General features: G+C 40.5%; 12 protein-coding genes, 1 long non-coding RNA gene and 1 pseudogene across 32 annotated transcripts in view; 6 read left to right on the forward strand and 8 right to left on the reverse strand.

The window, feature by feature from the left end:
* Positions 1 to 2857: 2857 nt before the first annotated feature.
* Positions 2858 to 9304, reverse strand: ube2nb (ubiquitin-conjugating enzyme E2Nb). 2 transcript variants are annotated; one of them, XM_046379014.1, is made up of 4 exons: positions 9148 to 9304; positions 7366 to 7612; positions 6299 to 6439; positions 2858 to 4791 (listed from the first exon to the last, which is right to left on the reverse strand). In XM_046379014.1, the coding sequence occupies exons 1-4, from the start codon at positions 9175 to 9177 to the stop codon at positions 4748 to 4750; spliced, it is 462 nt and encodes a 153-aa protein (XP_046234970.1). In that variant the 5' UTR covers positions 9178 to 9304; the 3' UTR covers positions 2858 to 4747. The 2 variants fall into 2 exon arrangements, with proteins under 2 accessions (XP_046234970.1, XP_046234971.1); XM_046379015.1 differs by lacking the exon at positions 2858 to 4791 and adding an exon at positions 5431 to 5471.
* Positions 9305 to 10121: 817 nt separating this feature from the next.
* Positions 10122 to 13138, reverse strand: mrpl42 (mitochondrial ribosomal protein L42). 2 transcript variants are annotated; one of them, XM_046379016.1, is made up of 5 exons: positions 12973 to 13138; positions 12435 to 12498; positions 11975 to 12059; positions 11310 to 11473; positions 10122 to 10250 (listed from the first exon to the last, which is right to left on the reverse strand). In XM_046379016.1, exons 1-5 carry the CDS (start codon positions 13049 to 13051, stop codon positions 10205 to 10207), a joined length of 438 nt encoding a protein of 145 aa, XP_046234972.1. In that variant the 5' UTR covers positions 13052 to 13138; the 3' UTR covers positions 10122 to 10204. The 2 variants fall into 2 exon arrangements, with proteins under 2 accessions (XP_046234972.1, XP_046234973.1); XM_046379017.1 differs by having other exon boundaries at positions 13033 to 13135.
* Positions 13139 to 13487: 349 nt separating this feature from the next.
* On the reverse strand, positions 13488 to 18896 carry pwp1 (PWP1 homolog, endonuclein). Its single transcript, XM_046379003.1, has 15 exons — positions 18684 to 18896; positions 18107 to 18165; positions 17738 to 17913; positions 17520 to 17605; positions 17248 to 17344; positions 16961 to 17071; positions 16699 to 16829; positions 16485 to 16558; positions 16231 to 16327; positions 16063 to 16124; positions 15848 to 15959; positions 15086 to 15176; positions 14532 to 14653; positions 14311 to 14416; positions 13488 to 14210 (listed from the first exon to the last, which is right to left on the reverse strand). Exons 1-15 carry the CDS (start codon positions 18747 to 18749, stop codon positions 14116 to 14118), a joined length of 1485 nt encoding a protein of 494 aa, XP_046234959.1. The 5' UTR covers positions 18750 to 18896; the 3' UTR covers positions 13488 to 14115.
* A 397-nt stretch (positions 18897 to 19293) lies between these two features.
* On the reverse strand, positions 19294 to 32319 carry ano6 (anoctamin 6). The gene is made up of 20 exons (XM_046378977.1): positions 32012 to 32319; positions 29068 to 29138; positions 28118 to 28246; positions 25963 to 26028; positions 25597 to 25884; positions 25361 to 25474; positions 25014 to 25129; positions 24749 to 24883; positions 24458 to 24563; positions 24109 to 24169; positions 23775 to 23920; positions 23565 to 23642; positions 22974 to 23202; positions 22719 to 22888; positions 22542 to 22639; positions 22212 to 22342; positions 21795 to 22000; positions 21480 to 21679; positions 21067 to 21172; positions 19294 to 20953 (listed from the first exon to the last, which is right to left on the reverse strand). Exons 1-20 carry the CDS (start codon positions 32103 to 32105, stop codon positions 20720 to 20722), a joined length of 2778 nt encoding a protein of 925 aa, XP_046234933.1. The 5' UTR covers positions 32106 to 32319; the 3' UTR covers positions 19294 to 20719.
* Positions 32320 to 32779: 460 nt separating this feature from the next.
* ints13 (integrator complex subunit 13) lies at positions 32780 to 40195 on the forward strand. Of its 2 annotated transcripts, XM_046378992.1 has the most exons (18): positions 32780 to 33110; positions 33812 to 34062; positions 34231 to 34305; positions 34519 to 34721; positions 35127 to 35207; positions 35452 to 35542; positions 35688 to 35816; positions 36180 to 36203; positions 37208 to 37292; positions 37477 to 37569; positions 37769 to 37858; positions 37970 to 38148; positions 38232 to 38396; positions 38676 to 38830; positions 38950 to 39180; positions 39281 to 39411; positions 39681 to 39816; positions 39934 to 40195. In XM_046378992.1, exons 1-18 carry the CDS (start codon positions 33107 to 33109, stop codon positions 39968 to 39970), a joined length of 2160 nt encoding a protein of 719 aa, XP_046234948.1. In that variant the 5' UTR covers positions 32780 to 33106; the 3' UTR covers positions 39971 to 40195. The 2 variants fall into 2 exon arrangements, with proteins under 2 accessions (XP_046234948.1, XP_046234949.1); XM_046378993.1 differs by lacking the exon at positions 36180 to 36203 and having other exon boundaries at positions 32880 to 33110.
* A 1936-nt stretch (positions 40196 to 42131) lies between these two features.
* Positions 42132 to 60730, reverse strand: si:dkey-14d8.1 (zinc finger protein 184). 13 transcript variants are annotated; one of them, XM_046378983.1, is made up of 14 exons: positions 60517 to 60730; positions 59454 to 59653; positions 58896 to 58988; positions 58677 to 58769; positions 58152 to 58262; positions 57820 to 57943; positions 54451 to 57716; positions 53298 to 53512; positions 52871 to 52925; positions 51401 to 51504; positions 44590 to 45603; positions 44029 to 44119; positions 43699 to 43920; positions 42132 to 43145 (listed from the first exon to the last, which is right to left on the reverse strand). In XM_046378983.1, exons 1-7 carry the CDS (start codon positions 60539 to 60541, stop codon positions 56026 to 56028), a joined length of 2337 nt encoding a protein of 778 aa, XP_046234939.1. In that variant the 5' UTR covers positions 60542 to 60730; the 3' UTR covers positions 42132 to 43145; positions 43699 to 43920; positions 44029 to 44119; positions 44590 to 45603; positions 51401 to 51504; positions 52871 to 52925; positions 53298 to 53512; positions 54451 to 56025. The 13 variants fall into 13 exon arrangements, with proteins under 13 accessions (XP_046234939.1, XP_046234947.1, XP_046234936.1 ...); XM_046378991.1 differs by lacking the exon at positions 52871 to 52925 and having other exon boundaries at positions 58677 to 58766; XM_046378980.1 differs by lacking the exon at positions 52871 to 52925 and having other exon boundaries at positions 43699 to 43892; positions 45420 to 45603.
* Positions 45589 to 51950, forward strand: LOC124053641 (high-affinity choline transporter 1-like). Of its 3 annotated transcripts, none has more exons than XM_046378997.1 (9): positions 45589 to 45855; positions 47753 to 47945; positions 48124 to 48237; positions 48581 to 48736; positions 49057 to 49205; positions 49668 to 49811; positions 50005 to 50158; positions 50360 to 50577; positions 51232 to 51950. In XM_046378997.1, exons 2-9 carry the CDS (start codon positions 47762 to 47764, stop codon positions 51784 to 51786), a joined length of 1674 nt encoding a protein of 557 aa, XP_046234953.1. In that variant the 5' UTR covers positions 45589 to 45855; positions 47753 to 47761; the 3' UTR covers positions 51787 to 51950. The 3 variants fall into 3 exon arrangements, with proteins under 3 accessions (XP_046234953.1, XP_046234954.1, XP_046234956.1); XM_046378998.1 differs by having other exon boundaries at positions 49737 to 49811; XM_046379000.1 differs by having other exon boundaries at positions 49057 to 49100.
* An 825-nt stretch (positions 60731 to 61555) lies between the features above and the next one.
* On the reverse strand, positions 61556 to 67674 carry LOC124053644. Its single transcript, XM_046379004.1, has 7 exons — positions 67557 to 67674; positions 65855 to 65962; positions 65635 to 65691; positions 65376 to 65534; positions 64882 to 65041; positions 64365 to 64465; positions 61556 to 63507 (listed from the first exon to the last, which is right to left on the reverse strand). Exons 1-7 carry the CDS (start codon positions 67566 to 67568, stop codon positions 63343 to 63345), a joined length of 762 nt encoding a protein of 253 aa, XP_046234960.1. The 5' UTR covers positions 67569 to 67674; the 3' UTR covers positions 61556 to 63342.
* Positions 67675 to 68392: 718 nt separating this feature from the next.
* On the forward strand, positions 68393 to 73116 carry asb15b (ankyrin repeat and SOCS box containing 15b). 2 transcript variants are annotated; one of them, XM_046378994.1, is made up of 14 exons: positions 68393 to 68546; positions 68860 to 68965; positions 69175 to 69227; positions 69406 to 69537; positions 69631 to 69795; positions 70076 to 70182; positions 70301 to 70439; positions 70545 to 70716; positions 71145 to 71305; positions 71721 to 71865; positions 71964 to 72119; positions 72271 to 72373; positions 72475 to 72628; positions 72742 to 73116. In XM_046378994.1, exons 2-14 carry the CDS (start codon positions 68862 to 68864, stop codon positions 72909 to 72911), a joined length of 1761 nt encoding a protein of 586 aa, XP_046234950.1. In that variant the 5' UTR covers positions 68393 to 68546; positions 68860 to 68861; the 3' UTR covers positions 72912 to 73116. The 2 variants fall into 2 exon arrangements, with proteins under 2 accessions (XP_046234950.1, XP_046234951.1); XM_046378995.1 differs by lacking the exon at positions 69406 to 69537.
* A 668-nt stretch (positions 73117 to 73784) lies between these two features.
* Positions 73785 to 79096, forward strand: lmod2b (leiomodin 2 (cardiac) b). The gene is made up of 6 exons (XM_046378996.1): positions 73785 to 74638; positions 74910 to 75407; positions 76057 to 76317; positions 76463 to 76672; positions 76957 to 77412; positions 78841 to 79096. Exons 1-6 carry the CDS (start codon positions 74363 to 74365, stop codon positions 78865 to 78867), a joined length of 1728 nt encoding a protein of 575 aa, XP_046234952.1. The 5' UTR covers positions 73785 to 74362; the 3' UTR covers positions 78868 to 79096.
* Positions 79097 to 82468: 3372 nt separating this feature from the next.
* On the reverse strand, positions 82469 to 103288 carry waslb (WASP like actin nucleation promoting factor b). Of its 2 annotated transcripts, XM_046379001.1 has the most exons (11): positions 102849 to 103283; positions 96000 to 96134; positions 95663 to 95749; positions 94730 to 94826; positions 93056 to 93079; positions 89373 to 89556; positions 89108 to 89150; positions 87432 to 87585; positions 85814 to 86352; positions 85620 to 85728; positions 82469 to 85024 (listed from the first exon to the last, which is right to left on the reverse strand). In XM_046379001.1, the coding sequence occupies exons 1-11, from the start codon at positions 102951 to 102953 to the stop codon at positions 84963 to 84965; spliced, it is 1539 nt and encodes a 512-aa protein (XP_046234957.1). In that variant the 5' UTR covers positions 102954 to 103283; the 3' UTR covers positions 82469 to 84962. The 2 variants fall into 2 exon arrangements, with proteins under 2 accessions (XP_046234957.1, XP_046234958.1); XM_046379002.1 differs by lacking the exon at positions 93056 to 93079 and having other exon boundaries at positions 102849 to 103288.
* A 6470-nt stretch (positions 103289 to 109758) lies between these two features.
* Positions 109759 to 112676, forward strand: LOC124054091 (annotated as a pseudogene).
* A 542-nt stretch (positions 112677 to 113218) lies between these two features.
* The window catches only part of LOC124053599, a 137724-nt gene continuing 110240 nt past the window's right edge, over positions 113219 to 140702 (forward strand). The window contains exon 1 of the long non-coding RNA XR_006842190.1: positions 113219 to 113632. This is a non-coding gene — a long non-coding RNA (uncharacterized LOC124053599). The remainder of the gene's footprint in view (positions 113633 to 140702) is intronic.
* On the reverse strand, positions 115718 to 118900 carry LOC124053598 (transmembrane protein 229A). The gene has a single exon (XM_046378892.1). The coding sequence runs from the start codon at positions 118722 to 118724 to the stop codon at positions 117621 to 117623; it is 1104 nt and encodes a 367-aa protein (XP_046234848.1). The 5' UTR covers positions 118725 to 118900; the 3' UTR covers positions 115718 to 117620.

The following is a 140702-nucleotide window of genomic DNA, read 5'->3' on the forward strand; positions in this document are numbered from 1 at the left end:
GGAGCTTTGCTTTGTGCACTGGGGCACAGTCATGCTGGAATAGAAAAGGGCCTTCCCCAAACTGTTGCCACAAAGTTGGAAGCATAGCATTGTCCAAAATGTCTTGGTATGCTGAAGCATTAAGATTTCCCTTCACTGGAAGTAAAGGAAAAGCCCAAGCACTGTAAACCAGCCTCATGAAGAGGTGTTTCTGGATACTTTTATCTGTATATTTTGTATCACGGTAGTTTGTAAACCATTTATTTGTATGGGGAAAAACTCCCAATATTTCTAAAACCATGGCTGAAATCCACTATTTGAGGTTCCTCTATGTGATAATGTTCTACAGTCAAATGTTATAGAAGCCATTCATCTGTCTGCTAAGTTGCCTAAAACAAATTATAAAATATGGCGTAAATAACATTAAGTTAAAATCTAGATAAAAGTGGAGCCAGTACTAAGTCTCAATAGAAAACCCACTGTTTTAGCTATCCACAAGCTATAAGACAGTAAAGTAACTACAAACTATCATTATCAAACTAAAATACCAATTTTTGTGTAGCTGTAGCTATTATGTATTATGTCAAAGTAACCTAAGACTTAAAAATATCACTTCAACTGGCAATTTCCTTCAGATAGCCTGTGGCTTAAACCCTTCTCAGATATGACAGTCTCTGGGACTGGTTAATGTTTTGTCAGATATTTCAGATAGTGAGGAGGATCATTTCCTGCAATTCCACTCAAAGAAAGGCTGAATACCAGCCTCAGTGACTCACTGTTGCCATATAAACCAAGCCATGATCATAAAACATTGCCTCATTTCTGGTGAGGAAACAGGAAAAAGCTCCAGGACAGGTGTCCCTGCTGTAGTGTAGAGTGACGTAATAAGTGTGTAAATTCTATTTTCTTAGGCCCCTAAACAACAAAAGGCATCTTGACTGGACAAAAATACCTGTGACTTCATGGGATACTGCCGAGAAGTGGCCTGATGTTAATGTAAACCCTGAAGAAGAACATGATTGTTTTCATGAGCTGCCTCTACCTACCTATGAGAATTTCCCCACTGCCCGCCCAATAAAGGCCTATCCTTACCTTATCTCTGTCCTAGGAACTAAAAGCTATGCTGCCTGGTTCAGGTAAAATTTGCTTATATCGCCACCTTGTGAACATCTATAAAACAGCAGGAGAAGAAGGCACAGAGGCTTGCAGTAAACCTTTTTCACAGAGAGTCAACAGCACAGGTCTAATCAATGATGTTCACTAAGGGAACTTTTAATGACCTACATAATCACACCATACAGAGTCCATTTTTGCCAAAATTGATTTTAGTGTCTGAATTTCACCAATCAATTTGAAAACGGGTAACTTTATGTTTTGACTTGACTTGAATTTGCAGATCTGAAATAAATTTGAACAGACTGAATTTTGCTGTTTGAATTTTTGGATGATTTTCAGGTTACTAAAGCCGCTAATTTAATATAAGCAGATTTAATAACCCAAACAACCTGTGAAGGACCATGAAAGACAGCTGTTTCCCTTCAGGGCATCAACATGTGGATGCTAACCCTGACTCCTTACCCACATAACTTAAAAGGGATTATTAAAGAGCTCATTTTAAACCCTTTAAAACAGGTTTTAAAGACATCTTGTAGTCATAAATGATTTAGTACTTGTCTCTGTGTGCTGTGGTTTATTAACCAAGTTTGTATTAGGTTCTATTTTGTGTTTATTTCCTGTTGGGGTTGTCCTGTTTTTGTTTTCTTGATTTTGTTTTTGTTTTATATGCATTTTCTCTGTGTTTACATGTCCTGTGGTACCTCTGTATATTGTAACGGTGCATTAAAACAAAATCAAACCAAAATTATGTGGCTTTAGTCACTGCATATATAGATGCCCCTGTAAGGAAATGAAATAGGAGAACACATTGCATTTTGTGTGACTCATTTCTATTAAAGCATCAATGCCTCCCTCAGGTGGACACCAAAGGTTCTGCCTCCAGCAGAAACGCACAAGGCAGACTTTTTTCCTTTGTGCCCAGCGTTCAAAACTTCAGATGATCCATGCAAATATTTTATGCACCTGCTCTGATTTAACCTTTACTGAACAACAGTAGAGGTTACTCGATCAGATTCTGTGGGATGGATTTCAAACTTTACCAAATGGCTGCATTGAAATAAATGTCAGAGAAGCTGAATAAAAACCAGATACATCCTCAAATTGCAAATTCCAACAAGAAAACCCCCGTCCATCAATTCAGTCTTTGCTGTACCCTCCCTCCTTTAGGGGAACACAAATTCCACACAACATAAATCAAACAAGCCTCTACTTACTTACTCAACTCAGTTTATTTACAGAGTATTTGAAGAGCCATGTTTGCAAATGTACTGAAATTACTGACAGTACTCATCTTCTTCTTCTTTACATATGGGGAGCTGCTTAATCAGAGTTTGATCTCTCAATATTTTGATCTAGATGCTTCAAAAATCCAGTGAGTGACTGTGTCTCGGTTTAGGTAACTGTCAAGTCCCTCAGGGAAAACAATAAATTAACCAGGTTTTAAGCCGTGCTCCAACTTCCAAACTTGAGTAAATGTAGCAGTTAGAAACAGTTAGTTAATATTTCTGGGTGAAGACAGGACACAAACAAATCTAAGCAACACCGAGCCTGCGATACTCTGATAAAGAGCGAGAGACCAACCAAAAAACAAGACGGCTTAACAAAAATAGTTTTACTACAACATAACGTGACAGTCCTCCCTCACACGAGCCCTTCGAGTCGTGATCTGATGTTATCACACTGATCCCAACAGCGCAGCATCTTTAAGAGGAAAGCTTTAGGATTTTTAGAAGTGTTTTCTGCAGGTCAACAAATCCCAATCTAGAGTTTGACACAAGGTTTTAATGTGTGAAGTTCTGAGCCAATAGAAAATCTGGAATAGTAGCATGAAGACCTTTTCTGCAACCACAATGATTGAATCAGTTATATTCACTTGCATAACCATTAAAGATCAGTATAATAAAAAGAGCAAAAACAGATGAGACCAACTCAATACAATCAATGTGAAAAACATCTTTGTAACTTATGATAAAACCTGAAAAAGAAAGAAAAAAAAGCCTAATCTTTCCTGTTAAACACAACTTAACGCCTCAACTCTCACAAACACCCAGAAGAGAACTAGACTGAACTGTCCTGATATCAATTTGATTATGGTACATACTTTTTTTTTTTTTACGAAGTTACAGAACTGAAAATAAAATAGAGAACAGGCAACATAGATAGCATGGACAGACAGTTAAAAAGGGAAAATAAAAACAAAAAGGGGCTAAATGTCCTACACCCCTTAAAAAAAAAGAAGAAAAAAAAGACATTTTCAACACATTTTAGTAGTCTACTACAACATGCATGCAGTTCCTTTTCAACACAAAGAATCTGCATCACTCTACCTTTCTGAATGTGTTGGTAATGGCTTTTTTTTTTAAAAAAAGAAAAAGCATGAGAAATAACCTGCTCACCCTCCCCAAACTGTCTGACTGGGTTTGAACTGAAACTTGAACAGATGTGAGAAAAACCATGGATGGAACAAACTTTACACTGAATGTTTCTGAGACTTTTGTGTGGGGAAAATTTCACACAGACGCCTAACAATCTGCTCGGAAGCATGTTGAAAGAACAGAACATGACATTAAATCAGCAGATCGTCAGCCTAAGAACAATCTTAAGATGTAAAGAATGAAGAGATAAAATTGCATCTGCAAGAGCCACAGATTAACACTAACTTTGAACGACATGCTGTGTTTCCTCTACTGGCAAATTTGGCAAGTACGCAGCAACCTTCAGGTTGTCTTCAAGTTCATTTTACAGTAAAAACATTGGAGTGAACATCCATCAGTTGTCTGTGGATGAAAATGTTCCGAGACATCCTTTGTCATTTTTATTTCCGTCTTACTGTTATAAATTTAGCTTGGTATGCGCTGCTGTTACAGAAAGTGTCTTTTAGAGGTTTGTGATGGGTCGAATAGGATCGTCTTTGCTGTGCGAAGAACATATTGTGAGACACTTTGCCTCTGTGCTCAGTATTAAGTGCCCTTGTGTGAATCTACTCTTGAACTACAGTAGTTACAACACTGACTTTACTCTCAGTGCTGTGAGGTGTTGGTTTGCACAGATGCATACGAGTGAAAATCCAACTAACCCTCTTATTTAATGTAAGGGCTATTCTGCAAAAACTCCTTATTCCCTATTCCCTCCTATACTCCTATTCCCTAAAGAGTTAAGAGGAGTTTCAGCATTCAGAATTGAATTTTTTTTTGTCTGCTTCCTACTAGTGGGGAGAAAAGACAGCTGAACACTCTACTTGTCGAAACAACATGTCATTGTTCACAGAAGACATACAGATGTGTTGACAAATAATGCATGTGTTAAAAGAAGAACAGCTTTAATGTATAGTTTGCAAACGTACCAGTATGTGCCTACTTCAGGACAACATATTGCATGTGATTTTTAAGACTGTAGTGGGGAGGGTGTCATTCTCTGTCCATGCATTTAAATAGCAACACGGAAAAAAAAAAAGGTTAACACACACATAACGCGCCTTAGAGAGGAAAATAAGTCACCCAGAGGTCTGCAGCAGTAAATCTCGTCATTTCTTTCAAATAGATTTGGACTTATAATCTTTTTTTTTTCTTTTTTTTGTGTCCGTTAAATTCAAATGTTGACAGAATAGGAGTACATTTTGTGGATCACATTCAGACGCCTCGTATTTCTTCCTCTATACTTCAGTGTTGCCCGCGTAGAGCCTGGTCCATGCTCGGGCTGTGGGGGACAGACAGAGAGATAAAATGGTGAAGGGTGTGAGTGGGGGTGGGGTGCAGGACTGTGGACAAGGAAAGAGTTGCAGTGTGTACCGAGATGCTCCCACAACAGACACCCTAAAGTAACTGAAATTCAGAAAGTTTTTAAAGGTTTTCGGAGCAACAGTTGGTTTGTTTCAGCTGGGACAGCAACTAAGTAGTATTTTAATTATTAATTAATATCATTTTCTCAAAGAGCTAGTGATTTGGTATTTAAATTGCAAAGCCCAATCTGACATATTCAAGTTGCTTGTTTTGTTGCAGCACCAGCAGTTCAGAACCCAAAGGTGTTCAATTCCCCGTTATAGAAGACTTGGAAAGCTAGAAAGCATTTCCTGTTTTATCAGATTGTTGCTGCTGATTAAGAAGTAGTTCCAGATAATCTTATTTGGGGGTTTGCTATGATTTACATCATTCTAGCATGAATATCTTTGAGTTTTGGACGGTTATTCAAAGTAAACAAGCAATCCGAAGCACTGGATAGTTAAATGACAGAAAAAAGTCACAGCTTCATGAGCCCAGGAAAAAAAAAGGCCAAGGTGAACCCGTTTACACCACCAGTACAATACCAATTAAAAACATACATGTCACAATGGTTTTCTACTCAAGCTTTCGTTGCGTACATCTTGGTCCATGCTCGGGCTGGGGGAGAAACAGAGAGTTAAAATGGTGGAGGAGGATGTGAGGGCGCCTGTGGTGCAAGACTGTGGATAAAGAAAGTGTTACTGAGTGTACACAGAAGAGTTTGTTCAAACTCCCAGAACAACAGGGAGCCTGCTGAAATGTCCTGGAGTTTTCAAACACAAAGCAAGTTAGTCAGTCAGTCAACAGAAAATAAATCATTAACAATTTTGTGGATCAATCAACAAAGTTTATGGGATTTTGTTTTTAAAAATGACTTAAATGATTATGTCTGTGCTTTTTAATTGTTCTAACATGATCATCTTTCGTTTTGTTACTCGTACAAAAGGAGATATGAAGTTATTACAGTGGGATCTGAGAGACACTCGCTCATTTTATGACTTTAATAACCTTAATAGGCATTTGAATGAGTCAAAGACGCATAGCACAAACCGACAAATGATCAGTTCGCTGTGTTAATGCATAATGCAGCCTCAAAAAAAATAAAACAATTAAACTGCAGCATTCATCTATCCTTTGCTGATGATCACAAAAGTCACGAAGCAACACATTTAGATAAGATTTTAGCAGGGTCTGAAATTAACACCTGCCGAGAGCCAAAGGTAGGTCGATTTTCCATGTGGTGAGTAAATCTCACGAGGCTATCTGCCATACTGGTGTGTAAACATCTGTAACCAAACCCAATCAAAGCATCAAAGCTAAAAAGTTGGCAATTTGGACGACTGAAATTAGGCTAACAATGCTCAATTTTTCGTACCGCAAATCTGGTGAATGCAGTTGATCTTAAGCACTTTAATGAGTGCTAAAAATATGAATCTAATTCTCACCTGTCTCGATGGCATTGCTTTCGTTTTTCTTCCACTGCTCTGCAACATCGTTTGCCAGGGGATCATCTGGATTGGGAGCACTTAATAACGCCTGGATCGATAGCAACACTGTACGGATCTGCAGGGCTGGAGACCACTTATCTGGAAGAAGGGAAGTTCAGGGGGAAAAAAAAAATGCAAAACAGGACAAAAATAACAGCACTATGGTCAATAATGCAAAACAAGGGAAAATTCTGGGTGATACGTCATTGGTATTGCTCACAAAGACCAAGCAGTCAAAACACTCTCGTGGTGGAGACACCAAGCACCAACCAGGCAGTCAGGAATTACTGTGAGATTCACTTTTTCCTATGGCTACTTCTAAATGGAAAAACCTCTGGTTCTCATAAGTCTAATGAGTCAAAACAATAAAATGTGAGCAAGCAATCAACTGTAAGTGCCGATCAGCGTTGCCAACTCATCTGCCATTATCTGTTCTTCTCTTGCTAAACAAACATTACACCTCAAGTTTGTTTACCTCAAAACTTGATTTAATGGTTGCAATCACATCTGCTTCCTGAGGCTTCATCCCACGACTGCTTTTTGCAAACAGGACCAGCTGCTTTTCAGCCCAAAAGGCAAGGTGCAATCCATATTAAGCTATCACAATATAAGTAATTGAATTCTATTTTTTCCTATCTAAATATCAGCTCCATAAGCTCATAGGCAGTCATTTCCCATAAACAAGATCTGCCAAAACTAGTATACTTAAATAAAAATGACATAGATAGATGGTTGGTGAAGAAGAAAGCAATTAGAACTAAATATCTGTCTGTAAAAACAACATGGGAAATCCATAATAATCCGTGTCTGTGGGATATTTAGATAGTAAGAGATTTTCTTCCTCAGGTTGATCCAAAAATCACTAACAGCAGATTTAACTGTTCATGATGCTAATTTTCAAGGTCTGAAACAAAACCATTCAAGCTAAATTACACAATATGCTGCGAGTGTGGTTCCATACTGATGCTACAAAATTATTCACATGTGAAATAATTCTCGCAATTCAAACTGTTCTGTTTTCTTACCTTTCAAAATGTCTAAACATATTCTTCCCAGTTTGTCAACATTGGGGTGGTAGATTTTGGTCATGAATCGCACTTTGGGAGCTGCCATGGGATACTCTTCTGGAAGAAATAGTTCAAGTTTAAATGTGCCTCCTTCAAAAGGAGAGTCTTGAGGCCCTGCAATGACCACATGGAAGTAACGTGCATTCGATTCGTCAGGCGTGGCCGTGATCCCTGGAACAGGCTCTGCCATCAACCGCTGTGTCTCCTGAGTGTGGTCAAAATGAGAAACACATAACACTGTTGTTGACTTTTCTGAGTTAAAAAACAGCTGTTGAAAAAAAACTGTGGAGGTGTCAGTAGACAGCCGACTTTCAAGTGTATAATGGATGAGGACATACAATTTCACCTTGCTTAGTCACACATGCACTTTCAAACTCACCCTCATACACATAAAACAACATTCCACAAGCTATTAATAAACACAAAGTAAAAGGCAAATGAGGTCTGGAGCACTTGACACATAATGTACAAGGACTTACTTACTTGATGAAGTGCAAAATGAATAATTTAGGTATTCAACTAATTTTTTTTATCATAGATTAATGTGCCATTTGTTTTCTCAATTATGCAACAACCAATTGGTAAAGTGTTAGAAAATAATTTAAAAAATGTCCAAATCCAAAAATAATCTTTTAACTATCACACCAGTCATACAGACAATTATTCACATTTACAGAGAAAGTATCCAAATTATTTGGAACAGATTTACTTACTGAAATGTGTAATTGTTTATCAAAACAAATCGACTCAACTCTCAATCTTTTTGGCATCCATTTCAAGAATTCAGTTCACAGATTACTGAGTGTGTATTAAAAACCTGTTTTCTGATTTCTGCTACAGGTACTGTGCTATACTAAGCAACCATCGACAGTAGAAATCAAAAGGAGGAAGTGAAGCATTTTTCATATTTCTGCATTTGATCAAGCAGGTGCACTGGTACATCTGCAACCAACAGGAAACACACTGGCTTAATCTTGTTGTGAAAACTATTCTCTTCTTCCTTACAAGTACAGGCTGCTATAATGATAGCTCAAATGTGTTATCAATCGTTCAATGTTGTGTTACTGACTGTGAAAATCTGCTAAACAAGAGAGAGAGAGAGCTGCTAAAGCTAGATGTGGCGGAAACGGCTGATCGCGCCCACTGCCGGGCCTGGCCCAGTGAAGTTGCGGTAAGGCTGAGGGAGGAGACCGCAGCGCAACAGGCCTTAATTTTTTCTTCCCTGATTTTCTTTTTCGTTTTATACAAAAAGAGCAATACTACCGTCTTTGCTTTGCTATGGGCATTTAAACGTTCTGAGACCACAAGACAGCGTTTCACATCAGCGCCAGACATGTGTAGATACAAGCTACAGCTGCTAGCTTAGCATATTCAGCGAATTCATTCATATGGCGACTAGGACAAAATGTCAAAATTTGATGATTAATACTAAAAATCAGCAACCCGGTAATGTGAAACCTGCAATTAAAGTACGGCAACAAATCAACAAGTACAAATTAATCAGCCACAGATCAGAGCAGACGGGTGTAAACGGAAGTGGCAAACAAAACACTTGCAGACACGGACCAACGAGCTAGCTTGATAACTAGCTAGATAAGAGCTAATTGTGCTAACCGCGCTAACGGTAGGCTACACGTTGGGTGGCAGTAATCGTACGTCCATATTCTTACGAAATAATATTTATAATACTCAAACACTGGCTCACTGATATATATGTATACTATCCGATGTAAAGAGTACCTTAATAATCCTACGAGGCAAACCGGCCATCTTGTGTTAGCTATTATATTTTTAGCCGTAGACTCGCCTTCTCTTCAGGTTGGACTGACTGAACTGCCGGGGCGGGGACAGTTAACTCACTCTTCCGGTGGCTTCAGATGACGTAAGAAAATATGCTGGCGTTCAAGATTGTCTATAAAAACATAGATACTCAGTGAATTTACTTCTACATTTTGATCAGATTTTCGGGGTAATTTTAAACTTACAAACACATTTTAAAAAGTCGCTCTTAAATATGACACTACTGTATTTATAAATTAGATTAATGTTTTTCTCTTCAAGCCTTAACACTCATCTCTAAAAAGATATAAAAATAAAGACTATAAACATTTAAGTGTTCTCTTTGCAATACTGGCCTTGCCTTTTTTCCTTGTATATATCCTTTCGTTGTATGTTGTACATTCTCACTGCTGTAACAATCATTCATCAAATAGAAACTGAGAACTTATTTTGATAAATAAGTAAGATCTAAATTAAAAATAATCAAACCGGAGCATCATATCTGCAAGCCAATGATATCCCACTTGTTGTCAAAAGCAACACAGTGGATCAAATTACATATTCTGCCAGTGATAGTGGTTTCTTCAAATCCAATAGCAGGATGCCATTTTTATTCACTCAAATCAAGGGCGCATTAATTTAATTACCCTATCAATTATTATTATTGCATTTAAACTTCACTGACATTTATTAATGGGCCACTGCTTTGTCTTGATGCATGTTCCATTATATTTCTGCTGCATGGACATTAGGAAATAATATTGATTTTATTTCTATACACTTCTGTCATTTGACTGTCTGTAAGCTGTCAAAAACAGAATTAAATTGTATATGAAAACATCCTAAAGCTCAGCAAAATATTAACATTCAATGACCTAAAGATAAGTTGATAAGACAAGTTGACAACACCAGCTTAAAAACTCATGACAAACAAATTACTATATAACACTTTATTATACATCATTGTGACAATAACATAGACAAACATTATTTGCGGTGCTCTATCCTTGGCCTTCAGCTATCTGTCCTTTGGTGGATCCTTCTTTATGCGTCTCATGTGGTACCTGTGAAGAGTGAAACAGAACGAAGCTCATTTTGACAAATAGTCTACAAAAGGATTTTTGAGGTACTGATATATGTTCTTTGAGCACTCCATTCCGCTTCACCATTACATACTGCAATGACACACATCTATGGTGTAGTCAATAAAGAAATAAATGAGACTACTGATCTAGTCCAGATAAAAGAGCACCATGTCTATTTGGGGGGATGATGTTTAAGTGTCAACTTCCATTTTCTGGTAGATGTCAAAATTAGTTGTTCTTTTACATTCGAATTCTAAAATCAACTTATGAGTAGAGCACAGCTTTTTTTTTTTATTTGCATGTGTAATCATTAAAGAAAACACAAGTACATCAATACAACACACAATAAAGAATTTATCTGGAAAGATTGAGCTGCTCCACATAAGATAAAAGGCAATACAGAGTACATGGATTAGGGGAGGTGCAGTGAAAGGTCAATGCAAGTGTGGGTCATTAAATCAGAGAAAATAATTTGGCTTTAGGTGGGTGGCAGGTAGATGATTTATGTGTGCATGTGGATTTGGATAAACTTAATTACTAACCATGTCAGTAACAAGCGATCATACACTCCCTCAAACTAATATTGTAATCCTGAGCCAAATGAGAGAACAGAACAGGAGGGGAGACATCAGCTACTGTCCCTGCCTCTGCACCTTGCTCGTTGGACTGCATTTACAGAGCAAAAGTGCTTACAGATACTGTTCCATGTACTCATATCACATGCTTGGTTTTTATGCGCATTGGTTTAGAGACTAATTAAACACCATTTATTGTTCTTTATCAGCCATTTGCCTCCTCTTCGGTGCAACCTACACAACGTCTCCTTCCATTTTTTTTTAGGGTAATGACAGCATAAAACTTGATGACACACATTTGAAAATGTCAATAGAAGGATATATATATATATATAAAGACACTGGGTTCAGACCTACACAAAACATGAAATTATAGAGGAAAATGTTCAATCTCTGTGCCTTTGTCCCTTAAGTGGTGTCAAAGGCCTTTGTCAATGCTGGGTTTTTGTGTGTGTGTACTTACTGTCCAACTGGATACCACCGATGTTTGGTAGTGAAAAACATCTTGTTCAGCTCCTCTATAGTCGGCCCCTCTTTGTCCTTCAGCACCTCCTTGCTGAGATGGGCCTTCAAAACCTGGTCATGGGTCTCGGCCTGGTTGGTCAGGGGGTCTGGCCGCTCTATAGGCTGCAAAGATGCGCAGTCATGAACAAAGTACCCTCTTCCATATTTTATTGTATGTAAATTTCCAGCAATTCTGCACCAATTTAGATGTTTTTATGTTGATTAGTGACACTGTTATACTTTAAACATGACGGTAGTATGCAGATGTCATTCCCAGTACTTCTAATTTGTTTGCAGTTCTCTGTTGTTTCACTCTGTAGCAAGACCCTTATAAGTATTCTTAAAATCAGTTAGATAGAGTTAGAGGGGTCCAAATTTCACATGACACACTGAGCATGAACAGGCTTTTATTAAAGCACACAGATTGTAAAAACAGGAACCGTGTGTTCTAAGACAGAGGTGGGCAAATGAGGTATGGAGCACAGAGAATCTGCAGGGTTTTATCTAAAAACCCGGATCCTCTGACTTCTCTCTAAAAGTCCTAATCAGTGAGATCATTGGATATAGATTCTGTCATCAGAGCTAACACATTATTTTTCAGGAGGCTAAGAAACACTCTCTTACCTGCGTCAGCTCATAGGGAGCGTCCACAGAGGGATGGTAGCACACTATGGTTTTCCCATCTGACGTCACACCGATTTCCACATCACTAAACACAAGGAGTTGTAAGGTTAATTATAACAAATGAACATTTAAGCAAGCTAACTGCAGACGAAACCATGTATGTCATAAATACAATAACAACACCTCAAAACCCTTTGACCTTCTCCTGATAATCATGTTGAGGCCCCTTTTGCGAAATATGAAACTCACCTGCCTCAAATCTTAAACACACACACATATATATATATATTATATATATATTTCTGTTTACCTCACTTTTGATGCAATAAGGCTCATAATTAAGAATGTTTTCTACAAACGTGATATGAGGGTTTAAATGCAGCTTAGTGTCATAGTTACACTAAATCCAGGTGTATTTATTTTATTTAACTTATTTTTTGAATTCAAACTCTTAGCATACCTGTTAGGTTCATCAAGTGAAGGACCGGTGGCGCTGGACGTCTGTCTCACTGTCACCAAACATGCTGCAGCACAAAACCAAACAGGTGAGACACAAACATACCAAGCAACTGACATAATTAACAGGACAACAACTGAATATATGCACTACAACAGATCACATTAATGTCATTTATACGCATCTTAGACAGTCACGTCTGGTTTTGAAGGCTCTCTGTGAGACGTAAAGGTATGACACCTGCTAACAAGTCAACATTAATGGTTGACCGTTAATTGAAGTTATTTCCATTAAGGCAGATACATTCTTTCGTATTGTAGAGAGAATAATCCTAGCAATTCTTTTACGGGAGACATTTTGAGATTTTGCAACGGGTTTGACAAAGACAATTAACGCTAATCAAATCTAAATGTCAGACATATTCTCAAGGTTAGCCCCTGTTAGCTTCAACTCCAACAATCGTTGCGTTTACGTTTTTGAATGCTAAACTAACGCGACGTCTATCATGTACTTTGTCTGACTGATAAAAAATACAACTTACTTTGTGCACTTCGTCGTGTGGTGCCGTTCAAAAGTCGCGTTAAAAGATTTTGTAGCTTACACAAATGACCAGTCGCCATGCTCAGTTAGGTGTGCGTCGCTGTAATAGTACCGGCTCAGCACTCAGACTCCCTCAGTTTTGTTCCACCTCTCAACCGACCAGCACAGATTGGTCAGTACTCCACAATAGTCATCCTTTTCCAAAAAAAAAAATATTTTTAAAAATAATTATATATATATGAATTAATATTTAATATACAATCACTGTTTTTATGGTTATTAAAGTGTTTAAACAGGGTTAAGCTGTTTGGATTGTCACCATCTTTGTGCACCACAAACTGAAGAGTTAGAAACAAGAAATCTAAGAAGGTCAAGTGTCTGCAGAACTCTCACCATATTTGCTAAAGAGCAAAGAGTTTCACCTCATGTTTGAGCTATTGTGGACAATATGATTATATACCATGTGCATCATCCACACATTTGAGGGTCACAAATTTCAAATAACAGAAGGTTTACACATTTTATATATTGTATTTATTGAATATACAGCATTTTAAAGAGTCTTTCATTTTGGAAAACTTTGGCCACATGTAAGTATGCTGGATTATTTTATTATTTAATTTAACCATTCATTACTACCAGGAAACCCGGGTAAGGAATATTGCAAAGTAAATGATACATTTTCATGTGAAAATATCCTTAGTAGCATATTTCATTTGTAAAGGTACAAAAAAGGCAAAGTTGAAGGAGATCTATAGGTAATACAACAATTAATACAGAGTAATTCAAATATCTGAATCACTGTTTCCCCCTAAAAATGAAAAGTCATTTCCTTGAAATATTCACTAGCATGAATGTAAGGAACATACTCGTCTTTTAACACATCTTTGAGTGTGCTATGCCACTGTTGTTATCTGGACAGGGAAACAAGCTGAACAGGTTTTTCAGGTGTTTTAAGCCCAGTTTGGATTCTGGCCAACATTTCAAATTCCTCATGAATGCAGTTTCATTTCTCCCCGTCTTTTGAATGAACTAAGTGCTGCACTCAGAGGAGGACACGAGTAAGCACAGCAACTTTATGCGTTTCCAGAGATACTCGGCTTTTTCCCCATGTTTACAGGCTGTTCACGCATCCAGAGGGTCACTAGGAGACTTCCATGTCTGCTGTGGCTGCAGTGCTGGATGTCTGTGATCCCGTGTTTGCCACCAGGCGCTCTCGACTGCCGAACACCTCTGCCACTGAAGGCAAACAATCACAATAACATGTGAACATTATTAATGTACCAATTCAGAAGGGCAAAGGAAAGACAGAAAGAAACATATTTTGTGTCAACTCTACCTGCTGCAACATCACTTATATCCCAAACCCGCAGGCCATCTTTCTGTCCCCCGAAGGCGTAGATGAAGGGCAGGTCAGGGCAACATGAAGCGCAGAACAGCACGCCCTGTCCACAGGTGGAAAAACAAGTTGTTATAAGTCCTTGAAAAAAAAAATAAACTCCAGAACTTCAACATCTCATCTGAAACAATCTCACATCAATTGCATGTACATGTTCTTACCATTTTCATATCCCGTGAGTGCACTAAGCTGGGTTTGTTGCCCAAAATGTCCCAAATCTTAACATGTTTGTCAGATGATGCAGTGACCAGACACCCTTTAATCTGGCTGCTAAGGTCCAATCCTGCAGAAATGTTGAAGAAGTTTAGATTTAATTTTTCACTGTACAGCTAATAAAATGTGTCAGAACCACAAGTTCACCCTTTCTTCACAGAGCTCAAACACCTAAAACAGATACTCACAATGTGTCTACATGCAAATTACAGGGTGGAAAAGATGTAAGGTTCACAGCTTACTCACTGAACTCATAAAATATTTCAAAGAGTGACTGAAAATAAAACAAAAACAAGTTTTCCCACATTTCTCTGGTATGTACCAACAATGTTAACTCATGCTTTTATCATTCTTATGTGACTCATGACCAACAGTCTCACCACACAGTGAAGGCAGTACCAAATCATTAGTGCTTGAGCAAATTTTCTTTCGGAGGGGGGGCTGTTTTTCTCCTTGGATTGTACACACGCACACGTGCGCACACACACAAATTTTTACCCACCTGATACTTCTTCATCATGAGCCTTCAGTGTGAAAACAGGTTTATCTGAGCGTGCGTCCAGACAGTAGACAAATCCGTCCTCTGTGCTGGCCTGAAACACGACCACAGCCCTGTGTTAACCACTGTGCTTGTGAAAGAAAGAGCTGATGAGGGATAAATAAGGCTTATTGCACAATGACCATGAAGCAAAAACACGCCAGGTATATGTGTAATTATTATTTACTGACAGTAAAGTTTTAAAAGGAATGTGATTGGTGGGGTAAAACATGCAGCTGTGCTTTAATTTTTGAATTAGGTATTCCTCCTCTAACCAGCATTAATGAGCTATAATTACTGCCTAGTGGTTGTTTGCTTCCATGCGCCAGTCAGGTTAGAGTTTATATCCATGTCAGTCAAGACTCATATATGTAGTGACTGTTAGAGAGCTTTATCACATGATGCAAGCAACACTCACCTGAAGCTCAACATTGGCAAAACAAATGAGCTTGTGATAGACTACGCTGCTTCATATAATCATAAACTTCAAAACTTTAATTGTCAGTATATTTTTACATACAACGAAATTCTTTCTCTGCATTTAACCCATCACAGATTGAAACACGCAGGAGCAGTGGGCTGCCATGTCAGGTGCCCGGGGAGCAATTGGGGGGGTTAAGTGCCTTGCTCAAGAGCACATCAACTAACTAATTGGGGGGGGGGCATTGTTCAATCACTCCATCATTTCTAAGGATTGCGTAGGTCATCACACTGTTGAACACCTACCAGGAAGTTGCATGGTGAAAAGTGGTTCCAGACCAGACGCTCCACTTGACCACTGAACCTCCAAGTGCGATAGCTGTTGTCAGGACTGCGGCAGTCGTACAGGACAGCTGTCCTGAAAAGAAAACATGTTTGTCTCAAACTCACTTTACAAAATGATCTGTTCATTTCCCCTCACCTCAGACTATAAACTCATGACGAAACCAGACTACACTTACTTGTCATATGATCCTGATATCAGAGTCTGTGCTTCAAATGGGTGGAACGTTAACGTTTGAACCTAAAAGATAAAGCATTTTCTCTTCCAGAAGCTGAAGTCCACAAATTCTGGGAATGTTACACCAAATACATAAAATACAAGCATAATCATTTTTCTCACTGAATACCTTATCGGTGTGTCTGCGCATGGTTGTGGCTGGTTTGCCTTGAGAAAGATCCCACAAGATAACTGTGTCATCTGCTGATCCACTGGCCAACACATTTCTAAAGAGAGAGGGTGCACGTGCTTTAAGGTAAAAGGATCATTTGAGTTGTACTGCGAAAACAAACAAGCATTAGGTGTAATTTTGTAGTACTTTTCTCGAGTACTGAACTACATCGAAATGTATCAGTGAATGCTCCCAAGGCTCTGAATACTGACCTAACCAGTTTGTTCCAGGATAAATCCAGCACTGCATCTGTGTGTCCCTCAACAGGCTCTGCTGCTGCTGCTCCCTAGCATCAATGAATACAAGAAGCAATAAGTTAAAGCAGGATGTCCACTATCAATGGAGTCAAAAATGTAAAATAAAAAAAAACTTTAACTTTACCAGGCCCCACTCTCATCATAATACACTGTAAGAACAGGCGTGTACCTTCTTGCTCTTCTTTTTCTTCTTGGAGGCCTTTTTGCTCCCCAGTGAGAAGGCTGGCTCTAAGCAGTCCACCACATCCAGGTCCCACACATCTATCTGAGGGGTCATATTGCCCACAGCGGCGTAGTTAGCTGCAGTAAGGACACACAGAGGAAATGTGAGTCATGCATGTGCACATTAAGTCGATGAAACTGCAAATTTTTTAAAGTTTGTGTTAGTTTACGTTCAAATATAACATCACAACAAGGCACAGTTTTCTTACCGGGTCCTTCTGCAGGGTTGGGGTCGAAGTTTAGCCACTCAACACACAGTGGGTAAGCTGGCAGCAGAATATCATGATGAACATAAAGAGATTCCTCCTCTGAGTTATACACTGTGAAGCGAGAAATCAGTTGTTAAATACATATTTACATTATCACCATAGGTATTAAACTTACAAGTATATTCTGAGATCTAATACTCTAACGGCATCCAAACAAAAGAAAATGTTTGTCTGTATCTTCAACATATTCACGATCATCTTATTGTGACACAGATGAAGATATTCACCATGGATCTCCAAATTGCAGCAGTCCTTCTCTGCCCGGCCTGTTAGGATGAGGTTGTCAGTGGGTTTGATTTGGAAGTCTTCTCGCTCATACTGGTCCTAAGAGGGGAGGAAAAAAAGCTAGCTTAATATCAGAAATATCCCTACACTGAAAAACAAGTTTGTTTTTCATTTAATCATGATTACAGCTTTACATTAATGGTTATTATCAGGCTTGGAGCTACAGGAAATGAAAATCTGACTCAGTATGCATGTAATCACTGAAAGCACTCACTGTGTCTTTGATAGTGATGTAAGGATCTTCTTCATTAGAGCTGAACACTGTGAGTCCAGCCAGACTATCGCCGAGATTAGCAGTCACTAAATCGAAGACAAGTTATATATGAGGCCAGTTTGAGCTGTGAAGACTCACACATACACTTAAATTGACACAAGTAAGTTGAAAAGAGAATGAAGTGAGAATAAACATTCTGTACATAAACAACCCCTCACCAGAATCCTCTTCATCATATTTATCCAGGTCGTACTCCGCTAGCTCGTCATCTTCCTGCTTTTCTTCTTCATTCCCACCCTTTGGAACTACAGCAACGTCTGCTGTATCACTATTAGGATTCTGTTCAGAGACAATGCCTTCATCCTCCTCTTCCTCCTCCTCAGCTGCTAATTCCCTGATTTAGCAGAATACATAAAAACAAAACAACAAAAAATGAAACCAGCTCCACCGGTTGGGCTGTTTGGGGAAGGAACAGTAACATTTTATTTTTATTCAGCACTCAATAACTGGCTCATGAGCACTTTGACAACAGCAAAAGAAAAAAACAGACAGAGACTGCAGTGATGATGTGTTTTATTCCAACATACCCCAGCTCTTCCTTTGCTTCAGTGATGATGCGTTGTAGCTCCTCTTGGCTCAACTCAACCTGAAATAGAATTTTAAAAAGGAGTGACAACTTTTCCACAGATTTTATAGCGTTTTTCAAACATTTTCTGCGATACTCGCACAACCCATTATATGCTATCAGGTCTAGGTTTACAATATAAGGTACCACATTTCTCTTGTCACTTGTGCTTTGTAAGTTACTTTATTTCCCATTCGTAGCACTGACTTATTAAGGATATAATTAATAAACTTAATATATATATTATATTTAAGTCTACTTAAAAAGTCTCAAAAAGCCTGACATTTAGCTACCTACATTAACTATAGTTAACTGTTAATACACAAAGTGCGTCACATTACGGTATATACACGACAGTTATGGTGTTGACAGACTAAAATAAAACATTAACTTTAAGGCCACCTACAACTGTAAATGCCGCCCAAAAGGCTATGGAATTTGGTCATTTAAATTTGCTTAACAGCATTGTGTATTTGCCATGTTGACAGATTAGCTTCCTGACGGCTAACTTTAGCTAGCCCAACATGTTAGCTACTTACTTTGTCCGGGGTTTCCTTGGCAACGCCTCTCCCCACCCATCCGACACAAGTAATCTGAGAACTCATTATGTAGATACGCTGTGGTTTACCGACCAAATATTGTAAAATGTATCATGTACTGATTGTCGAAAGTATTCCACTTCAGACAAGCACACAAGGGGAGTACATGTGAGTTGAAAAGGGCCCTGTGTCGCATATAGATGATGTCAACAGAGTGTCGAAAAGTCTGCCTGATCAAAAATGTATGGCACGTCAAAGCCGAAAATATAGTCACGTAAAAACCCACTGATGTGTATGTATAGAAATTGAATGTAAAGGGACTGACAAACTGAATAAATGAATGAATAAATTAACGGAAATCTAAATAAATAAACTAGCATACTGTTTTCTTTCCCATAATCTGTACTTGCATTTGCATTGCATTTCCAAGGTCCTCAAGTAGGTTTTTTGGATAAATTTAAATGTAACTCAGCAGACAGAAAAAATACTGCTGGAATTATGTTTCAAGAAAACTTGTTAAGCGTAGTACAGGTATTGTCAGTACACTGCGATATCACCATTGTGCTTAATTGCAGGTGCAACAGCGCTCACTTCAGACAACAAACATACATTGGTGGAAAGCTTTTTTAATGTTCAAATTCTTTAAAGACTTTGAAGCACAGGAGAGATTTTTTTCATATAAAACAATTTCATACAAAACAATACGACAAGACAGATACACATCATCGGATGTTGCTGGTACATGATACTGTTTTACATACATAGTGGTTTATAGTACAACATCGCATGGCGAGGCAATAATACGACAGAGGTATAGATCAAAGATTTCAGGAATGACACAGGAGAAGGTTGCAGAAGATACTGTACTGTCTGTATCACAGGATATAACATGCAATCAAAATGTTGTGCAGGGTAGTGGTCAAGGCACAGGAACAGAACTCCTAAAGTGCAAAACAGTCCATTGAATGTGAGCACATGCATTAAAAACAGAGACAGAGTGCACTTCAGCTAAACCGCTTTGGCTGCGATTCTTTCATTTAAACAAATGGGCTAAAGCATACATTTTGGTGCCAATATGAAAGAATGTCCAGTTTCAGATCATTCTTGCGGTTTGTAAACTTGTGTGTGTCAAACTTTTACATGGCATCAGCTTCAGATTTACATTGTCAAATAAATTCATTTTCCTCAGAGGCATTTAACGCTGTACAGAAGTAAAAAGCATTATATATTATATATTAAGGTGTTTTTAGTCAGTCAGTATATTTATAGGCTTTGGGTTAGTCCATGTCTATTCTAACTCCTGGTATCTCATCACTTGTGTAACATTGTGAGCTGTTTGATGCATCACTACAGGTCTTTAGCTCTAGTGACAGAGACGGAAGAGGAAATAAAAAACGCTCGTCAACATTGCTTTAAAAGTGGTTGAACTTTCATATATAATAATACTGATATTTCATGACAGCAGTAAAGTAAAACAGTCACCCAGCAGCAGCTACGTTACATATGTAAGGAAGGCCACGGGTTACAGTTAAAAGCCATGGAAAAAATAATATGTTTGGATCGTTTTGGTGGTTTTTCCATGCTTAATCCAGCACATGGACAGTGTTCTTCAGTGTGAAGCTTCATTGTGTGAGGCACTGATTTGTCACTTTTAGCTTCACTAGAAAAAAAAGAAAAAGACACTCGGAGAGGTGTTAGAGGACAGATGCACTGTTCTTTTTGCCTTTAGACTCATTAGTCTGGCGTAAATCAAACACACAGGAGGAAACCATCATGTGAGGACATCAAGCAGGGGTGAACACTAAACAGCGGCTTCTCCTTTCTTTGTCCAACAGCTTTGTTCCGAGACTTGAGATCTTCTTTCTTTCTGGTTGCCACACATTTTCCTTAACAAAAGTCCATACCTTGTTTCAGGTATTCATTCTGTCACTAGTTCACAAGGCGGTGTGCAGGTGCAGCTAAAAACTGGTTACTCATGTACATACAGAATCAGGGATGAACATCTGATCTCTGCTTCCATGCATTTCAATCTGTTGTTAGAAATCGAGCTCCTCCATTGCCAGGTCCACCTTTGTGTCTTTAACGGCGTCGGAGTCAGCGTCAGCGTCGGTGTCGTTGGCTGGTTTCAAACGTTTGCTCACCAGCTTGAGGTTGGTCTCATGGAGGATAACTTGGGTCAAGTACTTCTCTCGCTTGATCTGTTCTTTGACAGCGTATGGCACATCTGGGATCACGTAGGACAGGATGAACTTGGTAAGGTAAACAATGTGCTGTGCAGAGAAGAAGAGAGAGAAAAAGAAGACACCTCCATGAATATGTTTTAACAATTCATATTTCCATAATAATTGTTTTAGCGTCAGGAAGATTTCCTGAGTGCACCCACCTCCACAACAATTATAAAAGCCATTTTGGCAGCGATCACATGCCAGTAGTACATATTGTACTCATACTGCCTAGGATGTCCGGGAGGAAACCGAAAGTCACGATACCTAAAAAAAAAAAAAGAAGAGTTTTTAATGGTTTCCTTTAGAACACAAACAATGATGGCTCTATAATTTTTTATTGTAATTCTTTAGTGTATTTATATCTTGTGCACACATTTCTATCAAACAATTATCTTCAGCCATTTTTCAATCCATCCATTTTCTATGCCGCTTATCCATCAGTAGAGTGCCTCTACTCAAATGCAACATACAACTGTGAAACTACTGTGAAGAGTTTTGTCTCTTCCAAATTGTTGTACATATACTTGGTGAATTCATTATTGATAATGAATGCAGGTAGCCAATAAATTACCTGCAGGTGGTGGTGATGTTGGAAGGTTGGCCCAGGGGCATGCTGTAGTTGGAGAAGTCGCTGGTGCTGAATATAGAAAGCGAGCTGTTGATGTAGCCCTGCATGGTGTGGGTTGAGTGCTCTCCATATGGGTACACAGAGAAAGACCAGTAGTAGACCAACCTTGGAATCATGTCTGATGTAAAAGCAATGATCATGGCCTGCGAAGACACCAAAACGTCAAGCAAATGTAGAGAAGAAGAGCCTAAACTTTATGCTTCACAAAAGTAGCAATTTTGCATATAAACTAATAGCTCAGCGTAAACAGTATCTTACATTTGTTGCCACGGCCAATATAGCGACGCCTTGAAGAATAGGCTGCCACGCCCCAATGTCCTGGGCCTTCTCTGGCACAACACGCCGAAACTGAGTGGTGATTTTCCAAGCATCAACCCGAATCTCAAACAGGTTGTTGACCAGAGCCAGGACCGGAGCCAGAGGGAAGGAGGCCACAAACAGGGTCACAAAGCCAAACTGGATGACTGTCAGACACAACATGCACAAAAGAAAGACCATTGATTACTTCCTTCATGGCTTCTTTGTTACTTGACAGCTGGTTTCAAACTAGCTTACTGAATCAGGTTGCACCTTTAAAACATACAGAATGTCTTTGCTGGTAAAGAGATGAGTAAAGAACATATAGCTAAATGTTAAGTGTAGCAGACAGACAGAAGGCGACTTCTTTCCTCTTACCCATCTCAAGATACTCATAGAACAGTCCCAGTTTTGACACAGGCTGGAGCCGGTAGTCCTGTTCCCAGCGAGGAATCACTTTCTCTGAGGCTGCACTGGTGCAGTGGCGGAAGATCAGATTTTTCACCCACCTGCCGAGCGGTGAAAAATATCATGTACGGTAACAGTGACTCAGTATGATGATGGAGAGCTGATGTATGATTACTTATTAGCCTCGATACCCGTTGTAAGCAGCAAAGTCACAGAGGACATGCTGCATCTATGAGCTGCCATGGTGTTGCCTAATTGTATTACTTGTATTATTTTTTTTTATTATTTTTGACTTCTTACGGTAGCAAGACCTCTTGGATGTTGTTCCAGATGGCTTTCCCACCCATGATGATGGAGAGCTGAGTTGTCAGCTCAATCAGACAACCACCAGGATCACACTGCAACAACACACAAAGCAACAGTCAAGAATAAGCAAGTATATAAGCTAAACGTGAGAGCTGGATGGACAAACCGTACCTCCTCATTCCGGTACTTTCCCAGTAAATAAACAGGATCTCCAGGAAAGCCAACCGCTTTCCCTTTGGCGAAGGCGATGTAGAAACAGGAGGAGTAATAGTTGACGAATTGAAAGAGGAACATCTTCAGGGTCAAACTGTTCTCGTAGTCCGTCTTGGTTCGCGGAAGCTCTGTTATTGTGCATCGGTTAAGAAAGGATTACATATTAAACCACACAAAAGGTTTATACTGGGCAGAAGTACCACTCAAACTTACCAAAGTTAGTGATCCAGATGGCGACCCGCTCATAGAGTACATTGAGGATCATAATTACAACAAAGCTGATGAGAGAAGCTGTAACAGAGGTGGCCATCTGAGGCGTCACATACTCCTTTAAGGGTTCGAGCTCCTTCAGGTCCTGAGCTCTGAGTCTGGCTGAGAAGGCAAAAAATGCGGCCAGGCGATAGACAGTGATGGCCACAATGGAAGCCAGGATCAACAGAATCTAAAGGACAAATTACAGGTGAAGAGATTAATGTATATTCTTTTGGAAAAAGTGCACTTCCATTAAATAATTTAAAGCAATGTGTGAGTATTTAAATCAGTGTACATCATATCAGCTACATGTGGAAATATTTAATTTGTCTCCATTCAATCACACAGTTCAGTATATATGGAGAATTAAGTTTCCAGCAGTAAATGAGTAACCAATGAATACTGACATGAGTTTAAATTGATATTTTCATTCAAAGAAATTTGCATTTTCCCTGGAACTATTACCAAATTACTGATTTATTAACAAAAAAAATAGCAAATTATAGATTGGGTAAAAATAAACTGAAATAAATATGGCTTTATTTACATTACCCAGAATAAAACTGTCCCAATTCCTATCGACACCCGAACACATCGTCCACAGGCGGTATAGGGCACTTTTTCTTTTACCTAAATCACAAACAAACATCAATAAATACTGAACTTTAACAACAAGATGGCAAAATGTAAACTCTTTTTAGGAAAATGATGTCTAAATAGTCACAATCACAATCATTTTGTGTGCATGTGTGTGTGATTTACCCCCGTGACAGGATTTTTCCTCTCGTAGATGCACTTGGCTTCATATTCCGGGCGAGGTGGCTCTTCCTGCTCCAGAAACTCCACAGTGTCCCACTCGTACTCCAGCTCTGCCTGGTAGCGCTTCCAAAACTCCAGGAACAAAGTTACTACAGCCGGGAAATCAACAGCAGCAGGAAAAAAAAACACAAGCAGGACAAAAATGAGAAAGAAGAGAACAATATGTACTACATATTATTGTCTGCATCTTCTTATACAATTATGTACTCTAAATTGCATAGTGACATATTGTTGAAACTGTAAAATAAATAAATAAATAAATTAAATAAAAACTCACCCCAGATTGACATAAAAACTGCAAACACCAGGGTCCCAAAGTTATCAAATATACAAAGTTTCTACAAGATGGAGAGAAAAAAAACAGAAGCACAGCAGTCAAGACCGTCACATCTGTATTCTGCCTACATGCAAATGAGTTCAAAACAAATCCCTTGCTATGCCACTTTGAATAAATGCAGCCACAAACATTTAAATATGGAAATGCTGTAACGGTGTTGTGTGCTGGCGCAGTAAGAACTGTTTTCAACGCAATGGGAAGAGATGAAGGTCAAAAATTAACTTCTATAATGAAAAAGAACCTGTTTAACAGGAAGCACTGTTTTAGCAAGTGACAGAATAAAACTCACTTTTGAAGCCTCACAGGTGCTGTTCAGCCTCCAGTATTTGCATTCTCTGTCACACTGTGGACACATGATGATTTTTCCTCCAATTTCAGGGTCGCACACCTCTTTGCTGCAGGATTTCAAACACAGAACAGAGATTACTAGACAAGGAAATCTACAAAAATGAGCTAAGATGAACAGCAGGGTCAAAGAAGGTATAATGAGGATTTGTGGTATATGATATACTTTACTGATACTGAATAATCTCCAAGTTCATTATTCAAAATCTCTGGGGGGACATTTTAAGGAACCTACCTCCAGGTGCTGGTGTCTTGAGTCTTGTACCCATAAATGAAACAACCCAGCCCCACCACAGCAGCCAGAGCGAGCATGATTGTGTAGAACCCCAACCAGGCGAAGTAAATGCCAATCTTTTCCCCATAGTACTTCCTGTGGAGGAAAAAAATTTTTTAAATAAATAACAACTGTGTCTATACTAATCACTTACGAACTTTATCTTTCAGTTAGGTGTACTTTAAATTCTTTTTTTTTTTATGGGAACATAAAAGATTGTGGTCACCTTATGAGGTCAAGCGGTTGCATCTTGTAGAAGCTTTTGGGATGAGCCCATTCCTCGTAGAGCAGAAGCCTCTCATTAGGGCAGCCCTCTTCTGTGGACTTTACATTGAACCTGCACTGAAAAAAGCCAACAGGAAAATATTCCAAACAAATGAAACTTTCTGTCCATTTTTAGTTCACTAATATCATAACAACATGCCACATATGACAGTTACAAAACTAAAGAAACTAAACGAGACACAAAACTAGATTTGCTAAACACAGACATTTACAAAAGGAGTTCAGTGAGAGACTGAACATCCTGTTTGCACATTTCACATAAAGGAAGTGTTAAATAACATCATTTACATCATGGAGAGGATAGGCAGCTTTGTACACTCCACCATCCAGCAGTTTGGTGATGCCAAACTTCTTTGTGCTCCCTCGTATTTCATACGGGGCACGACTAAGGATGTAGTATGCCTGGAGGAAGAAGAAGAAGAGGTGTGATATTTACAGCAGCTCCATCACATTAACCTCATGCTTGGAAATAAAAATGAAATATTGAAAAAACTTGTGGACTGCAACAACATGAGACAACTTACCATCCTGCTCCTCATGGACGGAGTGAAGAAGGCCTCTTTGTCCCTGATGTGGAAGAACTCCAGCCGGTCTTTCTCGAAGGGGGCGGTGAAGTACTCGGTCTCTTTGGTGATCAGCTCCTCGTTGGGGTAGAAGTGCTTGGTGATGCAGGAGAAAAAGCGCCACGGGGAGGGGCGGGACGAGAGGTCGTTGGGCTGGATGGGAAGCTTGATGTGCAGGACCTCAGCGTAGGTGCACAGCACGTCCCACGGCATGTGGACTTTCACAAACATCAGTTTGTCATCAATTACCTGCAGAACACAAACAAGCACTGTTTTAAAGTATGAAATAGAGAAAGAGAAACATTCCAAGCAGTGCAGTCGACTTACAGACTGCGTTGCCTCCAGTTCCATTCCCATCTTCATCAGGCTGGCCTCAAAATACTCTCGCCGCCTCTGCAAAGAAGAACGCAGAAAAAGAGTTTCAACGAGCTTCTGGTTTTAATGCCCCTCACCCTGGCCAATATGATTCCATTCCTGTACCAACATTACCTGCACGTCTAATCTGCCAAACCTGTAGTGTAAATACTGAGAGTGCATAGAAGTGTTTAATGTAAATATGTTTACATGACTTGAAAGGAGACAGCATCACACACGTCCAAGACTGTCAGAATGTGTCTATTTTGTCTCTACATTATCACCGTGACAACCTTTCAGTCAACTCAGTTTTCTTCATACAGCTCAATATAAAGATTCTGAATCTGCAGAATACGAGATTCAATTTTGTCAATATTTTTTTTTATATTTCAAGATTATTTCTAAAGAAAAGAGTTGACAGCTCACTCACAGCTTGCGTACGGTATCTGGACTCGCTCCATGACATTATTTAGACTGCATATAGTGGCAAAGAATGACAACATTGGGAACAAGTCTGAGCAGGTTTGTGTTTGTGGCATGTCATTAAATATGGCGCTGCAACTATTACAAAGCTGTCTCCAAGCCAAAAGCCTCCTGGCAAAAGCACTGAACTAGAATCAAAGAGTATGAAACTACAATTGAATGACAAATAATAAGTAGAATGAATACAACTATAAAATGTTCTTGTACCAACTGCTCTTAAACTTTCTGATGAGTTTTTTTAATTGAGATCATCCTCATGACCTGAATGAATGACAACTTGAATATGATGTCTTAACCCTGTTTATGTCAGCCATATTCAAAGAAATACCTTTTAGGGACTGTTGACAGGACAAAAGTCAAATACCTTTATAGTTTGTTTTAGTCAAGTGACACACAGGAAAATACTGTCAGTGTATGAAAATTTCAACAAACATAATAAAAGTCAAATTTAGCCTAATTTCCACCTAGCAATTTGGCTAACAATATCTGATGTGAACCACGCCCTTCCAGCAGGCAAAGCACTGCTGCAAAAAGGTTTCACAACTTCTGTTTTACCCACACTTGGCTCTGGAAAAACAAGGTGAAGGGAGTGCCTGGTACAGACTGTTGTGCTCCTCATCGCTGACTGGGTTTACTTTGCTCTGGGATGGTTATGAATGAGAAGTTGCCTCAGTCCCTGTGGATCTGTGGTGAAGACCTTCATGAGCTCTAGCTTGTAACAGCTCTACCAGCCAGCCTTTTCCTGGGAACTAAAACTGGTTGTTGGCTGTGCTTCTGTGAGTTGCAGGCCTTATTTTCTGCCTGCACCCTTCTGCAGAAAAATATATGTTTCTTACACCGATTAAAGACCTAACTTTTAGACAGTTGTTGCCATTTTGCAACTTTTACCATTTACCAACTGATCGTGTGTGATTTAAGCCTTCACAGGACACAGTCTCCAATTCAGATCCACTTGGGGATTAAAATTGCAACAGTGCAGGTAACGCTCTCTGAGGTATGTGGTGCTACAGTATTTTCAAGCATGATATTGCACATCCCTCCCTGTAAACGTATTGTGAAAGACAACGGTAACCACCGGCAACAGACCACACAACTTGGTATGTCAGTTCATGTCTCGGTGTTCTTAATTTGGACTCTATAGTCTAACCCTAACCCTGCACAGACATTCAGATTTAATCTGTAAAAATATCCTTGGTGGTGTAAATGAAGGTCTAACGCTCTTCATTTCCAAAACTTCCCTCACGGAACTTAGCTGGCAGCTGTTCCTCAACAACCCACAGTGCAAATGTTTAATGAATGTGAAATACAAAGGAAACACAATGTACGCTTGGTTGGTCCCTTTCCCAGACAGTGTAAGGTTAAAGAATTATTGTACACACAGAGATGAACACACACTGGGTGCAGGGAATTAATTTAAAATCATACACTGTGATCTGGCTGCAAACAAAAACTCCCTTTACAAACAGGCAAGAGTACGATTGGTATGTGTAACAAAACATATGAGGCGTATCATATTTAACCATATGTTTTCTTAAAAGTACCGTTTCCGTTCCCATCTGACTCTGTTGTATAATGTGATTCACTTCGCTGAAGACACAACCTGAAAAAACGTTAAACATTTCAACTTGCACAGATGCAGACCTACCTTGCGCCGCTGGAAGGTGTGCCTCTTCTCGAACTCCTTCTTGTCTTCATCCTCGTAGACCAGGATGAAGTCGATCCTCCTCACGCCATCATTGAAGAACAAGGAGTCCGGTTTGTCGTTAAACTCTGCCTGGGGGCAAAAACAAAGCTCACCAGAGAACTCCGCTGCCTGATACTCGTAAACCTCTTCCTCCATAATGTCGTACATGATGCACAGAGAGGAGAGACGATGTGTGGGGAGGCTGTGCAGAGAGCCTGTGAAACGCTGACCTGAACCAGCCTATTTAACCACTGTTGTCATGCATGGTAAGTGGGAAGAGTCAACAAACATTATGACACCCGCCCTTCATCTCTCTCTCTCTCTCTCTCTCTTTGTCTCAACACAATCAGTCAGTATGAATGACCAGATGATCCAGTGACTTCAATATCTGCCTTCTGTTAGCTTAGCTGAATAATTCTGCCTTAAGAAAAGCTTAAGAAAATGTAGAGCACTCATTCAACAATTCGGAATCACCTGCCACAGAAGTCAGACTGATGAGAGGACTGCTCTATTTTTGAATGGTCTTTCATGGTTTGAGGTAGTAGAAAGTCCTCTTTGGACGTATTATGCAGGGTCTGTGCACGCGGAACAAACCACTGTACAATGATTTAACCGCACTTACAAGTGAAAGGGCAGAAAGAGACAAACTGAGCAACAGCTAAATGTGGATGTTAAAAAAAATCACCAGTCACTTTTAAAAGAAATCAGATGCTTAGCTTCAAAATCTGCTCCTGTGGCCCTGAGGTTAGTGTATGTGGGTCATATATGAAAGATACACGTAATGTATCCTCCTGCAGCTGGACAGGACGGTAATCTAATCAGAACAGTCAGTCCCCACCTCATATACACTGAGTCCACTGAACTGATGCGCTGCTACTTTAAGTCATACCAACATTACTGTGTTGACTTACCAGATGGGTTTTGGCTACCGTTGCTCCTTCTTTAATACTTTGATACGTTGGTAAAAACTCCTGTGGGTAAACTGTGAAAAACAGATCAAAAATGAGAATGCAACTTGTTAATAATCATCACAGAAACAGGAAAGTGGATGAATATTTACCTGAGCCTCACTGGTACATGAACAGGCTATCTGCTCTGTCGCTGCCAGCATATTAGCATGTTGATGTGGATGCAGATTGATGATGTTAATTTAGCTCCCAGCCTGCACTGCCTAAGCAGGAGCTTAACGGGGCTGCTAGCATGGAGATGTTTTATCATCTTTTTCCAGTGAAGGTGCTGCTGACTGTGCAAGTTCTAGTTCACTGGTTCTCATCGGAGCAGCTCCAAAACCAATAAGCACCTGCTGCGGTGTTTTCCCCCTATATTAGGAATCTGCATTCACACCAGTGACCACATCAGAACCAGAGAAACAAAAATAGCTGCCGTATTCACCGTTTCAGTTGTCACAGTTGTATCATAAATGTCTTCTTTAACAAAACAGATGACAAAAGATACAGTGCAGTCTTTCCATATAAAGAAGAGCTCGGAAAAACTAACTGAAGACAGATGTTGTTTTCAAAACACTGGCCATAGTAACACCCTGGGAAACCGAACTGTGGAATCACTCATCTGTAAATAAGACTTTCCTTTGACAAAGTCCTCGGCCACTCTGACAGTCTAAAATGTTGTTATGCTACAAAGTCTGTTAGTGCATTGCTGGTGAATCACTAACAAATTAACTGTTGATCCTTCATGACTTTGCTTTAGGCTACTGTTATACCTATAAAGGTCTATTAATAACCCACTAGAATCTAACAGTCGGACATTTTAATATCCGACTCGCAAAATGTAGTGCAAACAAGGCTAGATGCAAAAACATTATTATTAGCGGGTGAACTGTTCATCTATATTTCACAGTGATGTAATTATAGGCCTACAATCTCAGTAAGTAAGCTGTATCACTGATGTAACATCATATTAGGTGGTAATGACCTCATGACAGACTGGAGCGTAAAGAAAAAGGAAAAAAGTACATTTCCACTTGCTGCGTGTTTTAGTTGTTTTACTGTGGACTGAAAGTCATTTTCTAGAACTCAAATTTTTACTTTGTACGGTCTCCATTTTGGTGTGTAAAACAAATAAAATGTGTGACCTCCGGTGAGTCAGAGGGTATGATTCCTCTGAAAAGCATGCTGAGTCTATGCCCACTTCTTGACACAACCCACCCATCCAGTGCTCACTTCCCCTCTAGAGAGCATACTCCATAACAACACACAAAACAGTAAAAGCAAACCAAACGAACAGAATAAAAATCCCATCATTTTTGAACAGAAACCGCTGTGTCACACCGGACTTTTTTAAACTTGTGCAGCATGACACACAAACGTGGTGCACATTTTTATTTGACATCAGGACAAACATTTAAACACTTAATTCTTCAAGTTGAAGCCAGCCGCAGTGTCCCTCTCACCAGCTGACTGGAAACTATTATCTGCCTCAAACACTGAAGCTATTAGGTAAGAACAGAGTCAGCTACTGGGAAAGACATTACACCCGAAACCAGTCTCTCTTTCTAACATGATCTGCAGTAACCTTGTCAGATGTGTGCTGAGACGAGCACGGAAAACTGTCATGTTTACAGGTCAGACTTCCTGTATCACCAGTGTGCATTATGCGCATTATCCAGCTGAAACAGACTACAAAAGTATTTTTCTACAGGACTGGACTTCTGTGATTTTCTGTTGCTATCCTAGAATCACAGGCTGCAACAAAGTGAGAATTTTAATAATTCATTACAAGTGAATATGGTCTCCAGTAAGCAGAGTGCACTTTGCTGTGGTCTTTGCGACCCAGTGTGAAATGCACAGGTCATTTCCATACGGTCAGAGCCTTTTGAACTATTAAAGTTAACCTAAAAGGCCGTCTGTCGGTGAGCTGTGGATGAAAGAACATAACTGAACAGTATATCACTGTGGACAAAGTGACACAAAGCAGCTTACAGGTGGAAATCTTTATCATAAAATAGCAGCGTGTGAGCTGACAGCTGCACAGATACTGTTACAGACACTGCACTGTAGCTTCATATACTCTATTCTAAAGTGCTGGTTTCACTTTGGAGTGTCAGGAATGTAAGAAATGCAAGAAACAAAACAGTGCGAAGAGATGTGATCAGGGCAAGACTACAAAGTTGTTGCCTTTCAGAAGCCACACTAGACAGAAAATAAACAGGACCTCTAGCTTTGCTGATGGTTACTTTCAAACACATCATTGCCCAGTATGTGTTACCGACATTCTTTTACATTGCAGATGGCGTTTTGAGCTTGTGCCCTGGTAAAAGAGGATCTGCACCACACCCCCACACAGGCCACGTGCATGATCTGAACACCTGTACTCATGGCTGAGGTTTTGGAACATTTACTTTTATAGAAGAATACTGATTTTGTGTACAGTAGGGTAATCCTGAACTATTCATTTCAAACAGAGCAGTGTTTTAACAAGCAGTGTTTTAAGTTGACTAAGTATTTGCATGTGGCAACTAAATTTCATATTTATACCATGAAAGTGAAAAGTACAGAATTTTCATACTTCAACTTGCAGAAAATAAAAATGATCGAAGTGCAAGAATCTAAAAACTGAGGGCCTACTTAAATTTTACAGAAGCAAACGCAGGTATGGCAAGTAAATGTAACACCCATGAAAGTGACATTATTCAAGCTATAAAGTAACGTTAGTGGTGAAGGAGTGGTGAAGCTTTTCCGGAGATGAACATGGCCTATCTGACACAACATTATTTCATGTATTAGATGTACAGTATCTCAGATAGGTGGCCTTCAGTCCAGACCGTGTCCATGAACCTCCGCGACATGCACCACAACGCAACAGAGCTCTTGCGACATACAAAGATTGTCCTCTTACCGACTTCCTCGTCTATCATGCCCTGGTCGTTATCACCCTCCATCTCCTCGGTCTCGGACATGGAGTCCATCTCCAAGATGTCGTTGCCGCTCATTGTACTTGTCAGGAGTTCCAATCACATCACCGAAAGCAAAAAACTTTGCTGTTTGTCCGACAGCCGACCGTACATTAAAGTAGCTTTGAGGTGCAGCTCCGTCCTCCGCGTATTCTCGCTCTTTTTCTCAACATTGATTCAGCCGCACAAAATTTGGTTCAAGTTATGACTTGAGAGAATGGAAATCAAAACGGGTGGGGTCGGCGGAGGAGGAGGAGGAGGAGAAGGAGGGTGTTGATGTTTTTGAATAGCGCCCACTGTCTTCAAAAGTTACTTGACTGCATTCTAGTGAACACACAAACATAATGTGCCATCTAAGAGTGTGCAGGAAAATTACTGTAGTAGCCCTGTTTATGTGTTTACAGCTGTGAGGCTTTCTCTTTAACGAACCGCATAGTCTACTTTTGAGATGTCTGCCATTCAGTTAGTGTCAACATAATGTTGGGTTGTAACTTCAACTACATTTTCGTAATCGCACATGTGTCTTCTGTCTGCCAGTAATGATAACATTTTTGCCAGAGGCGAAGCCAGCATTTCCTCAGCAGTGAAGAAGAGCAGGGCGGGACGCAATGTGTGTAAAAAAGTTCGTTTTAACCGTTAGGTTTGTTCCCCTCCGGCAAATATTTGATCATTTCAGGTGGACAGAATACATTTCTATGATAACGAAATATCTTCCATATTCAGTCTGCTGCTGAATAGCAAGTGAAACATATTGTTTTTCGTTGAGTTTGCGCAGGGGTCGCTCTGTGGCTGAATAACTTACGGAGCGTCACCACTGATGCGAGGAACGATTTAATATTGAGGCGCTGCAACTAGGGGAAGGAAAAGGGTGGCGGGACGTTACTGGAGGGTATTTCCGCTAATAACAAACATGCTAGCTTGTAACGGTGAAGTTTATTGTGTGCGCTAGTCAATCCAAGTGTGTAAAGATAGCAGTGTGATGATCGTTTCGAAGTGGATTAAATAGAAAACATCAATCTTAGTAACATACAAATGCCACAATGGGTAAGTGCTTATGTTGCTCATAGTAAACGTGAATCGGCAAACAAATTATTCCGGCTAGTGTTAGCTTAAAGGCTAAAGTTGTGGTCAGTGTCATGGTCATTTAGCAAGTAACTTGTGTGCCAGCTTCCCATCAATTTGGAGTTAATAGATGTCGTTAATTAAAAAAATCCTGAGACCGATTAACTTTCTTGTGTGCTGATCAGCTAGTCGGTCTGTTAATCAAAACTTGACCTGATCAGAGCAGCCACGGTTTTCAGTCGGTTTGGGCAGTTTCGTTCCCCTGACCAGGATTTCTCCAGTTGACTTAACATTGAACATAGCAGGTTATATATATCAACGGACCTGGCCCTAATAACGTATCGTAACAGTATTATTACCGTATAGGTTACTATGGCAGGCTCTTTACATTTAATCTTCAGGACTGGCTTGTAGCGATTTCGTTTTCACTGGTGGAAAAGACCTTCCCACATGTCAAAATGTAAAATGTTGATTCAAGGTATCTTCTAAACAATTTTGACATTTACAAATATATTTTCACATGTAGAAATTACATCTCGACTAATTAAAATTGATTTAGAGAAATCTTTAATGACATTATAGATACCAGTATTTTGAGGAATGACGATTTGAGTATGAAAACTTGCTGCAAGACAAGTTTAGCCGAAGCTTAACTTTCGTGCATTTTTCTGTTACCCTTACAGATCAATGCACACTGCAGATTATCAAATCAAAGATGTTCTCGGTGTCTCACAAGACGGTCTTTGTGGTGGACCACTGTCCCTACATGGCAGAGTCAAGTCGCCAGCAGGTGGAGTGTGACGTGCTGACAAAGAGCCGAGCTCAAGGGGTCATTCCTTTGGCCCCCGTGTCCAAGTCCCTGTGGACGTGCGCTGTGGAGTGCTCCATGGAGTATTGCCGGATCCTCTATGATATTTTTCCAAGGGACAAGCTGGTTAGCATCCTGTTTTTTTTTTGTTTGTTTTTAACTCAGATTTAAATGTTTTACCTCCGGTGCTTACAGAGGGGAAGGTATAAGCATGTACTTTAGTTTTAATCAGTATAGTGCACCAATGATTTCAACACTACCGTTAACAGTTTCCACCACCGCTATATTTTACAGATTAATTACATTGTGAGTGACTCAGAGTTTCACATCCTGAACAGCTGGAGGCATGAAGACCAGAGCATTCATGAGGTAATCTGCTGCTGAGTAACAAGTATAACTTTTACGCCTTTATGATTGTGCACAGGAGGTCTCACAGTGACTACCACTGCATGATAAATCTGTATTTTTAGTAGCTGCAATTTGCCACATTTCTCATAAACATCAGTGACCACATTTTTGCAGAAGTCCTCTTCAGAATGAGATTTGTAATATGATTATGCAGTTTCTCCTGCTGTCTTGCAGCTCATGTCAGCTCTGGCAGCTGTTGGGCCACCCAACCCACGTGAGGATCCTGAGTGTTGCAGCATCCTGCATGGGTTGGTTGCTGCAGTGGAGTCCTTATGCAAGATCACAGAGTTGCAGCATGAGAGGCGCACCGCTCTGATGGACACAGCTGATAGAGTTGTCAATAGGGGACGTATCATCTGTCTTACCAATGCTAAAAGGTAAACACTGTCATTAAAGTGATATACACAGCGGCCAGCAGAAGCCATGAAAAAGATTCTACTAAAATCAGTATCTGCATATTTTAGACATTTTGTTTCCCTCCCATATTTATATAGTTGATCAGAAATATTCTAAACACTTTACTATATAACAACTGTAAATGTAAAATGCACTGTTCACGTTGATTAAATTACAGATTTCTCTGGGTTTGAACATTTAGCGAACATTTGGGATCATGTAAATACACAACTAAACAAAATATACAATAATAATGAAGGAACTGTTGGCTTGGATTATGGGGTTCATTTAGTCTCGATGTGATATGTAGAAGGGAAGCGCTTGGTGTGCGTTAGACCATTTAAGACTTTGCTGATGCAGTGATCTCTCTGTGTTTTATCATGCAGTGATACTCATGTGCGCATGTTGGAAGACTGCATCCAGGAAACCATTTTAGAACAAAACAAGCTGGCCGCAGGCTCAGACAGGTCAGTATCAAATATTATGTGAAGAAATGTGTCACTCACTTGTTAAAGTGATTTTTAATGTAGCTGAAATGGGCTAAAATGCATAATAATTTCTAATTAATAATCATGTCATAGTAGAATCTCAAACATGTGCAACATGGCATAAACCACCAGGTGTTTTTGCAGCTAGTCTCCACTCTTCAGAAGGTGATACATGATTCATAGATTCGTGTTCACAGCTCTAACTCAGTGTTGTGTGTTTTAGGCTGATGGCCATCCAGCAGTGTGAGCTGGTTCTAGTTCACATCTACCCACAGGGTGAGGACACGCTGGTGTCTGACCGGCCAAAGAAAGAGGTGGGTGATAGCGAGAAAGAAAACAACCAACGTAGATTTCATTCTGTTTGGTCATAAAGACAAAGGGAATAAATCAGAGAAATGAGTGCCTGAGGTTGTGTGAAAATGTTGTCAGTTCTCACTGCGTCTTTGTCTCCTGTTTCAGATCTCCCCTCTGCTCACCAGCGAGGTTCACAGTGTTCGTGCAGGGCGGCACCTGGCCACCAAGCTCAACATTCTGGTCCAGCAGCACTTTGACTTGGCCTCCACCACCATAACAAACATCCCCATGAAGGTAAGGGGCCACTTGCCCTTCATCTTGCTTTGTACATTCCTCACCAAAGTTAAAACTCACATAAACTTTTAAATATATCTTTTCTTTCACTAGTACAGAAATGTTGTCATGTCTATATTGCAGTGAAGCATCCCCACTTTTTACCTGATAGATTGCTTTGTCTTTTTTTATTTTCTCGCACAGCCTTCACATTTTTTTTTGCCTGCTTTATCTTAATGTGTGAGCCCTTCCTCACCTATAATTACTCATGCAACTTTACAGTCACTCATCTTTTTTTTTTCTTTTTTTTTTAAAATCTCATCTGCATGTTGATATGACTGTGAATCTGCTGCTGGTTTCATGCTGTATTTTCTGTTTTGCTAGCCCACATTAAATGTTTGCGACCAGGTTAGTACTCTTATCACACACACATGAAAAGTGAGGAAGGGTGAGAGTTTACACCACGCAATTTGCAGTTTATGTTTTAAGCTCTACTGCTGCCAGACTTACATTTATTTTGATGTGACAGTTGGTCTACAGATTTGCTGGTGAGGCTCCAGTACAGGACAGGCAACTCTGGTCTCACGTTGGTCACCCAGGGCCTGCAGAGTCTGGGGTCTGCTGTGAAAGTTTGCACACCAGAAATAAACTTAAAAAAACAAACTTATATAATGACTGCATTAACTTGCCACTTGTTTTAAAATAAATGAAGTTGGTAGGGGAAATCAATTATGGTTTGGCTGTTGTGAGGTAGTGCTTGATCATTTTATGTCCAAACTTCTGTGACCAGCGTTGCCTTTTCTAAGTTATTAAATACTGTAAGTGTCTGTCAGGTGTTTAAACCTTATGAAAGTGTCCAAACTTTCCCCTGGTCTCTGTTTCCCCCATCAGTTCCCACTCATTCTCCATTTAGTGTCTTGATGTGGTCTATTGTTGCTGTCTGGATAACTATTTAAAAAAAAAAAAAAAGAAAAAAAAAAGAAAATTCCCACCTTTAGCTGTTCTAAAACTGCTATTTTTACAAGTATAGAAAGTTGGCAAGTTCAAAGCTTGCAATTAAAAAGTAAATTTTTAAATCAGTTGTTTCCAGGTCCAATTTTTGGACTCAAACTATATAAAACTAGTCTTGAAAGATTCGGAGCCCATGATTAGTGTCAAACAAATGTAGGCTCAGTCTGAATCTAAACACATTTGCATTCAGCGCTAGTCTTTAATGTGAATCGAAGAAAAACTTAAGTCACCCAGAGAGCGAATCTTTTTCATTTGCTTTTTCCATTATGGTTTACCCTTTGGAACATGAAATCAGCAGTGTCAATAAGTGTTTGTGCCTGTCTGTTTGTGTGTTACTTTGAACATTTTAAGAGCTGACTGTGTACTGAGCTGTATTTGTTATTGTCTCCGGGAATGGACAGGAAGAGCAGCACGCCAACACATCAGCCAATTATGATGTTGAGCTCCTGCATCACAGAGACGCTCACCTGGAGTTCTTTAAAAGCGGTGGGTACTGAAGTTAATCAAAATGAATTTTTTTGTCTTTTATAAGAAGTACTGTTAGGAGCTCCAAATACAAACATTTTCTGAGGAAAATTCTCAAACTTTGTTCTGTAAACTAAAATAATTGTGCTCAAAGTAGCGTTTGTTGTTTACATTACAAGCACCGTGTCATTTTTGTGTTGAGCAGGAGATTTGCATATGGCTGGAACCAGCACTCGCGAAAATGGACTCAAAGAGACGATCACATTGAAGTGGTGCACTCCACGAACCAACAGCGTAGGTGAGCAGAGTCAGTTTCTATTCGTCAGTTTGAAGGGTTTTAAGCTTTAAGCACCATTCAGAGAAAAAAAAGTAGCAGCAATTTTATTTTAATTTGTTGCAAATATACTCCTAAAATAGTCTGATGGCAGCATTGACTAACTTGCCTCTGAACTGAGAGGTCTGATCCGTTTCTATTTGTTTTTTCGGTTCCGCCTCAGAACTGCATTACTGTACGGGAGCTTATCGCATCTCCCCCACAGACGTAAACAGTCGTCCCTCATCATGTTTGACCAACTTTCTCCTAAACGGTAAGCTGAAAAAAACCCTCTGGGTTTATTTGCACTTTGTCCAGTTTCCTTGCCCTGAACCGATCTGCAGACTAATTGTTTGTTGATTGACCACTTCCTGACTGACCATAGGTCGATCGGTGCTGCTGGAGCAGCCGAGGAAGTCGGGGTCAAAGGTCATCAGCCACATGCTCAGCAGCCATGGAGGCGAGATCTTCCTGCATGTGCTCAACAGCAACCGCTCCACCCTGGAGGACCCACCCTCCATCAGCGAGGGTTGCGGAGGTCGAGTGACAGACTACCGCATAACTGTACGTTCAGTTCACACCATTTGTCCTGCAGAATACGTCACTAATCTTCAAATAGTAACTTCACTGTTTTTTGACTGATTCAGGACTTTGGTGAATTTATGAGGGAGAACCGGCTCATGCCTATGTCAGAGTCTTCCCATGATCCGTCGGGGAAGCTACCAGTTGAGAGGGCCAAAGCTCAGCTGGAACGTCACACTCGATACTGGCCAATGATAATCTCCCAGACCACCATCTTCAACATGCAGGCAGTGAGCGGCATGCACAGATACTCTAGATCTTCTGGATTTACACTCACTGGATTTTCACTCCTGCCAAAGATTTCTGTCATATGAGTTTCCAAAAAGCTTCCAAAGTATTTAGTTTGATGTTTGCTGATGATAACATATGCATGTAAAAGATTATCACTGAGTGTTTCTCAGGAATTTGGAGTGGGCTGTTTTCCACATTCCCATGCCTCCATGTTGGCCCACATTATCACCCTTGAGCTTAACCCCGCATCTGTGTGTCTTCCTGTTTCCCTCCACTAGGTGGTCCCTTTGGCTAATCTAATAGTGAAAGAGACATTGTCTGAGGAGGACCTTCTGACCTGCCAGAAGACCGTTTACAACCTGGTAGACATGGAGAGGAAGAATGACCCTCTCCCTATTTCCACCGTGGGATCTAGAGGCAAAGGCCCCAAGAGGTATTTATTCAAAAACTTTCGCCATCTCCTATTTTTTGTTTACAGGAGCATAAATGCCACAATTTCTGAAAGTGTAGTCAACAGAATCACTAATGTTTTTGCATTGTTGTTATGCACAGAGATGAACAGTATCGCATCATGTGGAACGAGCTAGAAACATTAGTGAAAACTCACGCCGGAGACACGGACAGACACCAGCGGGTGCTGGACTGTATCATCGCCTGCCGTAGCAAACCTCCCGAGGAGGAGGAGAGGAAGAAGAGGGGGAGAAAGAGGGAGGAGAGGGAAGACAGAACAGAGAAAAACAGCAGCAAGGACACAGATGACAAAAGCTGGCAGGAGTCAGAGAGGTTAGTAGTACTTGGACTGCCTGATACTGCTGGCTAAATTAAATGGCTCTGTGCTCGCTAAACTACACACTGCAACAACATCTTTGTTTTTAACCTCAAGACTAAAAGGCTTGCTGGATAAAGAAGATCAGGAATCAGAAGTGATCAAGGATTCCCCAGACTCTCCAGAGCCCCTCAACAAGAAGCCACGTCTATCCATAGAGGAGGTTCAGCCTCCTGAGAGAGCAAAAGGTACCAGATCCTGTAAAGTCATGGAGCAGTTATGGAGAAGCCACTGTCTCTGTTCAGCCATAACTCTGTTATGTTTTGCAGCCATTTTTTAAAATGCTTGGACATCAGTCACTGATTGTAGGTTCCCTCATAAGTGACGTTTATATCATAATTTTGTCAGCGCTTCAAAAAGTCGCGGAAAAGAACTCTAAATTATCTATACTTGAGTATTCCAGCACCTGATGACCTCACTTGGGCCCTACTGGGTGCACGTTTATTTTTACTTGCAGGTCCTGTCTCACTTCTCAGCATGTGGACCAACCGCATCACTGTAGCCAATTCCAGGAAACACCAAGAGTTTGTCGGAAGAGTGAGCTCCGTCAACAACAAGTTTGAGTTGTACCAGCATCTCAAAGAGGAAAATGGGTGTGTCACTGTGAAATATCAAACACCTGTCACTTTATGGGTGCAACATTCCTCTCAGCTCTCAATTCAGAAAATTAATGTACTATGCATTGAACATGACATTTTTCCCTCTCCCAGGATGGACGTTCATGAAAACGGCAAGGCCTCCAGATGATGTTTTCACCGATCCTTTGTGTCACCTCTGCTGAGGAAGAGATTTTGGACCACAGTGTTTTATAGACTTGGGTGTCACCTTATACTCCCAAAACAAGGAAATCAAATGAAACAGACAGTGAACTGAGGAAATGAAGAATTTCAATTTTTTTTTTTTTTTTTACCCATGATTTTGTAGATATGCTGTTCACATATTGTGTAACACAATAAAAGTTGTTAATAGAGAGTTTTGCTGTTGATTTTTGTATATTGAATCAAAAAACTGCATTTGAGTGAGTTTACTGTTTACTGTTGATGTTCTGTTTTTAAAAATGTATCTAAGTCAAAACAACTAATAATACATTCTCAAAGGATTGACAGACAGTTGCCTGAAAACAAAGAAAAATGCTAAGGCTAACATTGTACACCCATGTTGAAAATTTTTGTCATAAATCTGAATCATATTTTCTGCTGTCTAACAGGAAGTGTGAGGTTTTGTTGCTACCCTTTACAAATCATTCAGGGGATTTTGTTCTATTTGTTTTTATATTAGATACTTGAAAAGTCATAGGACGAGGTTGCAGTACCTTGTAAAGAGTTTTCCTTCCTTGCTCACATGCTGATAGTCCCTCATCGGCTTGTGAAAGGTCGGTCCACAGTCTCGGTGGTGGTGGAGGTACTTCAGGTTGGAATAGCGGAGGCCTCCTTGGTCTTACGGCTCTCAGATCCCTTCTCTGAATTGAGAGCATCCTGCTTGCAGGCCTAATGGCAAATGTACTTGACCTTCCACAACCTTTGCAGACTACAGCTACGAGGAGGACTATCAGGATGAGAAGGCAGACAACGAGGAGGGCTGTGAACATGCCTGCCATCCATTGATAGTTGTTCATCTGTTGTGAGGTGTCAGTGACAGAGATGCAAAGACACCGCTATTCGAGGTGGGACTAAGAGAAGCGTTTGTGACCAAACTTGGAGTCAGTGTAGTGTGGCCAGTTGGGGTAGATCCATCGAATATGGGAGCAGAAGCAGTGGAGAAGCAGTCCTGTCGGTAGGTCACTGGTCCAACATTAGTGATAAAGAACTCTGGGCTGACTGATCCATTTGCTGATCTCATTGCCAGCCTCTTGCTTTGTATTTGCTCAACATGGCACCGGCTGGGAGGCCCATCTATCAACCTTATTTCCAGGGAAAGAGAGTCTGCCTCACCATCCTCTGGGTCTAAAAAAGTTTTAGTTGGGATTGAGAAGTGGAAGGGGAAGCCAACAGTGACCATCAATATTGGAATAGACTGCAACACTTTGGATGGGAGGTTCACTGATCCTGAAATGTAAGATAAACAATATTTAAATTATTGCACAGAAAAATTGAATAAACATATCTATAAGAAACAAATAATTAAATAATTTTACATAGAATTCATAGAATTTTGTTTGTAGAAATTTGTTTGTAAAAACAAATTCAGTGTTGAATATTAAAAGTAACCCTGTGGATTTCTTTTCCTGACCACTACTAGCACTTTGCAGCAATATTTTGGTTGGTTAGTTCTTGCTTTGTTTTTAGCTTTTGCAGAGCTGCAACAATTAATCAATCAACAAAAACTTATGACAACAAACAATAATTCTTATGAAGTATCTTTATGAAAGAAATGCCAAACGATTCAAAAATTTGAGGTTGATGCTTTTAGAGTTTTCTGAAATTTTATAGACAAAAATATTAATTATGAAAATAACTGGTCGACTGATCAATAATGACCGCCATGCACACACATAGGTACATCTGTTGCAATACATTTAACTGCCAGGTTTCACACTGTTCCTGTTATGAACAGTTGGTGGCGGCAATTTACCACAAATGTAGCAAGAAATGATGGTACTCACTTGAAATGGAAGCTGAAGATGCTGGCTGGACTGAGCTCTGTCTTCTATATGATGAAGGGTCTACAGCCTGTAATGATGTTAATAATGTGGTTGACATCTCATAAAACTGACTCAAAGATGTGCTCACAATCTGCTGCGTGGGACGTCCTTTTGTGTCTGTTTGGCGGATTAACAAGGAATTCTCTATACTCACACAACTGCCACAGAGGGCAGATGTGTTTGGTGCTAATGACATGTATTTGCTTACTGAGAAGGCACTGTCTTCTAGAGAAAGAAGAGTGTCTGAAATGTCCATTTGTGGGGCAGCTGTTACATGGTTTATTTCTGTAGTTGTACAGGCAGACAGATGCATTGCTGGGTTCGATGCCTGGGTTGAAAAGAACTGTCCATTTGAACCAGTCATTAAAAACTGTGATTGAAAAGCAGTCCAATACTTCTTATCTTGTGAATAACTTGTCACTTGTCACGGGCTCAGCTGTGCTATAGAGGTAGGTACTTTTGATTTGTGCGGCCCACCCACTTACAGAGACAAGTTCCTGTGCCACAGACTGGCTACATAATGGAAAGGAACGAACAAGTAACTGGATTTCATCAGTGAAGTTTGTAGTGAATGGTTCCTGGACAGCAGAGGGAGCAGTTGGATCAAAATGGTCCTCAGACAATAGTGTGACGCTCTCAAATACTGAAAATGGAGCCGGGTAGGTCATATGTGTCATTCCACTAACTAAGACTTCCCAGATAGCAGTGTATGGAGTGTTTGTTGCAGTGGAAGAGATATGGAGAAAGTCTGTAATGGCGGCATCATAGGTGATGATGCTTTGAGAGACTCTACTGTAAATACTGGCTTTATAATATCAAGCGTCTCAAGTTGTTCACCAAAAAAGTCAGAGGGTAGAGCTGGGGTAAAGGTCTTCACTGGGAGCTCCAACAAGGACACTGAGTATGTGGACTCCAATTCAGTTTGTCCAGACAGTGCCAGCTGACCCACTAATGCAGTTGATGACACATCCTGAGTTGTTACATTGAGCTGAGACATTATATCCTGATTCACAGCTGAGGACGGATGTTGGATTGTATCCAAGCTCTGAGCTATTGATAATTGCTAGGTCATTAAGGTTGGTGACACATCTGGAAAGAGTTGAGTGGACGGTATTTTGTTTGATGGTGGCGGTGACTGTATTGTCCTCAATCTGAAGCTGCGTAGCAGGACGTCATTATGATTGTCTGCTAGAGGTGGATGAGAAACAGATGGGTGGTTATGAAGAGTTGGTTTGGCAATGTGGTAGTCTTCAATAGGCCCTTGGTTATAGAGTGTGTGACCTATAAAAAAAGGAAATGCAAGAATTCAGCACAGTGGAAATATATGAGTTTCATGAACGCAATAATCGAATTAAATATAATTACCAATACTGTTGCTGCGATTGTTAAAAGATGGAATTTATTTGCCCTTTTATTTATCCCAGCATCCTTTCACTCATATGCAGTCATAAATTAGTGGGCTTTGTTGTATTCAATCACCAACGTAAAGCTGCTGACAATTTCAACAACTTAAAGGTGTGGTGTAGTGTTCGTAGTGTAGTGTCTATAAATGTGTATAAGTTAATGCAGGCGTTTTCATCTATTTGACTCATAATTCTTCATGTGATCCTCAACACATCATGCCACTGTAATGGGGTCATTTGTTTTCCATGTTGTTCATGCTTCTCATGTTTCCATCACTGCATTAGCCCATATGTTCGTCTATTCATTCAGCTCCGTTCAGCTGTGGGCTCCTTTTCAAACAGGGTCAAGTCATTACAACATATGACCAGAATGACTAAGCACCCAGAACAATCCCATATAGTCTTATTGAAGTCAACAGCAGCAGACTTACCCAGTGAGCTCACTGTGGGAGAACTTTCTGAGTCAATGTGGTTGCCTCCATAAGCAGCAGTCCAGTGGGGGGTTTCCTTTGGATGAGGTCGAAGGGTCAGACGAGCGGCGAGCGATTTTCTGTTGACCACCTTATGTGTCGCCGTTGAAGTGACACTGTAATAGTCTGGGGTCAGTGGCAGTGAGGGGTAAATACTGGGCAGTGTGGAGAGAGCGGTGTCAGCTGAAGGTTCGACAACAAAAGTCCTGAGAGTTGGTACATGTTCAGGCAAAAAGGGTAAATGAAAAGATTCTGTGGTCCAGAAATATTCAGAAATACTGAACAACGTACCTGTTGTGACCTCTGATACGTCACAGCAGCCAGTCACATCTACGTGAGGTTTTATTTTTGAAGCAGAGAGCACAGCTTGCTTGACGGATTCCTGAAAATTGTGAAATGAAAACCAGTTTGAATGAGGCAAATTCAACACTGACCGATCTGTGCAAAGTTGTCAAAATCAAGTAGATTCAAATTGTGTCACATTACAATGTCAGCATGTTATGGAAAGTCAACAGCCGAGCCAGAACAAGGATTTAAGTGTCAGTTTGTGAACTGGGTTTATGCCTTTCTGGGCATATTTCTCTTTTCATTTCTCTTTAAATTCTCTGAATTTAAAGTAACACTTAGTCTCATGAGACTAGTCAAGATTTTCACTTCTATCTTTTTCTATCTTGGAATGTAATTCATCCCTAAAAGTGCAAGTGCTCCACTGAAACAAGAAATAGATCTCTAGAATATAATTTAAAATGTATTCCATGCACCCATTATTCTGATTATGCCCATTTAAATGCTGCAGAGGAAAACATAGACTTCATGCACAAAATAAATTAATTACAAGACAAGTCAAAAAACCTTGCAAAATCCATCCACACCAAACAAGTGGAAATCAATGTTTTTTTGCAGGCAGAAAGTTTGCATTCTGTTTATTTCTGTCCAGCCTTTTTCATCAGTCTGTGTCCTTTCTTGAGCTGAAGGAAGAAACAGGAGTCATCAGCACAGAGCACTGCACATGATGATACCCAGTTCTGACCTGAGATATGTTGACACCAGTCTTTCATGGAACTTAGAGAATGCCCATTCATGGCAAAGTCTCAGAATACCAGTCCCTTCCTGACCACATGGTCAGGAAGGGACTGACCATGTGGTGAAATAACCAAAACAGGATAAGGTTACATGTGTGGCTTGAAGCACAAAATGTTTGACATTTTTGCTTTAAAAATTTGCAGTAGCAGTTTGAACGTGTGTTACAGCCCCATTGAGGTGGAAGCTAGGGGAATGCTGGAAGCTGTAACACCTCAACCAAACAATTTGAAGGAGTCCATGTGGTGGAGAAAAGTAAAAATGTTTTTATTTTCCATCGGAAACCAAATACAACGGGAACAACAGAAATTAACCTAAACAAATGTGGGGGAGAATTGGGAATAAGTGGTTGTGCCAAAACAATCGAAAAACAGTACAAAAAACTAGGCCTAACTACACTCAACTGCTAAGAACAAAAGAACAAACAAAAGGCCTACCTGTCTCTGATCTAAAAAAAAAAGACTTAAATAAATCAAATACAGTGGGTGGCACCAACCAATAACCCTAGTGTGCATTAACAAAAAACCACTATGTGCTGCACAAATGTATAGGGTACTCCAAACTCACCTACTTTGCCAAAATCTCCCACCACATACTTTTACCTTTATGTTTTTCTGCTTGACAAACACACACCAATGTCCAGAAAGAGCGAGAGAGAGAGCGCAGACAGGTGTGCTGGCCTATATATGACCATGTCCCTGAATGATGATTGGCTAGATGTAAGTTTCAATGAACTAATCAGCAGGGCAGCCCGGCAGCACAGGTTGATCCACTCACAGCTGACACCTGTGGAACACAACAGGGAACAAGAGACACACACAAACCTGCCTGCATGTAACAACGTGTTTTGATGATATCAGTTAGACTCACCTCCATTCAACTTGATACTGGCCATGTCTCAACTATTTAAAAAACAAACTCTACCGACCCCACCCCCCGAGGAAAATTTGTCATAGCTGCTCCTCACTGCTGGGAGTTGGCCCTGTGGATCTCTACTCAACCTTGCACCTTTCTCAACATTTTATAAAGGCAATACAGGTAATTAAAAGTGCCTTATATTAACAACTATCACGAGAACAAAATATATAATTTTTCTTTTATTTCATCGTAAAAAAAGGAAAAGTATGAATGTCAAGTAAGAGGTTTTTGATAGAGCGCTATAAAAAAAAAGTATCCCAGAAACCGTCCTCTGGTTTCTTGCAATGTATTATTTTTCTTCATGTTTCTTTCAGCGTGAGACACTTTTTACTGTTTTAAAAAATGCTATATTAGAAAAGATTTACTTACTTACAGTACTTACAAGTGAGGATATGTTGAGTGTTAAAGGGAGGGCTATTCATTATGATTGATTATGATCATTAAGGATAAACTGCATCTCTTTCGAGAACTATCATCATTTCTCCTCTTCCCTTAGTATTAAAATGTGAAAGATATAAAACAACACTTGCACTTAACTGGGTTGCTCAGTTATCTGTCCAACAGAGTAAAAATAAAGACCACAGCCATTTTGCTGTCATGAGGATCATCTGTAAAAGCTGACCATTTGTGAATTAACATTGTACATGTAATATGTAAACAAAGGCAAACAGTAGGTGACACAATGATCATAAAAAGAAGCTTGAGCCTCTTCTGGAGACTTTCTCCCTCAAATGTGACTCTAAGATGTGTTGTGGAATACCTCAAACTGAGTAGATGGAAGGAAACTTAGGAGAAGCTGATGTCTTATGATGAAGTACTCAATGACACTCGATTGAGGAGAAACAGCATTTACATAGACCTGATGTTACTCAGTGCATTGTCATGTCAATTCTGAAGTCTACTCTTCCTGTCAGGATACATATGTACTAAGCTTTAGATATTAGTTTGTAAATCAACATTGCATACCTCTGTCTCCTGTACAGATATCATGACTTCAGCTGCTAGATTAGTTTCAGCCTCTGGCTTCTGACAGCCAAGGATTTTATCTACAACAGCAAACCAACAACTGCTTCGTTTTCCTTTATAGAGTCCTTCTTTCCATTAATCTTTCTGTACTGTTGTTTCAGCAGTCTTATCTTTAACTTGAATTTTCTGGTGAACTTATCAAAGCCCTGAGCTGTGAGTCCTGAGCCTGGAGCTCAGCTGAGCAAACACTATTTTAATTCTGGGAGCTGACCTGAGCTGCCCCTCACTCTCCTCTGCCCACCAGGTGAACAGAACTTTGACTTCTGATGCCGAATCAGCTTGTAAAGTATCTGTCATAAGAAATGTCACCAGGTTAAAAATCTAACATCTCTTGAAAATGCAGATGCAAACCTGTTGTCCTGTAGCTTAAAAACAACACTCCTTTTACACACTCATCTTCTGGTGACTGTATCAGCATATTGGATGAATCCACCTCTTTTTGTTTTTCTGTAGTGTTCTTTAGGCTTATCCACTTTGAGATTGCACTGATGTGGTGACTTGTTAAACTAAACCAGTGTGAGTTTGCTGTTCAGATATCTCAAGACCTGATTGTTTGATGCTGTGGTGAGAAGCTGTTGCTGGATGTTTGGTTGTTTGGTGTGAACTGGCCTGAACTGAACTGCCCCGGAGATATCAGGAAACAAAAAACTGATTTGGGTGTTCATTAGTTTAGGAAGAAATAATGCTTTATGAAGGAACACTTTAAGGTTGAGCAATTATTATATATTAAGATCGAAAAGCAAACCAAACTGTGCTTCTTTTAACATATCACTGTCAATATCGCACACACTACAAAACCAGAAGAACACAATTTTCCTTTGTTGCAAATAAACATATTTTACTGTACGTATTTCATCTGTGTTTAACTTACCACAGGGCCCACATTTTAGGTACAGAGAAATTTATCCTTATTTATTTGACAATTTTATGAGCTGCAATCAATGCATGCTAATGCTGACATGCTGTTTTTTTCTGTTTTTTTTCCCCACAGACGCTGAGGATGGCAGTGAATTGGCCAGGACTGCTGTCCATAGGAGTGTTTTATATGATCGTACTGGGCATAGGTATCTGGGCATCCAGGAAGTCCAAACGTGAAGAGAAGAAGTGCACTGGGAACCAAAGTGAAGTTACAATGATTGGAGGGCGGAACCTAAACATCTGGGTCAGCATCTTTACTATGACAGGTAAAATAATATCATGAGGAAGATGATTATAGTCAATGATTGGGCCATGAATGTTCTTAACAGTAATTATTCAGGATCATTCATTTTGAAATCTGTTCCCTCAAAGAAAGCACAACAGGAGGACCTAGTTTCAGTAACTTTCCTTTTCATTGTCTGTATGTGAACTGACGATTTGCAGCTACTTGGGTGGGAGGAGGCTATATTTTGGGTTGTGCTGAAGTGGTCTACAATCCAACAAGGGGATTGGTGTGGGCCATTGGACCCATTGCCTTTGCCATGAACCAGATTTTAGGTGAGTGAGGCTGAATATAAATACTCCATAATCACTCAAAAATACACAGCAAATGTTATAAAATGACAAATCAGCACCTAATATATTCAGCTGGCTGTCATTTAATACTGCCGCAATTTTACTATTTTTACTATTGTGAAAATTTACTAATAAAACCAGAATGGTGGCCACTATAAATGAAGAAATCTTATTTGTGATTAATGTCATTGAAGAAGGTATGTTGTTGAATTACAGGGGATTAGTTGCTGTTTAAAGCGCATTTTGGCTGTTGTGGTTGGAACTCAAACACACCTTCAAACATTAAATGCTTAGTTTATAATTTTTCCTGTTTGTGTGAATTCAGGTGCACTCTTCTTTGTCAAACCTATTCGGTCAAAGAACTACGTCACTCTTATGGATCCATTTCAAAGAAAATATGGCAACACTGTAGCAGCTGTTATTTTCATTCCTGCTCTACTTGCCGATATCTTGTGGGTGGCATGTATTCTTGGTGCACTGGGTAAGTCAGAAATCGCATGAATACATTTCTTGCAAAGACATCAAGTTACACCTCTATTATAAATCAAATAAATTAAGGTATGATGCAGACAATGCCGATTTTAAGTGTGATACAGTTAAAGGAACACTGAAGGAATAGCTAAAAAAAACACTGTAATGTTTTGAGTCAGTCTGCCTGAACTTGCTGCTTAACAAATGCTGTTTAGTTTCATGCTCTTTGCACAAATTCCATGACGTCAATTTCAGTTTGATGCTTCAGCATTTGAGTCTGAGTTTTGAGAAAGTTGTGTACACTTCGCTCTGAATGTATGTCTGTTGCAGGAGGGACAGTCAGTGTGGTCATGGATATTTCCTCCAGGCTGGCTGTGAGCATCTCTGCTGCTGTTGCAATCCTTTACACACTGATGGGAGGACTGTACTCTGTGGCCTATACTGATGTCATCCAGCTCACCTTTATGTTCCTTGGCTTGGTACAGACAAAAAAAAGAAAAAAAAAAAAAAGAGAAAACTAATGTGTGGGCATGCAACCACAACTAAGGGATCGGTATTATATGCTTTATTAGGCTTTGAGAGGGAAAATCAAAAGTTCTAGTTTTTGGAAAGGATTCAGGATTCCAGGACAACAATTCATAATTTGGGACTGTCCCAAATTTTGTGGGACATCTGGGAATCCTACTTAGTTCGGATATCCATTATCTGGATATTCCCTGACTACACTGGAAGCTCCAAAACACTCACTGTTGCCCCCAGAGACTAAAAATCATTGTCAGACAATGGCCAATGGGTTCCAAGACTGCAGCTGTAGTTAAGTCCCCAAGATACTCCAGCTGGAGTGTCTCTGTCAGTATGAGTGCTATTTTTTTCACTCATGCAATTATGCAGGACTGACATACTGTACTAACTCCATATACTGTTTTCTTCTTTATTCTCAGTGGTTTTGTGTCCCTTTTATCCTGACAAGCCCCTCCTCTGCTAACTTTACTGTTGCCTCTGTGACCAAGCTGCATCAGGAGCCATGGATCGGCAAACTGGAGCTGGAGGATACGGGTTGTTGGATAGATGACCTACTGCTATTGGTAATGGACACATGTGACAGCCCCCTGTTACTGTACACAGCTCAACTATCTCTTCAGTATTGAAAATACAAAAACAAAAATGACTACGCTGTGATGACTTTGTTTCATGAACGACCAGTTCAGTGTATGTTTTCATTTCAACATTATCTCTGTTGCAATACCATGAGAAATCCTATATTTATTTTTCTCCAAGGGCATTGGGGGGATCTGTTACCAGGCGTTCTACCAGAGAGTCCTATCCACAGCCACTGATGCCCAAGCTAAGATCACCTGCTACGCTGGGGCAGTTTTATGTCCAATCCTTGGCATCCCTTCACTCATCATTGGGGCAGCAGCAGCATCTACCAGTACCTAAACTGAGCTTTGTTCTGTCTTAGCTATTGTAGTCAATCTTGGAACAAACATTTATGTAGTATGTGGAAAGGAAAACCCAGGCCAGTTGTTGGTGATGTATTCTACCCAATCTCTGACCAAATCACACATATATTTACACAATTCATTGTGACTCACATGTTTCTTTTTGCTCACATGTGCTTAATGTCTGTCAGACTGGAACCAGACCACCTACGGTTCACCCAGCCCCTACGAACAGGGCAAATCTGGTATGATCCTGCCAATAGCTCTTCAGCATCTTTGTCCTTTCTACGTCTCACTGGTTGCTATCGGGGCTCTCACTGCTTCTGTGATGTCGTCAGTTGACTCTTCACTTCTTTCTGCTGCCTCCCAGCTGGGCAGAAATATCTTTAAGAACATCGTCTACAAACAAGTAAGACCTCACGCAACCACCACCCTTTTTTGTTTTGCTCTATATAGCTTAGTTGATAAATACAAAATGAAGGAATAACAATTACAATCAAACTACAATCGGGATGGGCCCTGTGTTCATACAGTGTAACCTTTAAATCTGTGAACAGCTATCTTCCTGTTCACAAGAAGGTTTTTTTTCCCTTATGAACAATGCTTTCTGACTTTTAAATTTCATAGTAATGCTTTATTAAGACCAGACTGTTGTGAAATATCTGCAGCATGTCGCCGCTCAACAACTACATATACTTGATTTCTCTACTGTAGTTTTGGGCTGAGGTGATTAATAGTTTGACGAACAACCAAAAAAGCAATCAAAAACGATTCTGATGATCAATTCATGTTATTTTTTAAGCTATGCTATTTTTCTCAGTTGTGTGACCCTATCACAACTTGTAGATTAATAAAAAAAAAATCAATAAACTTATCTATGTTTAAAATTTAAAAGCAGTTATTGAGTAATGAATTGTACTAAGTTGGTTAAAACACAAAACGAGTGATGTGGTCCTTTAAGGGTTTGTTTTTAAGCCACTCCCATTTTTATTTCAGAATGTGAAAAAAAAAAATTGATAAAAGGTGACTAGATGGCTCATGAAATGATTTCCTTTTTTTCCAGGCATCAGAAAAAATGATTATTGTGGTGGTTAAAGTGTCTGTCCTCCTGTGTGGACTGACAGGAGCAATCCTGGCCATGACATCAAGGTCTGTTCACCTGCTCTGGATAGTCAGTGGGGATGTCTTGTATACAATGATGACTCCCCAGGTGACCTGCATCTTCTACTTACCTCAGTGGGTGAACAAATACGGGGCCTTTTCCGGTTGTGTGTTGGCTCTACTGCTGAGAGGTCTGGTCGGGGAACCCGTGATAGGCCTTCCTGACGTGCTGCCCCTGCCGTGGGACAAAATACAAGTGGACGGTCACCGATACCGCTTGTTCCCATTTCGCACTGCCATCATGCTCATCAGCACTGGGACTATTTTACTCGTATCACGCTTTACTATGTGGCTGTCCAGAAAGGGGCTGCTTAGAAGACTAAGTGATGCCGAAATGGATGCAAACATACATTACATGGCACCAGTTAAAACAGATGTGGAGGAAAAGGACAGACTAAATAAAGAAGAGTCTCTGTCGTCCTCCCAAGCAGGCAATGAGGAAGGGCTAAAATGTTAAGTTTTCTCAACGTGAACACTTTCATACAGCTTGTGGATGGTGTTTAAGCCAGGATTTCTGGGTCAAAAGGGAACCTATGATAATTTCTGAGAATGAACTGTAGTTAACATATCGTATGTACCTCTTTTAGTGATACTTGAATAAACAAAAACCTTCTATTTTAATCTAAACTGACTTGGTAATGATTATATTTTTTGTGTGTCATTCATTTTTTGGTATGTCTTCCATTTTTTTAGGGCAGGGCACAGCATTGTTTATTTTCGGGACACACACAAGCAGTTACCTTTAAAAGGTGCACTTAAGTGATTTAGAAATGTACTCTTAATTAACTTGAGGGACTCACAAGAGACAAAAAGAACTGTTAAAATATTCACAGCAAAGGATGAGATATCCCAACTTTTAACTCAGAGCTGGACCCTACAATTCCCATCACGCAGCACCTGTTTAATATCCTTGAAAAACATCTCTCTCTCCTCTCTGTGTCCCCAAGCAGGACATGAACCACCTCCTCAAAGTTTGTCTATGAATTCTGCAACTCCTCCAATTCCTGTTAAATGGTGTCAAAAGCAAACAAACAAACAAGATAACAATGAATATGTCTGCTTCCAAAGAGTTATATGGGTCCCCTTTCGCTAATCAACAAGATGAACCATTAATTTCAAGTCAAAACATCTCTTGGCTCAAAAACATGAAGATGTCATTAATATGTAAAATGAAACAAGTCTAACGTTTTTCATTATGTAGGCTTTCATCCGATAGACAAAAAAGACAACATGACACAGCAATACTGTCTTTTCCAGCATCTACACTGATGAGCATATGCAAGGGAACATCAATTAAACATCAAGGAGCAATCCGCACCGAAATCCTGGGGGAATAAAGGAGGAAAGGCAAACATACATGGATAAGTGCGGTCATAAAGACTAAACAACATGGGGTCCATCCTGACCGTTATGAGGGGAGAAGATCATTGCCTTGGGCAAACTGAAGTGGAGATCCACTAATGTGATCTCTCAAAGGACTAAAAAGGTTAAAAGAGGAATGCTATTTAATTTAGACTTTGAAGTGTCTGCTTTGAACTCACATGGTTCAGCAACCTTTCCCTTCTGTCTCTTACAGGGACAACAGAGGAACTTGTTCTACCATGGGACAACAAAGCACCAATTCACTTTCTATTGCACACAGCTGAAGCCTTGCAACTGAAAGTGTAAGTGAAATAAAATCTATAAAAATCATCTTCAGATTAGCGACCTCTGTACTACTCAAAAATAATAATTATCCTTTTTAATTATCTGTGTTCCTCTTTGTAAAATAAGTTTTCCAAAATGAATAAAATATTGACACAAATCTATAACTTAACATGTAAATTTCTCTTACAAAATGTTTTTGATATTAACACGGGATCAAGTGACAAGCGGTGGTTATTTGGTAGATTCTACTGAGAATCAACACATCATTCAGCAGTTCTGTGCTGCTTTAAGTTCAGTATTCAACCACACCTTTGGACTCACCTGCTCATCACAGGTGGAGGAAAGAAACGTTGGGGGGAAAAAATGTCCTTCTTGCCTTTCCTCTTAGTCTAAGCAGGAGCTGGACTTTCTCTCTGGATATCCACAGCTCTGGAGCCAGCTCCATCACCAACCTCACCAGCTCCTCCACCTTTTCATAATGTAGCACACTGGATCGCCTGCCAGGCAAAGGCACACATCAGACACAGCGTTGGAGCCTGGAGACATAATGAGGAGATGGACAAGCGGCAAACTTGCAAATGGAAAACACGACTAGCATGAGTGTAACGTATTTGCCAAAAAAGAGACAAAATGCAAAATAAAGTTAAAGAACTGACTGACATCATCATCATTATTTATATTGTTATTCCAATTTTCTATAAATATTGTGAATTCTTTTGGCCACAATAATTCCGTAGTGAAAATCTGATATCATGACAGCCTAAGTTATATAACGTTAGCAAAAAACAATGACTTTTTATCCCACAAGAAATCTAGTCATTTTATTTGTGGATTTTGTATGCTGAAAGCTGCACAGAGGCGATATGCAAACACCCTAAATGACACTGTAAGTAAAATATAAAAGCAACTGCTTATTTTACCTAAGGCTGCCACTGTTTCAGAAAGGTGTAGTTGTGATGTATTCAGGGGCTGAATCCATGACTTCAGCTGTTAGATTTTTCCTTCATAGAGTCCTTCTTTCCATTAATCTTTCTGTACTGTTGTTTCAGCAGTCTTACCTTTAACTTGCATTTGCTGGTGAACTTATCAAAGCCCTGAGCTGTGAGCCCTGAGCTCAGCTGAGCAAACACTCTGGGAGCTGATCTGAGCTGCCCCTCACTCTCCTCTGCCCACCAAGTGAACAGAACTTTCGGCTTGTAAAGTATCTGTCATAAGAAATGTCACCAGGTTAAAAATCTTCTTATGCCTCGATAACATGAGATGTGAGCTGAGGCTGGTCAGAAGTTCCTGTCACTGTATCGTCTGCCAAAGGCCGCTCTTAACCACACAGCTGAGCAGCTAATGTGCTCTCTAGCAACACCTGCTGTAGCCTGGTGAAATTGCATACATAAAAAATAAAATAGCAAAACAAAAAACATTCTTCAGATGGTGGCGAGCCGCATTTGGTTGGTGTCTAGTCTTAGTTTCTACTTACCATTCATTAGTGTCCACATCCTGGACAAACTGTGACTGACTGAGCAGTGAGGGCAGTCGCATGTACTGAAATACATTTTACTGTTTACATAATACCCTTCTCTCAGCTGTATTGTCAGCTGTATTCTGGCGGCATCTTGAAAAACACAATGTTTGGAAAATAACATTAAAATATTTTTCTTAATGCATCATAGACAATCATTAACTTTTTTCTTGTTCTTGAACCAATAATATCCAACAAGTGGGGTGGCTAGTGATTTTTTTTTTCTTTTCAAAATGGCGCTCCTCTCTGCTGTCGCTTGTACGACGTCGTATTATTTGAGCCAATCAGAAGACCGTTGACCGTTGCCAGGTTACAGCCCGGCTGTGTGCGGACGCGGCGCTTGTGCCTTGAGCCATGAAGATGAACCTGAATGCGTGATGACGGCTTTGCTTAGCGAGATACGGGGTCAGTGCAAATAAGCTACTATATTCTGGTCTCGCAAAATGCACATTGTTTGCATATGAAGGAAACAGCTGCCGCTAGCACGTAAAACACCAACACATCGCTAGTGCAAGAAGGACGCCTACTTTTCACGGCTGTACTTTCAAAAACTGTCAATATGCCAGCTGTCGTGTCGCCACTTGATTGACTTGACACAAATACACATTTCGGTCCCTCGTCAGGGCACATGATGACTAGATTGGTCAAGACTGCAGCGGAATTAAAACGACATTCACAAGAAAACAAAGCCATAAGACAAGAGTCCTTTGCAGTATGTATTTATTTTATTGGAAAGAATCAAAAACAAACAAAAAACTGTATAATAACAGGTTTATCACTTAATGGATTATATACATGGCTGCTCACTATGGGTTATGTAATAGGAAAGAGATGCACAATCTCATCATACATATTCATAATATTTACTGTGTTGTCACGAGATTAAATCTCTGTTTTTGTTGTTGTTGTTTGTTTTTTTGCATTAACCGAACACCATTTGAGCAACAAAACTGCAACTAAAAAGTGAAATCCTAATAAACACAAATCAGCCTATTTTCACTCTAAAACAACAGTGGAGTAATGTTTACAGTTCAGGGTTACATACAAAAGCATATGGTAAAAGTAGTTTTACTCGTAACAATTTCCACAAGGATACAGTCACAAAGTTAAAAAGTTTCCTAGTAACACTAAAATGTTTTATTAGCAGACAAAACAACTACAGTCGCATGCATTGAAATACTTGTTTTGTTTACATGATACCCTTTTCTCAAATGTCGGTTATATTCAGGTGGCATCTTGAAAAGCACAGTGTTTAGGAAAAAAATAAAAAAAATCTCCATTGCCACCTTTAAATCTCACAAAATGTGACATTTTAGGTTAATTAGCAATACCCACCATAACTTAATTTGTAACTTGAAGTCTTTAAATTCAATGATCAGACAAACCTTGGAAAAACATAAACTTAGAAAATTACATGGTTCAAAGGGTCACTTATGTAGTAGCTTTCTGAATTAGCCGATTTTGGTTATCAGTTTTCAGCATCAGCCCTGAAACCCCTAATCAAAGCATCGTTTTCACTAAAAGTTTCTTCTCCTAATAATCATCACTGCCTTCATCCTCCTCATCATACTTCCTCTTGAGGGAGTGCTTCTTGTGCTTACCCCTGTGTCTCCGTTTACCAGAGAAGTCAGGGTTAGCGTCCCTCGTATGCAGCTGCTCGTGCTTCTTAAGAAGGCCGGGGACGGAGAATCCCTTTCCGCATGTGTCACACGTCCAGGGCTTCTTGCACGTATGAGTTCTTTTGTGGACATTCAGATGGGATGCCAACTTGTAGGTCTTTCCACACACATCACAGCTGAACGGGCGCTCGTTGGTGTGTAACCTGATGTGGACCTTCAGATTCCCGACTTGAGTGAAGCTCTTTTCACATATGGAGCACCGGTAGGGTCTCTCTCTGGTGTGGATCCTCAGGTGAACCCTCAGGCAGTACTTGCTTGAAAACTTCTTTTGGCAAACAGGGCAAGGGATCTTCGCTTTAGGCACGTGGTCTTGCTGGTGCCTCTTCAGGTCAGACAAATAGACAAAGGTCTTCCCGCACTGGGAGCAGAGATACTGACGGTCACCAATGTGGTAGCCCATGTGTCTCTTCAGCAAGCTGGGGACGAGGAATCTCTTCCCGCAACGCTCGCACATGTGAGGACGATCTCTGGTGTGCCAACGCTCGTGGTTCGACAGCTTGAAAGCCGTAGGGAAGCTTTTGCTGCAGTGCTTGCAGGGGAATGTCATCTGGCTTGTGTGGCACTCCATGTGTCTTTTGAAGTAGGTGGACTGCGTGAAGCCTTTGTTACAGATGTTGCAGTAGAAGGGCTTTTGGCCACTGTGGGCCAGCATGTGCTTCGTCAAGGTCTGCAATTTGGTGAAACACTTGCCGCACTGTCCACAGGCATAAGGACGGACCGTGCTGTGGGTCTTCAGGTGGTTGTTGAGGAACGCCTGTGTTCTGAAGCTTTTGTTGCATGCCGTGCAAATGAACGGCTTCTCTCCTGTGTGAATGCGCTCGTGGTCCATTAGCTTGGACTGATAAGGGAAACTCTTATCGCAAACACCGCAAGTGAACCTATCAGCTGGAGGTCTAATCTGCTTCTTTTTTCTTATGCTGGGCTTTAAGTCATCCCCTGCACTGAATTTGGCTGGAGGAAGTGGCGGCAGGGCTGGGAGTGAGATGGAGTTGGTGGCAATCTGCGACACCCACTGGTGTAATGTGACTCGCTGAGTGTGTGGCTTTTGGCCGTCTTTTGTTCCTGCACTGCCCGCATTCTGTATGGTGGATGCAGTTTTGACTGGAATTTGAACTACCCTGAAGGGGATTGATTTTAAGGGCAGCTCCCGTTGTGCTTGTGGTTTCTCTGGTGCTGCTGGTGCTGCATGGTCCTCTTTGTTTTGTAGTGTCATGGCAGACTGTTCCTGTGTACAACTCTTCTCTTGCACCAAACTTTCTGTCTGATCTCTTGTTGTTACACTCTTTTCCTTTGCAGCACTGCCATCAGTTGTTCTAAGACTGTATTGCCCTCTTCTTTGTGGTCCTGTATTAGGGACTGCTGGGCTGTCAGAGTCATCTGACATCACTCCCAAGTCTTCGGTTTCACTGAGGGAGGTTGGGCTTGTTTCGTTGACGGCAACCTCTAATCGCTTTGGTGATTTGGGTGGTGCTGGTGGTTCTACCGGTTTGGAACGGAAGGCGAGTGAAGAGAGCACACAGTCGCCCACTGAGGATGAGATGGTTGCTGCACAAATGGAGAAGACTTTTGTCAAATTCACTTTGACTGTATTTAACAATGTTATTTTATAGGTTATGTTCCGTGTTTCATCTTGTTTATACAAGTATACCTTTAACACCAAGGAGTCCCTTTGCCTGCTGGTGTAGAAGGAGAGTCTTCAGGTCGCTGGAGTCAGGGATCAAGCCTCCACATGCCTCCAGGACAGTGGGCTCTGTTGAAATCATGGTACCAAGCTGAGGTAGAGAGGCAGAAATTGAAAGTAATGAATGAGAGTACAGTAAAGATATCATTTTGCCACTGAGCTAAGAAAAAGCCAGGCTGACATTTTAAGACACTTTAAAAATATAAATAATAGTATAAATAAATTCCTTAATCCATACATTTTTTTACACTCTTGTCAATGTGAAAATGTCAAAATCCACTGACAGCATAAGTGCATACCTGTGACAGATTGGGAACAGGAAGAAGTTGCTCTAGCTTGCACACCAGACCTGCAATCAGAGCCTGCAGTGCTGTATCAAACTTTGTGCCATACTGAACAGGGAAAACTTCCTGCAGAGAGAGAAATATTTTCAGAACTTTTACATTTTGAGAGCTGAACATGTTGCTCAAAATAAGAGATGTATGAATTTAATGTGTTATCTCCACATGCGCTGTGTTTTAATATGTCCGTATTCACTATGAAGTTATATTATACAATTTCCAATGGCAGACATCAGAACAAGTATCAATTTGATCATATACTGTGGTGACCTGACATCATCAGCAAACTTCTGAACTGTAGGTAAAAATCACTGCTGTAAGTTCACAATATTGTAAGACTAATGTTATAATGTTAGAGGTGATAGAAGGTTGTCACATTCAAGTACAGATCTGTTAAATGACCTGCAGGTATGTATCTATAATTAAAAATAGCTTTTTGTGATGACAACCAATCCCTGTCTCATATTATTGAGATGTGGACACCTGGAAGAAGCGCTTCCTCTCAGCTGGGTTTTTAAGCAGATTCTGGACCAGAACCATGAAGTTTGTTTGAGATTTTTCCACTTCTGAATCCTTCTGTAACAAAGAAAATTCTGTTACTCACATTGCAATTCTGGAGTCTAGTCTGCTAAATAAAAATGAAATATATTTAAAGAGATTTATATACAGTATGTTTCTCAGAAAAGAAGTTCCCATTCTTACCACTGAAGGTGCAGAGACCTTCAACTTATTTATTAGAGTTTGAATGGCCTTGGAATCTGGTGGGCCCTCTTTGTGAAGCAAATCCAAAATGATCTACCATAAGGGTAAAAAACAGAATTAATAATCACGAGACAAACCTTACTATAAATTGAAAACAAGCTGCTTGTGAACATAAAGCAGATCTGCGGTTATATGCTTTCCTTATAGAGATCCTACTAAATATTCCATGCTAAACTTCAAATGCACTTTTTGTTCTTGATGTGTGTGATCCGTATCAGGGAACATATGGAGGTCATTGACATAGTGCAGGGTGAACCCTAAGGAATGAATGCCATTGTAGCAGCCTGGAGAGCACACATCACAACCTCAGTGTGAGTGAGGTATGTGGCAACTGAAATTGTCTGGTAGCTGGAGGGGTTTAACCTCACACCAGCCAAAGTGTTAATCAGATGCGTGCAGGTAAGGATCACTGACTGGTTTCATCTGTAGGGTTCTGCTGCTTGCAGAAATGATGTTGTCCTTTCTGATTCTCAAACAAAGTAATGATAAGACTCTCACCCTTGCTCTCAGCCCCAAAATGAGTTGGGCTGTCTGCTTGAAACTCATAAGCTCAGGAACGGTCTGTGTCACCATGGTGACAAACTCCTCCACTTTCCCATACAGCTTCACATTTCTCTGCCGTATGACCTGCCACATGTACGAGTAGGTCAGCTGCAGAGGGGAGGCCATCAATCGAAGGGAGGCCAGGGGAAGGGCACCTGTGCAGGTCATCACATAAAGTTAGAAAGTTTTGTCAACATGTGTTAGCATGTGTGGTTTTAGAGATCTTTAATTGAACAGTCTTTAAGTTGTCTTTTACCTGTGGGTATTCTGACGTCTGAAATATGTACTAAAATTGCAGCTGCATCACTCCACTGCACTGCGTGAGGAGAAGGTCACGAGCACACTTACCCACAATTGTTTTAACTTGTGTGCTGTTTTTACTCATTTCTACTAAGAACTTTTATGATGTGTACATGTACTTTGTGTTTCATTCTGTATTTCAATGCAGTACAACTAACTAGCCTTCGTGGCTTATAAAATATGCGTATGCGTTTAATACGAATCTACCAACGAGTTGAGCAGGTTTTGAGGGTGGAACTAGAAGCGGTTGTAGGGGGCGCTGCAGAGTTGACCACATGCTTTCATAACTGCAGAATAGCTGCAGAGGGGAGGAAATTGTGCACGTTTGCGTGTGCATGTGCATTCATGAAGCGAATGAGCGCCAAACTGCAGCCGAATAAGATTCAAACTTTAAGTAGCTGGTGTGGGTGCTGTATTACTACTTAAGGGAGTCATCATAGTTGACATGACACGATGCGGCGGCTGATCAGGACATCCGGAGGGAAGAATGCGTTAAATTGAAATCAAGCACCTTGAACGGTTCCCTCTAACGCTGAGATATCTAACCACTAAACGTCGCCAAAATAACTGAAAAACTTTCCTTTGCGCATGTTGGCCTGAGACTAAACGCAAAGGGTCAGTTCACTGCAACAGATGGCTTTCCGTTTCTTCTCGTTTTCTGACCACCGTTCTCGGCGGCAGCTACTGTTAGCCTGCTAACGTTAGCTTAGCAACTTACCTGTAGTATTGGATCGTTTCTCCATTCTGTGCACAGGATGTGTCGCTAATTCATGAGTTACTCAACCGACTGCATAGGTACACTGACCGCGTTTCACCTCACCTCTAACAATAATGTTTTTAAAGTATTTAACCGTCTTTCTTACGACCGTCAAGCCAGGAAGAATAATGGCGACCGCCACATAGCGGCTTTCCAAAACAAAAGTCCTAGTGTTTCCGGCGGATATTTCTATATAAAATAAAAGCACGGTCTTTGAAGTTGATGGAAAGCAGCAAAAATAATAGAAAATCATGCGCGTATTGGTCATATGAATCATGATGGTTATCACCTTTTTCATGATATTTTTTAATGGTATTTTCCTCATGTTGAGGCCTTTGGTGTGGACCTGTATACTAATTCTATCTATATGTGTACATTTTGTTTTGCTAAAATAAAAGACCAACAGTAAAACAGCTGTTAAATGTCCTATGAAAACAAAGGAGTAACAGTATAACAAGATCCATCTCAAAAGCATAGCTTCCTGTGATTCCAACCACTAATGCAGTTTTATTACTTTTTTTTATTACTAAATCTAATCACCAAAATGTTTTATTTGTGTTCTTTTTATTACTGCAATCAGTAACCATGGCAATAAAATAAATAAATAAATAAAATAAAACCATCAATGAAAAAGCTTCAGAGATCAGGCTGGCTTGGGTAGATGACCTGAAAAGTTTTATATAAAAGTATGATCTGTGTTCTGAGATACTTGTGAGTAAGTTTAAGTAACTGCTTCAAAAACTTGTTGTTCATGTTAAGTGAACTTAATGTCCTTTTGAAGTTGAATTATGTAGTGTTACATTAATAAGATGTACAAGTACCATTTATATTTCACACACGCACACACATACATACATACATATGTGTGTGTGTGTGTGTGTGTGTGTTATATATGTTCATCAGCCATGTGCAGGGGTGGACAAAATAATGTTTTTTGTTTCATAAAACATTTCATTAAAAATACAGTTGATCAAATCACAGTTATAAAGGCTACAAATGTGACTGCCAGCTAACCAAACATAAAACACCTGATAGTCAGCACTTTTATATGTGAGCAATATTGGAGCAATATGAGACGGGTAACCAACAAGAAGTTTACAAACGGTTCATTCAGACAAACTTCATTCAAAGTCTTAGGAGGCATGACAAAGAGAAATAGGGATCTGAAGGTGAAACTAAGAGTCAGATATACAATATACATGCATATAGGATGACACAACTACTGGCATCCCAAGTTACTTCAAAGTGATGTGTTTTCACAGTATTTTGTCTACCCCTCATACATTCTTGAGTGGAAATGGTCTATTTTCATCTACAACAATACAACAGTACAAAAAGGTCATTACATTTTGTAAGTGGTTTATCTTGTCACAAAATAACTTAAACATCTCACATACAATACAAATACAGATTACCACAAATGTTTAAAAAAAAAAGAAAATTGTAAAAAATTATTCACCAGAAAGACAATACAAACACTTTAAATGAATAAAGGTATGTCTATCCATATTTCATTGATATGTTTTGGAGGTAAATCATTAGAATACAGAAAACTGTTATTGAAATACTAACAATCCCCTGTGGATGAGCCTACATAGCCTGCGGTCTGGAAAGATTCTTAGCCTGCTGATTCATAGGGATCTGCCGACATCAGTCGTGTTTGTAACTGGTATTTCCTCCAGCCTACGGCCAGTTCTTTTGTGACGAGAACAAGCCCTCCTTATGCTTCTCACTGAGCTCATCCGTCCATCTATCTATCCGGCCCTATCTCCCTCACTTCCCCTCGTCCTGTCTGTCTTGTCTTTCGCTCCCTCTCTCTGACACATACAGTACAAGAGCGCTCACACTCTGGGAGTCATGTTCTCATGACTGAACATGATTGACTCTGTGAATAAGGCATTAAAAACTAACACACTCACTGGGGCTGAGCAGCAGCTATAGATCACTGGGCAACAGCTTTGAAATACAATGACGGGATTCAAAGTGCCTCTGGTGATGGCTATCTGCCATCTGGTCAGATCTTTGATACACAAAGTAGGACACTTGTTGAACTGCTCAGTGCATTGTTTGCGACTAGCAGGTCGGCAATTTTTGACAGATCACAGATCAGAATAATGTCAACAACAAGCTGCAGTGGATCAAATACAGCTTCTTCGATTGCCCTTTTACTTCTGATGCATTTCATTTGTTTCACTAACCGCAGTGTTGAATCCACCTCTCTGAACCGTATCCCTAATGCATTGCTGTGAATATCAGAATAAAGGGGCAGGTTGGGTTTCAGCATGTCGGCTGTCTACAATCGTGAAAGGACAGTCTCTGTAAACTCCTGGACATAGTCAACAAATTGCTGACAGGGGTCATATCTCAGAATGAAATGACATCCTCCAAAAAGCATGATATCATTTTGTTTTGAGGCTCCAGTTCAAAATAATCTTGATCTGCTCAGAGAAGGCCAAAGCCAAATGCTGACCAAGACAAGACAATTAATGTGCTTCACCAGCCATTTTGGCAGATAACCAGCCATTGTTGTGTAGAAAGTTCCTCTTCTGGTCCCAAACAACCTCTATGGATGGTTAAGTGCTAGAAGTACCTGGGGAACTTTGTGATACACCTGCCTTCGCAGAAGGTGTGTTTTCTCTCATAGGTCTGTGCACTCAAATGAGTGAAAGCAGAGGAAGAGTGTCCCACCACACTCATTTACCCAGCAGGCTCCTGCACATAGCAGAACAACCTGGAGAGTGAGTTGTTGACTTGCTGTTTAGATTTCCCTTTTCTGTTAGTCATGCTTCATCCACTCTCGTGTTCAGGGATCACCTCCCCCACTGGTTGAGTGTCAGCAGTGTGGGTGAGTGTTTGAAGTGGGATGGAGATAGACACAGTAGGGATCATGTCAGAAGGTTCCATTTGGCTATTTGCATTGTTGCAGACTGGTAAACGCCTTCCAGACTTTGCCTAAAAATAAAACAACGAAAGATGTAAAATCACACTCACGGTTCAAAGAGTGTTCTTCATCCCTCATTTCTATGATGAACAAATGACAGAAGCTAAATCTCCAAAGCATACATCATTAAGTTAGGTAATAGCCAGGCCTCAAAGTACTACTGAATATTTGATGAGCAGTTGTTAACTTTGCAAAAACTGACTTCCTGGAAGGGCTCACAAAGATGAAGGCACATTATCGTGTGGTTTAGGAGACTAACCCACGGAGAGGAAAAGGCACAAGACTCAGGGTAGTAGTTGATGGAAAACAGACTACCAGGGACATTTTTGTTTTCAGGTTCTCATGAGAAATAGAAAATAAAAAAAAAATCATTTGGGTATGCAGTCTATAATATTAAACCCAAAATATCATCCTCTTTTTGACTTTCTTTAGCTGTGACTTGGCTCCCAGCAGAGGGCTTAAACACACACAAACACAAAGACCTCGCTGATTCACCACAGACTCCGGATTTCAAAACACGTGTAGAATATCTGGTCTACTTAGAGATTTATCTTGTGGTGATAGGCTTAATGAGCACTGTGTGAACTCATTTAGCAAGGGCTTGAATGCAACAGATGTTCATTTATATGTACGAGACCCGTACGCAGGTTTAAACCAAAGCGTAGAACAAATTATAATTTCTGAGCTGATGACAGCACTGTAACTGAAAAGCTGAGAAAAAAAATCAAAGTTATGACCAGTTAGACACTTCAGTGAGTGCTTTTTTCATGTTACTCAGTATGTCTCTCTTTTCTCTGGCTATTTAAAAATGCATTCTCATATTTCTCCAATAGTTGTTAATCTACATTGAGATGTCTCACTTACTTACCAGCCACATTAGGATGACAACACAAGCTGTGAAGGGGATGAGAGCAAGAAGTATGGGAGTTCTCTTCGACCAGCTGTATTCCCGACCCTCCTCCCGACCCCCTGGTAGGAGGAAATATTACAGGAAATTGTACTGACTACAGTTACACCTCAGAAATTTGATATTGGGCAGGTCAATCGTCTTGATGTTTCTTTATTGAACTAGTAGAGAGTAGTCTGTTCGAGCTTAGTTACAGGAGTAAGTGCAACAATTTCAGTTACTTCTTCTACTCAGAAACGCTGACTTTGGCTCCCTTTTAAAATGTCATATGAACTTAGCAGGCAGGGGACCTGCTTTTCATGCAGCTTTTGATCACCTGATTCCTTTAATCACCTGTATTGACTGTGTGCTAAACGTTACAGATCTTGTCCTTGTGTGTCCTTGACCCTTAATCAATATCTGCCCACTAAGAGGACCCAAAGCTACTTTAGTTTTTCAGTCAACCATTAAAAACTGAAAATGCAAATGAATGCTGTACCTGGGGTTTGGTGTTGATTAAGGCACGGTGGCAGCTTGCACGGGAAGCCGGATGTTCCTTGAGAGGCAGTATGTAAGATGTCTTTGATGTGGTCAAAGTAAAGACCGGACATTAAGTTTTTTTCATGGTAATGACACTGGAAGACTTGCATTGCTGTTTCCTGGGGGATCAGACAAAAACAAACAATCCTGAAATAAATCAGCTATGCAATTAAACTGGCAAAACAGCCCCAAAATGTCCAAAATATTGTATCCCTCACTCATTTGTACATTTCATATTTAAGATTTGTCATGCTCTGCAGAGCATGTAATGCACTCACTATGCAAAATGTGCTTGATAAATATTTTGATTTTCCACACTCATTGCACATGAGATTGCTGCAGATTAACCATCAGAATGGCAAAAAATACACATACTATGATTGCAGGCAATGGTCACTGACAACACAGATATCTCATATGCAACAAGTCAAAGCACACTCACTGACTGCTTACCAGTTCCTCGTGGTCAATGGTGAAACGTAAACTCTTCAGCATGGCGAGGAAGACAATTATGTGTTCTTTATTGGATGAGATGGTGCCAAACATGTTTGCCAGCTTCCGAAGACTTTGCTCCAAAGGATAAATATTCAACACCACCCAGCACGTTCCAGCCTGGAAAAATTAACATCTTTTGTTGAGTATTACATCAAGTATTCCCCCATGTGTATTTGACAGTTTCACATTGTTTCTGCTTTCTCATTTCCATACATACCACTTCTTTGGGAATGTAACTAACAGGAATCTCATAATCAGAGGGGATATTCTCCTTCTATAATGGACATAATGACAGAGAAACATTTTTGTAACACCATATAAATGATCTCTGGAGCAGTTTCTTGGTGTACAGAACATTTACACATAGCAGATCACGTGACAAAAATATCAACATGACATATGAATGTGTCGAGCCTGTAGCAGCTTGGCCATCTCACCAGTAACGACAGCTTGTTCATATCATCAGTTATCGGCGTCCCAAATTTTCCGGAGCAGAGATTTAAACTCGTGATCAGACTCAAGAGGAGACAAGATGCTTTCAAGATCTGAAGGGCAAAGCAACAACATACAGTACATTACCTTTCCAGGCATAATACACTGGATTTTTTTGTATCATAAGCTGATAACCTGATTTACATAAGTTCAATTATATGTCCACACCTGGAAGCTGAATCGTCAAATCAAACAAATCAAACTGAATCGTCTTGATCTTAAAGGCACCATAATTGTGTATATATACAGGAAGCACAGTCACTTTCCACACTCATTTTCTGATACCAGGTGAGCATGGGTGATGCTTAACAAAAAAATCTTCAAAGTATTATGATAAATCAGACAAAATATTTCAATTTTCTCTAGAAGTTGTTTCATAGTTAATCTTCTGAGCATATGCCAGCAGAACTGAAAATGTTACACATTCCTTTAAAAAGAAAGGAGCACATTAAACAAAGGATTTATAATGTAGAACTTTCACTTTGTTCCCAAGGATTCAGGTGAGTTTCTTTTGAAAGTACAATTTCGTCATATCAATTTGCAATTAGGCTTCCCATTGGCTTGATATGACCTTTTCCAAATGCTGAATATCATGAATTTTTACTGCGTTTCTTTGTCACATATGACTATAACTTGAATATCTTAAAACAACCAAACTGAAGACATCACCCTGGATGCTGGGGAATCATCACAACTTTTTTAACAGAAGAAAGAATTACAAGAAAGTAATCAACTGATTAGCTACCAGTGAAAATAATTGTTACTGTGGTTGCAGCCCCAATTCACAATTCCTCTTTAATCATAATTAAAGGAGCCACTGGTTTACACAAATGACTTCAGTGCCATTAGAGTACAAGAAGTGAAAAGTGACCACGGACATTTATATGACAGCTGCAGTGATGCTTTACTACTGTGAGGCGTAAAGATTTTAAACGCAAAACACACAACGAGCTCACACATGATGAATGGACAGACTTCAAAGTTGCCCATGTGGCAAGCAGGAATTTCCATTCTCACAAGAAAGTGTGTTCTAGTGGCACAATTAAGTGACTGTGCTGTTGGACTCCTGGGAGAACACGTGCTAATCCTCCTTTTTCAATATATTGAGTGGAAGCTAGCTGGGCTTTCACTTCCCCTCCCCACTTAAAAGGATGCAACAGCAGCAATATATGCAGCAGTTACTGCACATCTCCTAACACATTAAAATACTTCTCAAAGCAACAATTATGTAACTGATGTTTCCATGTTTTTCTTCAGCTGAACTCCATTTTAAATCCTAACAAGAATATTATTTAATTTGAGAACTTCTACTTTAATTAACAATTTTTGTATTTTTTTTTTTTTTTTTGACAATTTCTGGACACATTTCACCAAACACTCAAAAGTGCAGTGCAATCAGCGAAATTGTGTGTCATCACAGAACTGCGTTTCATTGCAAGAGAAAAATCTGACAAGACACTAAGAATTTAAATGTGAACATTCTCACTCTAAAGAACAAAAATATTTTGCTACTTACCAAACCCAAGAGAGAATTAAGATGTAGAATACAGTTGCATCAGTATATCTGTCAGTTCACTGTTGCAACACACAATTATAACAACTACCAGTCTAAAAAAAATTGAAAAAAGGAGAAATTCTGTTACTTACTTTCTTCCTCATAGGGAGCAAAAATCTGTGGTTGCTCAAATCCAGTGCATGAAATTAAGTGTTTTCAGCCGAAAGACAGAGCTCATTGTGTGTATGCGTGTGGTGTGTGTGATGTCCAAGCGTGTAGTGAAACTTGAGGATGGGCTGGCAGTCTGCTTTCACTCCAGACAGATTGGTGAAGTCTTTTGACGTGGTGAAGAGGCCGCCTACAGGCTGAGTCACTGTGTCACACACTGACGCCGTCTGAGACTCTTTCCATAAACTCCCACGTATCAGTTTGTTCGTCAGGAGAAAGTGGGCGCTTGTTCTCTAATATTTCGCTTAGAATATGTCAAGGTTGTTTTACAAGCTGTTGTTTAAAAAGTGAAAATAAAACGATTATGTTGATCTGTTGATGTTGGAGGGCTGAGATCTTCAGCTGTGATCTTTACCTTATATCCTATCATTTATTTACTATGTATACTATTTTTCTCATTATTTTGTCCAGGTTTGACATATTTTACTACTATATTTTTGCTTAATTGCTTGAGTGAGTGTGTAGACAAGCAGAAAATGCGCTGGAAAATATTCTTAGGACGTACACTGAACATTGATTATCATTGTCACATAATACAAGTCAGAAAAGGAAAAGATGCAGAAAAAAGAAGCAGATGTGTCAGCAATTATTATGAAACTTGGACATAAATGTTGTGGGAATGTAGTACCAACAATAGTAAGAATATTTTGCATATGTAATACTCACATATCAGCAAAAATGCTGCGCTCTCTTGTTTACTTTAGACTAAATGACATAATTTGAATGAAGTCACAGCGTAGCAATCAGGGAAGTACTTCGTCCGCTGGAGTTGGAAGAGAAAATGTGACACTGTGAGTCAGGTCATCTAAAGCAGGTCACATCCAAATATAACCCAGACAGCTTAGGACCTCGCAAAACAAAAACACACTGGCTGCAAAACTGGAGTGCTCGAGGGCACGTATTCAGATCAGCAGGTGAGACAGATTCATGTGACTAATCTAAAATGTCATCTTTGTGGTGTCATTGCTAATATGTCTGATTTATATTAATGCTCTCACATATGACAGCATTTCAAGTGTGAGCAGGGGCAATACCCTGCCAGCAGCTCTTTACTGACAAACAAGTGACATGCTGTGGACAAAGCACAAAGTACAGACAAAGTTTTAAGATGTTCTGAGTTACCTACTTGTAACTTAATTTTGTGCTTTTCTAAAAGGGATTCAGCTGAAAGAGTCTCAGTGTTTACAGGGTGTAAACACATTCTTGTTGCTGTGTCCCTTGATATAGAAATGGATGACTTTGAGCAGGAAGGCATAAATGAGGAACTTATTGAGTTTGCCATTCGAGAGAGCATTCAAGATGCCTACAAGGTCCCGTGTTCAATTGGAAACAGGTAGGACAGAGTTCAAAGGCTGTACATGTCCAATATGCTTTCACTGAAAGAGAAAGCAGGACTACCTATCAAGAGCACCTCTTTAATCTATCAATTGACCGAGTAAACAAAAAACTCCAACTCTGCTGTGACGCTCTATCACAGTTATTTGTAAATGAAAGTAATATGGTTACCGTAAACTGATCCACTGTTCTCCTTTGGTTCATCAGGAAGGAACCAAATAGTGACACCTTTGTGAAGATAATGGAAGCCATTCACAAAGGTAAGAATCATATTTAACCTGGTCTGTCACTGTTTGATTGTAAGAATATTTCATTCATACTACAGTAAACAGCAGTGAGCAACATTAAACAAAGCAAACAAAACACATCTAACAGGCAGAGGCACCATGCATGCTTTTCCCCAGGTGTTTTGTATGGGTTTTGGTTGTGTCTCCACAGGTGATGTGTTTACACTGCAGAAACTCTCAGGTAGTGTGTCTGCCTTCAAAGAGAGGGACAGCAGGGGAAGGCTGCCTCTCCACGCAGCAGCTGCGCAGCCACACCAAAACATCCTGCATGTGGTGCTGCAGGGTGAGAGCGTTTATATCAGTGCAGAAAAGCGGGAGAGGTAGACTTTGTTGTTCTTCTAACTTTAACATCCTGTTATTTGTGTTTTTGTTGCAGCGTTGACGTCCACAGACCTGACCCTGGAGGAGCAGACAGAGGATGGGGACACGTCTCTGACTCTGGCAGCAGAGGCCGGCCTGGTGGATAACGTCAGGCTTCTGTTGGAGCACGGAGCTTCACCGCACAACACCAACAGCAGGAACGAGTCTCCTTTGCTGATCGGTAACACGCTCACGCAGCCTGCCCGATCAGCATATTCGACAGCACATTCCTAAACAGAACGACTGGTAGATTACAGCTTTACAAACAAAACTGCTCTGTGTACATGTGTTCATATCATGCCACTAAGCAAATTGTTATTTCCCACCTCACAATGAGCCATGAAGCTTGCAGATACAAATGTTAGCAACAGATTAAATTTATTTATTTATTTTTGTATTTCCTCTGTGTTTAGTGTTGTAATTATCACCTTGTGTCACCTTGTATTTTCTACACTTTGCAGCAGTGAGGCAGAGATCATACGACATGGTTTTGTCCCTCATAATGGGTGGGGCCTTTGTGGAGCAGGTGTGTCTCACCAAATGGACGGCCACCCATGAAGCTGCAAAGGTGAATAGTGAGGCACTGACACTGGCTACAGCACTAGAGAATCAGAACTCAGCATCCAAGCGAAATTCTGCATTTACTCCTTCCTTTTAATGTCCTTGCTTCCTCTCTTTTGCGCCAGGTGGGTTGTCCAGCCATTGTGATGCTGCTGCTTCGACATGGAGCCAAAGTAACTTCCAGAGACGGTCATGGGGTGACTCCTCTGGGGATCGCTGCTGAATATGGCAACACTGAAGCTTTGGAAATACTCATACAGCATGGTAAAACACTAAAAGTTCTGCTCCACATCATCTCATGTTTGTATGTTGAGTAAAATCTTTTTCTCCCTCATTAGACCTTGTTGTATTCTCCTGGTGCTCCACTAGGTGGTGACGTGCATGCCCAGGCCAGCAATGGCGACACAGTCCTGTATGATGCAGCTGGATCTGGAAACCTGGACAGTGTCAAGCTGCTCCTGCAGCACGGAGCCAACCCGAATGTGGCCAGCTATGCTTACCAGCTGCCCATCCACAGAGCTGCCTATGAGGGACACATACTGTGAGCTTCATGTTCTGAAGCTGTGTGACTATTCAAAAGAGCATCCAATCATCTTCGCAAACCAAATGTGACAATATTCTCTTCCCAAAAGCTTGAAAATATCTGAGTTTTAAAAGATAGTCGAGCTCCAGAAGCAAAGAAATGACTAGAGACAAATTAACATTCCTTTCCTCCTATTTTGCAGCCAAACTGATGAAACAGTAGGCTGAGACATTTCTCCCTCTGCACCTCACAGCTCGGCAGTGTTTTCACTGTAGTCATTTCCACAAAGAGCCTTTTGTTTATCTCTGTTTTTCAGTTCCGTCACCAAATAACACTGTAGCTCAAACCACAGTCTAATCAAGACTTTTCTCAATGTCCTGTTTTCTTCTTTTAGCATTTGTTTTTCACTGTTTTTGTCCCTCACGCTCTTCCTGTTTGCCCTGTAGAGTCTTGAGAACTCTCATCCCCATCACCACAAAGAGAGCTATCCATCTCTCAGGCCAGGACCCCATCCACTCAGCAGCTGACGGGGGACAGGTCGAGTGTCTGCGGCTGCTTATCAAGAGAGAATATAATGTTAATGCCTTGCTAGAACCTCACATCTCTGGTATGCTAAACTCTCCCACACACAAAATTATATGAATCTTTAAAAGAAAATAGCTCAAAAGTCTTGTCATTCTTAGTGTCCCTAAATGCATCACAGATGAGAAGTTTAGAACAAGTTTAGAATGGTCACTGCTTGCAACATCATGACCATCTTTACCAAAGAATAAAGATGACTGACTGTTCACTGTGTTGGTTTACCCGCCCCAAAAAAGTTTTAAATGTCTGAAATCCAACGGCTTCCTAACAAGTGTTTCATGTTTATACATGCGTCTTGTAGATAATAAATTACTATAAAACAACTGACTTGTCCTTATGCATTATCTTTAAATCATGCAGCAATAACTTACAATCATAACACAACTTTAAACCTCACAGTAAACAGCTTGGTCCCTGCTTGAATGTAAATCTTGCTGTAGAGAACTATGGCGACCTCAGGAAGTCTCCTCTCTTCTTTGCTGTTTCCAATGGTGACGTCACCTGTGCTGAGATGTTGCTGGCAGCTGGAGCGAGAACTGACCTGGACCCACTACGATGCATCCTGGTCGCTATACGAGCTGAGAGGTGTGCTGTATACATAAGCATGCGTTCTTGGCCTTTCCAACATATGTGGTGGCACCAAGGTTGTAACATAGGACTGCTCTCTGTCTGGCTGTTTTCAGGTATGACCTGGTGCAGCTGTTGCTATCGTATGGGGCAGAGGTGAACTGTTACTTTAGAGTGATCAGCAACACGCTGTTCCCTACAGGCCTGCAGTACTGCCTGAGGGACCGTGTCATGCTGAGGCTACTGCTCAACAGTGGATATCAAGCTTACAAGTGCGTCTACCAACAGTACAGTACAGTGACAGTACTGGTTCACTTTTTCTCTGGTTGCTGAAGGCGCATTCAAGCACTGAAATTGCACTGGCGGGTCATTTATAAAATTGCACATTTTAACATTTCATCTCTGAAACACTTTCTTTTGTAGGTGTTTCCAGTGTTGCCATGGCAATGGTGAAGAAACGGACAGTACCTGGACTGATCTCCATAACCAAGCCTACCAGATTTACAGTCAGCCTAACATCATCACAGTAAGAGCCAGTTCAGGCAGACATATATACACATCCACTCAACAAATCAATGAGCCGATAACCCAACAAAACAATTCTATCTAGGGTTTTTTCTTTTTCAGTTCTGTGAGTTTGTATCCGTGTCGTGGCTCACACATCTGGTTGGTGGAGTTGTAAGGATGCTCCTGGACTATGTCAGCCACGTCAACATCTGTCCCAACCTCAAACGCATCTTGAAGAGGAGGCCAGAGTGGGATGAGATTTCTGACATACTGAGTACAACTTTTACGCCATTATTTTGAATTAAAAAAACTATAATGTTAAGTCATGGGCATTTTTAAGAATGTGTCATGTCATTACAGGTTATATGATTTTCTGTGCATCCCCAGGCAAGCCAAGGTCTCTGCAGCACCTGTGTCGACTGGTAATGAGAAGTCACATGAGCCTCAGGACACTAAATGACCCTGAAGCCATGGCTTCTGTCCCTTTTCCTCCAGGACTGAAGAATTATGTGACCTACAGAGGCGACAACCTGTGTGGTGACCTCCCCTCCACGTGAAACATTTTGTTTATACCACCAGTATGACTGAAACACTAATGAAAAAGCACTAGTAACTTTTGAAAAATAAGCCAAATGAGAATATATTTTCTCCTGAAGTCCTATTTATCCTAGTCCTATATAGTCCTATATATTTGTTACATTTCATATTTTACGAGCTACAGTGTCTTGCAGTGTGTGAGTGTGATTAATATTTCTGTCACAAAGGAAGACTAAAGTTTTCTCCTGCTGAAATGTCAAATTTCTTTATGCAGTCTATTTCATTTACATACTACACTTCACAGTTGACATAGTATATTCCGCCTCTGTTTTCTCATAAACATTAGCAAATCAATCCTACTAGAGTATATTATACTTTGGACAAAAACTGTGACAAATCTGTGCTGCCCTAAACTGCCCTCTTTCTATTCTTATGTAGTACATGGTTATTTATGCACTGTTTATATACCAAATTGCATTGCAAATCATTTAATACAACTGAAAAATCCATTAGATAACTCACAATTCTTAAATTGACTGTACACCCACACAGATGTTTCCCCATTTTGTTAAATAAACCTCAAGGAGAAGTTTCAAAGAAATTTCATCAACCCATCATAATTATTTAAGTGTATGTTGTCCCTCTCTAACAGGTGCAAGAGAGTGAGGGAAACATCAATCAAGGGCAGCTTGCATGCACTCATTAAGTTCTGAGAAGAGGTTCTAATCAGGCAGGTTAAGTGAAAACACCTGTGGACAACATTATTCTCACTTTGTGCTGGATTTAAGAATACACATATAATCAATATTTAAAATTTAAAAACATGATAATAATGTTGCAAAAATATAATGTCTTTGTATGTTTTCTTGTTTTTTAATAAACACTAATGTTCTTTTCTGATGCTGCTCTGTTGTATTTGGGAGATACATTATCTCTGTTTATCTTTCTTGTTCTGTTCTGTCGGTATATTTTGGCTATGAACAAAGCCACTCAGGCTGCGGTGACAGACTGCTGCGTTGACAGGCCACAGTCTCTGAGCTCACATGCTTTTTGTGGCTCTGTCTCTCAGAGCAGTGCTTCCCAAAAAAAGACGCTGCATCATGGGGCCCACACTTTAGTACGTTCCCCTCTGATCCCTCTCTTAAGGCCTAAACAGCAGCTGCGGAGATTAGAAAGGAGAGGACAACGACACACACACAGACTCTGGCTCACAGCAACACGAATGTCCAGGATAGATCTGGTTCAGACGGCAGTGGTCTCTCATCAGAAGCCCCTTTTGGCTGGATCTTTTCACCTCGCCTGGACTCTAAATTTCTGATGACCCCTTATGCCCGTGGATCTCCAGCAGCCTCACTGTGGTTCCTGTCTTCTGTTGGAACCTCTGTTCCCACACGGCCACTTCATTTTGGGGTCCAGACTGAATTATACACAACTTTAAGACCTGACCTTTCTGTACTAATCGCCTTTGGCCATGAGCTTCTTCGGGTACCGTCGAGAGCTGAGTAAATATGAAGATGTCGACGAGGACGAGCTTCTGGCTTCCCTCAGCCCTGAAGAGCTGGCTGAGTTGGAAAAGGAGCTGGCAGACATTGACCCTGATGCCAATGTGCCCATAGGACTCAGACAGAGAGACCAGACAGACAAAACCCCAACGGGCACCTTTAGCAGAGAGGCCCTCACGAAGTATTGGGAAAATGAGACACGTAGATTGCTGGAGGACGAGATAAGTGGAGGAAGCCCCAAACTGGTCAGTGATGGTTTTTAATTAGATTTACTTGTTATTTGTTGAATGTGCCAGAGGCAAAGCCAGCTTGTTTGAAGTTGTATCAGATAGAAGTTAAGATTCCATACTTAATAAAGCTAAAACTAAAGCATTTGAAGCGCTAATACAAAGAAAAATCATAACAAACTGCAAACAAACTTTCATCCACAGCTGTCCTAAAACCATCTGTGTTAATTTCGTTTTTCACTGTATACCTATTTAAGTTTAAACAGTGAACAATTTCATCAAAATACAGGATGAAGAACAACAGGAGTGTGTAACAGAAGGAAACAGTGGAGAGGAGGATGAAAAAGATGTTGAAAATGAGAAAGAACAGAAAAAGTACGAAAAACAGAAAGAGAAAGACAAGAAAGAAGAAGAAGAGGAGGAGGAGGAAGAGGATGAGGATGAAATAGAAGAGGAAGAGGAGGAAAGTGAAGAAGAGGAGGAAGCCGTAACAGAGGAGGAGGAGGAGGAGGAGGAGGAGGAAATCGAGGAAGAGGAAAAGGGAAATGATAATAAATTAAAACCTGAACCCTCAAAAGATTCTGGGATGCAGACGTCACAGACCGATGTCCCAATGCTACTGAAGCCACAGAGGGTGGAGCCCATGAGACTGACTCCTCCTCCTCCACCTGCTGACCCAAACACGCCAGGAAACCCAACCGTTGTTGACGAAGCCCTCCAAAGGGTTCTTAGTAATGACTTTGAACTCACAGAGGTTAATCTCAACAACATTGATGATATCTCACAGGTAGGGACACAGACACCTGATATTAAAGATGTGTTCATGTTAGTGGGAAAATCGGCCAGCCTCTACGTTCAAATGGTGTTTAACAGTCCAAATACACAACCTCCTTGAACAAGACATTCAACAAAGTTCAACTGTTCAGTCAAAATAATAGATTAGCCATGGGTTTTGAAATGTACTTTGAGTTTGGTCAGTAGTGAACATGATTTAGCTTCGGTAGCCTCCTGGTCTTTACTGTGGAGTAACTTTTGATTGTATGCCAGCTTATTTTTAGAACCCGGCATCATGCCCTGGTTATGTAATGAAGGGCAATGTTATATACTTGGTACAAACCCTGTGTAAAACAGAATGACTGAATGACATGGTGTCTTCAGTGAACAGCTTTGACAATATTTCTGCAAGCTATTAGATGAGTAAATCATGAATGTTTGGGCTCAAAAGATATTTTTTTTTACTCATTTTAGCATTATGATGGGTGGCAAGAGGAGGACTACGTTGCATCTTGGATGTATGTCCTTATGTTAACTGTGTAAACACTGACTTATTTAAATAAATATGCTACATATCTTCAGGGATGCTCTGACTTCTAACTGATGGTGATGACAAGTTTTTAATGTTGCGGAAAGCATAAACATCTTAATTTACTTCTTAGGAAACCCTTATCCGGTTTGCTGAAGCACTGCGGTCCAACACACACGTGCGAGTCTTTAGCCTTGCAAACACCCGAGCTGATGACCCTGTGGCTCTGGCCATTGCTAAGATGCTGAAGGAGAACTCGTCCATCACCAGCCTGAATATAGAGTCCAACTATGTGACTGGGAAGGGCGTAATGGCGCTGGTACAAGCACTTCCAGGAAACAATACCCTGACTGAGCTTCGGTTCCACAACCAGAGACACATGTGTGGAGGACAGGTTAGTTCTCCTTTCTCACTTCCAATTTTGTCTAAATCAAACAAATCTTCACTAAAGTCCGGTAAGCAGTTCGTCCTCTCTACCTGCATGTGCAAGGTGTAACCTTTTGTAACAATGCCTCCATTCCCTGAAACTCCCGCCGCAGGTAGAAATGGAAATGGTGAAGATTCTCAGAGAAAACTATACATTGATCAAGCTGGGCTACCAGTTCAACCTGCCTGGTCCCAGGATGAGCATGACAGGGATCCTCACCAGGAACCAGGACCGCCAGAGACAGAAACGCCTGCAGGCGCAGAGACAGCAGCAGCAACAGGGTGCAACAGAAGGAGCTGTCAACCCCAGAACCACTGCACTGGTATGAGGCCTGTCTAATGAATTAGGATTATTATTCCACTGAACTGGCTGGACAGGAAGCTACTGGCCGACAGATGCGTTCTGCTTTTCTAGTGTTCTCCATCACTGTTTTCAAAGTTGCCACGTCAGTGATGAGGTGGCAACTCAAGGTGTCATCAGCTAACAAGTTGCAAAAAACATTTTAAGACATTTACCCTTGCGTACTGCACCTGCAGTCTTTTCTTGTCATAAACATATTTGTAATTATCCATTTTCTTCCTTCTTCCTGCTTCCTTCTATCTCTAGAAAGGAACTCCCCATTCATCACCTTACAGCTCACCCAGAGCCTCTCCTTGGTCCTCACCCAAACTCCCCCGGAGTGACCCGGCTAAAAAGCAGACTCCTCCCACTCCTCCTCCTCCTCCCCCTCCACCACCTCCTCCTCCCCCACCTCCCCCACCGCTGCCTCCCCCTCAGCGTGAGAAGAAGCCCACCAGGATGATCGCAGAAGTCATCAAGGCGCATGAGGCGGGCAGCAAGAAGGTGGCAAAGACAAAAGGTAAGAAGGGCAAGAAAGGGAAGTCGAAGGAGTTGGGCAAAGACGAGACGAGTAGCATCCTGAAGGAGCTCAAGCATGCGCTGAGGCCTGTGTCGGTGGACAGAAGAGGGGATGAGGGCAGCAGGCCATCCACGCCAATGAGGTCTGCTCATGACCAGCTGATGGAGTCTATCCGCAGCAGCAGCATTCGCAACTTGAAACGGGTGAGTGGAAGGACCTGTGCAACAAGAGACATTCACGTTTCCATTCTTTTTATCAGCATTATCAGTGGTATTTTTTCCTAATTACTGCATCAGATTGAATTGTTTGGAAATGTATTGAGTGAAAAGTGTCAAAAAAACATTCCTCCTCCACAAGCACTCGAGCAATGTACTTATTTCAAAACTGCAGAGTGCCTCTACAGGCAAACTGAACAAGTAGGGAGTTAAATTTAGATGAGGATGACACAGAGTCAGTGGTGACTGAGTCATCTCTGTGGCTGACATGCTAGGTTCTGTCTCTACAATGGGGTGGGCAGGCAAAAGGCTACTTACCACCAACCAACAGAAAGAAATACAGAAAAGCCCAAATAAAGTCAATAATAATGTAAGCCAAACCCATCAAGTATTTCTACCTTGAAGAGGCAGATGTGCTGATACAGAGAAAATAGAAGGATGTAAAAACAAAACATATTAAGACAAACAAAACGGAGAGAATTAAGGTTTATCTTGCATCTGAACTTTGTTTTTCTGCCATTGTGAGCGAGAGGTATTACCTCGGCTGAAGATTTAGCACAGCTTGTTATGTTGTTAGAGTGGAAAATCAGCTCTGACCTCAGTTGGCGGGGTCTCCTAGCTGTGAAATTCCTGCCACTTACTGAATGTATTTATAGAGACTGTTCAGTGGAGCTTTGATAAAGACAGATATGACACGTTACCACAGCATGCACCAACAACACGCATTCAACAAAACAGCCTGATAACACTTCATCTGTTGACGCCACTGAGGACATCACGCACACATTTGATCCAAAGTCTGTGTTTGTAAGCGTATCAAGAAAACAGTTATAATGACGAATAGCCCGTGTAAATGATTATAATGAATAACGCACTGCAGTCACGATCACTTTAAAGTACGCCAACACTAAGAAAGGTACAGGGTCAGCAGCACTTTTAGCTTGATATGGCATAAAGACTGGAAACGGGATATCTAGTCAAAGATAACAAAATCTGTCTGCCAGCACCTTTGAAGCTCATTAATTTATATAGTTAATAGATATAGTTTAATAGATATAGTTATATCTATTAAAATTACAACCTGAAAACAAACGAGAAGAGAATAACATGTTGTTGCTGTTTCCCCCTGTTTAATAATAAGCTAAGCTAAGCTAACTGGGTGCTGGCTAGAGTTTAGAGTGAGGGTCGATATTCTCATCATTAGTCCTTATAATAAATGGAATTCAAAAACTGTGGTTTGACAACAACATTCTTGTACCCATGCCTCGGAAGCCAAGTCATTTTCCCAGTCATCACTCATTCTTCTCCTTCCTATCGTTGCTGTCACCATCAGATTTCTTAAAAAGCATGAATGCCTTAAAAATATTTCTCATGTCCTGCGTTTAAAACTGACATAGCATTTCCATCATTTTCCAGGTGGAACTCCCACAACATATACGATAATTCAAGCAGAACTAAAAAAGTTCTACTCTACTCATTGCCATGGAAACTGGGGGGAGTCTGCATCATGATGACGATGGAGTGACCAACAAGATTATGAAAGTACAAGACGAATACATGTTGGGAATCCTGCGGAGGCAAAAACTGAATTCTTACTCATGAAAAAGAACATATAGTGGAAATTTGCACTGCAACAACAGCTCAACATTTTACTTATGTTTAGTTTTTTTTTTAAGTATTTATGCATAATTGAAAACTTGTATTTTAATTTTGAAATGAGTTGATTGAGCTGTTTACTATTGGCATTTTAAGTTTTCTAATTCACTGTTTTCTTGTAAAATTGTAAATATGATCTGTTGTTGGTGGAATGATGTGTTGATTTCTAAATATAGCCATTTGGTGTATGTATGTGGACTGTTCTCTTGTTACTGGCTGACTTCCACTTGAAAGAAAAGGGTCAGCAGTATAGAAAACACACACAGACACTGTTTTTATGAGTGAGTCAACTCACCGGTCAAGCGCCGCTGATGCATATTCCCACTTGGACACACTCACAACACACCCACTCCGGTCAGCATGTATTATAGCAGGGCTTTTGCGCACAGTCTTTGAACAATTCACAATGCATGACATGTGAAACAAAGCAGTCGCCACTCATCACTGGTGTCACAGACATCAACTTAATCAAAAATGATTAAATGAAATATTGTGGGCTGCTTAAAAGTTGCATTCCAAAACAAGTCACAAACTACTTGTATGTAGCTTTTGGGAAAAATGGAAAGCAGAAACAGAGAGACCTTTGCTCATTTCAGTACATTTGGTGGATTTACATCTACAGCTTTACTTGATGTGCTATGACGAGTGGCTACTGTTGGCTAATGTTAGCAAACTTATTAGGCTACTTTTTAACTGACATAACTGGGTCTGTTTGCTGGCTGTATCACTCCTTTATCCGATAACTGTCACTTATGTTTGCTTTAAGTGAGGTTCAGTAACAGGCCTCATGTCATATATTTTTGTGCAAGTCTATATGACTACTTCTGCCAGATAACTGCCAGTGCGGCCACAGGTGACAGCTGCAGGCATAATGTTAATGCTAATACTGAACAATCAGAGAAAAGTAAATAATAATGCTATTCACATAAAGTTGAATAGCATTAGTCACCACAGGCTACTGGTTTTACTGATGTATTCAACATTTGACTTTTAAAATCAATGTGTTACATCTTCTCACTTTAAATACAAAATTAAAATCTTAAAATTACCCAAAACCAACCACAGTTTCAAGCTAAAAATCACTGGACCAGTAGGCATCCCTCATTGTCATTACATTAGATGGGCAAGACCCCAGAACTGAGAATGTTCAGTCAAGAGAGACATATCGACAAGATAGAAAGGAAGGGAGAGACTGAGAGAAAGTGATGACAAATCAGGCAGACAGAAAGAAAGAGAGAGAGAGAGAGAGAGAGAGAGAGAGAGAGAGAGAGAGAGAGAGGGGGGGGGGGGGAGTATATGAGGTGAGAATGAACAAGTGAAAACAAGAGACTGAGAGATGGGAGCTATTACTATCAGTCATCCTAATCCTGGTCCTGCATTTGTTTATGTGTCTTAGAAGAGTTCCCATGACTTCTAAATCCACATTGCAGCTGTTTAAAGGCTACATGGTCACTGGTTACAACAACAAAGCAAACTACAAGTTGCATTAAGACAAACCGTTTTTCCAAAAGTATGTCAGATGTTTTCGGAGTGATTTCCTGCTTTAAAAGCATTCTGTGAATCTCAGTGACATAGCAATAAAATCCTTCTAAATATAAAATATATATAATGTAAAATTTACTATCAATAAAAATAACAAAATAATTTGTTTAACACAGTATTATTGTTTTAATTCTGAAATCTAAGATGCTGGGGCTTTCCCCCAATGTTTTAACACAGCACTTGTAGGATGATTGCATGATTAGAGATCTGCATAAATAAACAGTTATAAGTCACATACATTTTTGGCTATCTTGAAGCTTGGCAAAACACATTCATTAGTCCAAAAAATATGGTATGTGTAGGAAAATGGAGGGCAGTGCTATAGAGTACAAATAAACAACAAAAAAAGAGAATTTAGATGAAAACCCAACCTTAAATTAGACTTGAACAAAACTGAGTTATGTCCTGGGTGCGCTCCCCCATCTCCTCAATGGCCTTCCCAAGCATAGCAACTCAGTATGTACAATGCATTCCTTTGGCTAAGTGTCCTAAGAATAAAACTTCCTCTACTCAAGCACAGCACTTTGTTTTATCAGTCAATAGGGGGATCCTTCCATAAAATTCATCCATAAAATGTAGCGACTTCCTGCCTGTAAATGGGGCCTCTGCACTTAGGGTGGTCACTGTATTGTCCTCATGTAAAATTCAACATTATATTCAGGATGGACAGACTGTTCCACGCACCATAGGGAAATGTAACACAAGTGTATGCAAGCATGCTAGTTTGCCTGTATTTACAGTATGTCCCTTGAGCCTCTCAGTCACAGCAGTCAGGGTTTTTAACGTTTCCTTGACAGGGTATCCAAGCAGTGATTCCTGATTTACAAATTAAAACTATTCTAATGCAAATCTAGCTTCTGAGTTCTACAATAACTGACCTAATGTTCTGCTTTTGATTTTCTTCTAAGTGAAAGTTGTGTAATTTGACAGCTGGCTGCATTTCAATAGCAACAAATAATGTTATCACGGTTATTTTTTGTGAAACAAACATTATCATTTATGGTATCTGTAAAACATGAGCCCTTTTGTGCATGTGTTCAACCAAGACTCTAGGGGAGCACTGTGTCCATGTGCTACCACACTAGTGGAAAGTGCCATACCTGCTCTAATCCCTCTCTGCAGCAGAGAGAACTGATACGGGGTCAGCGTGGTGTCAGCTGATGTGCACATCAACTAAAAATAAAGAGGCACAGAATTGTTAGATCATCATTGTGTTAATCACAGGATCAAAAATATAATTGAAAAGGATGTTTTTTTTTAGCCCTCCCTTTTTTGTGGTGGACAATCAGGAGAGGTATCTTACAGTTTTTTCATCTCACATAAACATAAAGTAATTATGGAAATGACCTGATGCAGGATTTAATATCCAATTATACAGAGTTCATGTGTACACCCTGTCCCAAATGCTAATAAGAGAAATGGGGTTAACAGATGAACTCATAAAACTGGGATGTTCCCAATTATTTCAGGCTCACTCACACACAAAGATCCACTTTTATAGCTGAACACTGCTACTAATAGATACACACGAGGTGGGTCTACACTTACTCAAAAATAAATAAATAAATAAATAAAAGGACCACTGCTTTGTTCCTCACTCACTCAGTTTTAATTTCTACCTGGCTCAGGAGTGAAATAGTAGCAGTAAAGGCTGTGATAATCTTCTGCTCAGCTGTTACCAGATCAGTCCAACTCTCTTTCTGGCTTTCTCTTGCAGGTGATGAGGCTCTGTATTCATCACTAAAACCTAACCACAAAAATAAGCTGTTATTTAACAGGAAAATTGAGAGGAAACATCCATTGTATCAGCTTGTGAAGGCAAAAGAACTTCAAATAACAAAGTATGTAAATATCAACCTTTTATTGGAGTGTACAATGTAAGAGTTTATTTGTCAAGCCTTACTGAAAAGGCTTGGTGTCCATAACATTTTATTAACCGAGTTACCTACAGAAGCTAACATCAGTGAAATCATGGCTAGGTGTTTCCCAAAAAGTATTTTGATATTTGATAAATGAAGTCAGTTCTTACATCAAACAAGTGGCAATTTGTCTCTCAAAGACAACATTAAAAGAGGACAAAGACAAACAAAGGAGTTTCAAAATATCTTGACGTCACTGTAGATTTTTGATGGATATTTGCTACACTGTGGTAAAAATGTTTCATTATTAGCACTCCTATTTAATTTCCCACAACACGTTAGCAATTTCAGCATGTTGCTTATTAGTATGTACACAATTAGTATCCTTTGTTCAGCTACTGTAAATACTAAATTCTTAGGTCTTAGGCAGGTAATTAGCTTGCAAAGTATGTTAGTTACTTGTATACCAAAACCCAAAAACTATTCAAGAACTACTCTAGAATTCACATGGCTGCCATATTTCTTTGACACTTAATGTAAAGTGTAAGCAGTTAGCAACTTCGCTGCTCTTCTGCGCAAAGAGTTAAAGGTAGACTGTAACTTTGGATAGAAAAATGACATAATCTTCCTTATACAAATTAAAAACTGAATTAATTATTAATAAAACACTCTCTTGCTCAATTCAATACAGCTACAGTCATTTTTTGGTCTGGTATGACCAGTTAGCATATTCTAGCTAATGTTAGCAAATTTTAAATAGATATTAGCTTTATGATAGACATGGTTTTTATCCATTTGTACTACTTTTATATTAGGCATAGCATTTACAATTTTTCCAGTATCACATGTGGCTAACGTAGCTGTTGTTGAGAGACACGTCTACTCTGGTTGGTTATTAAGCAATGCATAAATACATAGTCTCCACCATTTTTTTTTTTCTTTATAACAACATTGGATAGTTTTACCACACTGGAACAAGTACTGCCATTGCAATTGTCCATCATTAAATAAACACATAGCAGGAATTACTGGGAAAATGTATTCAGTTTGGACATGTCCACCTCTGACTGTTTGGTCTTTGCAGGGAATAATTGACCACTGTTCAATTCCTATAAGATGATTTTGTACTAAGCCAAAAAATATTGATACTTGTTTGGATAATGCCATGAATCTAGCGTTTTTCCTATACTGCGTCAGCACTTAATGTCTACAACAAGAGGACCGCTACTTTGGCCCTGCTGTATCTGTACAGTAACTTAGCATATGGACCCAATATAAGTATCAAGTGTGTAAAGCCTAAATGTTTTTATTCCTCAAGCTTTACATGATGAACAACTTGATTGCAACAGTGATTTATTAATACTCTGTTTGCTACTGTAAAGAAAAAGTTAAAAAAAAAAACACAATTTCAATTGAATCTGTAGTGTGACAGTGACAAAAAAGAACTAAAATTCAGCCATAGCCAGCCACAATGCTGTAGGCCACCTCCATGTGTGTACAGTATGTAGTCTTGTGGGTTAACAGTTAAAAATGCTTAATGGCCAAGTGTATTTTTGTATCATTACTTAAAGCATATGTATGATCATTAATGACAGAGACCTGAAAATGTCCTGTATTCAAGAAGCAAGTCTCCTCTTTCAATCTGTGCAAAAATATAACAAGACTCAAAACTCTGGAGCAAATTTACAGTTGACAGCAAATGAAGCTAAATATTCCAAAAAGAGCATCTTCCTTTTTTCTTATTTGTTTTAAGAAAATATGAGTGCTAAACTACGATCATTTTAATAAGTAAAAATAAACTAGAGAGCAATCGGGTATGAAAATAGTTCTTTTTTTTTTTTCTCCTCCTCACGAACAATGACACGACGACTGATGAAGGATTTGTGGAAACATGTTCCATAGCCCTCCCTCTTCAATCACTGACCGAAAGAAAACAAAATGAAAGAAACATTCAACTCTAAGGTTCAAATGACAACTTGATGTAAAATTGCGCATGTCAATCTGGGGGGTGAAGGAACACAAGAGAGTTACAGGGAGTGAACATGTGTGATGGTATGATGGGAGACAGCAGATATGAAGGATGGCTGAGTAACAGGTGTAGCTGATAGACATAAGAGAGATGGGGATGTGGGCAAGGAGAGGGAGAGGTGCATAGAGATGGGAAAAAGGCAGAACATATGACATATCGCTATCAAGACACAGAGATGGAGCCGACAGAGACAGACATGACAGAGATAAAGAAACAACCTAAGATATGAAAATGACAAACATTTACAGATTAAATGAGGTATTGCACAGATTAATAAAAAAAGCATAAAGGCAACAAAAATATACAGCAAATTGATAGAACATTTACATTTATAAATTTTGAAATTAAAGATTTCTTTTTAGAAAGACAAGAACAATTTTAGTGTCAGAATCATCCAGGGGTTCGGGGAAGGGGGATTTTTTTTTTTTTTTTCTAAAAGAAACAAAATATCACTAGTCTTCCCATTCATCTTCATCCTCAAAGTCCTCCTCCTCATCATCGTCATCATCCTCATCTGTGGAAGAAAAAAATTCACATTAAGTCTTCTGAAACAGTGGAGATTATGTTCTTACAGGCAATAAAATAAAATAAAAAAATACACTGAAAGAAAAAAAAAACTTTCAAATTTAAGGACTGCTTTCATTCAGGGAAGAGAAAAGAGAAGAAAAGTTTCCTACAATGAGAGTCTTAAAATGGTGCAAAGGAATCACAAGGTTCCCTGAGACTGATGAGGAAGTGGTGAAAGTCTTTTTTTAACATTTTCATTTTGTCATCTGACACAGTAAATGATGCAAAGTCTGAGTAACTGGTGTCAAACAACTGCTCCGTTTTTCATGTGGGTAAACTGAAGTGGGTAAACTTCTAAAGGCTTTTCTGCAGTGTAACTCAAGTCCCCACAATTCACTCAGAGTCACTGTGAAATAAACAGAATCCTGTAATAGCTGCCTTTCACTGAACCTGCATAACATTTCTTTTGCTGCAGCATTCTCTATCAGCACAAAAGCTAAATAAATATAATATAATGTTAAAGTAAGTTCCAAGGTAAGTGTTGCACTAACAACAGCAAAAAAATATCTGTGGAAAGTGAATATTTGTGTGTTTGTATATACCTGAAGAGTGAATAGCTCTGCTCCGTTTCTGCATCACTTCCATCAGGGCCCCAACGATGCCTGCCGATGGGGCCGGAGTGGGAGGAGCCGAATCGGCATTGTCGTCCCTCTGTAAAGAATAAGCAGCCACAGTTAAAAGATGCAGATTAAAACAGTTGATTGACGTGTGTCGGGTGTGACGAGTGAATGCTGACCGATTTAAGCTGGATTCCTTGTCGGATTTGGTCCAGAAGTGCGTCTCTGCCGGTGCTGGACACCGGCCTCTCCCTCTGCTCCACCTTCTTCAGTGCGGTGCCTTCTCTGATCTGACTCAGCAGTGCTGACTTCCCGCTGTCCCCTCCGTTAGTCTCCGAGGGCAGTGGAGGAGCAGGGGGTGGAGGGCCAGGAGGCGGAGGAGGAGGAGGAGGGGGAGGAGGTGGTCCGCCAGTACTGGATGGAGCTGAGGATGAGGGGGGAGGAGGGGGTGGGGGAGGTGCCACTGGAATTGAGGCATGGGCTGGTGGAGGGGGAGGCGGGAGGACACCTCGGCTGGGTGGGGGAGGAGGCGGTGGAGCGGACATGCCTGGTCGACATGGAGGAGGAGGAGGGGGCGCAGAGATGGGCGCTCTGGAAGGGGGAGGTGGTGGCGGGGCACCTCGCCCACGGGCTGGAGGAGGGGGAGGAGGGGCAGAGGCTGAGCCGTGGTGTGGGGGTGGGGGAGGGGGGCCGCCTCTGGATGGAGGGGGTGGAGGAGCTGGAGAGAAAACACAAAAACTTGCTGAATTAAAAGAAAGTTGTAATCATCAGCAAGCATTATTCAGAGTTCACACTGCAACCTTGAAGAACATCCAGATTTCATGGTTGTTTTTGTACACAAAGATTTTCACAGCATATCAGTCGAAAAAGCTTGGTTTTCCAATTCCTGCCAATATCAACACATCATGCAGTCATATAATTAAGACAGCAGCCTTCTTGCATGTAACTATGCCAGAAGCCTTTCTGAATTTGTAAGAGGGAGTTTGTTTAGAAACATCCTGGTGCTTTGGTTTAACTGCTGCTTGTAGAAGCATAAGTACATGGTGACATACAGTGGCCTACAGCTAATTTACAAGTTTGACAAAAGTTAAACAGCAATCATAATAATAATAATAATAATATAATGGTATCAAAAATGCATGTCAGTTTCCAGAATGCATCATGCAGTTATATAAACAAGCCACTGGGGGCAGCAAGAGCAAAAGTTTAGAAGTATGAAGTTAATCATTATAAAATAATCACTGCACAATAATAATTCCATGTGACAGAGGACAGGTGGATAAACAGAGGACAGAACATGATAAAACAACCTCGTACAGGAAACCCGTGTTTTTAATGTCTCTAGTTGTCATCTAAAGAGTCAGCTAAAGATAAAACTGTTGACTCAAAAAACTGCAAAAACTGAACCAAACTCAGAAACTGCAAAAATAAAAAAAAAAAAAACGCACGCAGTGACTAAATTCCTATGTCATATTACAGTCCAACATGCACAGTCATGAGCTGTCACAGCAGGTCATGCATAGGAACCTACCACTCCACCTGGGCGGACCTGGGGATAAAACCACCATACTGGTTAACATTGTTTTAACTTGACAATCACTCTTTAAAAAGAACTTCACATCATCAGTGTGCTTCAAAAACGTGAAGACTGATCACATTAACCAACAGTCTCACTACACATTTTCTGCATTATGTCCGGCACTCTCCACTGAAGCCAGTATGGTGATGTTAAATACCAAAGAAAACAATCTGATACAGTTCACTTCATTTGTCTTCCCAACAGTGTACCTGTCTTACCTTGTCTCCGTAGCTCATTTTTGACCGCTTCTACGCCTCCTTTCTTCTCAATGAAGTCGTAGATGACCTTAGAGGTCTCCTTGTCCTTCAGCTGAGCCTCAGAGATGCCACACAAATCAAACAGGTTCTTAAGCTCTGGGTCCAAGTTATTTAACTGAAGGAAAAAAACAGAGGAAGATGAGACATGAGTCTGAACAGTAGGATTTGATTTTTTTTTTTTTTTTTAATTGGTCTCTGCCTCAGTGAAAAACTCAAATCACCATCAACTGTTTCTGTATCATTATGTGCTTCAGTATCAGCCTCCTCACTGCAGTAACCAAAACAAAATGGCTTTAACAGCATGGCTTTGCTTCAGCTGCTCATGCACTCTCTGCATGCTCATATTTGTGGTGTAATTTCACTGGGTGTAATCTGCATTTATGAGCTTTACATCTAAGTAACACATTACCTGTCTGACAAGTTACATGCTGATTTAGGATTAAAAGGGGAAATTTGGAAAAAGCAGGATTACCGAGCTGTTGCGGATCTATTCAACCAAATCAACTGGTTCATTCAAGGAAAGACTGTGTGTTAGTGAACTTAAATATCATAGGTTACAGTCTCCTTTATGAAGATATCCCTCTAAGATGGCTCAAAATAACACCACAATAGCAGTCATTTTGCTGCCACCTGGTGGTGTGGTGTAACACTAAAAGGTTAGCAGCCAAGAATAAAACAGTTATTATCATTAACCCAGATTCAAGTCCGAGTTAGATGATGATGATGATGATGATGATGATCTGCAAATGATAATGATCATCATCATCATTTGTCACAGCAGGGAGAAAGCCACAAATAATAGAATATCCTGTTTATTTAATTGTGTCATTATGTTTTAGAGCTGATTGTGCTAAATGTCACATCCTGGTGAAGTTACTGCTATTAGGAGATTAATTCTTCATTTTTATTTAACACCACAGCAGCTGGTCACAGTTTATGTCCAATGCAATTAATGTGAATTGAAGTTGAACATAAACTTTTTGAAGTGTTTTTGGGGGTGGATATCACGTCAAAGGTGGATACCTTTTGTGGATACCTCAGTGAGGTATCCACAGTATCTGTATATGTGCTGTAAGGATACAAAGAAAGGAGACAAATTTAACTGCTAAGACTAAAAGATATGTATTCCCTTTCTCACCTGTGCTGCAGGTTAAGGTTTAAAGTCTTAGGATTTGAGAGGTGAGCAAGCTTTGTGCAACGGACATCACCCACTCAAATCAATCAAAGTCCTTGAAAGCATCAGACTTATGAAACCAAATCATCTGAATTTCATCTTTTTCATTTACAGACAGAGTAAGTCCTCTGACCTGCATGATCTCATACTCATCATCTAGCCTCTGGCATAATTACTGATGATGTTTTTTTATTTGGGAATGAGTCCATGGATTATGCAGATGCAGGTTGATTCTCTTCCCTCTAAAATCTCCTTGTGTAACCCTCTTGATGATTTGGCCTGCACAGCTCAGCTTAATATTTGGTAGCTGTTATTAAATTGGAAAAGTCTGTCTGGAAAGGGGCTGTTCGAATGACAGACAGATAAGCCAGAGGGCCAAGTTTTAAAAATATCTCAAGTTCCCCAGAGACATGTGTACAGACAAGCAACTCACATTAACATTACACTTTTGTGTTGCACTTACATCAAATCCTGTATTTGGATCCCATCCTACATGCCCAATGTGCCTGTGAGAGAAGAGAAAGAGAGCGCATGCGACATCACACCAAAGTACTAAAAAAACTAATGGAACACACAGGCAGAGGTTGATTAATCTAACTGATTAAACTGTTTAAGTGAGAATTGTCAAACCATCATCACTCACACGGAGGTGCGCACGTTGAAAGACAAGGGCATATTATGTAAGACCTGAACTGAACCCCACCCTACGAGCGCCCGTGGTGACTCACTGGAAGTTGCTCGGTGTGCCGATGTCCGCCTTGGTTAACCTCTTCTTCTTGCCCTTGCCCTTTTTCTCCCTCTTGGGGAAGGAGGAGTGCACGATGTTGTTCACCTGAGAGTTGTTGTGGTAGCGCTGAACATTGCTGATCTCTGGGTTTTTAATGTCCACAGTAGCCATGGGAAGTGCCGGGCCTTAAAGATAACAATAAAGTTATGGTTTATATAACAGAGCACATGGAATGCATTAAAGTATAGAGACAAACTTGGCTGTGGGGTTTGCCAAATACAGGTTAAGGAGTATGAATACTTTTGATAAGGTTGAATACCATCTGGCACAATTGCGAGAATATTCAGATCTTAACTGCTTAATTTCAGAAGAAGAATCATTTTGAAATTCAAGCTTGCGACTTTTCAGGTCCAGCGGAGTTCCTTCAATTATGTAATCCATTATTTAATGGCTATTACAGAGGCACACAGAGGTCTGGCAATTTTGTTTGGGTTTGTGGGTTTGAAGACAGCTAAGAAAAAATGGGAGTTAAATGACAGCACTGTTTAAGACTGAAAACTGATATTACCAAAGCTTACAGTGTCTGTGAGGCTTAAATCTGTTGTACAACTCGTTCAGTCAGCGTGGTGATAAAAGAATGACGTTCATAATGAGCTCTTACTCATTCAATTTATTCCAGTGTGTTCAGTCGTGCAGATGGCGCATGTCTCAATCATTCACTTAAACTGTCAGCTACGTAAATGGATAGTCTTTTATTAACTTAACCTTTATTTAACCGGGAAAGTCTCACTGAGATTAACATGTCAATGAGGCTTTGGTGTCAAAATAAAAAATTAAAGTGGAGTGGACACAGGAAAACTCTGACTCTATTATACACATGCAGTCAAACAAGATGGATGTTAATTCAACAATGAGAGGTCAGTTTTATCATCACAATTCCTCCAAGAGCCGCAGCCTACCTTTAACACTCACACTACAGGGACTTTTGGGAGTTTTGCTGGGAGAAGGCGAGGCAGACCGACTGCGTCGCCTTCTCACCTTGTCCCAAATGCACCCGCCATCTCTCGCTCCACAGGCGGTCATACTGACATCGAGAAGCATTTTGCCGACCAGCTCGTGAGCTCGCTCTGTGGGGCAAATGGAAAGCCGAGCGGTCGGGTCGGACAGCGTTGGGTATAGATCGTCCTGTGGGAGAACCAGGCAGTGCAAAGAGGACAGGCAGCTCCCTGGACCCAAACCTCCACCTCCTACTGCTCCTCCTCCTCCACTACCCTCACAATTAAGGTCCTCAGAAGGAGCAGACAGGAAGGTGGTGCAGAACATCATGATAGCAGCTCACTGGGCATGAGCCATACAGTGAGAACAAGCTCAGATGAAGACAGCAAGGAAGGTCGTGACAGATCTGAGATATTTTTCCTCAGTCAAGAAAGAAATCCAGAGTCACATCTCCAGCAGGGAAAGACTACCTCCCAAAAAGGACAATTTCCTCCTCTTTAACCGACTTTGCAAGCAGGTAAAAAGAACTTGCAGTCTTGTGTGAGCATTGATTACGATCTTCTTATTTAGAATATTTCTTCTTTGCTGAAACGTGAAAGCCAAGATGATCCCAAAGGTGTCAGCACAGGAAAAAAAAAAAAAAAAAAAAACAGCCAACGTGATGGTACAAAAGTCTGCCTTTACTGAATGAATATCGTCATCAGACATCTGGTGGAGTTTACACGCATGCTGTCTGAGCTGCGAAGGCAGACGTCCAGCCGTGCCATCAGAGGGGAAAAGAGCCAGCCAAAGCTCAGTCTGCCAACAGTTGAAGTTTACTCTTCCTCTTGCATTTCTTCCATCATAGCAACAGTTTTCAGTGCAAAGTGCTCACCAAATTTCTGTTTCCCTTCTTTATCCGTGCATCTGATATCTGCATATTTTCTATCTACTTTGCAATCATCTTCTATTCCCTTGACATTCCATCTCAGCAGGGCGCACTGTTGGATTATCATGCTCCGATTGGCTTACTGTGATCGTTTCCCCACCCACCACGCTCACCACTACTGCAAGACACACAAATGCATCAAATCCCAACAAATCATTCTGGATTTAGCCCTGGATTTTACGTAACCATTAAAACCCATCCATGCACGTAATCTCGTAATCTCAGTGGTTTCTAAAACATGATCAATCTGCAGTGGTGAGAGAAAACCAGAGAAGGACTGAGCAACAGAAGCAAACAGAGAAAAACAGAGAAAAGAAGACATATTAAATGAAGAGCAGAGGGCAGATGAGGACAAATGACGAGAAGGGAAGAGTTGGAGAGGGCAGCAGGAGAAAAGGGCGGAGCAGAGGGAAGGAAAGCAAAAACCAGAGTGTAGATGACAGACAGCAACAGAACTATGATGTAGTAATGGGACGTGAGCGTGAGACAGATGGAGACGGAGAGATGATGTGCCTGAGGGAGGACAACAATGACACCATCAAAGACAGAAACAGTTACGAATGATAGCAAAAGTGACACAGGAAAATGGAACACATCCCTTTCATATTCTGCTTAAAATAACACCAACATGAGGCCAAGATTTTTGAACATATCGCTCTGATTACATAGAAGATTAGACACGTCGTGTATGACCATATAAGGCGTCTGGCCACACGTGACCCTAAGTGAAGCATCCAAAGACTCAATGCCGTTAAGATGCTCTGAACACAAGCATCAGCTAAGAGTGTAAATGTGTCATTTGCACGATAATGACCTCTGCAAGCACGAACGCACACACACACACACACCACATTAATAAGCCATCTGGGTCATATCATGCTGTTTGTCTGTCCAAAAGTAGCTAATTCTTGTGTAAAGAATGTCTGTGTGTCTTATAACACACATTCAAAAACAAATGTGTGCATAACCACCAATTTGCTCAGTCATCAGACCATACAGAGAGAGCTTCAGGCCATGAAGGGCACAGATTAGGACTCCACTACAGGGCATTTTAATATGATGTCACTGATGTAACCATTATGTTTCTTATGGTATTGTGATGCTTTGTTTTCCTTGTCGGCCAAAATCACACACAACAAGTTGGGTTGGTTCCCAAGCCTGCATTAGCGGACACACATATGAAGTTGTTTAAGCTTAATCAGATGGAGGCACACTGCAGTAAAGATTAAAGTAAATGGAGGAGAACAGATAATAGCTGTTCCTGTTTCAAAATGACCACCACTGTCTAAAACCTACCTTTTACCACTGGGCAATGCATCATGGGACAATAGGGTAACACAACAACACACTCAAGAAAATCAAGTGTTTTCAGTTTGCATACTCAAAACCTGCGATGTTTTATGGAAACGGTACACAGCTAATGTCTTACTAGGCAAAGTAAATACAATGTTTGTTGACAGCTGTAGCATTGTTGATAATATGTAGGATTTAACTAATCTCTATTTATACAATCAACATTTTTGGTGTTCAGTTTTACTCTTTGTGAACACTAGATTGTTCCTACATGGTATGTGACAAAGTAATAGTATTCCACTAAGTAGTCTTGACTTGCTGCCAACTAAGAAAAAAACTTGAATGATCCCGAAACTCCACCCATCTGACACATCAACTGGATACCATAACACATGTTTGACTCTCGTTTTACACCTCTCCTCTGTTTATATCTGAAGTTATTGACATGAAAACAGTGGACAACATACCATTTGGAGGGTCGCGTCTTTTCTCTGTGAACACACAGACAAATGAAATGATTAAAATCCTGCGCTGAGTAGTGGGGTTGTGTTAGTCAGAAGCGAATACGTGTGAGTGCGTCAGAGCGCGGATGTAGAAAGAGAAGAGAGTTTATTGGCTTTTAGAGCCCTTCAGAGCGGGGCTCGATGGGTTTGTGCACGAGGCTGTACAGAATGGAAAGTTATTTGGAAAGATTGCCAGGGAAAAGTGTTCTTTGTTAGCGTTTAGGAAATCAGACACTCATCTACACAGAGTACACACACACACAAGTAGTATTACATCCATACATAATTTCAGTGGTCTGTAGAGGACAACACACGTCCCTCTTTCTATCTCATAGAGTTCTACAAAAATATAAATACTAATGTTTTAATAACACTGACTGATACACACACACACACACACACACAGTCCAGACTGTTAGCTTGAGAATTCCAGTGGCTGAAGGTCAAACGGAAGAAGCTTTGAGGATAAGATTGGCACCCAATGCAAAGGGCTGAAGGGGGAAAAAGATGAAAGAGCGATCCATCCGAAGGGTCAGGAAATAACCCGCAGAAGAGGAAGCAGGAAGACAGGCGGCCTTAATCAAGCAAGTGATGAGAAAATTTAAGGATTGAGCGCCAATAGTAAAGTTTAAGAATGCATCTGTACAGCTTTGTATAAACAACGTGTTTCCAATTTACTCCTCTGTCTGCCTGTGAGTCAGTTTGGATGAACACGAACACTCACAGCTTAGACAGATAGATAACATAGATGTTCTAGTACACAACAACATTTTGTGAACAATGACATGACTGTGGACACATTATGTCCAGGAGGTATGAAGTCCTTCTCACAGCTGATCATTCATTTCATGCCAGTCAGCATATTAGTTCAAACCCTCGAGTGTCATGATTCATTTGCAAGGTTTTGCTTAAAGGGGAAAAAAAAAACGTTATTTGGGAAGATAACTCTGAATAGTGAATAGATAGATCGGATACCTTTATGTCTTGTCACTGCAAGACAGAATTGATAAATCTTTCTGTTAAAATTTGTGATTTCACAGCAGATTTCCTGTGAGCACCTTGTTGACAGGTTTGCAGACTAGGTTAGGAAATGGTGATGTATGTTTTCGGAGGAAGAGACTGCAGATCAGAAGAAGACTGAACAGTACGATAAACAGACCCAGACAAAAAAAGAATAAAAAAAAAAAAAAGCCATTTTCAATACATGACACTCTGATGGACTGGAGTACATCTCATGTTCCAGCTGGAATATATTGTTGCATGAAAGCATCAGTCTATTGTTTCTGAATTTATTTTGTTCATGTATTGAAATTCTGACCTTTTGTTGCCCAGAAAGATGAGTTTAGACATTAATTTGACCTTGTGCTCATACTAATCAAGCCAAGTCAGATCAAACCTCTTGTTACACCTTTTAAAGACACACAACCAAATTGAAAGCAGAATGACTGCTTGTTTTCAGTCATTATTTTGAATACTTTTGGCATCCCTGTAGTAACAAGGTTTGATTTGAAAGCTAAAAAACAGCTGGAATATTCTGAACACAAGATCAAAATTTGCTAAACATGTCATTTAGGTTTAGATTTAGGTCGGCAGTTAGGTTTGGAGTTCAGATGGAAGCAGCAGTGGTTATAATGTTACCAGATTTCCTCTGTCGTCTCCCCATTAGCTCTGTCACATGACCACGAAAACGCTTCGTCTCCTCCTCACTGGCAAAATTCAGACCCACTTGGCATGTCTGCAAACGGAACAGAAATGCGTAAAAAATGAATACAAATACGTTTGTGAAGTGCCAGCTGTCTACTTAAGCCTGTACCCATGATGTGTGCAGGCAGCGAACGGTCCCAGCCTTATCACTGCAATCAGCAGTCCCACATACCTCATGGTCTGCTGGACTCAGAGCCACTGAAACCACCAGCTAAGGTGTTTGCTCCACAATAAAGGCTTCTTACACATCCAAAGAACTGGATGCGACATAAAAGTATGATTTCTGCAAACAGTATTGTTTACATGATGAGAATAGGGAAATTGTTCATGAAGATTTACGTACACACTTTTTAATAGGGTTGTGCTTTGCAAACCTGTTATGAATTCTGTTTAAATTCATGAACAACCACATATATATATATATAAAATGTACTTTTCATTTCCACTCACTGATTCCTGGAAAAGAAATTAGGACCAATTAGGCCTTCTATCAACATATCAGTGCAGGTTTGTTTTGTGTACATTGAAGCATACACGATTTCTTTGTGTGAAAGTGACAGAATATTATTTGTACCACTACAAGACTCTCTGAGGAAATGCCTTCAAAGCTTTTGTTGACAAATGCCTTTAAATTTTTATGTTAGAGTTCCTTAGGACATGCGATAACTCAAATGTAATGAGGAATGAAAACATCTTGATTGTATTAGAGGCTGAAATCGGAGTTAGTTCCCCTTTTCTTCCCTCTTCAGCTGCATTTTCATGAACACATACAAATTACCAACAAATAAAAATGAAGAGAAGAAGTACTTGTCTGTGACCGAAACTGGATGCTGACGTAGAATGAAGAGGATTAGAAGGGAAACTCACATCTCCAACAAATGTGATGAAGTACGGTCTGGGGAGGTAGATGCTGAAGTTGTTGTACAGCTCCTGTTCAAACATCATCTTACCGTCCTGCGGAAAAACACAAAGACCAGGCTGAACTCAAGTATATACAACTTAGATATCAATAAGAACAACAGATACAGGACATCACACAGGTGTTTTTTCTTCTATAAATAAGTAAGGTCATCATGAATATCAAATGGTGGAACACCACCACTTGATAGCAATTGTGGTGAGCAACCTCATCTGCCAGCTATGCCAGCTCACAAGCCACACTGATGTGATGTGCAGAAGGACTTTCTTCTTTGCATTTACTTACCCTGATGTCAAAGACCCTGATGAAGTAGGATCGCTGGGGGTTGTCTTTGACCAGACAGGCCACACCACAGCATCTCTTGCTCCAGCTGTTGTTCCTATCTGCTGTGAACACCTGGACCACTGCTGAAGACAATGTCTGTAGAGAGAGGGAGAAGGAAAGAGTGTTACACTGTTCTCGTGTTGCTTAACGGATAATACACAAGCAGTGTATTTTTGTAGCTATGTCAATGTGTCTCACAAGGGTTTAAGACAAACTACTACAAGGTGGTAATAAAATAAAAAGCACACTGTAGAAACAGAACATACACCAGCTGATTCCCATTACACTAATTGATTTGATTAAAATTTAAATGTAATGTATAAATAAAACAGCAGCCTCTAAATGTGTGAACTCCTTGGTGAGTTAATTTTCAATTATTTTGTGAATTGGAGGACAAGCAATCTGCCCGTTCCGAACAGGCACGTTTTGAACGAGAAGTGCACTAGATTTCCAAATTAGATGCCTTTAAAGTTACATGTTTTATGGGCAGCAGGAAAAAAGTGTAATGACATAAACACAAACTTAGTGACAGCGACTCTGTGCTGGGTGAGTCGCTGAAGCTGTCAGAAGAAAGTCCATCAAAGCCAAATGGCCGAAAAGCAGATTAGAAATATGACAATGAGAAGAGACACATCTTTTATGTGAGGATGTCTGAAGTTTGAGACTCTGCTTTAAACATTACATTATCAGTGAAATATATTTGTACATGTGCTCTTGCAGAGGAAGCTGTGGGGTTTCAGGCAAAGGCTGTCAGCCCGAGACTAAACTGTGTAATTACATGCAAATACACACTCAGGAGCACACCTGTGGTGCGCACACATGCAGACACATCTACGATCAGAAGACCAGATCAGACTCCCAGGGGTTTTACGTATCGCTGCAGGGATTTTCTCACACTGAGAAAATTACCACAAAGACGAAGGCAAGGCCAGCAAAATGTTTGGTGATCTTTGGGGTTTTTCTTTTTCAACTCTATAGTTCCAGGAATTACTGCAAACTTCCAGACCACATGCAGAGCCCTTGTTTCTTTGTAATTTAGTGTTGAGTGAATGCGCTGTTTAAATGAAGCAGATGTGCACAAACAGAAAAGGAACAGTAAAAATCTTGTTCATTTTTAGAGTAGACAAGTAAACCATAGACAGTGCTGTTGCAGTTTAAACATCAATAATATTAAGAGAAACCCCTGACCCCATGACTAATATTGATATCAGCAACAAACATTGTTTGCTGACAGTATGAATAAATGCTGCATTCAATTTGAAGCAGTCCTGAGGCTTGTGTGTAACCTGCCAGCAAACGTCAGTACAACATCTGAAAGTACAGATGACGGCAAACTCCCTGTCCATGTGTGGACCACCATGGGACCTTTGTTCAGAAAAACTCTCAAATGTGTTATGGATTACACATAAAATATTTTAAAAGATAATTCTTTGCAATTTGTCGTGAAATTGTTTAAACACAAGGCTGCGTAAATACATAATTGGTAAGACTGTCGTCTCATTTAACACTCAACTGAAACCTTGCAAAGCCAGTGCTGCACGCCAGCTACCTTACAGAACAGACTAACTCAATATGTGACTAACAATATGTCACTCTTTCACCTCTTTTAGGATTTTTTCTGTGTCAACGTGACAGCCACACTGATGTCAGTAGAGTTTATTTATTGTGAGAAACGAGAGATGCAGTTCATAGAGTGGTGACAAACTGAGACTTTCTTGACTTGCAAAAATTATCTTTTAAATTGACTAACATCACATGTGGAATTCATGACACAAGTCAAACGAACCAACTATTGTGGTCTCCCCCCGAACGTCGGTGTGCTCTCGAACCTAATGCTACACGCATTAATATTATGAAAGTGGTTATAACTGTTTGGCCAAGTTCTACTTATCAATGAATACTGAATATCTGGCTAATCTGCTTGGTTCATCTGTTGCCTAATGATAAAGAATTTGTATAATCTGATTAGGTTTAAATTAATTTATTTTTCTTCCATCTCTGTGTCCAACTAAAACATTAGCAGACTTTAAAACCATGCTGTCAGTGAGGCTATTAGTCTTTCAGCAATGCAAGATATTCTTAATCATATTTACACAAACATTCAGACTCCTGGCAGCATTATACCTCCTGACTGTTTGGATTTGGATCACAAATATAAAAAGATCAAAAGAATAATATGAATTCTGCTTCTCTGTAACAGCGACTGTAATGGTCCAGGCTCTCATGCCCTGGGGTTTCATCTGCCCGTGAAGTGCTGATTGTTCCTGACGGGGTCACAGGCCGCAGGAAGTGAAGCTCTATCTATGGCGTCATAAAAACCCGACACACACATTTGCTCATCCTTACGTACTCACATGAATAAATTCTCTATTGCTCTGTTATGCACTTCTTCTCAAACATCTTCTACACATTTCACAATGGTGAAGCTTATCACCTGTGCAGCCTAAAGATTGCACAATCATAAATGTTCTTTTTCACACAAAGAACAAGTAGACTAGAAAGCACACTTATCAATTTCATCAATTTAGTGCTGACTACAGCAATGTACCTTAACCATTCTGTACATTAAGGCCTTGCCACGACTTATGGAGGCATCTTTAGTGGAGTTTACATGCACAGGACAAAGTCAGTGCTAATTTGTGGTGGTGACACCAAAATGAAAGATTCTGTGATCCCATGTTTTCATGTGTACTTACAATATGCCTTAATGATTTTTAGATGTCATATTTTCACTTCCCCTAAAAGTAAAGCTGTGAGGTGTAAAGCACCTAAACTTTGTTGTCACAAGATTCGAAAGGACAAAAATCAGACATGTGACTAAAACACAAGGCAAGGCAGACAGGCAGACAGACAGAATGAATGGGAAACTTTATCAATTTTGATATGAACAAAACTGAATATGAAATGTCTTCCTCTATTTCAATGTGGAGACACAAGCTTATTTTAGTTCATGAAAGTGAATCATTAACTCTTTGCCTAAGGAGTGGTAGCTGTGTCCATAAAGCTGTGATCACTTATTAAACAAAGGCAACATTTATAGAGAAATGTGAGAAACACAGCATAGAAAATTTGGAATATATGTTCACACCTGACATTTTGTTAAAGAAAGACATTTGTGAACACAAACTTGCAATTCAGGTCTCTATAAGATATTATGTGACATATTTTAGAAACTGCCTTGAAGAAGTCTTATTCTGATTGGATTAAAAAGAGTCGGGATGTTCTGTTTGCAAAAGCTGCTCACTTTTGTCCTTCTTGCTTTCTGGAGAAACAAATTATGGTTCTAATTTGAATGTTGTGCATAAGTCATTTGGTCAAGCTGTGCTGTGTTGGCACAAATTAGACACAATTACACCTCTTCACGAGATCTTCCGGAGAGGAAGCGACTCAAAGGTGGTGAAAGGATGGGAAGGAGTGACAAGAAACAGAAGGAAGGAGAAGTGGCTGAGGCAAAAAGGGAGTTTAGGAAAGGAGAGAGAGAAAAGGAGAGATGTAAGAAACGAGGAAAGTGATGTAAAGTAAGATAAAAGAACAAAAGAAAGAGCTACAAAAGAGCCTATGATACGAAAATGAAAACAGGGGTGGCAGGAGCAGATGACATGAATGGGGTAAGGTGAGATTGAAAAGGAGGGGGGGAAGGAGAGAAGAATCAGAAAAGGAAGTGCGGAGAAGGAAAAGAGGAATCATGTTCCACTTCTCCAGCACAAATCACCAGAGGAGGCCGACCACGGGACTTCCTGTAGGACAGGACTGCTGATCAGGCAGTCTGTGCACATGTGAACGTGCACACACACACACACACACAGTGTGAATTGGACCCTTTCCACTTTTTGCCCAGTCAGACAGCGTTGCTGATGGTGAAGACAGCAGAAGGAATACCAATTAGTAAAAACCAATGAGAAAGACTGTGTATGTACTTGTATGTTGTTCTTTTTCTTTATGCAAGTGTGGCTGCAGTATTCAGACAGAAATGCAGGTAAATAACTTGCATATAATTCCTAAAATATGGAATTTATGTAGCGCTGCCGCCTCATAGCAAGAGAGTTGCTGGGTTCGGATCCCGGTTTGCATGGAGTTTGCATGTTCTCCCTGTGTCTGTGTGGGTTTTCTCCGGGTACTCCGGCTTCCTCCCACAATCCCAAAAACATGCACATTAGGTTAATTGGCTACTCTACATTGCACCTAGGTGAGTGTGTGCATGAGTGGTTGTCTGTCTTTGTGTAGCAGCCCTGCGATTGACTGGCGACCAGTCCAGGGTGTGTATCCCCCCCTCCATTTCTATGTTATTAGAGCAACATTACCAAAGGCAACTCCCAAAGCAATACAATGCAAAAAAGTTGCCCTTTAAGTGACTGTTGCATATAAAATCTTCCTTCATACACTGCCAAGACTGCAGGCAGACAAACAGGCAAAGTGAGTCTACAACTTTAAATATACAATATTTCAATACAAACAAGCCTTTGACAGCAAGAATAAATCAAGTCTAATTCAGGAGCCAACTAATGGCTGTGCATCTTAAGAAGAAGACAGTACAAAGAGACAAAGTAAAGGTGACTCTATGATTCTTACATTCTGCATAATAATTACATTACATCAGACACAATCACTCAGTCAGCCATTAAATCACCGACAGGCATTCTAATTAGATTTGGTAAGAGAGACATACAATGTCTGCCTCTTCCGATCTCCCCCTCCTCCAGTCTCTCACATACCCAGCCTGTCTAACAACCCTCCCTGCATGCAAAGACGTGTGCGGACACAAAAAAAAAGCTGCAAGGAATGTTCTCCATTCCATGTCTCTGTCATATGCTAAGTGACAAAACTGCCAAAATGCCACAGAAACGTCGCCACCAGATTGTTTTTAGGAAGACACACCTCAGATACCTGTGTGTCACATTAAGGAGGAGGCGGGACACCATGTGACCCCACACGGGCATGACATAATTTGTCATGGGACAGGAAATGTAGCTTTTTCAACACTCACCTCACACAACAAGCACATGACTGGTTCACCACTATGAGATCAGCACTACTGACACATAAGGAGCCATTTGTCTGTCACTCAAGAGTTCCTCCTGTACAATATACAATTAAAGGAAACTATGATGAGTATGGGGAAGTAACCAGAGAATGGGCTAAGTGAAAGTCTACACTATGCTTTTGTCTTCTCACCTGCATGACTGACCTGTATTGAGAGAGCAAATTTAATTTTGCTCCACCAAAAACACAACACAGCCGAATTTTAATTCAATAGTCTGACCCCTTGACTTTTAAAAGATGTCTTATCTTTATTGGCTAGCAATGACAGGTGACAGAGTGACATTCTTTCCAGCTGATATCACTGGGTGACAAAGTTTCTACTATAATCAGCTAATTTAGCAACAACCCGCGCCGCCAAGAACAATATCGCTCAACTTTAAGACTTGCAAGTGCTTCACTACCTTAAAAAGGTGGTGGTTCTGTGTAAAACATTTATGGATCGTGGCCTTCAGCAAGTAAGACAAAGGGTCACAATCGCTGTCTGCTAAGCACAAAACGCTATTAACAACACTGCAGAGACAAGCACTTGTACCATGGTGGCCATCAGAGCATGTATTTGTATGTGCATTATATTAAGCTCAAATAAAGTCAGTCCAACGCCCTGTTTCATTTGATAAACATAATCTAACCACTAAGAATCACTAATATTTGACTGTGGTGTGACAGTTAAAATATGACTTTCATTCTGAAAGGCAAACATCCTTTGTTCTAGTGCTCTTTTAATATTAGTCTTTCCTGCTGAAATTGCTTAAATGGTTGATTAATATTCAGATGTAGTAGCCAGTGGGGATGTGAGACTAATAAGAGAGGAAAAAAACCTGTCCGGCAAGATCATAAAGAGGAAAAAAGCAAATATAACTTGGAGGAAACAAGGGAAAAAGCGATGTTGTGTAATGGTGTTGATAAACTTGCAGAGCTCTTATTTAAAATGTGAGCTACACTTTATTGGGTGTGTGGTTGTACACACACAGCGCACATGGAGGACACATAAAAATGAGTCAGCTGAATGCTAAACGTCTTACGTAATATCAGACTATCTCACAATATTGAGTCGTGACATTGCACTACTGATCTTGACTGCAGTCAAGTCGATTTCACAGCAGGCTACTCCCACTGCTTTCTCGTTAGATTGTGTGACTGGCAAGTCTTGCATTAGGAGGACTTTTAGCTAGTCAGCGCTGCTGTAGCCGGCCAAGTCTGGTCGGCACATTTTTCTTGGTGGACACATTTCCCGAAAACAACCAAGGTTCGGCTATGTTATGTAATGCCAGTGCAAAATCATTGCTTTGCCCTGCCTTCCGCTGATGGCTTTAACAGCTCCAAAACCCCGACAATTAACACAACTCTGCCAATGCTAGGCTTAGTGCGCTTAGGCAAGGTGACAGCGGAATTTCAGCATTTCCTGGGCGATTTCAGGTGTGTCAAGCTTAAGTTATAGGCGTACCAGCGGAGGCCTAGGACTGGAATGAAACTTGCTGTAACCCAAATGTCACCGTCCCAAACGGGACACGGTCGCTCGTTCCCAGCCCTCCCTCATCGCCTCGGCTGTCAAAACAAACCAACCTCTTCAGTAAGAAGTCGCAAATGTTTTCCAGGGATAAGGTACACGCAACCTCTGAAATCACAACATAAAAACTGTAGGCCACAAACACACCGTTACACCTCATAGCTAGCCTTGTCTCCCGTCTCGGGACAGGAAACACGGTGCAAGTTAGCTGTATTAGCTTTTTTCTTAGCCTGCTATCACACAATTTGATGGAAAAAACTTACGATGCATTTCCTGCCAAGGTAGTTGAAAAGGCATTCATTTTCCTGCGGTGTCAGTAGCATCGACCCGACATTTGTTTGCCGCCGTTGCGGCGGGTGTCCACTCATTATTGGTGATCAGTTGATAAAGTATGCACCGACTGTAACTCGTTATGAGATCCAAAAAGATACATAAACAATCCCTCGGTCATCCGTGGCCTTACTGCGACCCCCTCACACCGGTTCGGTTTATTCCGGGGGTCCACAAGACTGGGGCGCCACAAAATGTATGGCGTTTAGGAATGCAATGTGACGTCCCGCTCCTCTTTAAAATAAGGTCAAATCTGCTAGGACTGAGCGCAGACGGAGAACGGTAAAAACTTTCCTGGGAAGTCCGGCCGCCAGAGAGCCCGGAGCCAGTTCCATCCAACATGGCAGTGTAAGGAAGAGTCCATTATCTGGGAATGGGGACCACACGTTTTCCAGCTGTGTCCCACATAATCACCAAGACAATATTTTGACACGACAAACCATGTAACGTGTACACGTAAGAAAAAATTAATATGAAAGTATATTTCTGTATAACCCAGATGAGGAAATTTGGCTTAATAACAATACAGTTTTCAGCACACTCTCCGTGGAGATGGTTTAGTCCAGTCTGCCTGTGGCTTTTATGACAGGAATGTGTGCGAGCTCAGAGTGGGAGGAGATAACAAATAAGGTGCAAGTTTCCAAGATAAGAGCATACAGTGCTTTTTGCGAATTACTATGATTAGTAGATTAGTCTACACTTTGTATGAACACCTTAAGAAATTCATTAAAGGACCATAAAAATTATCATTTATTCTCATGACAATTCTTTGCAATTCTGTGTATTGCAACCCTGGCACAACAATTTCCTGCAGGATCAATAAAGTTCTTATCTATCTATCTATCTATCTATGGCGATAATGTGCCGTTTCATTATTTTGGTAGAGGTCAGGTCACGTTTCAACTACAAAAAATGAAATGATTTCCTTTAAACTGAAACACTTCTGGGATGATACACGTATTGCTCTTTCCTTGTAATAAACTATACATAGTCTAAACAAAATGAAATAGGATTAAAGGCTGGTCTCGATAAAACACATAGCCTCAGGGGTAAGACATTTCTTAAAATGTACAATTCAGTGTGTCTCTCCGGTTGACTGAGACCACAAAATAAAACAGTCTTACTGTACTTGATGTGTAGTGCAGTATTAAAGCATTAGAAACCTCAACCTTTTCTCATCAGACATAACAAAAGGTGCCCAACAATTAAACACATATTTAGAGGCTACAATAAGTGCCTTTGAATGAGGGTAGCATACACAGCTCATACTTTAATAATGTGCCTGGGGGTGTTTATAAAGGTCTGCAACATGCTCAGTCAGGTTCATAAACAGGGGGAATTTGCAGGATTGCAGTTCTTTGAGATGTGATAAAAGGAAAAAACTTGATAAACACCCAGAAGTGATTTTTGTGCTGCTTGTGTAAACATTTAGACCCTTTGAAAACAAACAGTCTTGCAGTATATCAGTATATACAAATATAAGACTAAAGCAATAGCAGATCTAAGCCTTTATTTGTTAAGTTTTATGTGGAATGCTTGTAATGTAGTTACATGTCATGCACCAGGAATTTGTACATAAATAGATTTGGCCGGTGTAATAAATTATAAATGCCCGTACGAGCCTATTTCTGGTCATATTTTTTATGTAGCCGATGAAAAAAGGGGCTTTGATTTCGATATATTCATGTTATGTTCACCTTGAGATATTAATAAGCTCTTCCAAAATCCTTATGACCCAAATTACAAACCCTGTTTGAACTTGATATGTTACAGCTGGCACAGTATGTAAACAAACTCTCCATGTAAACCTCTCATTCAACTTTCTCTTTTGTCGGTCCATGTTTAATAACTGCATACATTTACATCAATAAAGATGTGAACAGAGTCCATCAGACAGGTGTGAAATGTTACCTGGCATTAAATTATTCAAGCAAAAATGTAATAAAAATTGTAGCCAAGCTGTCAATCAACATGTAATAGAGAGCTTTTCATTTGGACTTTCATTGCAAATAAAGTCATCCTGTGTGTGCGTTTGTATATGTCTGTAGTGTTTGAATGTTAGCGTGCAAACATATGTGTGTGTCATGCATGGGCGTGAGAGTGTGTTTGCTCTCTCAGTGTGGGATGTAGAGAAAGTTCCTGTGCAGCTTACATACTGACAGCTCCAAATGTCACTTGTAACCCCTGTTGTGAATGACACTGTACATTCACAAAATGCAGCTTTTCATGTTGAAAGCACAGTTCACGTGATTAATATGAGTGTCAGACTATGTTTTATTAAACATAATTGCTCTTAAGAAACAAACCCTGAATGTTACATGGCCTTTTAATTCTTGCAATGCTATGTTACAGACCACCACCTGGAAAATAAACTTTGGATAAATTTTGACTGATAAAATCCATCCATCCATCCATTTTCTATACTGCTTATCCGTCAGGGCCGCGGGGGAGCTGGAGCCTATCCCAGCTGACTACGGGCGAGAGGCGGGGTACACCCTGGACTGGTCGCCATTGACTGATAAAATACTTTTCCATTTTATCATTAACTGTTCTTATATCAAAAGCTTTGGTAATACATTTAACAGTGAAAAAGACTTCAACTTTAACTTTTACTTCAATCCAATGCATCACAGTAGATAGTGAGGTTAATGTTTTTCAGTGAAGGGTAAAGGTTGCTGCACCTCATTTAAAGGGAAACTACGTGAACATATGGCTAAAATATGGATAAAATAGTACCTTTCTCTTCTCGCTGATGAATCTCTTACTGTTTTTGCTAAAAATTTAACGACTGGGGATAAAGAATAACTTAATTTGAACAGAAACTGAGTCTGCCTGTACGTGCTCTTTTACACTTACTCCTATTTACTTCCACCCGATTCTCCACTCTTCAACACATTTGTCAGACTTGAAAAACCTGACCGACAAGCAGAGAAACACCTCAGGAAACTCACAGCACTACCCCGCCTTGCCTTAGTTTAACAAAGTATGGAAACGTTAGAGATGACTCAACTGACATATGTACTTATGAGAACGCTTCATGCAGAAACATGAAAAAATTGGTATTTTGAAGCACTGAATGAGAGAAGAAGAGAGGGCCAGAGAAAGAGCAGACTGAAGGAGAGTGAGAAATAATAATAACGGAAAGTGAGCTATTTATTGAGCTGCAATTTTAATACTTTGATAACCAAGGTACAAATCCCTTAATGCCATAACTTTACAGAAAAAAGAGCGAGACCTTAGATGGCATCACTTCCTTTTGGCTCACAGAAATGGTTTCTAAATGTCTCTAAATGTCAACTGTAAAACCCAAAGTTTCCTTAGACTGTCATAACGTAAGTAACCAATGACACAAGTAAGGAAGTAAACTGTTCCTTTATCCATGTGTTGAGGTGGATACAGATGCTCTATTCAGAGAAATGCTATAACACTGCCAGCTAACACTGCCTGGCATGCACTGACTCACACAATAACGAGAGAAGTGAACGGTGAACAGATACTGCTGCCTGTGTAAGATATCTAACTGACATTTCTGAGCATTGCTGGCAAGAATGTGTGATGTGAGGAGGGAAGGCTTTTCAGTGCATGTTAATGAGTGCGCTTGTCTGTGTGTGTGTGTTTGTGTGAATGTGTATTTAAAGAACGGAGAACTATGCCTTATCTAGATGTTAATGCTGTCCAAGGTGGACACACCCTCTGGGACTGCCCTTGTGAAATATTCCTCTGACCCACTTTCCACAACAAAAGAAGATTTAGGTTATAGAAAGCAGAGGGAAGAAGACAACATGAATATTATATTTTGGATTCTGGAGGAAGACATCCCCTACAGGCTGCCTTATGAATATTTAATGAAGTTGGCCTTTCCACATCTCCTCAGCATGTTCTACAGTGTGGATTTTTTTTTTAAATATCATGATGAGGTCAGCTTATCAGAAATATGATCAAACAGTATTGTGTATTGTATTGTGGTGTGCATACATGGACAAAGACATAGTGTGTCACAGAACCCAACTTGGAGTCAGAACCCTAAGTGGGTCACAAGATAAATGGGGGTTGGGGTTGGGGGGTGTTTACAAAATTATCAATATGGCAGAAAGTAAGGAAAAGAAAACATTCATTCATCAGCATTCCTGTGATGCAAATTTCTTATTTTTCTTCAATATTTGCTGCAAAACATCAGAGGCTTTTCTCTCTTCAGATCTCCTAAGTTGATTCAGATGTAACAATATGAGAATTAAACATAAAGCTTTGGTTAAATCATAAGCATGTATAATGCAAATACAACCTGTGAGATGGGGTCATGAGTAAAAGACTGGATACACTGTCAGCTATACTATGTTATAACCTATGATGTTAGCTAATTCAGTATTTTTCATAAGTGGTTTACTCCTCATTTGGTTAAATCTGTGTATCGACGTTACTGCTCACACACCAGAATCTCTAATGGAGATGCTGAAATTTCCAGGTCACACCATCTGTACAATTTAACCACAAGATGGCAGCATTACATTAGATAGTTGCCTCACTGATGCTGAAGTTGCACTCAGCACATTGGTTATTGTATTAAATTACATTTACCCTGCATGTATGGCGAGCCCAATACCTATCCTGTACTTCTGTGCATTATGCATCCTGGGAACATCATCATACAGCTAAAACAATGATGAGACTGATACATTTTAAGTGAAGCTTACTGCCCATCTGTTGGAGCAATTATCAAAGTGTTCTTATTTCTGAAGAATGGGGCTTGCAATGTTGCAGCGTCATTGAGTGGAAGCAAACATGTGGTTCATGCAGCTGTGCAAAGCATTAGACATGTACTTCAGACTTCCTTTAAATTTGGGGTAAATTCTTGACAATGACCAGCTATGCAGGCCTAAGAATAAGCAAATTTCATTTGTGTTTTGATTTTTTTTAGACTGTGACTCAAACCTGATCATCTTGAGGGTTGATCTGTAGTTGATCTACAGGCTGCCTAGCTGTCAAAAATGACAGACAAAACAGAAAGCATGAAAACATACTTGTTTTATGCTGCATCACTATATATAACACTTTTGTTTTGTTCCTACAAAGCTATCCAAATGCACAGTTAACAAATGGCTATTAAAGTCTTTTGTGTCAACCCATCTGGTGTTCTTGAGCACTTGAAAGTACTGTACTAATCTATCTACTCTAATCTACTCTACTGTAATCTAATTTTATCTAATCTAATCTAATCTAATCTGTCATGGAATGCAGCATGTGCAGGTATTTTATTTTAGTGCAGTAGAATTTTAGATTTAGGAAAAAACATGAAAGATGCAAATATTTTTCACATTTGAACTAATGGTCTGGAATATCAGAACTGCCATCTTGTGACTGGTCCTGACAAACATGTTTTATCATCATTGTCATGGTAGCTCTGTTGCTTTATTAATATTTATTCATATTCATGTATGGATATAGTTTATTCTCTCTGGGTGCAGTGTATTGAAATAAAGCTACATTGTGAATCGCATTGAGCACATCCTCATTCTGAGTACAATAAACACATACAGTTCAGTGCATATACAGTACATATCCCACAGTGTTCAATTACCTCTAACACTGAGATGAAAAGTGCTGTTAATAGCTATCTTGGTCCATCAACCTTACTGTACGTATCAGACATAATTTTTTTTTGCCAGTTGCATTCTCATAGAAAAGATAAGAATAAGTTCTGTTATTAATGCTGTCTGTATAGAACTCCTCTCTTGAGTTTAGCAATCTGGTTTAGAAAGGTTGCCACCACTTTTTTCCAATGAGCGTAGCACTGGATGGTTTTGGTTCACAGAACAGAAGAAGCTGTGTGCTGCTGCTTCTCTCGCTCAGCCCATCAATCTTTCACTGTCTGCCTGTCTATGTCCTCTCTGCTGTCACCATCTCTGTCTGGCCTACTCTTTCATTATCTGCTCTGACAGCTCCTGTTGGTAACACAAACATGTCAAGCATTTCCAATGCTTTTACCACTCCTACAATCCAAAAGTCATCCACGTCCACCATCGTCCTATCATCTTTCTCGAAAGTCTCTTTTACAATTTTGCATCCCCCAAAATCAGTGTCAGCTTCCTCTACGATGTCAGTGTCGCCTTTAGATCAAACATCCAGCAGTGACTTCCTCATATCCTCACCCACAGCTGTGACAAAAACACCTCAGTCTGGCAAAGAAGCATTTCCAAGTGATCGAATCCATTGTCACCATGTAGCTCACCCTCATTTTAAAAACCTAAAACAAATATCCCCTGATGTCTTTAGCTTGCTACCTCATACCCACAAGGATCTGACAACATCCCTCAAAACTATAGGACCACACCTGCACAAAACCCTAACAGGCCATTTGTCCATGTTGACTCTGTATCCCGTATCTTCTAAAAACCATCCTCTTCACACTGCTAAACCATTTCCACCCTCCGGCTCAACTTTACTTCCAAAAAGTTCCTCTCAACCTCCAACTGCTTCAATCTTCCCTCTGTTGTTTCAACACCATCCTTTTCCACAGCCTTCTTCCCTTTAACGTCTGAACCATCTCCACCTCCTTCTGCCACAGCCTACCCTGTCCCTCTCCCCAACATCTCGACATCTCCACCAGAAGCAGCAGCCTCTGGTCAGCCTGGAGCACTTCTGCCTCCCTCTCTCCCCTCACACCCCAGGTCTGCTGTTTGAGCACCTGCCTTTCACTGTTCATTACATCTTAATGGACACATCACCTTTTAGAAGAGTGACCACGTCAGCTAAGGTGAGGGGACAAGGATTTTGATGAGAAAATTGAAGAGGAAGGAAGCCTTTTTCACTGGAGATGACAAAGCTGATATTCTTAGTGAAAATGTCATGTTATATATCATTGTGTTTCTGCTGCAGGTTCCAGGCCAATTCCTGTCTCTGTTCTACAAGGACCAGTTGGGTCTTAACCCACATATAGACCTCACTAGCAGACAATAGTTTGATGGTAGCATTCCTCAGATAGGTAACCTGAAAGCCAGCGTGACCAAGGCCAGAGCAGACATAAACTACTACATTCCATCCAAGTAAGTCAGCCTAACATCACAAAAATCCACCCTTTGTTGTTGATCTTTTTCATTGTCATTTGAGGACAAGCAGAGACTTTTCTGTAACAGACTGGAAGGAATGGCGCCCCCTATGGGACAGAATCTGGGGCACAAAGAGAATTTACCAGGCTATCTGTGGCCCATGTTACGCACACAAACCACTCCCTCACAGTGCAGCAGGCCACAGAGAAAGTCAAACAACAGTTCCAGGTCAGAACTAACTGTGTGAAGATGAATAAAAATAATCATGTATTTCTGAAGCTATTAAATATTGATGAATAACTCTTCTATTGTTCCTTCATTTGATTCTATTTTAAGTGGTGGCCAGGAAATTCATGTCATGGATGCTGGTAGTGGGCAGAGATATGAGACCTAATTATCTCTGGGGCTTCTACCCGTTTCCTAACTGCTACAGTTATGACTGGGAGAAGTCAGACTACACAGGTCAGTGCTCTAACGAGGTCAGGATGCAGAATGATGAGCTGCTCTGGCTGTGGGAGTCCAGCACTGCCCTCTTTCCCTCTGTCTAACTGCTAGTTGGCTCAACAGTCAACCATGATATTGTTTTTATATTACAAAAAATTCCTCAGACATCTTTCTCCTGCATCCTCGCACTGTTTCAGGTCTCTCTGGCAGACAATTTCAGAGCCAACCTAATGGTGAGAAACTGTGTGCAGGAAGCTTTGAGGGTATCTGCCCCACCCAGATAAGGTGGTGCTGCTGCTGCTGTTTGTTTTACATGCGATCTGTCTTTGTCAGCCAGAACAGACACTTCCTCAGCCCAGGAAATGAGTGTAATTTAAATGATGATTTGTTTAATACCTCCTGCACGGTCAGAAATATTATTTGATGGTATGACGCACAAGACATCTCAAGGAAAACCACTCACTAATAAATCAATAATTAAACCTGCCATTCAAACTGATTACATCAGTCACTCATCAGTGAGTGACCATACACTTGACAAGATTAGACACATCTTAGGTTACTTCTTCATCCGGGCAGTGAGGTGTTTCTAGGCTGAGGTCCAGTTTTAAGAGGAGTTTAGTTTCTTGGTGTAACAACACCCTGCTCAGGTGGTGATGCTCACCTGTAATCCTTATCCTCTCTTCTCACCTAATATGATGAGTGTCTGTTTTGGGGTATAAGAACTGTGTCTGCGTTCCGCATATTGCGCACACAATTGTTGTTTGTCTCATTTGTGTATGGCTGTGGGGATTTCTGTACATATCTGTGCAAAGACAATAATGAACATATTTAACCCCTTGTGTCCAGAGAGATTTGGACAGCACCATCGGTGAGAGTGCAGTGGTGGGAGTGTTCGGCGCTGTGCTGTGGGGGGCCAGCGCTGACTATAATGACAAGGTAACATCACACCACAGACCTCCACTGCACTGCTGAATGATATGAAAGACAGGACTGATGGCAAGTAGTCAGACCAGAGACAATGTGCTTAATTAGATGATCATCTGAGAATGACTGACAACACCTCAGCGGCACAGGTACTGATGGACAGGTTGGTTGTGCAACAGTAATCTGTGGCGGGGAAGTGACTTTCATTGGATGTCTTCTGAAAAAGACCTCACCGTGTAAAATCAAGTTTATGAATATTCTTGCAGTCAGATAGATTTATTATGAAGTATTCAGTGGATTAGGTTAATATATTGTGATAAAATATTGTCATTTTCTTATCCATTTTTCCTACAATTATCCTGTTTTTACTTCAGTTAATTAACTTATATTTACCTGACTTACACATGACAACCTGTATGTTGAAATAATTCACGTTTTGGGAGATGGACAGAAAGACTGATACCACTCTCATGTCTCTCCACTCATTTCAAGGCTATAGCCAGCAGCTGGTTATCTTAGATTAGTATCAAGACTAAAAGCAGGGAAAACGGCTACTCTGGCTTTGTCTAAAGGTAACAAAATCTGCCTACCAACTCTTCAGCTCACACATTAATATAGCTTGTTTAAGCGTAAAAGCAATACGTTGCGCTTTTACTGACGTTAGCTTCAGAAATAATCTGGCACATAAATGACTGTACAACTTCAACTTGTTGTTTTTCCCCTTCAGTTTTTTCCTACAGTGTCAAACTATTGGTTTAATCATAAGTAGGTTTAGGTCAGATTTCTAACATATTGCGCCTTTGACTTGCTGGGATGTTCTGTTTCAAACATACAGTACTGTAAATAGCATAGTATGAGTACACAGAGTGTATGTTTACTGTTCTCTTATTGTCCTTCTTGTTCCTCCTCCCACTCTCTTTCCTTTGCTCCACAGACCTCTTGTGAGGCCCTCTCATCCTACCTGTCCACCACCCTCAACCCTTACATCACAATTTCACTGTAGCTGCCCAACTCTACAGGTACTTCCTGTGTAGAGGAAATGGCTGTTGTGTCAGAAAAATCTGCAACTCTAAACCCAGAGAATTTCAGGGTTGCACATGTTCACAGCTGCTACATTGTCCTTGGGAAACCTACCTACACAGACCTGAAGACAGGAGATTTACTTGTCAGTGCTACAAAGGACTGAGCTGCTCTCCCAGGACAAACAGGGAGCTAGCCAAGGCTCTGATGTTTAGGGTGAAGCAAAGGCTGTATCAAAAGGCTCACACTCAAAACAAAGCCATATTGGATGACAGGCAACAAAACAGTATTACTAAGCACACTGTTGAAAATATCTTGAAAGCTTAGCTTGTCATCAGAATGTCTGCTCACATTCTTCCATTTTTTTATTTTATTTTTTTTTTACAGGACATTCAGACCACACAGTCCAATTTGAATGTTTAGGCCTCAATGTGAGTTTCAGTCTGCAGGCTTTGCTTAATCGGACCACAAAAGCAGAATCAAGCATACAAACAAATACTGTGCAAAATCACATATGTATTAGGCCTACCTGTGACAATGCTGTTCCCACTGGGTATTTGTTTATGATTTGACTGTGTATGTAAATAAATGAAAAATGACACGGCGCAGCACTTCAACTTAATACAGAAAAAAAAATCGGACGACTGTGTATTGAATGTTGAAAAAATCAAAGTCTCCAAATGTGATTAAATTTATTTATTTATTTTTTTTAACATCATTAGTGTATTAATGAGTGGGCCATACTCTTATTCTCATCGTGAAAGGTGCTGACGTTCAGCAAATGAAAAAGTCGCTCACTCACACGCACGCACGCACGCACGCACGCACGCTGTGTTGTCACGTATGACAAAAGCACAGGTGTTACTAATGACATTAAAGATGGCGGATTCGACGTCAGTAAGAGATGACAACGTGACAGACACAATCCCAACATCACCAATGCAGCAAAATGGAGTTCAGTCAACATTCATTTTATTATTAAAACCAGTGCAAATGTCAAAAACACGATTTGTTGGCTCAGGCCGATGTAGTTCCCTGTTTTGCAACACCTAAATTCAGCATAAGCATAAATCTAATCTGAACAGTGAAGTGAAAGCACCCCACAGGTGCCTTGACAGCTACACTCAGTATTTTTTAGGTCACTAGACGGCAGCGTAACTCCAGAAGAAACTATACTTTTTTTTTCTTGACGGGCTTCTTTTTTTGGCCAGCTTACTTGTTCAAGGATTTACAAACCTACACCACATCCAGCAGACGTGGAGCGACCTTAGACCTTCATCTGGGTACGTGTTTCCGGTTTAACCTCTGTGTTGTTTGTCTGTCTGCTGTTGCTACTGGGTCGCGTGAACCCAGTCAGCGTAATGAAGTGCGTCATGTTTGTGCAGAAACGCGGGTTATTCACATCATAAACTTAACCTTAGCTTACCCTGACCCTACTCCTACCCCGAACCGTAAACAGGAAAAAAAACAAATAAATAAACTGCGTGGGACCACGCTGCCCAGTACTAACAACAGCGCCACCTATAGTCACAGAATTTGGTTTTACACCTGCCACCGCCTGAATGTGAGTACAAACGCCAGTCGTCCTTTCGCTTTGTTTTTGTCTGCAACCCCTGAGCAAAATACCTGAGTTATTTTCTTGTCAGGCAGTTGACCTGCTAAAGAGTTGGTTTTGCCTTTGTTACTGAGGAAGTAGTGTAACTGGCAAGTGTGTTTATTGTAGCTTGTTTTTATTTTGGGATGCTGTTAACTATAAACAAGGTTGATGAGAGCTTGGATTGTGTGTAAATGTGCTGTGAAACACAACGAGCTTTCAAAAGTTAAAAAGCAGCAGAGACTGTTACCCAACTTTCAGTTTTTTATCACTGTTAGAGACCTCTTATTTTGATTATGTTTTATTATTGAATGGGTGGCTAGTGCTGATGCTAATCAACAGTTGCACGTCACTTCCTGTTTTTTTATCTACGCGAGTTTTTGTGTTTGGACACAGCAGTCCTGTACTTCTGATTTAGAGTGCTAATGAATGACTCATTATGGAGTTGCTGCTCCTGTTGTGGTGCTGTCGTCAGATACTGCAGGTCATTGGTGTATTGACTGAGTCCTCTGGGTGCTGAGTGTGTGTGTGTGTGGTGTCTGCAAGGTGGGTTACAGATAAAGAGAAGGATGATTCATTGTTGGTTTTGCACCCCTGATTAATCTCTTATTGGCGATTTGTCAGTTAAATTGTGGTTGTCACTACATATTTGAACTCTGCATGTCATGCAAACTTTCTTGCTGTAAATATATGCTGTAAATTCACACCAGTTCAGTGTCAAGGTGCATATTTGGTTTCTTCTTTCTATCTCTCTCTCTCTCTCACACACACACACAGCGTGTGTTGCCTTGACTTTGTTGTATAAACTGTGACAGAAAAGCACAGTGAGTGCCAGAGCACTAAAACTTCCTCTACAAGTTGAGAGCACAGACAGACATTAAAAGTGCAGGCAGTTTGCTGAACTTTGTTGCTTCCTCTATGTTCTAATCACAACAATATCTCAACCAGGAAACAGACAACACAAACAGCTTTTGTATATACCAGGAACTGGTGTGTGTGTGTGTTTATAGAGGGTAACTTCCAGACATAAAAGCCAACATTACCTACCATACAGTCTGGTATTTGAGTCTGAACCTGCTTCATTAGGAAGATATGAGCAAATATAAAGAAAGTGGTTAAAAACAGTTGGTAATGTTAATGTTATAAATTGGCCTGGAAATAGGCTGCAGAATGTGAAATATAATTGCTCTGAACTTTGTTGAATGATATGATTGGGTTATTTTTCACATTAAAGTAAAGAAGTGAAGGAGTGCCAGTTGTGCCATGGGAAAATTTCAGATTTAATTAAAATGGTAAGTCGTACAGTGTATGACATTCTATTGCAGTGGCCATTTTTCCCTTTGATTTGCATTTGATTCCAACATTTCATATCTTTTTGTTAAGCAGTTTGGTCTTTCTTTAAAAATTGGTGAATACGGCAGCACAAACTGTGACTAAAATCCAGTTATTCAGCCATGGAAAAATCTTCAAGGTATCCAAAGTACAAAGTCATTCACTCATGAGGCTGTGGTTCAGTGAACGCAAATGTTTATGAACCTCGATATCGCTGCCTAATTGAACAAAATACTCCCAAAACACCCGAGCCACAGGTAGGGCTCATGTTCAGTGCTAGTCTGATATAGGTCTATATACAGGTCTGATATAGTTAGAAAGGCTTTTAAAACACGTTTTGACACCTCTGTTTGTTTGTAAAGTTAAACGATAAGATGTAATATTTGTGCCAGTTGCCTTTCTAAATGTGTGCAGACAAGATACGATTTGATCCCTTGATAAATCATTTACAGACAAGAGGAAAATCAAGTTTATTATTTTGAAAATCCACAGTGAACCATTCAAAGATATCCAGTGATGTGCAACAATGTCCAGTGTCGCTCCCCTGTCTTATATTGAAGCATGTTACTTAGATTACTGAACCATCAAAACAGATTCAGGTCAAACAGAACAGATTTCATATTCATTCAAGGTTGGATCTGGGAAATCACAAGCTTATATAAACATTAAAAAAAATACTAGTCATTGCCTCATTCACTTTTACACAAATAATCAAAATTTAGAGTTGGGATTACAACAACAACAAGAAAAAAAAATCTAATCTAATTATAAACTTATTAATGGGGAGCTTCCTAAATGAGTTTGATTCCAGCACCAAATTCAAATGCTACTGTGGGAGTGAAGCAGCTTAGGCATTAGTTTATCAACTCCAAATAACAACTAGTTACTAGTTGGCTAGTTTGATTAAAACTTACCACCATTTGTTTAGTCACAGTGCAAGGTATTAAGATGAGTTTGTTAAGGCATGAGACCATTCCAACAAAATTATGGTCTGCACCATACACACAGCTGGAGTTTATTCAGGGTATATTTAAATGAAATCTGGATTTCAAACATGTCTGTCGTATATTTACTTCAAGTTAACTTGACTGACAGATTTAAATAAAATTTGCTTTCTTTGAGACAGATTTGCGTAAGCTCTAACCGTCAAGAAAATACATTTTACGTAAAATATCCGTCAGTTTGGGGTAAACATGTTCAGTAAAAGTACTTTCAGAATGAATCTGACCACACTAGCTGCATGAGAGTTTAGCAAAGATGGGTTGTTTAGTGCATCCAAAATTAAACTTGCCCTTTCATTTAGTGATGGAATAAATGCAGCATCACTGACTGTTACCATCATTAGTGCCAGAGACTAAAATATTGTTATTATACTAATGATTAATAATGAAACACTGCAGTACTTCAAATATAAAAAGAGGAGCCGCGAAGACATCGAGCCTGCTTTGTTTGAGTCTGGCAGACTCTGCTTGCACAGGAAGGCACTCCAGCGTTTGGTTCATCAAAGATTCACAGTAACATCTCACCTGGCTCCTCGTGTCCATTCAGCTACAGGTTTTCTTGCTACATATTTTACTTGCATGCATTAGTTGGGGGTCATACTATTAATGTAAATCAAGAGATAATCAAATTAAAAGAGATGAACGTTTAAATGGAGCAATGCATCTTACTGTCCTCTAAACAGTTGTATTTATGTCATCTTTACCTTGAACATACTGACTTTTGAATATTAGGGGACTACACGTGTAATTTACTGAACAAAACCTAAACCATAAACCTATTATTTTTTTTGTACTTTGCAGCATGCAGATATGAGCTACAGCTAAAACATGCCGATGCATATGTAAATGACACAAACGATCCAACTCAATATATAATGTGGTGCTTCTGCCACAGTCCTAAAAAAAAATGTAATATTCACACTTCCAAGGCCATGAAGACTTGTAAAATCTTAATATTACAACTGTATTTTATATCAAATGGCAGTGGGTTAACTTAATTCCACAAGGGTAGGTAAACAATTCATGTTCCTTTTCAGTTGTGTTTTTATCTTTATTACTGGACCCAGAAGTATCAGCTGGAAAAATCTCATGTGAACACTGGTAACGTGTTCAGACTCTATAGACAGCAGACTCTGAACTTGCTGAAAATATCAAATGTCCAAAGATTTAGAGTATAAACACTTTGATATGTGGACAAATCCAGAGCCTCAGAACTAATTTATACCATGATTTGAGAAAAAAATAAGAAAACTCAAATTGGTGCCACATTATGCAATTTTACCTTGAACTTTGTTAATAAGAATACAATAATGCTAGACTCCTCCTCGAAATTAGAACCTGAAATTAAAGTAGTTTTTTCTTGGACTCCAGTTGTCCATTGACCTCTCCGTTCTCCCCGCTCAAACCATTTACATCTTTGGTGCACTTGATCCTCATCAGGACGTTAGACAGCACGTCCTGGTACAGACTGAGGCAGACCCAGCCCGGCAGGTAGAGGAGGGTGATGAGTCCCATGAAGTTGTGAGGATAGTGGGAGTAGTCCCAGGAGCAGGCGTCAAACTGCCTGAGGACCAGACCCCAGGAGAACTCCCAGGTGTAGATGAAGCAGATGTAGATGGGGAGCCGCCGGCACGTCCCCCAGCCCCTGCTGAAGTGCAGATGGAGGTAGAGCTTTTCCACCACGAAGCTGCAACTCCCGTACATCAGGAAAGACCACAGGGAAGTGTGGCCGCTCAGAGTCCGGTCAGACTTCTCCACGAGGTTGAAAATGGACGTGAAAAGGACCTCGTCCAGAAAGCCGTGCATGCCGAAGAACAAGAAGCGCACAAAGCCGGGGAGACCACGAGGAGGAGGAGGAGGAGGAGGAGGGGGGCTCCGATGCTGACCACTGTCCTGCCTGCTGGCTTTACGCGAGGGGTCTACGGGGCAGGAGGGGTGATACTGCAGCCTTGACAGCCCTCTGTGAAACACTTGGGCAAAATAGAGAGCCAGGACGTAGTGCACTGCCAGCTGCGTGCCAGACACCACCTTCACCTGCTCGGTCAGGGTGTTAATGTTCCCGATCAGGATCTGCAGCCCGATGTACACAGACGGGTAGAAAACAAGATGAAACACCACAGGCCGACCTCGGAAACACCTCTTCTGTGAGTAGATCTTCTCCAGCGCAAAGTGGGTCAGTGAATGCATAATGCAAAGATACGGAGAGGAGAAGCCCACCAGCTTCGGGTCCCGATAATTCACAACCCCGTGGAACGAGGAGAGCAGGACATCCAGAGTCACGCCGTGCATCCCGTAGAAGTAAAGCCGCATCCAACGCGGCAGCTCCCGCAGCGAGTCCGCCGCGTCTCCGGTCTCATCGCGCGGTTCTTGTTGGCGGGGCATTCGTTTAAGGCCACCGTCGGGGTCTCCTGAACTGCAGCGAGGACCGTCTCGCCACCGACTGGCCATGATCAGTCACTCTGTCTGAAGAGATTCAGTTGTCCTCTTCCTACACATTGTTTTCTCCTATGTTCCGCTAGGCTACAGCGAGCTGCGGCTGAAAGCATCACTGTACATACAGAGTGACTGCTGCCTTCACGTGCTCTCTGGAAAAAATACCTTTGTGTGTTTTTCTTGTAAATAAAGAAAAGTTGTTAACATTTTAACGAAGTGCCGTGTGTGTGTGTGTGTGTGTGTGTGTGTGTGTTCGTGTTTAGTCCATTTCCTTCCTCAAACAGATTTGCAAAACTTATTTTAAGCTGTGCATTTTTGCATACATGCTTAGGCTACACTCACGCTTCACATGTTACCTTCACCATCTGACTAGAGCTGCAACAATTATGCAGTTAATTGAGCAGTTGATCAAAAAGTAAAACTGCAGCCGCCAACTATTTTGATAGTCGATTAAAAGCCATTTTCTAGTAACAATGTCAAGCTGTTTTCAGCTTGTTAAGTATAATGATTTCTGCTAATCTACTCTTATGGTAGCCTAGGCTAGTAGGCTACATGAAGAGCATTTGAACTGTTAGTTGGATAGAAGAAGAAATCTGAAGACTTCACTTTGGGCTCTGGGGAATTGTGATTGTTGATTGTGATTGATGATTGTGTTGTTGACCTGTGAGAAAACATGAAGCCTATGAAAGGATGTGTCACAAAAACCCCAATCTTTGGTGCACGTGGTGGTGAAAGGCTCCACACAGTGCCTTTTTAGCCGGACTCATTTGGAAATAACAACAGACTATCGTTACATTTTGATGGTTGCTTCATTTATTGCTCGTCACCTCTTAGGTGTCATCTCAACAGCTTTGAAGTGATCAAAAGTGGATTTTTAAGATAATTATCTCGCTGATGTAATTGGTAAATATGAAGAAATAGTTAAGGTTTGCTTCTTATGCGCTTGCATTTGCATTTGTATCCTTTCGGCATTGTTTGCAAATTTCCAATAGCTCGTGAAGGCAGCACAAGCGAGACGCGGATGGAGGAGGTAGTGAAGCTGTGCTGCTGTGGTGGAGACAAGATGGCTTGGCTCTGACGTGGTTATTAATTGAGTCACGTCCCCCTGCGACGTCCCGACGCTGTTTAATTGCGAATCATTAATGGTAATTACACCAGATTACTCTGCTGTTATGACAGACCAATATCCGTCCTCCCTAAACTCATTTGCAAAGTTGACATGTAGTAAACCAATCCATCATTTTCAGACTTTCAGACTTAATGAGTCACCCATCAGGTAGGTAGCTGATATCTGTATATACTCACTGTAATTCGTTTAGGTGACAGTTTTACAGCAGACTAAATGAAATGAAAATTCATGCATGTCTCTGAATACTTCCTCCTGTGGTTTCCTGCACTCCCCACAACTGTTGCACTTTTATTAGCTCTAAATAGAGAACACAGCGGCCGATTGAAAAGTAATTATTCATTCATACTTGATATATACACTGTCGATATGAGACCGTGTTTTCAGAGAGAAGATAAAGGCTATTAATCAGTGTTCCAGCAGGACTATACTGTGAGTTGAATTAGTTCATTAGTGTTATTAACGGGCTGCTGTCCTGTATGGTCATGCAGAGGAATAGTTGCAGTGTACAGAGCTGGCAGTGGTGACTGAACCTGGCACAAGAGCTTCATATATGTAGTGTTTGAGTGTGAGATTTAGGAGCGTAGAGTTTGTGTGCACGATCACTTTAAACTTTGGATTCTAAATTAAGCAGCTATTGATCCAAACCCTGACCCACTGCACATCCTGCAGTCATGTACAGTACACAGTGTGTTCCTGTGGAGGTGAGAAGGCATGTAGTACATCTGAACGACCACAGAGGGGCACTGTTTAGTGTTTGCCACCGAAACAGGAGGAGCTGCGATGGTTATTCATCTTTTTTGTGAGACTTTTCCCCTCAGCTCAAATAACTCTTCATCAGCATCACCTTTTGTGTTCCAAATGTGTAGACTGAATCAATTTCAAACTGGATATTACTTAAATTGATTATAAAAAAAGTGGATCTAATAGTAGATGTGACTGTATTTACACCGATTTAATTAAATAAATAGTTTTAGCTGACTCAACATGTGTGTTTTTTTCTTTTTTTAATAAAAACATGATTGATAATCCATTCATTCACTCATTCAAATTAATTGAGCTCAAGTACCCCTGGTTGGGAATCACTGCTTTAATTAAGACTCAGTCCTCATCACTTCCTAACTGAATCCCCTGCTGTTAAACTGGCCTCTGCAGGGTCCGGTCTGGTGTGCAGCCATGACTGTGAGTTACTGGGTAGTTTTTACTGCAAAATACATATGATATGCATATATGATGTGATGCAGGACTATGCTTCTAATATACCTGGTGTAATGCATAATATTTCATAATTGTGCTTTTGGTACTTTAAGTACATTTTGCTCATAGCACTTATGTACTTAATAACATATTGAATTCAGGACTTTTACTCGCTGGACCATTTTCAAGCCATGCCTACAAGTGTGTGTGTGTGTGTGTGTGTTTGTTTGTTCTACCTCTAGGAGCAGTTTCAGTGTGTATTTGTTTACACACTGTCTGTGCTCTGTGTGTGGCAGCATGTTGCTTTAGGGTGCAGTTTGTGTGAATGTTTCTGCCAGCGTGTCTCTATAAATGTCTCTCTGTGTGTATTTGTCTGTGTGTGTGTGTGTATGTGTGTTCATATGAAATATCGGCGGTCTTTGAGGACCATGGAGATAAGTGTGCCTCCTCGTGGTTTAAAACTATCAGAGTCACTTCAGTACAGAATGAACCCACTCAGTCGTGACCCAGAACCAGCACTGAAAGCAGGAGCCATTTTCAGATTGTTTCTGTCAAATACGGCATATAGATGAGATATGACCCTCTCACACACTCGCATACACATCTCCACCTCTTCTATTCCCATAGTACATTTCCTCAACCTCCCTTAAGTGCTCTGCTACATGTAATAGCAGCCATTATTCTTCACATAGAGCATGTCGACAGTAGCCTTTGTACACAAATAATTCATTATTATGTTCATTGTACAACATAATGCAATTACTTCAAACAAATGAGATTATCTCTGATATAAACAGCACACCCAGAACATCTAAATCTTGAATACTGAATAGTTTATTTTTAGAGGTAATAGAAGTTTCTGCTGCCAGTCAGACAGCAGTGTTGTGGTATGAGAGGGAAGGGAGGGTCTTGTTCTCCTCTTGCTGGTGTTTTCTGTCCATCTCTGTGCTCAGGAATACATAAATGCAGTATAATGTAAAATATAGAAAGGACACACATTGCTCTTAATGAAAAGGGGAGTTCTACGTCAGTCACTATTATGATTATAGTGGTACATTCATGGAACTACTGAGCGTTCAAAATGTATGCAATGAAATGGGGAAAAGAACAAAAAAAGAAGACCTCAACACTTTTACATTTTGAACAACAAAACTCAGGAGGTGTTGATTCAGCACCACCACGTAGGTGTCATTTTATTACTCACCTGTATGAAAGCTAATTTATTTCCCATTTAAATCGAAATAACCGGCTATATCAGAAGTGAATGTAAGTTAAAGGAAAGGAATTATATGACCCTCAGTATTAATACAGACCTGACTGAAGCTGAATCAGACAGAAAAAGTTTCCTCATAGCCAGTCTTGGTGTTGCTTCACTCCGAACGTAATCTGAGTCAGCAGCAGAGATAGAAGAGGTCAGTGCTGCCTCATGTATTAGATTCCTTTGTATTACTGTGTGCTATTTTACAGTTTCATTTATCAGAGGACAAAGAGAGCCAGACAAATATCCATTATTTGATGAGATGACAGTTAGAGTAAAATGAGAAAATTTATGTGTGAATGCATTTGTAGTTCAGATAATAAAAATGTTTTGCAGAACTGTAAATTATCTCACGATGTCACAGAGTTACTTTGCAGCCCCCTGGCTTATTCCTTTCCTCATGTCTTTTATTCAGATGATATCCAGGCTAGATGTTATTATGAAGCGTGCAAACTGTTCAATGTTCACTGGACTGAAGTCAAACAATGAGACTTGCTCATTTTCTCTGTGTGCTGGGTGTCATTGTCTGTCCTTTGTACTGATAAACTCTTTGTGATGTTTGGCAGTCAGTACCCCAAAAGCAAATTCTTGTAGATTTAAAAGACTCTGTTTGTCAGATGATGAGAAATCATTACACTTTCTTTCATATGAAGTCTGTCCTTCAGTGAAACATCTGCTAGACAGTGAGTTTCAGTCTCCATGTTCATCAGATAAAACACTGTGGACCTTGAGTTTATGTCCCACAGACAGCTTGTTTGTTCTCTTTGTCTCCCTGGTTATGTTTTGTGCATTTTAATGTGTTTTGATGGATTGTAGTCAGCCAAGTAGATATTAGCAAGAGTCGCTGGCAGAGAAGATAGAAGAGTAACTATATGTTACATCAGACCACAAAAGCATATCATCTAATTTACAGTTAGACTTACATTTACACATTCACACTTAAATCAGCACCCAGATATCCTGATTCTTTATCCTAAAAGCCTGTTTGTGCTGCTTTGAAACATTACCTTAAGCACTAGATGGCAGCAGTATGACACAGTCTCCCATGGCTTTGGGTGGGCCCCATTTGCATCCACAGAAACAAAATAGTGCTGTTTTTATCTGAAGTGCATTTTAATGCATAGTGATTATATTTGTGCATCAATAATGGCCGATGGAGCAAATGCAAAAGAGAGACTTCTGGGATGCAGCCCCAATAGCTATGACACATTATTATATTTTTATGGTGGCCTTGCACTCCTGTATAGCCTGCTCATCGCTGTGTGCAGATGGAAATGTTAACAATGGAGGATTCAAGCTTACTCTGCTGCTGGTTTCATTGTATGTCATTCAGAGGAGAGCCATGTAAAGCCTGAACACGTTCATTTAGTTTCTGAAGGGTTGTACAGGCTCTTTAGGCATTCACAAAAGGCTCTTGAAAATGTACAAAACAGATATGTCATATTAGGTGCTTGACACCCTTGCACATCTCGCCAATTGCATTCAAAAACATTTTCCATCAGACATGTCATGTTAGGCTCATTATAGTTTGTGAGGCTGTAAGATGAAGCTATGTGATGTCTGATTGATGTGACGCTTGACCGAGTCCCGCAGGAAATGAATGTGAATCTGCAGTCATGCACTTAAAATGAGAACCTCTGAAAATGTAATTTCAGAACCCATTTCCTCCAATTTGAGCCATTATTGAATGGATCGCTGGCCCCACACACTGTCTCATATGGTCAGGTTGGGTAGGGTAGTGTGTGTGTGTGTGTGTGTGTGTGTGTGTGACCATAAGCTCGTGCTGTGCTTTTGTTTCTGGGTAGGTTCTCCAAGTTTTCACATATAGCTTGTTTGTTTTTCACTTTATACATTTCTAATCTGAAGAATGTTTTCCATAGTGTGCCTGTTGCTTATATGAGAGAGCCTGCATGCGTGTGAATACGTGCTCCCCCGAGAGACGAGGGAGTAGGACGAAGGGAGGGGAGGTGGGGGTGTTTAAAGATCAGTCTTTTCGATTGGAGGTTTGCACTATTCCCGGGATTATTTCAGGCTCTTGTTTGCAGTTTCTCCCTCATTAGGAAATCTATGCAACCCCAAGACCCTCTGGGGCTCACTGGGTCACACTGCAACACAACACCCTGACGTTTCCTGCCTCACCTACAACCTTACCCTTCTCTGCTCTCCTTATCTCTCCTCTGAAGGTCCTCTCCTCTCCTCCTATTATTACTATTCTTATTGTAATGCCTGACTCACCCTCACACTCCCATCTTGTATTCAGTCGCTGTCCTTCCTCCACTATCATCTTATGAGCCACATCTTCTCTAAATCTGATGGCAATATTTTTTGAATGTAATATATTCATTTAATACCTCCTAGATAGCACTGTTGTTGGAGTATTTCATCTGTCCTCGTTATTTTTTTCCTCACTTCTCTTAATTTTTTTTTATGTTCTAACTTCTCTCTTATACTCTCCTGTGTAAGTCCCAGTGGATCTACTAGTATAATTAATCTGTGTCTTCAGCACCCCTCTTCACCCATCTCATTCTCCTGCTTATCCTCCTCCTCCTCCTCTCTCGTTTCATCTCCGTGCTCCTCTCTGCAGTAACCTCAGCGACCCTCCTTTTAACCTTGTCAGTTTAAATAACCCTCTCACCACCTCCTCCTCCTTTTAACTTCTCTTCAACCTCACTCTAACCTTTATTTCCTCCCTTTTTCACCTTTTAACACACTTACCACCCACCACATAGCTTGTATTGTCTTTGTTAAAAAAATGAAGCTCATTCTTTATGTCCTTCACACAAATGCAGCGTCGTAAACTCTCACCCCCCCCCCCACACACAGTTGTTCTTCATCTACCCTTTCCTCGACCTTTTTCTTCCTCTATTTAAAGTTGATACAAGTTCTGGGTTTTCCACTGTAGTGTTTATTTATTATCAGGATTTTTTGATTTGTGATCTTTCAGAAAGACTGCACACCAATGGAAAATTTCTGCCGACTTGTATGTTCAGATTAAATGCTTTAATTACTTATATTAGCATTTGAGTCTGCATTGTCTGTGTTTTTACACACAAGAATAGGAATTCACAGGAAACAATTCATGTTTATTTCACTGGTATCTGTGTTAAGTTAAGTTAAGTCATTTCTAATGCGTAAATCGAACGTTTACTTTACAATAAAATCATTCGACTAGAAAAATGTATGGTGGCTTTTATTGTGAAGAGAAAACAGGAGAGGCGGTGTGTCACTGAACGCAGAGCTCGTTCATCACTCATCAGAATTGTCCCAACAAAACAACACGATTTTGCCAAACCAACCAGCACTAAAATCTGAAGGATTATGTCATGATATCATGAAATGATTAGAAATCATTGCCCCTCAGCACTGGTAGAATAATGCATTGATTTCTTCCACTGAATGTATAAGAGGGAGAAACTGTTACTGCAGAGGCTAATTACAATGCAAGCCGAGCTATACCTCTCATATAGCCTCTCAAATGTGTAATGTCTCATCCCTTTGTCCCCCCAATTTAACTTTTGACTTGCCTTCCTCTTCTGTCAGATAGTTGTAAATTTCTCCCATCTTTATCCTCCACCCCTGCATAACCTCATCTGCTATTCTTGTCTCTGCTCTCTGTCTTGTCAACTTATTCTGACAATGACAAGTCTTTTGTTTCCCCTTTGACCTTTATTCATCACAATTACTTCCTGTCAAACTCTTCTCCATTTTTTTTCTGCCTTTCCTCTCCTCCACTTTCCTCTCCTCTGTATGGTTAATTAGCTCAGAGCAAACCCAGTTAGTTAACTCAGTCCAGCACTCCAGATACCCTCTGTGTGGAGTACCTGTTGCCAGACAGTCTCCTCTGCTGCCTCAGGCTTTGTCTGTCTGTCTTTCTGTCTCTCTCTCTCTCTCTCTCTCTGTCTCAGTCTAGAGCATCATGGCAGCAGCAGCAGAAGATGACATGATTTCATTTTGCTCGCCTAGGCTTGGTACTTTGATGAGGGGAAAAAAGCGTCTGTTTCATGGTGGGACTACAGGGATTGGAGAAAATGAAGTGCGTGGAGACGGACAGACAGACACTACTATATGCTGTGTATTGTGATCCTTTGTGCATCCCAGTCCATTTTGTTTACCAGCCTCTGTAAGCCCCAGGGGGTACCATTCTGGGAGAGTGTAGCCATGGGATACCAACACTCGATGAACGTGTGTCATACTCTGATTGGTTCAGCCTGCCACCGGCTGGGGCAGGGCCTGTATTAGACCTGTGGTGATATGGATATGGATCACTGATGATGCTCTTGTCTCTCTCTCTGTCTCTCTCTCTCTCTCTTTTGCCTGTCTGTGTGTTCTCCTCAGCCTGTTTGGCTCTCTGTTGTGTTTTCAGTACAATCCCTGATCTCTTTGTCTTTCTTTGTCCACTTGCAGACAGTTGGAGAGAGAGAGACAGACGAGCAGAGACAGAGCGAAGACTGAGAGTTATCAGTGCGAGGGGTGATGGGTCATCTCTGTGTGTGGATGTGTAGGCAACCAGAGTGCAGGATGTTGTCTGTTAGCTGTGGCGCCAGGAGGTAAACAGGAAAAAGCAGCAGGTGGCTTGTCCTTAAAACCTCTGCTTTATCTGACATATGACCTCAGGAGTGTTTCTGCAAGCCTTTCTATTTGGCATTTGTATGTTTCTCCATCATCTGTGTTCTAAACGCCAGTGGCAGGTTAGCTGAATAAGAAATTGTAAGTTATAATGCAGCCTAAACTCAGTTTGAAACACCTTCCTCACAGAGTTTCTTTGGAATAAAAAGAGAAACTGACAGCAGCACTGATAGCAGCGCTGACTGGAAAAAAACTCCAGCTAATTAGACATTTTAATATTTCATGTTTTATTTTTCTTAGATAATCCTTTATTGATCACCCAGAGGGGAAATTCAGGTGTTACAGCATAAGGACAGAGTAAGAAATAATTTATCACCCACGCAGAATATCACAGACACAAACATTCAGTCCTTGTCAAGATAAACTTATTTTGTCATTAAATATCACTTTCTAAGTAAAATGCACCTCTATTCTTGCTCTCTTAAACCTATTCTTAGAACGCCATGTGTCTTTGATGAACATAACAACTGCTTGGATATGGAAATAAGACACTGTGTTCAACTTCAGGATGTCTCGCAAACCTGAAATAAAGCTGCTACAGTAAATGAAGATGGGTGTCATGATGTGACTTGCATCCTCCTGATGGAAAAATTCAGCGAGGAAAATCAAAACAAGACAAAACCTTTCCCCTAATGAGCTCCCATGGCGGCCTGCCTACACGGGTTAACAAAAGAAACTCTCCCGTGGATTTTCTTGAATGTTTCGCCCTCAAATTTGGATGTTTTCATCTGCGTTTGTTCTGCAGGAAAAGCTATGAGGTGGGTTAGGAAGAGGTCACGCTGCTCCAGATGTGTATAACTTAACATGCTACTTGTTTGTCAGTTAATCATTTATATATTTTCTCTGTTTTCAAAGTTTTGTAGCAAAGCAGGCAAATGGTCATGTGCTGGTCTTTTAGTCTACTTCACACTACCTGAGTGACTTCCTGTGAGTTACAGAACCTTCCTCTAAAATGAGAATCCTACTTTCCTGTAGGCTCCCCATTTATTAAAATTGACTTCTTGTCTGATTTAAATCAACGAGCCTCTGTAGGGGAGCCTCCAGCAGAGGCTCATTGCGTTAACATTATTCACAAATGTCCAAATGACTATTTCAATCTCCTCTACATGAATCACTGGTTCTGATCATTACTTCCGGTAAAACAGAATGACTTTGAAATAATTAAAATGATCGCTTCAAAATGAATAAAAACCGTGCAAGACGCAGTGTTATGTGTTTCCTTACAGGTGATTTCCTGAAGGAATCCGTCACACTATAAATAATTACTGCAACACCTCTTTAACATAACTACCCCTAAGGAGCTGATTTTTATGCTTTGTATCCGCATATGAGAGCAACACTCACTTCCTCGTTTGTCTTTCTTTTCATCAGCCTCCAGTCATCCTTCTGTCTCCTTTCAGTTTAGCTTTACGCTTAACAGCACTCCCTTCCCCTCAGTCGTTTCCTCTGCGTGTATTTTGTCTTGCTCCTCTGTGAATGCTCCTCAGCTTTGGATTTTGGGGTCAGCTATGAAATTCAGCCTGCTCAGTTAGTGCTCCCTGCAGTGCTGCTGAATGTTTAAGAGGATGCAGATGCTGCATGCTCCGGTTGTATTTGCATACAATTTGTATGGAGGTGGTCACTTTCATTCATTTTCTTTCAGTGAATCCCTGCTTGACGTTGTTTATCGAGGCGGGTAGTGTTGCTGTATGGCATAATTGGAGCATAATTTGTTGCTGACATTAGGGGTCAGTGGAAAATGAACAAAAACATTCTAATGCTTGAATATCAGGAGGTTTTCGGTGTAAAACCTACTTCTTTGCATCATATGTAAGGCATGTTAGCAAACAATGCAGTTTTTCTATTCTCTAAATTGTATTTGACCTTTGACGTCCCAATGAGGGGCAGAGGCCGCAAAAACTCAACACAACATAATGCAATCTCGCCTTTCAGTTGCCAACCTTACCTGTTAAAAATCTAGCTGTACATACACAATTGATTCCATGCAGTGTTTGCTGCGTGACCTCTTAAAGATCTGAAGTTAGCGGAACAATATTTCAGCCGAACAGTGACTGGCAATTGTACTAAAGCATTACTTCTGGCTACATGGGACTCATAAACATGTTTCCAAATGGCAAAAGATGTTGCAGGAACAAATAAAGTTGCACACTTTCCTCACAAGTATCATTAAAATTTCACCTAGCTATGGTACTGTTGCTGTGAAACTGTAAGCAGCAGCAAAACCTGCCTGCAGGGTACACTTGAGGAACAGAGGTGGCATATGTTTTTTGTTTTTTTTAGTTTTTCAGTCAGTGTCTTAGTGCTCATTTATGCAAACGCAGACTTTTGCTCACAAATGAGATAAATCATGTGATGAAACTTGAACTTGTGCCCAAAAGTTTTTGTCCTTAATACTTGTACAGATTTCACTGAGTGCTTACAGATCCATCAATTAAATTGCTTCATTAAACAAACAATGAGATGAGAGTTTGTGCTCAGCTGCTTAATCTTAATCTGTGGAGGTGTAACGGCTTCAATTTTAAAAATGTGTATATTGTGCTTTTAAAATTTCCTAACAACCAGTAAAAGAGGCTGGCCCATCACAACCAGCTCACACATCTCTCAATCCTTGAGCCTATGCACATTACGCTCAATATTCTCATACCTCTGACATTACTATGTTCAAGTGACTGGATGACTCACAAATATGTCTGCACACACTTGATGTAGTCGACAAGACAGTCAGCAGCTGCGTGATGCTTTTTGACACAAAAATTGTACTAATTTTGCTTGACTCAGTGACCAGTCTTCTGAGAAAACTCAAAGTATTCCACTTTATGACTCAACCCCTTGTCTTTGCCCTGTGGTGCCTCCAGTTAAGGCAAAGCAGTAGTAAGCAAATGTTTCCATACAGCCGTAACTACTGACATTCAGTGACCTGGGTAATTGTTTGGAGATAAAGTGAATTGAGACTACGAGCAGCTTGAGAGCAGCCTCAGCTATCTTTCTGTTTAGGTTTATCTGACACCGTCAATGGAGAAAAACCCGTATTATGTGCCGTGACTGGTTGATTGACACGCAATATTGATGCTGCTCAGGCCCAATGAAGGAACCATGATGCATGCTAATCTCAATAGTGTAGGATCACTCAGCAGATAGTTACGTGGTGGGCAACATTGCTGCTAGCACAGGAGGCCACATCCACACAGTTCAAAATTCATACAATGAATGATGGACCTTCGATTAAGTGGAACATGTCAAAATAGAAAAGCTCATGAACCCATTTGGTTATTATTTCAAGTGCAGTGTGCAAATGCATGTCCAGAAAGCCTCTGAACCCTGCAAAGGACTGAGGTGTGGACATGTTTTTGTTGACAGAATGAATTTGAAAATTACTCTTTTTCTTCCCGTAATCATCTGTAAATGTGAGAGAGCAGAAAAACTGACATTATCATCATCATTATCATCATTATCTTTGTCATCCATCAGCCTGTGAGCATTTAACGACGCGTTGCAGAGGTCAGGAAGTGAGATGAGGTCAAAATGACCCTTTTAGCACGCTTAAGTAAAGTGTCTACTGTCCAGGAATAACACTGGGGGTTGGCAGCAGGCGTGCATATAGCTGCACACACTTATGTATCTATACAGAGCCACACAAGCACACCCCAAGCTCCACACTCACTACAGTGTCAGTGACTAAGTGGGTTAGGGGTGGGGTAGGGCATTTCTCTGTGTATCACTGACCCGCATTAAGTTACATCGTATTCCCTAGAGAGGAAATATGATTCTCTATGTCACTGGAAAATGAAGGCTGAACGGAAGTAGTGGGGGAGGAGGGGCAGCATAGGGATGGGAGGGAGGGAGATGGAGAGGGGAAAAGGGCAGCTTAGGAGTGTTGACAGAGTGAGCATGAGTGACATGAAGCATGAAGAGGCGGCTGATGTATACCCATGTAGAGTCACAAAGCCAAAACTTTAATCCACGTCCAAGCGACTCAAGAGCCTATGACAATAAAAAATAGTTGAAGTACAATTTATTACAACTTTGGTTTACTTATAAAGTTTTCTAAGCGTTCCTAATAATTTTGAGACTGTATGCAATGTAGGTGTACAGTAGTACTGCATCATTTTTGCATCTAAAAATGTGAGGCATTGCATTGTGGGAATCTTAGAGGACACTATATAGAGCATAAACTTTACGCATAATTCAGACAGCAAAGTGGCCTACTGCGTGTAGTAAACAAGGGGTGAATTCAGACAAAGCTGGACTGTTTGTTGTAAATATCTAGTTTTCTTATGGTTTACTGACTGACCTCCTGATATAACTTTTCTACAGTACTTAACGTACATGCACACACATTTTTCCTGTGCAATCAGGGATTAATAACAGCACAGTAGAAGTAAAATTGATACCACATTCAGCAAGAATGGTATTGAGGCTGTCATGTGACACACAGCAGGGCTGCAGAAGAGAATAGTTGAATATTGAAGATGTGGAACAATGTGTAAATGACATTAGCATGCTGGCTGCTGAAGCCTTTGGTTTTATCCACTGATGGTCTGCTGCTGCATCGATTAGATATTTCTCCTCCTCCCTTTCACACTGTCCTAGATTCTCTCACTCCTTCTGTCTTGATTTTTATGACTCACCTTTGCTCTTTTAGTTCTTTCTTTCTCTCTCTTTTGCTCTGGCATCTCTCTCCCTTTCACATCCACTTGCTGTCTCCATCTCTGCCACCTTTCTCTCATCGTTTCTTTCTGTCTCTCTCCCACACACCACCCACACCCACGGCCGTCTGCTTCTCTGTTAGGGCCTTATGAGCGTGTGCACACAGATACACACACACACACACACACACACACTCAGCAGCTGAAGCCCTTTTCCAGTGAAATGTCAGGGGAATGCTGAGCTAATGCCAACCATTAGATTCTACCAGCATTTAAAATTGGGCAGACTGTAAGCGTATAAGCTTGAATGTGATAAGGCTGTGTGCATTTGTGTCTAAGAAAATGTTGCTTGATTGCGTGAATGTAAGAGCATTGTTACATCAGTGAATGTATCACTGTGTGTATATCCTGTCATCTGTCACAGAGGTCAGACAGAAGGACAGTATCAAGGATGAAGAGATAAAGAATAGAGGACATGTTCCATATATCCACTCTGTAACCCACCTCTCTTTCTTTCTCTTTTTCTTCTCACATGCTCAGATGTCTTACGTCTTAGCAACTCCTGATCATTTGTCCAGCTGATGTCCTGCTTTCTTTGACCAGAACAATTTATGTGTTAAGGAATTTCTTAGATGATGTTCACTGTTACCAAGGATACCGTAATTAATATATTTGTACCATAATTGGGCTTTTTGTGCAATCAGTAGTTCTAAATGTTGTCATGGCAGTTTTTCCCATGACATTGAAAAGGCATGAACCTGATCTGGAACCGACCTGATTAGTCACTTCATTTTAACTGTGTCAATAATGTATTACACATCACTAAGCCTGGATCTGCCAGAAGTGATCCAGTTGGATCTCTGCATTTGGTGTGATTATTCTCACATGCTAGGATGCACAGTGTATCCTGCTGAGGCAGTGCAGGACACACTGTGCTTCCTAGTGTGTGAGAATAATCGCATGCTAGGATGCAGTGTGTGTCCTGCACTGCATCGCAAGCCTTGGCACCTAATAAAGCACTAAAAAGGATCCAAGCTGAATTTTAGCATCAGCAAACTCTCACTTATTTATTTTCCTTACATAAATCAAACCGATTCGACTTGGTTTGACCCCCAGCCTTAAGGACCTTTACAATCTGTAAAAAAAAATAGGACACCCTCTTGCACATGTTTGCACATGTGCACAAGTCCATTCAATAGTTCACCTTGTGATCTTAATACTTCTATGTGCCTGACAAAACAAATAACAACTAACTCATCCCAGAACTACATTGTTCAACAGGAGACTTGAGAATCTCAAGCTCTACTAACTGAACTAGTCGGTCACATCCCTGTGTTCTTATGTCCTCTCTGGTAGTTATGGATAAAGGCCCATATCAATGATGAAAATACCTAAATTAAATGGCTGCATGCCAGAGTACTGCCTCATTAAATGGTTTAAGGTTGTTTTGTGATAAATAAACCAAATACTTGCTGCAGTCTCAGCTGGAGAAACCAGTGGTGTGTGTGAGTGTGTTTGTGTGTGTGTGTGTGTGTGTATGTGTGGTAATTTGGGACACAGCACTAATGACCAAATTATAATTCAGCTCATGCACACAGGCAGGAGAGGCACATGGTCTCACAAGTGTACACACAAACACAAAGAAAAAGAAATGACTTGCGCCTCTCTGTGCTCATGTCTGTGTTACATGCACACATCCGTGTGTGCTTGCGTGTATATACGCACACATAAATGTGCGTGAATGTGTGTGCATGCATGTGAATACTGTACGTCGATCTGTACGCCCATCCCCTGCCTGTGTGAGATGACGAGGTCACTGGGCCGAGCCTCTTAACTTCACAGTTCAATTTGGATTTGCATAATCCTGGCGTTAATTTCCACAGGGTGCATCCATCCAGCCTATCTCGACAGGTGACGGGGGTTAGACAGCTATCCCATGTTCCACTGCTCCACCGACAGACCGGAGCAAGCAAACACACACGGGAAGAAGAGTGCAAGAAACACTTGATAAAGAATAGCTGATAATTTATTCACAGTCAAATGCACAAAGGATGACTGGAGCTGTTAAGTCAATGATTGAATTGAAATGATGCTGAAATTAAAAGACAAAGAACGAAAACTGTTATGAATAAATAGTAGACTTTATCTACGCAGTTGAATGCAGATGAGAGGCAGAAAAAGAGACAAAGAGGGTTGGTAAAAATCTAGACTGCGGTATTTATTTGCTCAGAGCATCACAGTGAACAACAAAATCAGTCTCTTTTAATTAGTTTCAACCTCAAGATATTTCTTTGTCAGAATGAGCTGAACTGTTTGTCACTCGTGTGTAAAAGAAGAAGAAAAACCATGGATTAAAGCTTTGTTCAGAATGTCTCTCTCACAGGAGCTGCTCATTTGAACAAATCTTGCCTCAGCACATACGGATTATGTAGTAGAAACTGAATGTAAACAACGGTGACACTTGCCAGTAATGAGAGCTTCACACTGCGAACTTTAGGAAGCACAAATGACCTTGATGGTTAAAAGTCATGTCCATATCAGCTATGTTGGGGTTTAATATATACTTCAGGGGGGCACCATCAGGTTATTCAGATCGTCCATCTCTGTTAAATGCCCGTCAAGTTAAACATTTCCAGTTCCACCACAAAAGGAACAGTTCACCATTTTGGGAAAGACACTGACTGTTTTCACTTTATTAACCTAAGACAACTGAGCCGTCTTTTATTGTACTTTAAAGCACTAGAGACAGTCCAAATGTTTGGCTAGCAGCACCTCTTAAGCTCACTTATAAGCATGTTATATTTTATTTGTTAAATCCCAAACAGGAAAAAACTATTTCTCACAGCTGGGCTCCTACAGTCTTGTTGTCACCATGAAACTGCTTTTACTTTTTTATCTATGGATGGATTAAATAAACACTATACAGCATGTTAATTAGTGAGCTTTAGTGGTGCCAGTAGGAAGATTTTGGAACTTTGGACAGGGTCAGACAAGTTGCTTCCCCCTTTCTCCAGTCTTTTTTGCTAAGCTAAGCTAATTGTGTCCTGGCCCTCGTTCCCTGCTTAATGCACAGACATGGTATTGATCCTTTAGTCTTGCTCTAGCCTAGAGGACAACATTCATGAGCCGTTACAAATTTGGATTCTCTGAGCTCAAGCTGATAGCTCAAATTGTGTCATTTGTGTAATTTTGTCAGAGGAAGCTCCTGTAGAGCAAGACATTTTACATCTGCTTTAACAGGCTGTGTAGTACTCCCTGTGACAAAAAAACAACTGACTTTGACATGAAAAATCAGTGAAGCGTCTCTTTACCAAATTCTTTTCATTAAATCCAGTTTAAAACCTTTCAACATAAATGCATATCATCCTTGATAGCGACTCCTTAAATCTCCTCAATTTCACACCTTTCATCCAATCAGTCATGATGTCAACACTCAGTCTAGCAGGAATATGGAAATCAGTTTTTCTTGGCAGCAGTTAACGATCTCCAGAATGGCGAAAAGCCTCCCATTTTTCTCTAGGGTTAATAGAGGTGACAGTTGGCTCAGTGGTACCAAGATGGCTGCCGTCGTCTGAGTTTGACCCAGTGACACATTTCCTGTCCCATCTGTCTGTGGGACCCAGAGGAGGCGAAAGTCCCGCTGAACACCAGGGGAGCAGGAGTAGTGTGTGTGTGTATGTGTGTCTGTGTGCGCGCGAGAGGCTGCAACTCGATGTCAACTTAATGTTTACTCAGCTAGTCCTGGCTTGTCTCTGAATAATTCAGCCTCGTTTATGCACGCACACACGCACACACACACTTTGCTGTCCCAGTAGCACGGAGGGTGTGCTGTCAACGCCTGCTGTTAATTTGTACCAGTTGTGCAAGAAAAAAAATCAAAATTTCTCTCTGCTACCCTTTTTTCTGCGTTATGATATCTCATCTTTTCCCTCTGCTGTTTCTTTAACCCTTCTTAGCTTTGTTTGTTTCTTTCTTTCTCTTCTCATTTTTCTGCTTTATCTTTCTCCACATCTTTCATACTCTCCGTCTCTTTCTGCCTGCCATCTGACTCTTTCTCTTTCTCTCTCATGCATAAGTCAAGGAGAAGCAGGGATGCACATCTTACTACTCCTGAAATTCTGCCTCTGAGTTTTTGAGGATACATAATTGAGTAGTCTGGAAAGTGAGAAACAAAGAATGAAAGCCTGGTCCTGCCTCAAAGAGGAATAATGAAATTAGTCTGTGTATCTTTGTGAAAATGTAGTAGTTACTTGGTGAGCTGTTGTAGCTGGCACATTAGCAAGCTGGGATTCTGCTAGTGGGTGGCACAGTGGTTAGCACTGTCGCCTCATAGCAAGAGGGTTCCAGGTTCGAATCCCGGTCTGGGCCCTTCTGTGTGGAGTTTGCATGTTCTCCCTGTGCCTGTGCCTGCGTGGGTTTTCTCCGGGTACTCCGGCTTCCTCCCACAATACCAAAAACATGCACATTAGGTTAATTGGCTACTCTAAATTGCCCCTAGGTGTGAGTGTGAGAGTGTGTGGTTGTTTGTCTTTGTGTGTTGGCCCTGCGATTGACTGGCGACCAGTCCAGGGTGTACCCCGCCTCTCGCCCGAAGTCAGCTGGGATAGGCTCCAGCTCCCCCACGACCCTGACGGATAAGCGGTATAGAAAATGGATGGATGGATGGATGGATGGATTCTGCTAGTGCTTATCAGTCACAGTAGCTCCTTGAGCACCTCTCCATTGTCTTACTACTGTGTTTTACTGTTTACTGTTTTATCCTACTGATGTTTTATATTATTACGAGATGTGAATTGGCGCTATATAAATAAACTGAATTGAATTGAACTTTCTACATTTTGGAGTCTGAGTAATAACTCATGAGCGTGTGTTTTATCAATCATTCATTGAGTCATGAAACAGAGCTGTATTTAACTCTGAATAACAATAGATTTTGATGCTTGCTGCCATGATGCAAGAGCTTAAAGAATATTTATCTGGGCTGAACTGCTTAATTATCATTCTACATTATGGAAGTTGGGATGATGGAGGGAATGGGGGACTGAAAAAAACATGCGAGATAAAGATGAAAAAGAGAGATGCGCGCACACACACACACACAGAGTCATTTTCAGTGATCTCCATTTTACTGTATCTCTAGCTAACGACCCTTATAATTTTACAGTCCTAAAATCTGATGCATCAAAGTATTTCTCCTTCAAACCTCGGTGCAGCTCAGCACTCGGACATGAAACTCACTAAGGCGTGAGTCTACATGTTCGTGTGGGGGTGTGTTGCTGGATGTGTGTACCCCCTCTCTTCTCTCTTCCTTCCTCCTTCTGCTGCCTCTTCACAACTGAGCTGCCTGGTCGTAGCATGACACAGCAAAATTTAAAGCACCTTGAATTAATGAAATAGCTGTTATGTTTTTTACCCCTCTGAGGCTCAGACACACACTGACGTCAGACAAAATAATGAACTCCTCTCTTCTCCTCTATTCCGATCCTTATTTCTTATTTTTTCTCCCTTCATCTCCCTCCTTTTAGCTCCTTTAACTGCACTGCTTTATATAGCTCTACACTTTCCCTCCTCTCCCTGCCTCCACCACTTTTTTCTGCCCTGCAACAGAGAAACTCAGTGGTGAACAATTCTCCTGAATTTATTCAGAATTATGATAGTGTCTGCTGAACCCTATTTATAGCCACCTTCACTTTCTCTACTGTAAATCTGGGTGCGTTGGAACGTCATTCGTGCGCGCTCATGCGTGTAATTGTGCATGCACATTCTGCACTGAGGTTATAATCAACATGAGCGATGGCGTATACATATATGTGCACTTGTATGAGTGTGGGTGGGGTTCTGTGTGCCAGACTTGATCATGTATAATGTAAATCCCTGGATCTAGTCTGGGCAACCCCACTGAGATGGAGCTTAATTAATTAAATGGATATTATACGCTAATCTGCGATTGGACTTGCTATCTTTATACGTCACTGTGTTCAGGTGTTATCAGTGTGTTTGCTCTGTATCCACGTGTATGTCTGTGTCTGTCTCTTAAATGAATGCGTATTCATGCAGTTCTGAGTGTGTGTGTGTGTGTGTGTGTGTGTATATACACGTAGGGCGGGCTGATGTATTTCTGTCCAATTAGCCAGTGACCCAGTTCTCTCTGGCTGTGTCAGAGTCATTCTGTGGTTGTAATGGATTCACTCTATCATCATATCCAATCTCCCTGTCTGCATTACAGTTGAACACCACTCAATTTAACTCGCCCATGACGTTCCTCTTACCAAGGACAGTTCAATCAATATCCCCCCACCACTACCTCTCAGAATGCACAGTTTACCAGACACAAATTTGGGGTTTTATCAAGAGCTACAAGTTGTTTGTAACTTATATTTACAGTACTTCCTGAATGGTCACCATACTCTCTTTTCTATTTAATTGCTTTGTTTGGTTGGTTGGTGTGACCTTAAGGTTCCAGAGTACAAGAGGCTATCTCCTCAATATGGTTCCTTAAAGGAATAGGTTTTAAGCTCATTAGCTTGTTATATTTGGACAGAGCCAGGCTTGCTGTTTTCCCATTGGGTTCAGGCTTTGTGCTAAGGTAAGCTAAAGAGCTGCTGGTGAAGCATAACCTTGCAGCCATGAAAGTGGTATCTCATTTAATTTTTGTCAAAGAAAGCAAATAAGTTTATCGTTTTAATACAAATGATTGTACTGTAAGGCTTAGGAAAAGAACTGGACTTTTGGTGTGCACACAGCACAACAGAATAACTTCAGAGTGGTGCTGAGAAAAATATGCAGTTTTGAGTACATATGTATCATTACATAGATAAAATGCCTTCCATCAGAATGGATACCACTCACATTCTTACTGCCTCCTTATCTGCCTGTAGGAAGTAAGCGAGTCAGCCAAAAGGGAGCTGAAGTCAGCATCATGTCCAGTGTAATTCTCATAGACTGCGTTTACAATGTATCACAATTCTCTCGAAACGTTTTAAAAACAATAACCCTGTAATCAATGCACTGATTCACGCTCTTGATTCAGTGTCGCCAGTGGTCTGCACTTGCAGCTAACGGGCTAACCTTCCAGTTTGTGCACTGAACAGCTAGAAATCTAGTAACCTTTATTTCTGATGATGGCGCTTCCAGATATTTATGTTACATCACTATGATCTTTCACCTTTTATCTCTGTTGCTCTGTACCTCTGATACAAAACTGGTTGATATCCAGGAAGGTCTTTTTCATTTAGATTGATGATCACTGAGTGACAACACAATCAATCATTTACAGCTCCTGTGCTCCTATAGCTATAGCCTCTATAGTTGCATATGATTTTTTATATGTGTGTGTATATATATACACACACACACACACAGACTAAAGTCTTGTGTAATTCACTCTTGCAGAGAAGCAATCCAAACATGCCTTCACACTTGTTATTACACAAACGACAAACGGAAACAAGAAAGGAGATGTGTGCTGATACTGCAGTTTGCTCCATTTTCGCTTGTGTGTGTTCATATGTGTGTATGCATGTACAAAGTGTTATCTGCTCACACACCTGTGTTAGCCAGAGGCTGCGTCCTGCTGCCCTACTCTCCTGTTGCCATGGTGAACTCCCTTTGGCCTACAGCAAGTGCATAGGTGTGCATGTGTGTGTCAGTTCATGTGTGCAACTTCATGTTCTTCATGCTTTTAATGAATGTGTGTGCACGTACATGTTCATATAAGCACACCTGTGTGGAGTCCAGTGTGCACGTGTGCAGGTGTAAGTGTCTCTGAGATCACGTGCATGCGTTTGTCTACAGCATGCATGGAAGCCTGTGCTTTATTGCGTGCATGTGTCCTCTGCAATCAAGCATTGAGACACATGTGGGAGCAGGGGTGTGATGACTCAGAGTGGGGTGGGAGGAAGAGGTCCTTGTCCTCTTTTAGTCAGGCAGTTTGTCGTTCAGGTTCTTGTCTCTCTCTGACTCACTTGTATTGTTCTTCAGGAAAAAAATCTGTCATCCTGGTTCTCATCTTTAAATTCACCAGGAAAATAAAATGTACATTTTGCAGCAAGTTACGGATTATGAGTGACTCTATCAGCAGCATGTAGGTGAATAAACCAGTCAATGATGTCTCACTAATCCGTGCCACAATCAATAGACAATTATGCTAGACAAACGTATCGTTTGTTCAATCATTTCAGAAAGGCACCATCACAAACAGCGCCAGTGTCAGTGTCAGAAATACCAATTTAGCTAAAAATGCTAACCAGAAATGCCCAAACAAACTGGTGGCTATTGAAGGCAAACAAAGTGGACAGACAATGAGATGAGACGTACTTGATGTGCAGGCTGCATGTGTCTGAATCTGCACGTCAGGCATACTTGTATGTATGCAGAAGTCAAGTGGTTATTTGTGGAGAGGTGACAGGGACAGACAGACAGACAGACAGACAGACGGGCTGAGAGGCAGAGAGAGGCAGTCTGAGAGGCAGAAGGTAGATTGCAGGTCTGTGCTGCAACAAAGAGAACCTTTAATACTGACTATGAAGGCTGCTGTTATGTTTCATCAAAGTTTCACTACAGACGTGCTCAATTATGTTCCACAGCCATTTTCATGCACCTGAAAAACAGCAGAGTACAAGCAGTAAAGCATAATTTTTTCAGAATTTCCTCCATTTCTTTTTGATATTGGATAATTTTGACTTGAACTGTACTGGAAAAATATTCAAATAAACAACATTAACTCTTTGGTTGAGCTGATTACAGCTGGTAGACCAGTAACCGCTCACAACACTCTTTCATTTAAATCGTCGTTTGAGTCAAAAATGTTGTCTACTGACAGAAAAACAATGTATTTAATTTGAGATAAAAGACTGGCAATAATGGACTCTGCGCTAGTGCAGAATTATACAACTGCTCTGTCTCTTGTGGCAGCTGAGTGAGCTCTCTGTCATCTTAGCTGCCTTTACACTATCTATCTTTCTTCACCTCTCTTTTCTCAGTGCCTTATTTTGATGCACTCCACTCTTCCCTTTGGCACTTTTTCTCAGGCAATGCTTTCTCCTTCCCCTCACAATCTGTGCACATCATCCTTCTCTCCGATCCTCCTGAAGCTCACTTTTCTTCTCTCCTCACCATCTCCTCTGGTCTTTCATGCATTC

Source organism: Scatophagus argus, chromosome 22 (assembly GCF_020382885.2).
Source record: "Scatophagus argus isolate fScaArg1 chromosome 22, fScaArg1.pri, whole genome shotgun sequence".
NCBI classification, from domain to species: Eukaryota; Metazoa; Chordata; class Actinopteri; family Scatophagidae; genus Scatophagus; species Scatophagus argus.

Coding starts and splice junctions, on each gene's coding strand:
- ube2nb (XM_046379014.1), bottom strand. CDS start 9,177: ATGGCCGGTTTGCCTCGTAGGATTATTAAG. Junction 7,613..9,147: donor TGCCTCGTAGGATTATTAAG/GTACTCTTTACA, acceptor GACCACACTCAG/GAGACACAGCGGTTGATGGC. Junction 4,792..6,298: donor AAGCAATGCCATCGAGACAG/GTGAGAATTAGA, acceptor TGTCCCCCACAG/CCCGAGCATGGACCAGGCTC.
- mrpl42 (XM_046379016.1), bottom strand. CDS start 13,051: ATGGCGACTGGTCATTTGTGTAAGCTACAAAATCTTTTAACGCGACTT. Junction 11,474..11,974: donor CTCCCTATGAGCTGACGCAG/GTAAGAGAGTGT, acceptor GCATCTTTGCAG/CCTATAGAGCGGCCAGACCC. Junction 10,251..11,309: donor CGGTGGTATCCAGTTGGACA/GTAAGTACACAC, acceptor CACTCTTCACAG/GTACCACATGAGACGCATAA.
- pwp1 (XM_046379003.1), bottom strand. CDS start 18,749: ATGAGTTCTCAGATTACTTGTGTCGGATGGGTGGGGAGAGGCGTTGCC. Junction 17,914..18,106: donor GAAGCAAAGGAAGAGCTGGG/GTATGTTGGAAT, acceptor CTGCTAAATCAG/GGAATTAGCAGCTGAGGAGG. Junction 16,328..16,484: donor TCCTGGAACAAACTGGTTAG/GTCAGTATTCAG, acceptor CTCTCTCTTTAG/AAATGTGTTGGCCAGTGGAT.
- ano6 (XM_046378977.1), bottom strand. CDS start 32,105: ATGAGCGGCAACGACATCTTGGAGATGGACTCCATGTCCGAGACCGAG. Junction 26,029..28,117: donor ACACCTTCCAGCGGCGCAAG/GTAGGTCTGCAT, acceptor TCTTCTTTGCAG/AGGCGGCGAGAGTATTTTGA. Junction 24,884..25,013: donor CAACCGCTTGACCTCATAAG/GTGACCACAATC, acceptor TTTCCTCCACAG/GAAGTACTATGGGGAAAAGA.
- ints13 (XM_046378992.1), top strand. Junction 34,306..34,518: donor AAGACCAGAGCATTCATGAG/GTAATCTGCTGC, acceptor GCTGTCTTGCAG/CTCATGTCAGCTCTGGCAGC. Junction 39,412..39,680: donor GCCTCCTGAGAGAGCAAAAG/GTACCAGATCCT, acceptor TTTTACTTGCAG/GTCCTGTCTCACTTCTCAGC.
- LOC124053641 (XM_046378997.1), top strand. CDS start 47,762: ATGGCAGTGAATTGGCCAGGACTGCTGTCCATAGGAGTGTTTTATATG. Junction 49,812..50,004: donor TAGATGACCTACTGCTATTG/GTAATGGACACA, acceptor TTTTTCTCCAAG/GGCATTGGGGGGATCTGTTA. Junction 50,578..51,231: donor AGAACATCGTCTACAAACAA/GTAAGACCTCAC, acceptor CTTTTTTTCCAG/GCATCAGAAAAAATGATTAT.
- si:dkey-14d8.1 (XM_046378990.1), bottom strand. CDS start 60,541: ATGGAGAAACGATCCAATACTACAG. Junction 58,989..59,453: donor TTTTGGGGCTGAGAGCAAGG/GTGAGAGTCTTA, acceptor CCCTTATGGTAG/ATCATTTTGGATTTGCTTCA. Junction 57,717..57,819: donor GGGACTCCTTGGTGTTAAAG/GTATACTTGTAT, acceptor CCATTTGTGCAG/CAACCATCTCATCCTCAGTG.
- LOC124053644 (XM_046379004.1), bottom strand. Junction 64,466..64,881: donor TAATCAACACCAAACCCCAG/GTACAGCATTCA, acceptor TCCTCCTACCAG/GGGGTCGGGAGGAGGGTCGG. Junction 63,508..64,364: donor TTGTCATCCTAATGTGGCTG/GTAAGTAAGTGA, acceptor TTTTATTTTTAG/GCAAAGTCTGGAAGGCGTTT.
- asb15b (XM_046378994.1), top strand. CDS start 68,862: ATGGATGACTTTGAGCAGGAAGGCATAAATGAGGAACTTATTGAGTTT. Junction 68,966..69,174: donor CCGTGTTCAATTGGAAACAG/GTAGGACAGAGT, acceptor TTGGTTCATCAG/GAAGGAACCAAATAGTGACA. Junction 72,374..72,474: donor GTCAGCCTAACATCATCACA/GTAAGAGCCAGT, acceptor TTTCTTTTTCAG/TTCTGTGAGTTTGTATCCGT.
- lmod2b (XM_046378996.1), top strand. CDS start 74,363: ATGAGCTTCTTCGGGTACCGTCGAGAGCTGAGTAAATATGAAGATGTC. Junction 75,408..76,056: donor ACATTGATGATATCTCACAG/GTAGGGACACAG, acceptor TTTACTTCTTAG/GAAACCCTTATCCGGTTTGC. Junction 76,318..76,462: donor GACACATGTGTGGAGGACAG/GTTAGTTCTCCT, acceptor CTCCCGCCGCAG/GTAGAAATGGAAATGGTGAA.
- waslb (XM_046379001.1), bottom strand. CDS start 102,953: ATGAGTGGACACCCGCCGCAACGGCGGCAAACAAATGTCGGGTCGATG. Junction 95,750..95,999: donor TCAGGGTCTTTGACATCAGG/GTAAGTAAATGC, acceptor GTTTTTCCGCAG/GACGGTAAGATGATGTTTGA. Junction 94,827..95,662: donor TCATCACATTTGTTGGAGAT/GTGAGTTTCCCT, acceptor TTCCGTTTGCAG/ACATGCCAAGTGGGTCTGAA.
- LOC124053598 (XM_046378892.1), bottom strand. CDS start 118,724: ATGGCCAGTCGGTGGCGAGACGGTCCTCGCTGCAGTTCAGGAGACCCC.